The sequence below is a fragment of the Prinia subflava genome, chromosome 4 (genome assembly GCF_021018805.1).
Source record: "Prinia subflava isolate CZ2003 ecotype Zambia chromosome 4, Cam_Psub_1.2, whole genome shotgun sequence".
Taxonomy (NCBI): domain Eukaryota; kingdom Metazoa; phylum Chordata; class Aves; order Passeriformes; family Cisticolidae; genus Prinia; species Prinia subflava.
Window position 1 is genome coordinate 21,294,602 of NC_086250.1, and position 143,477 is coordinate 21,438,078.

The window sequence follows — 143,477 nt, forward strand, 5'->3', positions numbered from 1 at the left end:
CCTCTGTTTTCTAGACTTCGCCAGAATCAAACCTGGACTGAGTTTCTTCTGAAAATAGTACTTAACTCAAAAAATGTATCAGGCTCATCTAAATCATTGAAAGCTGTGCATAACTGTGCTCCTCCTAATGTTCTATTTCTCACATTTGCCTTCTGCACTGACATTGCAAATAACTTTATATATATGTATGTAACAAATTAGTGATTTCATTTATATGCCAATGAAATAATTTGGGGTTTATAATGATTTTTTCCTGTGTGATTCAATGAATGAGTAAAACATGAACAATGTCTCTGGTTCCTCAGCAGAGAGATCAGAAACTGTTTCTACTGTTGTTACAGTGACTAGTGTCACTCCAGGAAGGAAAAATGTATGAACTTTCTGGCTTACAAGCCCTATACCAGTTTTCAAGGTATATTAACTGAGTAGAAGTACTGCCTTTGCCTTGCAAGAAGTGACAGAAGTAGATTTGAAACGAGCTGGGAACCAGAAATAGAGTTGAGAGAAGGGCTTAACTGGTTGTGCTTAGATGTGGTAGCATGATGTTTGGTTTCAAATTCAAAGAACATAACTTAAGTGCTGGACCTGCTGTGGTGGAGGATGGAGAAATAAAGGCAGAAGTTGATCAGGACATGGAGAAAAGTCCAAGCAAAACAGGAAGGGCAAGTGAAAGGCATCAAGAAATTACAGATGTTTAAAACAAAAAAAAAAAATCTATCAATTTGTAGCAAAACCATTTATATGTGTGTCTGTGTGTAACGAGTCAAATGTGACACTACAGCTGTGAGCCGAGTGACAGGCAGGGTGATGCAATTATCTGCAGTGAGAGAGAAGTGATGTGCATAAGGTGTGGGAGGAGACACTCCATAGCTACCACAGGCAATCCCAATCCACAGCTGCACAGCCAGATGTGAGGAAGGAAGACACTAATGTAAGCCTGGAGGAAAGGGGTGAATGGGGTGGAGGAAGTATTTAAGAGCTGGTTCTTCTGTTTTCTTTTTCTTTCCCTTTTTCTTATTGTTTCATGGCAACATTATTTTAACTAGGACAGTTTTTGCATATAGGGTTACAACATCAAACTCTCAGAAATCAGAGCATGTAAACAACATTCTGGCTGGATGAGGACATAAGGACTGAACCATCTCAAATTTGGACTCAAAGACCCAGAGCTCAAATAGATTAATCTTTCCCCATAAGTAGGTAGAGGAAAACCACAGGCTAGAAAATTTCTGATTTAGTTCGTCGTATTATGTTGATTTTTCTGCTCAGATGTAACTGTATTGCTGATCTATGAGTGTATATCAGAGGACAGAGCCTTGTACAGTAGGTCATGTTTTGGATTAGTGATGAGTCTGTAACTCTAGTGGTCAATGGAAGTAACTGTGCACAGAGATGGATTTAACAGTCAAGAAAAGAGGGCAAACCAGCCCTCCTTACCTGATGAGAAGTGTCCTGCACAGCCTGGGATGAGCCATAAGCTGTGCATGCCTTGGTACAGATATGAGCTGAGCCCCTAACTTAGCAGGAACCAGGGTTTGGCTATTCCCAAACTCCAAATCTTGAATCTTGCAATTGTAATGCTGTGTTGACAAGGCTTTTTGAATGCAATTTCCTGAGTCATTTTTAAATTATGAAGGAGGAGAAAAGGGTCTTCAAATCTTTCATCTCCAACTCTACATTGCATTTGTCTCTGACATATCTAGCTGGATCTATAGGGAGATGCTGTCCTCAGTTAAACTGGTATAAATCTAGTGTGACTCTAAGCTGCTCCTTCAGCAGTTGGGGCCACAACCAAGAGAGGAATTAGGCTTGCAGCTGTTAATTAACTGATGAAGTATGTAGTATGCTTTAGGGTCCTTAGGATGCAAAGCACTATATAGAAATTATTATTAGTTATTAATAACAAAAATACCCAAGAACCCCAGGGAAATAATCCAAAGAACAGAACAAGTCAATGACAGAAGCAGCGTTTAATCCATCCTCCCTCTTCTGTGCCACTAAAGCCCTCCTCCCCCTTCCCTTCCAAGGCTCAGACACATGGAGGAAGGGAGAGCCCACCATCACATGTGTTTAGCAATTTGGCAGTCTCAGCAAGTCTCCTGTGTTCTCCCACACAGCATCATCAGCCTGCAGTAGGAATTGTGAAATCTGTAACAGAACTGACACCCAGCAGTAGAAATTTTTGGGAATAACAGTGTGTGGGAATTCCTTAGCTTGCCTCTCATGGAAAATTGCAACCATGCCCAGTGGTCTTCAGGGCTTTTCGGTTCGTTGCCCTCCCTTCCTCTGGGAAAACGACAGAGAAGGTAGGCACCACTTGCTTTGTGTAAAGGTCTCTAAATGGGAACTGGGAGTCTGTTGCTGTTGCCTGAGTTAGAGCGAGTAGCTCCACTGGAAATTCAGAACCTGTTCTGGCCATTCCAGCCCAGGAGATGAGTGCAGAGTCTATTTCAAGTGAGGAAGTAGAGCGAGGGAAGGGCTGGACTTTCTCTAGTACTTTTTTACCCCAGGGAACCCAAAGCCCTTCATGCAACACTGAGAGAGGTCCCTCAGTGTGGTGGCTCTGCAGATGAGTGTGGCAGCCATTATGTGCTCACTGAGCATGCACACACTTGCCCTTGGAGAGTGGAGGCAGCTTTGCCCAGGCAGGGAATATTGGTTATCCCTTAGTCTGTTCAGAAAGTGTGCTGGGGTTTTTGCTGTCCCTTCAGGCAGCCCACCAGAGATGGCCAGGAGGGAACTGGGCATAGGATTTCCCTGGCAGAAAGCCCTGCTGACTGCAGTGCTTCAGGTTGAGCTGCAACGTGCAGGGCCATGCACTCACAGAGCTTTTCTGCCCCGTGTCCTTTATGCCCTGGAAGGCACCACCTACAAATTAGAAAATGAAAGCTCTGAGGAAGAGGTCAGGACTTTCCAATTTTGCAATTTCCTCTGGCAGTCACTACATCTCTCCCTCCAGCACTGGTGTTTTGGGAGAAGCCCAACCCAGAATAGATACCCTGCAGTGCTCCGAGGAACACGCTGGAATGAGGGGAATGTGAGTGTGTTGAAGTTCTTGAGGATGTTCACTCCTGACCTGGACGTCACTCACAAAACTATCCAGAACCTCCCAAATGTTCCTAAATCAATAAGGAGTAAGAAACATGAAGGAAAACAGAGCAGGAAGACCGGAGGACTGATCTGGTGTATAGCAAGCCCCTTCCTACTGATAGCTGAGGAGGAAGCCACTGGTCCTGAGCTAGCCACTTGCAGAAAGGGTTAGTCATTGTTAAGACCCTGACTTGACAATGTCTTCAGGATGGGGACAGCCTCCATTGCAGTTCCCTCCCAATCAGCCCAAATGCTGAATCCAAACATGGCTTAATATTGTTTCTTGCATTTCTCAGCTATGCTAGGATTCGGGATTTGAAGAGTTGTATGGATTGCATGTATCCGTTCCAAAACATTTTAGGCTCCTATCTTCCTGTGCTTATTTAGGTGCAATTGCTGGTGAGGCAAATATCCAGAGGAACAGCCAGACTGGTCTGTGAAAGTTGTAGGAATGCATTGCCCTCTGTGCTGAAAGAGCCAGGAGACACAGTTTGCTTTCTTACACACATTATGCTTATTTTTCACTTGGGTCACTGGAGTTCAAAAAATGTTGGTAAACACAACTTATATCCCACAGGGCCATGCAGGAGAGCTGTGAGTCTGATCAAATTGCCTTAGCATAGCTATGCTGAGGCTCCCAGTGTCTCCAAACAAGCTACTGCTGTACTAACTTGCTGCTTTACTCATAATCCACATCAAACCCTGGGTGTTAAAGTAGATATTGCACAGATTTGATTTTAGGTCCCTTTCTATGCAGCTGAGCAAAAAACAAATGCCAAGCCTCGCAAGTGTTGTTAGCTTTTAGAGGCTGCTATTAGAACCTTAATAATTTTATTATTGTTATTTCCTCAGGGTTGAGGGTACCCCAGTGATTTACAAGAAAACAAAGTGATTTGGCCCTCTCCTGAAGCTCTTACAACAAAAGGTAGACTTAAGCACAGCACTGAGCTTATTTAACAAGCAAACAGTGCCAGCAGGGTGTTTGGAAAATGGAGGTTTATAGCAGCACAGGATCATGAGACATTTACGATTGTCTGCACGCGTATATCCTGTTAGTTTACGCTGGCTTTTAAAAAGGAAACCATAGAGGTGAAAGGTGTGCTAGATTTAGGGATGATGCCTGCAAGAAAAACGAGTGGAGGTCAGTGAGAAAAGGATAATTTGGAAAGGGGAGGCCAAAGGGAAGGCTGCAAAGAAGGAGTGTGAATCTCCCTGTGGCACAGCCAGGGAAGGCATACGAGGGAGCAGGTACTGCTGCTCAGTCATAATAACCCTTTTGAAGCTTGACTGCAAGTCGTGCTGCTCCACCAATATTTTTTCATCCACTGAGCACACTAATTTATTACAGAAGAGTCTGTAGGTGTGAGCTATGTGCTAAGGCTAATCTCGGAAGCATTTTCAGTTACTTTACACGTAACATTACTCTTGCATCCCAGGGAGGAGGCTATTCATAATGGAATAAAATTTACTCACAATACCAGACTGGGGAATATTATTTTTAATGTAATCTGGTCCAGTTACACTCAGTTAGAAACCTGAAAGGCCGTTTCAGGGTTTTGAATCATGTCCAAGCAGGTACCAAGCCACCTTCTATGTCCTGGATTGTACTACCTGGAGACATATCCAGCAGAGCTTCTTGTACCAAATTGTACATCTGTACTTCCCACCTATGCCACATATGGAATAATCTGGGTCTCAGAACTGAAACTTCCCTGCATTACAGTCTTTAACACAAGAACTTGTCTCCTAAGACTGCCAAAACCCAAATCCCTTTCATATTTGTCTAATTTTCCTTGGAAAATGTTATCAGTTCTCCACTGAAATCACTGGAATCATCTGAAGTACCAGCCCCTTTCTCAGTTTCTAATTTACTGCTATAGCTGCACCAGTCTGTGAAGTAACAACAAAAGTTGTGCTGCATCTTAGATCTTAACCTCATTCTCTTACCTTTGAACTCAGTTGCCAGACAAGAAAAGTGCCAAGATCAAAAAGCAGCATCTCAGCCTCACTGTGTGTTTGTCTCTCCCCGAGTAAATCCCTTTTATTTTTGTCTGTGCCACAGCCATTGCTGAAAGTTTTTCTTTCTTGAAGTTGGTCAGCATTTTTCAATGAGAATTTCTCAGAGGGGTGCAGGGACTTTGACCTGGTCACCTGAATCCCAGGGGAACAAAGTGAATACCTGAACTATTGGTTTACTGACAATTTCAGTGCGTCTAACTTATGGTTATGGTTTAAACAAAAAAAGACATCAAACCCTATATTTTTCCCACTCTGGTGCAGAACAGGAAGTTTTACAAATCTAGAGCTTTGTGGGATGGGAAAGTAGTTGTCCATGTTTTTTCAGCCTGGTCTCTGCATCTGCTTGACTTCATATCAGCTACCATGCATCTTACTCAGCATATGTTTGTAGCTTGTCTTTGGGTCCTGCTGGGACAGCTGTGGCTGCGGAAGGCACAGCTGGCCAGCTGTTCCTTGGGCACCATTTGGTGACTTTACTTACAGTTGTCACACCTCAGTCTACCAGTCTGCTTCTTCAAAACTGACCTCTGAAATCCACTGTGCACCAAGACCTCTAGATCGGCACGGTCTTGGAAGGTGCTGGCCTTGGTTTTGCTGACCCAACACTAGAGTCTTGTCAATCTCAAACATGGAATTCAGTCTGTGCATTAGTCTCTGGTCCAAACCGTCTCTCGTGGACCCCCTTTTATTGAATGTCTAAATAAGTTTTGGCCAAGCTGGAACCAAAACCATGCAGGTTTTCCTCTTGTTTCCTCTGTGACCTGACATAACAAATGGGTTGATGCCTCTTGAGAGCTGCCCTCCACTCCTCCTGAAGGCCTCCTCTTTTTCTGTAGTGCACTTCACAGTGCGTTGCAGAGCAGAGGCAATTGATGCATCAAAGAGAGCATGAAGGACTTTGCCTAACCCCGGGATCCTGTAACAACCCCAGCACTGGAGATTCCCCTGCAGGGGGTGGGAGGGGTGGGGGTGTGCAGAGAAGAGAGAGCATTTCCTGACAAGCTGGAAGCCTTGTGTATAGCATACCTGTGGAGACTGGCAGGGAAAGCAAGCAAGCTGGGACTGGATGCCTTCCAAGCATCAGAACAAAACTGAGTCTCTCAGTGGAGGATGCTAAATTTTGACAACGGGAAAGAAACAGATAGACAAGGGGTGAGTTGGAGGGGAAAGCCTTTCCCTGATAATGCTGTCTGCTTGTAGCTTTAAGCATTATTATGTATTTCCACATGCCATCGTGTGTACACAGCATTTTACTGGCAGCTAAACAGGCAGGATTTTGTCCCCAGGATTTTGCAATACAAAGATGCCAGCATGTGGGGCACTTGCAAATGAGGACACCCAGCTCTTCAGAAGAGGCTCACAAGCAGCCATTAGGCAGCAGCTACAAGGCCTGGATCCTCCTCCTGATGAGGTCAGTGGGAAACAGTGGGGACAAGATTAGGCCTGAGACTCGAAGGATGGAATGAGGGAAGGAAGTGCCTGGCTTTATCTGGGTATCTCTGAATCATTCCTCATTCCAAAGATGTAATATAGTAAACAATGTTAATAGTCAGAAGGGGCAATGCTTGCCAAGGGCATAGGAGAAGTGGAAGTCATTAACGCAGGAGACTAGCTGCAGTAAATGAGTCCTGAGGGCAGGCATTAGGGAGGTGAATAAGGTTGTTCAGTGGAAGGAGGGGAGAGGACAGCAGAAGAGGAGGAGCAGAGTCATTGCTGCAGGGCAATGGAGAGGGCTGGGGAAGGGCAGATGTGCTGAGTGAGCACCGAGTAGCATGGGAGAGGAGACAGGGAGCAAGCTCCAGGAGAGCCACGTGAGGCCTTGAAGATGAAATGAGAACTGAACTTTGATGTAGAAGGAGTCTGGAAGTCAACACAGAGATTCAAGAAAAGGGAATGACACAAGTGGAACAGCAGGTAAGGAAAAGATAATGTAACTGCTGCATGCTGGGTGTTTTAGTGTGAGTATTAAGCCTCCCCTACAGTCCTGCCGGTCCTCTCTGGCTCTGAGAATTGAGCGGGTTTGTGCTTTCATGATCTGGTCTAAATAGCAGGGTAAAACATTTTCCCTATATTGCTTTTGCCTAATCAACCATCCACACATCAGGAGTGTTCATTGTAAGGGGAGGCAGTGGCAGGGAAAGGGCTGTCTGTGAGTGGTGGGATGGGTGCCACCAGAGCAGCAGAACAGTGTCACTAGGGGCTGAGGATCTCCCATCACAGCCCAGAAGTTGTAGGGTGCGGAGCATTTCTACAGAGAGAAAAGCTGTGGGATTTCCTCCAATCTCTTGACTTCACCCAAAAGTTGATCAAGGGGATAATGCCAGCAGTAGAGTATTTCCCACACTCTGTGGGTTCCAAAGAAGATCAATACCACTGTCTCTGTTTATTACATCTTGCCTAGGTTGTGTCTTGTCAAGGGTGTTTTCTACAGGACAGAACTGCCAGAATAAGCAAGAAACATTCCTGTTCCTGTGGCTTCTTCTGGGAGAAGCTGCATCTCCCATCTCTGAAACCTTGAGTAGATTCTGTGTGGTTTTTTTAAACAGCTCATCTCTCCATTTGCTTTTGAAACAATTTTCTACATGTGAATTTCCTCTATTTTCTTACCTTCCATGATCTTTTAGACTTAGTTTTTAGCTTATAGCTTATTGTTCCAACTCTGGTGACTTTCTTCCTGCTGCCCCTTCCTCTTTCTTCTCCTTCTTTCTCAATTATTGGCATGCAGTTTCTCAACTTCAGTTTCCTGATCTCTGGGACTCAGTCCTAATAAGACAAACTTTTCCCACCCTACCCAGTGCTGCCTTGTTTAATTTGCATCCATCCCTGTTGTCTCGTAATCTCAGAATTACACTAAACCTTTGATGCCCTTCAAGCATTTTCCTCATATGACTATTAGTGCTCATCTGCAGTTTGACTGGCTCCCTCCTTTCATCTCTCTGTCCATTATGGCAATACCTGCAGTGCTGAGTTAATCTCCATTTCTGTCCAACACCATCTGCATTAAAAACCAAACCCAAACCTAAACATCCATTACTTCAAGATCTTCTTCAGGATGCTTTAGCAAATCTCTGATTGCCAATTGTTTGGGTTATACTTTCAGGAACATCAGTATGAATCAGTTCTTCATATCTATCAGGAGACTTGGGCAACTTATCAAGTTATTCCTTCTCTATTTCTCAAGTTGTATTAGCCCTTCCTCCCTGTTCCTCTGACACCACTGTTATTCCCACCACACCTATGTTGTCTCCACCTCATAGCTCTTATCCAGACAATATACTTTTTCCATCTTTCAGTCACAGAGTTCCTTGACTTACATTGTTTAGACTCAACAGCCCCCTTTCCTGAGCCTTTGTCATGTCTTTCCTCCTACTCTCTTTGCAGCCCTGGAAACATCTGACATAATTTAGTCACTCAAGAAAACAACTACTACTCTTGACCCTGGTACCTCTCATCATTTAGGCCTATCTCCTTACTCCGTCTTTTTACTTTACTCCTGTTTCCAGTAATTTCATAGCTTCTGGTACTCTGCTCAGCTCTTTGAAAAGAAGCCATTATCTGCTGTGTCCTCAGGCTCCTCCATCGACACCGCCATTCTACTTAACAAGCACCCAGAGCCTCCTTATTCTTCATAGAGCACTTCAGAGAGTCACTCCCTGCTATCTCTCCTACATGATTGTCCTCATCCATTTTCACTCTAGGTTCATGCAGACTGCAGTGCAGGAATCTAATGATCTACTCTCTGCTAATGATGCCTGGTCCCATTTCTTTTTTTACCTCGTGGCAGCCTTGTGAAATGGTTGCCCACTCCATCCGTCTCGAGGTATTCATTGTGAGGAAGGTACTGTCGTTTCTTAGCAACTGCTCAACTTTCAAATGGTTCTTTGGATGGGGATGCCTCTTCTGTGCTGGGATCCCTTTCCCAGGAATAAATGATGCTTTTAATATTTTTTTTTCTTATAAAAATTATAATCATACCTAACATTCATACTGCCTTTCACTTGTAGAGCTCAAAGTATTTTGCAAAATCAGTAAGCATTGTTTCCTCTGTTGTAGAGAGAGAAAAGCTGAGTCACAGAGACACTAGGGCCAATATTTTTGTGTGTTCATTCATTTTATGCATCTTCATTTCTGGGAACCCAGTCTGAAATAACCTAATTGCTTTGCTGTAGGACATGAAAGGGAGCAGTAGGTCTTGAGCACCTTTGAAAAATACAGAATAGAACAGTAGGTGCAAAATATCTCAGATGAGGCAGAGAGAACTGAGTACCTATGAAAAAGTAGTTGTATACCATCTGATCAAGACCACAAAGAGCTCCCTTACTTCCGACATCAGAGCCAGAGACCTCTATTCATGAGCCTACTGCTGCTTCAGGGTCTTCTTTCTGCCTTAAGTGGTGGAGAGATGTGATGGTACAAAGCATCAGGATATTTTAGAAGTTTCAGAGTAACTCTTCATATGGTGACATATTCATACATCCTCAGTTTTTTGTGTTGTTGTTTGTTTGTTTTGTGGTTTTGTTTTGTTTTTTTCCCTGTGAGGAGGGTAGAAAACAGTCCTAGAAGAACTGATGGGCTATTAGCTAGACTTAATATTGCAGTGGTGGAAACTGGTTCAAAATTCTTATCACTCAGCAAAGACTTCACCCTGGACTTCTTGTATTCTAGATGAGTTCATTAAATATTTAGTTCTGACTGCCTCTTCTCCTTCACTACTTCTGGCTAGTGAGTCCATCTCAAATCTAAGCAACCTTTTCCATTGAGACTAGAAAGTATGTTCCTGCAGAGTATCAGCTTCAACAAACTGCCATTCACAGACAAAAAATGTGTTTCAGTAAAAATTTGCTGTGAGTTCTATCAGCCATGTTAATGTCAATAGTACTCAAATACACACCATTTTATAACTGCATTGGCTTGTCCCTGCTTACCTGCAGTCTCTCTTGTCTGAGAAGGTTTCTGGATTCACATCAGCTTTTCTCAGTTAACTTCTTCATGGGTAGAATAGTTCCTCTTAATCTAAAATGCTTCAAATAATCAATATCACTATTCTGTCCTTGTTTGAAACCCATATCCATTCTGCATATGTTATGTAATGGCTAATGAACAACTCAACATGAGCCATCAGTGTGCGCTCTCAGCACAGAAAGCCAAAGGAATCCTGGGCTGCATCAACGGGAATGTGGCCAGCAGGGCAAGGGAGGGGATTCTCCCCCCCTACTCTGCTCTTGTGATCCCCACCTGGAGTGCTGTGTACAGTTCTTGTGTCCCCAGCACAGGAAGAACATGGAACTGTTGGAGCAAGTCCAGAAGGGGGCCATGAAGTTGATAAAAGGACTGGAACACTTCTCCTACAAAGACAGGCTGAGGAAGTTGAGGCTGTTCAGCCTGGAGAAGAGAAGGTTGTGTGGAAACCTCATTAATTTTTTCAAAACCCTCTCCTTTATTTTCCAGTCTGGTTTGTTCCAGTCTGGGCCATTACTCAAATTTCTGTGCTAGCAGAGGCTTCCCTCTGTGTCCCACAGCTCCAGCTGTTGACATGTCTTTTTCCAATACTGCTTCCTTTGCCTGGACTAACATTTCTCTCTGCTTTTTTAACTCCCTCTCTCTCTCTCTCTCTCTTTCTCCCCTCCCCCTGTCTTGTTTTCAATTGATAACAGGTTTGTTTTTCAATTGTTTCTTTAAACTTTAGTCCCGGGTTTTTCCACTGTGAGCCCAAGCCAGCCTGTGTTTTCTAGCACTCAGGACAAATTTTACAAAACATAGGATTGGTAAGTAATGGAAAACTGCAATTCAATGCATGATCAAGAGAAAGTCCTTATTTCTTTTGAAGAGCCTGGGAGATACCCACTTCCTCAAAACCATTAACAATCTCTCCCATGTGTTTTCAAATAATTCTTGAAGGAACATAATAGCTTGCTTTAATTTGTTTGTTGATTGACTTTTTTTTTTTTTTGACAGCACAAGGGCGATTCAATCTCTGACTTCTTTGCTAATCCATTTGTGCCAGCATGGCTTTAAGTATATGAGATGTGAATTTCAGTTATTTTCCAACTGGAGACATGTACTCAATGACTTTTATCGTATGCCATCAACTGAAAAGGGAAAATATTTGGGTTTCCAGTTCCCCCACAAACGAAAGAATGTGACAAAAATGTGCCCAAAATCCCAGATGCTTTTGCAGCTTTTCCCTCAGGAAAAAAAAAAAACAACCAAAGAAACAAAACAAAACAAAACCACAAAAAAACCCCCCAAAACAAAACAAACAAACAAAAAAACCAACCAGTAACAATTTGGTAGTTACTTTACTCATAGTAGTAGTGTCTCATCAGAGTGAATACTTTTGGTTAAAGAATCAACATTTGCTTTTTGCAAACATATTCACATAAATGTTTCTGTTTGAGGGAAAATCCATGCCAGTAAATATGTTTCTGGAACAGTCACAGAAGGCAGACAAATGGAGTGGGAGCACAATTGAAGCTAATTTGTTTAAAGTAAACTGAATGATCATAGACAAATATTTTGTGTGATGCTTACTAAAACCTATGTCCTTGCCCATCTGATGACAACTATGTAATTTTTGCAAAGTAAAACAGGCGCATGAGAGCCTAACCCATCCCTTCAAATGAGAGGAGTTAACCAACACTGGGAGATGTACCGTGCTGAGTTTTTGTTTAAAGGGTAGTCTTAGAGGTTAATCTTAAAATTCAGGTCACACACACTTTTCACTCCAAATGCATGTTATAGTCAGCCGGAGTTTGACTGCATCCACAGGATCCTTCTTTGATGAAGAAAATGTGACTGCAGAATCAATACTTTAAGGTTAATGACAAGTAGAGGGTATGAATAGCTCCCTTCTTTTGGTGGAAATATATCAGCTTTCTCAATTATTGGTCTGTCCAGCTATGTTTCTTCCCTTAGATTCTACAGGAATGCTACTGCTGTAACACAGGATAATCTTACAGGTGCTATTAAGGAGCACTACGTCTCTATCCTGTTTATTGGACAGCAAAGAGCAAGTGTGCAGGAGTCCAGTAGTAGTAAATGTGGTTTAAGATATGTGAGTTACATTCTGGCAGGACAGGGAGAAAGCCACATTACAGCAGCTCACACTGCTTTGGATTCACTCAGTTCAAGCTGTGAACATAACCAAATATATACACTTTGCTGGCATTTTTATTAGTTATAGACTTCCATCTTTTCCATCCAAGCCAGTGAAACAGCTCGTATAGCTTGCTGGGTGAAAAGGCTTTGCTCCTGAGTGGGAAAGTCCTGGAATTATACCCCAGATGTTTTATGCAGTGAAATGGCTGCAGCACAAAGTAATGGCTGTGGATAAATAAAGTTGGTATAGGAAATTTATGTTGCAAACATCTGATGAACTCTTCAAAAGGGAGATGACAGAGATGACAGTGTTGTCACATCTAGCTCTGGATCAATCATACCACTGTACACCATTACATGCCTAACATATAGATTGTAAGCTAGCTATGAACTGATGAGTAGCCCTGGGAATCACACATATTCCAAAAGGAGCAAACAACAAGCACTCATCATGGTGCATACTGATGAATGTGAGCAAACAAATCTGGGCCAGTTTGCAGAGCCGTATGACTGGGTTCCTCTGCTACACAGCATTAGGTTTGGAATACAGCAACTCTCTCTAACATAGCCCCGTTTCCTAGCTGGCCTGAGAAGCCAGCTCCAGGCAAGTGGGATTAAAGACACACTGATGTGCACGCGTGCAAGGAATGAATGCAGGTGACAGTAAGGATGAGGTGCCTGTGACCAATGCAGCCACTGCTATGTCAAAGGGGGAACCTTCTGATCATACAAGAGGCCCAAATTGTTACCAGGGGTCTGCACAAAGCTGTTTGCAGCTTCATGTCTGCAGCATCACTGTGCAGTACCCAGAGGTGCAGCCTCCCCTGGAGCTCGGGGTTTGGAACGGCTCTGGCTGCAGGTTTGACTGCCCTGAGCAGGCTGATCCAGTGGGCAGCCCAAAGCCTGTTTTGTGTGTTTGTCTAACGTGTATCACAGTAGGAGGTACTGCTTCACGAAATACAGTTTTAATTGTAACCCAGGGTCTTCAAGACCGGTGGCATTGGCTGACGTTCACGTGGTCCCAGATTGCCTTTTACTATGTTTCTCATCCTCTCATTTATCCAATAGACCATTGAACTATTGAGCAGCTCTGACACATTTTTGCAGCTCTGAGACCTACAGCGCATGATCCTCAGTATATGGGGACTATGATCTCTTGTCACATTAAGGGAAAAAAAAGGGCAGTTTTTGTCTGAAAACAGCTGAATTGGTAGGTGTTGCTGTTAAAACTTTCTGTCTACTTAGCACTGCATGATGAGAGTTGCATAATCCTTGAGCTGTTGTGCAATTTCCCAAATAAGGAGTCAAATAAATGGGATTTCAGAGGAATATTTTTTCTTTTTTCTTCCTGACGGGACATTATACCTCGGTGGAGGAGTTCAAATCTGGTAACATCCATGCTGACCAGAGACAACTTCACTACCCCTGCCCCAGGACTCTGAGGATGCGCCATGATACAGTGATTTATCCAGCCTAGCCCTTTGCCAGCAGTAAGCAGTAAGTTCCTGTTTCATGCATGGAAGCCTTTAAGAGCTAGCTCAAAAAGAGAAGTACACTCATCCCCAGGACAGAGGGGAGCCCCCTATGCTTTTGACTTCAGGGACTAGAAACAGTGTGCGTGGGATTTCACCAACTGGTGCAGAGAGGCATCAGACATGTCCCCACGGGTTCAGAGCCTTCAATTCACACACAGTGAGCTCCCAAGGAGCTGGATTCTGTAGAGCACATTTTCTGACATCTCTTAGTCTGGCTACTCTCTCGTTACTGTGATAATGTAGATGAAACATGAGTATGACATACAGAATAAACTCTTTTATTGTGTGCACAACCTAGGAAAAGCCATACAAGGTGCTTCCTTTAGCTTTCTTACAAGCATGTAGTCCGAGTGGGACTTACAGCTTGTATTGATTTGAGATCCAAGGTGGGCTATTTTCACTTCCTGATCAGTACCTGCTGGGGACTGCCAGAGTGAGGAGATGGGATAAGTCTCAAAGGTGTGATGCACAAACCAGTCAAACGGAAGTATAAATTTTTAAAAATCCATATGTCTCTGAAACTTTGGGCATAGCTCTTCAGTTCTTCAGTGATATACCACATTCACTTGGAGTTCTGCTGGGGTGTGATATCCACAAAACCTGGCTGCAGCTGAGTAAAGCCCTCAGCAAACTGACCTGGCCTCACAGCTGACCCTGCTTTGAGCAATAGCTTAGATTGGTGAATTTGTGAGGTTCTTTCCCTCCTGAATGCTCTAGTTATCCTATGATTCAAACTCAAATGACACACACAAATGTCTGACCACCCTTTTGTTTACCAATACCCCTTGCACTGTGTCTAGAGCACGTATATAAACAAGCACAACTGGAGGTGAAAGTCAGTGCTATGCCATTGCAAAACCTGGATATAAAGTGATTCAATACATACACAACATGGTAATGACCAGACTATAAAGACTTATGGAGCAACTGTAAAATTTCAGTCTACCACAGGATATGGCTGCTGAAATTTGTGTTATAACTAGAACTTACAAGGAGAAAAGGAATTGGATTGAAAAAAAAAAGATACAGGGAAAAAGAGACTTTCTCAAATTGGTAACATGTTGACAGATTTCTGTCAGTGCAACATAAAGTAGAAGAAGTTTCTATGCTAGTCTAAACATAGCAAATGGATGAGTGCTCCATCAGATCCACCCCATTGGCTGCTTGTGATATTCTTCAGAACTGGTTAAGTCTCTGAGAACCTTTTGGGATGGAAGCTCAGGCTTCACCTAAGATTTATGATGTATTATTATTATTATTTCCAACTTACCAGTGAAACTGAATCAGAGAAAAACAACTGAAACTGAATTCTAACTCAGGCCAGGGATGTTTTATTCAGCTTGGGTTGACCATGGATCTCACAACATTTGAGAAGAACAGGAAAACCAGAATCCCAGTGAAGCAATCTCAACAGCCAAAAAACAATGCACTTCACTGCATGTTGCTGCATTCTTATGGGAAGTAAAAAAACCAGCTTGTAGTTTACATGAAAGTGCAGCAAGAATCCAAAATCTAGAGACTTCTGAAACCACCAGTAAACCCCAGTTCTTCACCTGGGACATAAACTTCTCTCAGAGGCATATTTCTGTGCATGCACTCACTGTAGAAGACAGGATTGGGATTATCAGTTTTGTCCCTTCTCCAGGCTTGTACAAGTTCATTCCATTACTGCACTGATGAGACTGGTGCAGGCAATGAGGTCATGACTGCAGTTACCTTGGTCCTTCGAGGGTCTCTGGGGAATCATAGCCCTTTTCTCTAGGAATGCAGCTGCACACTTTCAACCTGCATTTATCTTACAAAGCAGTGTGTCTCGATCTGAAGTTCTGCACAACAGGATTCCTCATAATGGACTTGACAAATCTGGGGCAGTGCACAGAAAATCTCCCTTTAAGGGAACAGGTTCAGGTGCACCGACACTGATTTTCACTCTTCAGCAGATGGAAGGCTATTTAGAGGTGGAACACTGAGGACGGCATTATTTGCCAATAGTTAGATTCCAGAGTTTAAAGGAAAGGATCTGTTGAACAGAGACTTTATGCTGGTAAGAAACTCCCAGACCACCCCAACTCCATCACATCAGGAGGAATGAATGATCAGTGACCTTGACCAAATACTTCTCTAATCGGAGTAGAGGCCGTCAGGAAGACTTTTTGTACCTGTGGAATGTGTCCAAGGAGGGATATGAGGTATGTCTAAGGAAAGAATCTAAAGCAAAACAAGAAAGTGTACAGCCATCCAAGCATATGTAAAGAGCTTGGATGACCTGACAGATTTGTTTGTATGTGCATGGTGAAGATAAGCTGCCAGGGATGGCTGAGCACATTCTCTCCCTGACGATTTCTGGATGGGATTCTTAGACTTGGATCTATGTCCCTGTGAACTCACTGAAGCATGTACCTGTTCCAGACTGTGTTGCCATGCTCAATAGCTTGTGGGAGAGGAATAATGTGAAAACAGTCTTGCCACACTGGACTTAAGAGGTTACTCTGAGACGTAGGGACATGTCAGGATCTTCACTCCTCTGCTGCAATGAGGGAAATGTCCCAGGCAGGAATAGAGTCCCAGGGATAGGGGTGTATGACATACAGAATAAAGCTGAGATGCTAAGATGACCATACTTCAACTTCTGATGAATAGCAAAAGGAGAAGAATGAACAGGCTCTTCCTTTTTTTGTTCTATCCTGCTGTTGTACTCTCTAAGGCTGCTGAGGTATTGCTAACTCACTGTGTTAGAACCTGCTTGTTAACTCTCCATGGAGTTGACAAGAGGAGTGAGAGCCCATTTGGGAAAAGGTAGAAAGAGAGACAGTATGGAAAAGATCTTGGAAGGAAAGCCAAGGACAAGCAGATACAGTCATGATGCTTTGGCTGGGACGTATATTGAGTAATACTTCTGAGTTGCTCATAAAGTCAAGATCCTGGTAGAGGGTGGATCGAGATGCTAACTCAGCATTCATATGCTATGAAGAGAATACCATGGGGACTTAGTCCATTTTCCTCATTGAAATGATCAGCTCAAGTGAATTAACTTGGTTTCCAACTCATCCAGCCTTAATCATCCTCCTTTGAAGTTCTCCTTTCTCATTCATGCTGTAATTGTGCCCTATATAAAAAATCCAATGTATCTCAAAGGCAGCTGAAGTACAAACCACAGAAGGGACATGGAGGTCTTTTATCCAAGGCAGACCTACACTGAAAATTAATCCTGGTTTTGGACACAGTAATAGCTCTCAGATTAGAGAGACAGAAGAAGGTAGTGTGACTGGACTGCTAACTATACCTCTGCTTGCTGCCCTTGAAAGGGACTGATTCAGGCGACTTTGTTCACCCAGACTAAAATAATTGTTGAGTTAGAGGAAGGTAGAAAACCTTGTTCTGATATTACATAAGCACATCATGTAACTTAAACTGAGGGATCAGTTCAACTCTGTAACTCTGAGCAAGCATAACTGTAGAGAAATAAAATTGTTACAAGAAGGAGTGAGAAGAGGTTTAGAGACTGACTTTTCTGTCATATCTCTCGGGAAGAAAATCTCAATGAAAGCCACCAGCATTAATGGAAGCCAATTGGAACTTGATAGGAATTATTTTGCTATTTTGTCAGCGTTGGTTGGAACACAGGGATTTAGGAAGATTTCCTTTGTAGAAGCACATCTAGGAACACTGTGCTGTCTCCTCTGAGCTGTGAGAGGCACAAGCCTTTGGGAATTTGTATTTCTCTTAGGATCTGGTTTGTATGCAGCTTTTCAGATTTTCATGGAAGACCAACAAACCCACGTTACTGGCATCTGTTAACTGAATGAGAACACACAAACCCAGACCCAAATCCTACCTACATGCCATGAAGGAACTAGAAGGATAGAAGGGAAATTCAGGTTGCCTGGAGTTGCAGAGCCTCTTCTAAAAATTGTCCTCATAAACAAATACCTTATCACAGTGGGGTAAACTGCCAAATCCCAAAGAATAGGCTTCGAGAAAGTCCTTCTCAGGTTATTAAACAGGTCCTATCAAAGAAATGGCAAATGAGAAAGTGGCCTTTGTTTTGCACAGTCATGATGGGTCTAGGGACTGGAGTGGTAAGGGAGCACAGTAAGTGGGGACCAGCACAACACATAGGGGTCCCAGAGAATGGAGCATGCTATAGTTGAGTCATTTCCTAACTGCATTTGCTGGCATTGCATTTGGCTCTGACCAGAGCATTTCATTGCTTTTTATTGGAAGCACGCAAACATTCTCTCCCATTTGAAAGGAAGGAGACGGAAGAGCTCAGCTGCTGCAAAGAATAGAGAAATCAGAGAGTGAGGGAGGGAGCTGCGAAGAAAAGAGCAGGTATAGTGCATGTCCGATGAGGTCCATCTGTTCCTCATTAACCAGATGTCTCCCACCCACCTCCTGAAGTGCCATTGACTGCGTATTGTCAGCATAAGACGGGGATAACAATGCCACCATGGTGCAGACATTCATACACCAACAGGAATCCTGCCATGCAGCCATCCCTCCTTCTACTACCCTTCCAGATTGGGTGCCAAGTCCCTCTTCTTCATAATCAGCTTTTAAACAGTTACATCCTCGTAAAGCTTTTTGCATTATAATTGCCATGTGTTTCATCCTGCTCTGAAAACAGCAAATTATTTCAGCCCACTTTACCAGAATCAGAACTTACTTCCTGTAAGTGTGTCACGACTTCCTGCAGCATTTAAAAGAGAGAAGTGAATCCTTGGTTTAAAAAGTGATTTCTGCTTGCCAAACTTCATCATTTTAAGAGTCAGAGAGTCCTTGGATTCACACCTGTATCCAAAGTACAGCAGTAGATTTATGGACAATTCAAGCTACTAAAGATTATTTAGAAATGCAGGAAGAAGCATAAATTACTTTCTCTATGTTGTTAGCCAAGGATCATTTATAATAAGAGCCCATTGAATCATCCTTACTCCAAGGGTGATCTGTGCAGTGGTCTATGTGTGGGCATGTCAGCCTACACAGGGAAACTCTCTCTTACTCTCCAGGCTGTATTCACAGCCTGTTCATGGCAAGTCTTCCTTTACCTTCATAACTCTGATGAAAGCAAAGCACTCTGTCCTCAGCCCTCTAAATCATCCCACAGAATAGCTCATAAATTGTACTGTGCAAATGGAGCATCTGCTGAGCTGCAGCCACAGATAATGTGATGCTTCCACCTATTCTCCTTTGTAAAAGCATGCAGGCTACGCTGTGCATTGGGCCCCTGATTCATGTAACAGTTAGAAAATATAGCCTGTGTCTTGATCTTGTCACTTTGCTCCAAGCTCCTGCACACTGAACTTGAATGGCTGGAGGAGATCTGGGTGGGCATGTGTCCTCCAAAAGCAGCAGCTCTGAGCACCTGCCACATGAGCAGATGATGAAGGCCTCAAGAGCTTGTTGAGATAAATATCTGTACCTCTTTCAGAGTCATTGTACTCAGTGAGCCTGCAGTGCTGCTAGAGTAGCACTAGGTTTAAACCTAGTCTGTTGAACAGCTGGTGCTGAGCCCCATGTTGATGTGAGACCTCTGCATGAGCCGTGCACTCTCCTTGGTGTCACGGTGTTATTACATTGCTGTAACTACAAGAATAACTTCAGTGTGGATTCCTGCTCACTGTGAGGCAGGAGTCCTTCAAACATTGACAGCAGTTGGTCCCCTTGAACCCTGGTGGGTGATGACTGAGACTGCACATAACAGTGGTGGGATTGCTGAGCCCCATGCACGTTGCAAAAAGCTGAACAAAGCCAGGTAAGGATGGAAAGGAATAAAGACAGATTGTTGGGAGGGACATTGTGTTTATTGTTTTTTCATGATCTGCTTTTCCTGAGAGGTGGTGGGTTCAGACATTATATGCAAATTTCATCTTTATCACAGATGTGTTACATCTGGCAGTGACTATAAGTGAAAGTGTAAGCTCATGCCTCATGATAGGTTTCTGTGAAAGGCTGTACTTAAGCTACCTGGGGAAGTTCTGTGAGCCTGCAGGGAGAGGCAGCTACAGTAGGAGGTCATATTCTCCAGAAGGAATGGTCGATAGAGCTCTTTGCCCCTCAAACATCCCTGGAGATGCCCAGTCTGGTATAGTGCTTTTCTGTCTCTTTACACTCCAGAGCCTAAAAGCATGCTGGAAACTCAGCAGCTGGATTCTGCAGCAGCAATCTGATTAGTGTCCAACAAATTTGGCTCCTGGCCAGGTTTGTGACAACCTGATCAATCAAATTCAGAAAATCCCTTTTTAGCTTCACAGCTGACATTGGGAAAGATCTGGGAACGTGTTTGGAAATTGAAGGCACCTGCTGAGCATGAATGAGAAAGAAAAAAAACCACAGACAAGCGGGTGGAGAAAGAAATGGAGGATGGTGTGATGATTCCATGTGCTGGTGTTTGGAAGAAAGCAAACCACCTAAGATGCCAAATTGTGTCCTTGCCTGCATCATGTGGCAAACATGAGACTGCGCTGTGATGGCAACTTAATGTGGATGCATTTCCATGTCTGTGCTTTTGCAATAGGAAAACACACCTGAAAGTTTTTCCAGGTGAGTTACAACTGACATGGAAAGCCTGAGGAGAAAGCTGGGATCCAGGAAAACATGGGAAAACATACCCGGAGTGCCTGTTGTTGCTATTAAACACCATCTGTCATGGCCCTACACAGGAATTCAGTATTGGATTCTTTTTACATCACAAAGGCTAAATGAAATAATCTGTGTTTTAGCCTCACATGCATCATTGCTGAATGTAAGAATTGGTAGTTCCTGCTCACTTGTAGTAGCCATGGATTTGACCCAATGTGTCAACTTCATGCCTTATTTTCCTGACACTGCCAAAGACTTAAACAGCATGGATTTATTTTTGCTTTTTCTCCCTTGCTCTTTTCTTCTTCTCACTCAAAGCATTGCAGAATTGGTTTGTTTTTTTAATAAAACCTTTTTTAGGTGCCAAGTAAGCCTGCAACTGCAGCAAGAACAATACCCCAGTGCTCTCTCTTTCCCCTTTGGTTCTTACAACCTCTGAGTATCAATCAAGAATTGCTTTGCAGAGAAGAAAAAGATAATAATGAATGACTTAAAATATTTCTGCTGAGGAAAATAAGAGTTTGATTTCAGTTTCAGAGGGAATAACTTTTTTCCTGCCTCACTCACTGACTATAATAGAAGACCAGCAAGATCTGATGTGGCTCCAGTAGAGACCTCCCATGTTCAGAGGATCTGGGATCTTGCAAGAACAACCGTAGAGTTTAAATTGGCTCTAATATGTTACTGATTGCTATCCATATCCATTTCCCTGGAGCTTTAGAGAACATCTGTGTACTTCAGACTTGGAAAACAGTCAATATCCTTCCGTGGTGTGATAGGCAGTGGGGCCAGGTAAATAGCACTTTGGAAGGAAGGCGGAGTGATCTGATATGGACTTATGGCTTGGTAAAAAGTGAGTTCAGCTCGGCTGCAGTCTTTGTGTATACTTGGCTAACCACTTAACCTTCCCATGTCTGAAATTTTCCACTAATAGGAGGGGCATGGGAGCATTTTCTAGTGCTCCAGGGACACTGGGTGATGGAAAGCACAAGGGGTGAAAAACCATACACTCCAGAATGGCTTCTATTGCTCTGAGCAGAGGACAGCAATCGCATGCATAGGAAGCACAAGTTGAAGCCTCACCCAGCAGCATTGGTTTTGCTGCTGAAAATCGGCACATAGTCTTCAGTAATTAATCTGTTAGCCTTTGTTTACCTGACCAGTGATGGCATTAGTGGGTTTGGAATGTCATCTTGATTGGCACCAGTAAAACTTTCATACTATGATCTGCCAGTCTCTGTCCTAGAGGGGCCATGCATGTCATGGAAAATAAATTTATTTTAAGGTGTTTAAAAGTGTTATCAAGACTATTCTTACATTTTTTTTTCTGCAAAAATAAGCATTAGTTACTACTCAGTTAACCACACAGACCTCACAGTAGGCCATAATGGTCCTTAAAAGAATCCTAAAATGATCTCTCTATGCACAAAAATGTCAACATTTTAAACTCATGCCATTTGAAGTGACTTCTGGAGGAAATCTGTGGATTTCCAGCTTTCTCAGTGGTGTCTGAAGCAGAATGCTCGGTGTGGGGGTTAAAGGTGGCTTTGTGCTGCATTTGTGTTTTTCTGATCACCAGACCAGAAGAGATTGGCTTAGTCTCTGATACAAGCTGGAGTACCTCAAGGCTGTTGTAACATATACCTGACCAAATCCTAACTGAAAACTAGGGATCTTCTAGCAGGGGACTCCTGGAACGTGATGTCTTTTGGTGTTCGTCCTTCAGCCACATCTCCTCACTGAGGGAAAGCTCATGCATTTCTTGGCTCTGTGGGAGTTCCTGATAACAGGAATTTAAACCACCAATGTGCAGCAATATTAGCACAGGGCAGGATCTGACTCCATGGAGTCAGGCAGCAATAGAATTAACTGAAATAGCATGATGCTTTCTGTCTGAAAAAAAGCAGCCACTGCCTCAAGAGTAGATCATTTTGGGCCTTGGGCAGGTGTTTTTTTGGAAGGCAAAATCACAAATGTCACAGTGTCTGCTGAAACTAATAAATGAGAAAAATGCACATTTTCCAGGGAAGATATACTTCAGCCATAAGAAGTAGCCTTAACCCAGTGCAGTAGAAGGCTATACAGCCAACCCTTCTCATCATTCCCCTGATGCACTCCAACAGGGCTCCCAGTGAGTTCAAGAGATGGTATCTGAAGAACCCAGCATGACCTCGAAAAAACCTGTGTGACACAGCAGTACCTGATAGAACCAGCTCAAAGTCCTCGTGATAACCTAGCACGACCCACAAGACTGACCCTGTGACAACATCTGATTTATGGCAGATGACATGGATTTAATAATTCACTGGAGAATGCTGAATGACGCAGCACAGCGTTGCTCACTGTGGCTCTACTGAACTGGCACACTCCGATTGGCTTTAGGAACACACCCATTGGGTGATTCATACAATTAAAGAGCTGCCAATCCTCCCAACACTAATGAAATGCATCTCTGTTTTACTGGTAGCACTTTCTAGCAACCCATTTAGGCTTTTCTGCTGCTCTCATCACCCTAAGGTATGAGCACGTCACAACTGATGGACAGCTGGTTTGCAGTTGAGGTTAAAAGGAAAACCTGGTTCCAAATAGGATGGAATTGAATAATTAATGAGTTTATAAGCAGAATACAAATATTCAGCCAGATAATTAATTGCTACACTGACTTAGCACTGATTGGATGATATACCCCCACTCTGGGAGAGGGACATGTTAACATTAATCTAGGAATGCTAAGAACTCTGTGTTCTAAGTAAACCAGTGTTACAAAATTGCTTTGTGTATAAACTATATCTCAAATGTGGTTTGAGATTTCCTGCATGAGAAAGACACTGTGGTTCTTTTCCACTGGAAGGAAAAGTAAAGATAGCTTCAAGATGCCCAGCAAGCTGCCTACTAAGATCACTGATGTATGAGCATACTTCAGCCAGAGCAGGTGTATAGGGCTCAATCCTCAAATTCATTCCAGTTGATTCAGCCCATTTAATAGCACAAAACAACAAATAATTTTGCTTACATTCCATCTGAAGATATTCCATATATAGGGGAAATCTTGAATGACGTTAATTAAGGGACACTTGGACTCTGCTTGAGACTCTTTTCTCCACCTCTGTCATTCTGGACCGAGTATAATCCAGACATGCTGGAAGATTTAGTCTATCTAGGACAGCCAGTAGGGTCTGTCATGAACTAAACTAGTTCAATAGTATTCTCTCAAACTTCACAACAGACCTGAATTTCCTATTAGAGCCTCGGTTTCCCTTACTTCCTTTAGTCTAACACCCATGAGGCTCCAGCGAACTTCCTTCCCTGCATGAAAATGAAATCTTCCCTCACCATAGGGTCTATGCTGATTCCCCACTCATTTTTTGCTGCTGTACAATTAAAAACCATATTCTCCCTCATTCACTCTCCCCATTCTCCTAATTTAATGCCTTGGTGCTATCCTGATAACAGCATGTAGAGATGTGAACTGATCTGCCTTGCATCTTGTCATCTTCTCTCACATATCTGACCCAGTTCCCAGGGTCTGATTTTGTACAACTATGAACATTTAGTCTTCAAAATTGATCACTGGCCCAGAGGCTAGATGTTTGTTACCCGGAAAAAAGAGATGACGTTACAGTTATTCTTATTTTAGGTCCTGAAAAGGGCAGGAAGTCCTACTACATTAGCAGTGAAAGGATCAAGAGTGTCTCAAGAGGGTCTTGGCAGGTTCAAAAAGTCACAACATTTGAAAGCCTAGTCCACATTTGATCACCTATCAACAATTTATCAATAGCTCAGTGATTAAAAACAAAGCTCTTTCACTTCATTAAACACATTCAGTGCCGTTTGCTCTACATTCCAAATGGCTGAACTGATGTTCAGTGCAGCCTATTTTTAGTCTTTCTGATTAGTTCATTATTTAGGAAAAGCTACTGACTGTGTATCTGTTGCAGCGATCTAATCCTTCATGTGGATCCCAAGGAAGAGAAGTGCTTCATATAGGTCTTAAGATTTTATTTGAATGTGAGTTTGACCACTGTCCCTACTGTGGTGCAGCTCAATGAAGTAATGAACATGGAGCTTTCCTCTCCTTGAGTCTTTTCCTTCATTTTTGTTATGGGAAGAAGCCCTGTAATATATTACACCTTTTTTTTTCCTGAGAAAACTAAGATGTAGATTGACAAAACTAGCAGTCTCAGTGAGAATAAAACAAGATACTCAAAATAAGTGATCTCTTGGGTGTCTGAGTAAATCACCACCTCCAGATCAGATTTTATTTATTTTGAGAACAAACTATTTCTTTGCTGGTAAATCCTGCAGTTTTGTCATGAATCCAATGAATTTTCACTGGTAAGTGACAACCCTAGAGACAGAAGTGGCCTTGTATCCCCAGGGCAGATACCACAAGGGCAAAAGCATTCCAGCATTGCCTCTTCAGCAAGCTTCAGCCCTCATGTGAAAGGACAGGATTTGCAGGTCACATGGAGATTAGTCTCTGTGTCCTTCAGCCATGCCTGCTAAAACTGCAAAGGAGAAATCCAGCTGTGATGGCATCTTCTGGCTCATGATTTCTCAAGCAGTTGCACACGTCTTGACCAATCGCCATTTCAGAATCCCAATAATACAATGCCCCTTCCATAGGAACACAATGAGATGGGACCATTAACTTCTTTCAGACCACCTGTGGTTTGCAAAAATGGGAGAAAATCCCTCCAGTCACTTAGGAATGCCTCTTTTGGGATACAGGCATTTGATCTGGACTGAGAACTGAGAGAGGCTCTTACTACAAGTCCCCATGGCACAATGGAAAGTGACCTTGCATGGGTTTTGGAATCTGCACACTTGAGTAAGCACTGCATCCTGACGGCTCTCAGATGCACAGCTTACTTGCCTGTGCAGGGCACCACGCTTGAGTAGCCATTAGAACTTGAAATACCTAAGCTAGCTTGCTTTGAGTTATTTGGGAATCTCCTGACACTGCCTGGTGCTGGGCAGGCAGGCCCTGTTCTGCCTTCTGCTCTGCCTGGAGAAGAAGTCAGTTCTAGGTGTAATACCCTCTTAGTGATGTCAAAAGCAACAACACAGAAACAAGTTCCACACATTTGCTGTCTTCTGCTTTGCTGCCTTTCATATGTCATTTGTCATCTTAGAGTGTCACTTCTTTGATGTAGGGACAACAGTTTTGTGTATTCACAGTATCTAGCATAAAGATGTTTCCACCCTATGTGAAGCATTTTTTGTGTAGCTGCAATGGCACAATGGCAAGAAATGGTAGAATTCTCCAAAAGTCTCCACCAAAGAACAGCAGCTGGAGAGGAGCATTAAGTGTTAGTTCTTCTGCTTTACCAAAGATAATCTAGCCAAGCCATGGGTTCTTTGCCATGAAAACCATATCCAAAGACTCCAGAAGGAGGACAAATTCATGTGCTTCCAGCTATGAGACCAGCAGAGAGCCTCAATGTATGAGGTGGCCGTGCCTGTCTTTCTTGGCATCACCAAGTCTAAAATTTCATGCTCCAACTAGTTCGTTTCTTTCCTTTTTCAAACTTTACTGCACGGACCCAAAACCACGGGTCACACTCCCAATTGCTGGAGGTCCAAGGCTGGCTGGTCTATGTGATTAATCCTGCCCAGTCTTTCTATGTCTGAACCCTTCCTTCTCCCATGGATTGGGGCAGGAAGGAGTAGGAGAGAGGGCTGTTCATGGTGGCAGATGTTGGCATCAGCATGTGAAAATCCATCCCATTCCATAATTCAGAGAAGGTGGATGAAGAGGTCTGTCTCTCCATCCATCAGCTCCAGCTGATAATTCTGCTTCTCTCAGCAACTCTGCCTCTGAGTCCCAGGATTTCTTTTGACTCATCTTCCTCTTTCAGACCATGTATTTCAATTATTTCCTTCTAGCACTCACACTGCATTCCTATTACCACCTACCCTTGTCATGCTGTGACCAAGTCCTGGATCCTCTTTGCCTAATGTTTCCTTCTGGCCAACTGTTCTTTCCAGCTGTCACAGACCCTTCCAGCCCCAAATGTCCCTCTGTTTCCAGCATGCAGAGATGCTTTCCTCCACAGCTGTGTCAGTTTATTCCCAGGAACAACCCATCCCTTCAGTTTCTGCAGAAGAATGAAAGTCCTCCCTGGTTCTGATGCCTTTATATCGTCACAATGCTCTTTCTCTGTCTTGCTTTGCTCTGAATGCTTTCCCCCTCACTGTTCCTGCAAATGTGGGCCAAGCTGTAATGATGCAGCACACAGAAAAACACCTTTCTCCTGTGATCTTAGACAGCCCCTGGAATTATTTCCTGGAAAGCCATTCTTGGCCTTTCTGAGTTATGCTTTCCTGTGAACAGATGGACAAAGTGATGGATGAAGAGGGGAAGAACAGAGCAATGATTGAGAAAGAGCTGTGCAATGATTAGGTGCTTACCTAAAATTTCAAAAAAATTTCAGTCCCATGCATTTTCCTGTGCTGCTGTTTGCATTGCAGTTCACTTGGCAGGATAGACATATTATTTTCTCTTTTGCTCTCTTTCCTAACAGCAAAGCAGCTGCACTTCTCTGCTCTGCTCTTGGCAGTTGTTCCCTGTGAGACTATTGAGTAGAGTTCCAATGGAATCCTCAGCTAAAGGACACTGTGCAAGGTTGAGCTCCAGTTATCTCCAGCAGCTAGCCTGTTCACAGCTGCTCTGTTGCCCCAAACCCTTGCACGTCATGGGAGACCCTGTCATCCTCCCAGGCTTCCTCACAAATTCCCCTATTGAGCTTTTTTTGTGTATTTCCTCTTCCTTGAAAGAAATACATAGCTCCTACTTTTGGAGACACAAGGCCAGCAGGAGAGATTAAAACAACTCAATGTCTGGAAAACTCTGAGGTCTAGCCCACTGTCCAATCCCTCCAAGCCTGGAAGACATGAAGGAACCTAAGCCTGGTTATTTCTTGATGTCTCCACTTCTGTTATTTCACAGGTAGACTTGCAATTTCTCTCTGTGCTGCATACACAGAGATCATAGGGCTCCTGGCAGGTATTTTGAGGAGTATCTGGGACAGAAGCTTCTACACCAAACGGTAGCATCCCCCATACCAAAAGCATGCCCTGCAGTAGTGCTCTGAAGCAATTGGAGGAGAAAGGAGCCTGGAGATAGCTATTCCTGGACCTTTCCCCACTCCTGCCTAACCGCATTTCCACAGTGTGTTGGGGATCTCAGTCTCTCACTCAGCTGTTTCCAGTGGACACCTTCTTGCTGTCCCCAAAATACACTAAACCAGCTCTTCACCCTGCTTACGATGTTCCTACTGTCTGTGGCCAATTAGGAACTCCCAAACACAGGGAAACCATCCATCCTGTGGTTGTGAAATTCACGGCTTTATAGTGGCTCCAACCTATTCCCTGCGCTTGATTTCTTAGTCTCTGAATATTTCATTTCTGTCTCCCTCCCCCCTGCCTTCAGGCAGGATGACATTCTTTTCTGCTGGAGTCCTTTCAGACACTACTGATCGTGAAGCTCCCCGATTACAATCACTTTTCTTGTGATGGTGACACCTTAAGAGACAACAGCAGCTGCCTAAAAAGGACCTCTGCCATCTGTTTCATTCACTCCTCACTCAAAAATGAGCAGGAGGAAAATGTCTTCTTTCATGATTCTGCCACTGCCCTTCAAAAACCTATGACCCTCAGCCTAAGGAAAAGGGCAATGCTTGAATCTAAAATGAAGCAGCAGAAATTCTTGATGATTGGCCCCTTGAGACCCTGTACTCTGAAGGTAATTCTGGGGGGCATCTACATTTGGGAATGACTCCTCATGGCTGTCTGAAAGGCAAAAGGCAAAATCAAACCACTTCATCTCAACCACCAATCTTTCATACCAATCAGATCTGAAAGGAGAGGTATGTGTGCACATGTGCACATTTGAACAAACTTAGTTGTGAATCCTTTTCCACCACCTCTCCAAAGATGCTGAATGGGATGGGATCAAGGGGACTAGTTCCTACCCAGGAGGACTATGGGCTAGAAATGTAAAGGGAAGAGCAGAAATGTCATCAGGGGCTAGGACTGAGGGAGAAAAATGCAGACATGAGAGATGATGTGGAGAAAAAGGGAGGAGAAGAAGAAACAGTGAATTCTGAAGAAGAATGATGAAGAGAATGAGGAAAAATGAAAACCAAGGGTCAAAAAAATTGAACTAAGAAAGAAAAATATTATGCAACATCCTCAGGAGGAGATTAAGCTCCAGGAACTGGTTCTCAGAAATTTACTGTTTACAATGGACAAGTCACAGTAAGGTTGCAGAAGTCAGCAAATAGGGTTGGATAAAAAAGTTGTTTGATTCACAGTGATCTGTGATACTGAATGAACACAACCATAAACCTGGGAAATATTCAGTGTTCAAGCATGATCCATCTCACTGCAGCTACACTAGTGATGTAAACAAAACCTGAAGAAAGAGAGAAGTTCTCCGAGTGATAGCAATTTTAAGAATGAAATGTTGTTATGAAGGAGTGGGAGGAGAAAAATAAAACCAGCACTAAAAAAAAAATCTTGTTCGGAAGGAGAATGAAAGCTGAGAAATAGGAAGAGAAAAATCAGAAAGGGATAGAAAATCCAAGGAACGGAGGTGGATAGTGTTATTCTTTATTTGACAGAATGTATTCTTTATAAAACAAGCTAAATCAGAAATTTATAGATGTTTGCTTCCAGCAAAAACACACATCAGAAAAATCCCTACCCATGAATAGGATGACATTGCATTCTCAAGTTTTTGTATACCATCCTCATTTTCTGTTTTTCACAGCTAGAAGATAGGAGTATATGCTCTGAGGGAATAGGAAGTGCAGTATAAAGACCATATGCTTCTCTGGGGAGTTATAGATTTGATAGGAAGCTGGTATATATACTTTAGTTGCCAGTGCCACAGAAGCAGAAGTGGATTTCACCTGTCCTGCAGGGCTTGGTATGAAAACTCTGATTGAGTAGTTTGGAATTTTATGGGGCAGCTTTTCTGTAACACAAGGAGAATAAATGGGTCTGGGAGACAGAAAGCTGTCATTAAAAAAGAGATTCAGATAAAGATAGAAATGCAAAAAGAAGAGAAAGGTGAGTTCCAGCAAGTTCATGGTCACATCTGCCATTTGACACACTCATCCATCCAAGGTGAAGAATCTGTATGAGAAGTTTTGCCCCACAGGAAGAGCAGCCAAGTTGAATTTTTCTAATGAGGGTGAAAGCTGATGAAAACGGGAGTAGTTAAAAAAGGAACTGCTGGACTTGGTGAACAGCTGGCATAAATAAATGCAGAATCTCATTACCTTTGGGGCTGTCGCACCCACTCACACCAGAAGTGAATTTAGCCCTTGGTTTTGTTGGGTATGTCACTGGCGGAGTGGAGACACGCGGTGACCTTGGGGGCATGGATGTTTAAAGCATGCACAGCCCTTCCTCAGCCTTGGTCTCCCCTTGCCTACACGGCAGCATAAGCAGTGTGGCTCCAGCCGAGTCACCGAAGCTACATCAGAGCAAACAAGGGCCTCCATCTCTTGTGCATAGAAACACTACAGTATTGTACGTCATCAGATGCCAGTGCAGTAATCATTTCCACACACATAAGAGAAAAGAGACAACCTCGTTTTTAATTTAGCCCTGATAGCATCAAAGAGACCCAAAGCCTATTGCTTTCTGGGAAGCAGGGACTTCAACAATAATAATTCTTTGCACACATATAGCACCTTCATTGCCAACTACTTACTTTATACCCCAGGGTGTGAAGAAAGAGGACTCCACTTAATTCCATATGCTCTTAATTGCTCTCTATCCCAGATCCTTCCTAGCAAAATATGATAGAAATGCCTAAACTCACTGTTAATTTGTCAAATTAGGGCAGTCATTGACACCAGCAGAAAGGCAGGCCTAGTTTGCGTCTTGCATTGCAACTGCACAGCATAGCATCTAGAAACAAAAGAAATGCCAGACTAAGTAAATCTGAGCTCTGTTTAATCCCTGACAAATGTTTCAGGGAAAAGGCAAGAACCACATGGCAGTCAGACTGGGGATAGACTGCCCTTGTGAAATGTTATCCTAGTTTTTATGGCGACTGGCTTAATTGCTGAATTACAAAACACCCAAAATGCTGTTCACATCCATTAGGAGGATGCTTAATTTTCGTGAACTCTGTCGTAAATGCCCACTTGCTTGCTAAATGTTGTTAAAATCTTGGCCATGAGAACTCCAGTGGCAATGAGATCCACAGCCCTGATATGCATCAAATGAGAAAGCTTTAACTGGGTCTCCCGTGACTCATGTCAGGTCCTCTTGTCTGTGTTTTACAAAATGGGGAAATCAAGAGCTACTGATCCACCTTCCCTAGCCCATTCATTATTCAACACAATCCAATCACTTTCCCTCTCATTCACCTCCTTTCCCAGGCAAACATGCCTAGGCTTCATACATAGTCTTTCCTGCTCTTCCTTGTCTTTGTCCCCCTTTCATGAACCCTGTTCTGACTTTGCAACACCCCACCCTTGGATGGTCCTTGCCTCTGCACTCTCTGCTATCCCCTTTGCTTTACTCCTTATGGTTGGGGACTTGCTGGTGGTGGGTTTTCTGTCTGCAGCCATGTGCTGCAACAGACCATTAACAGCAGTGTCCCCACTTCTGGCACCCAGTGAGTCACCATGCTTCATGTAGAGCCCTGCATGGTGCACAATCCCCCTCTTCTCACCGTCTGCCCCTCCTCACCAACGTTCATTCAGGCAACCATGAAGCTTGGAGCCCCCAGCCCCATTCACCTCCCCACCATAGGTATTCCTGAGAATCTCAGAGACTCCCCTAAAAACAGTTCAAAAAGGATGACTGCTTGCGTAGACTCCTCTCCCTGACAACCAGAGATCCTTCACTGTAGTGCACAACAACTACCCCAGGGTTATGGCTTGAGAGACCCTTATTTTCCATTTGGATCCTGGCCTGATCCATGTCTGAGGGTTGCCAGGGAGGGCATTTAGGGCTGCCGTGAGCTCCTTCCAGCCCAGTTGCTGGCTGCACGCAGATGAGCCAGCTCATCAGCTGAGCTGCCAGTGAGCCCTCCGGCCATGGGAGGTTGGAGGCAGCAAAGTGAAGGGAGGTTGGCTTGACCACAGGCAGTGAGCAATGAGGGGAACAGAGGGAGGGGTGTGGGTCTCACCCCCCTCAGAGGCAGCTGGGCTGCTGGTAAGAGGAGACAGCGACAGTAACTGGTGTCATACACTGCTTTGAGGAGGGGGAACTGGCTGGAGAAAGGAGGAGGGGGAGAGCCAGAAAGAGGTTGGAAAAGTGTTTATTTAGAGCCTACAGGCAGCACAGCTCCAAAAGAATGGGTTCTATAGCTGGACGGAATGACCATATGTAAGATGGGGTAAAGGCAGGGGGAAATGATGGCAGGAAGAAGAGGAAAGAGGTTAGAGAAATGCGACAGCAGGAGCAAATGGGATGGAGAAGAGCAAGGACAAGATAATATAACAGAGGAAAGAGCAAGGGGGATGGGCCTCAGAGAACTTGGAGACAAACAGGGAGAAATAATGAAGAAGATGCTTTTGGAGAAGCACTGAAGAGACATAAAGATGAAAGGGAAAAATAAAGAGGAAAAACAAGGGAGGGAAATGAGAACAAATTGAAATGGAGATGGATAGAATGAGTCAAAGATGGAGGGTAAGGAAAAAGCTGGGGTCATACATGCAAGGGAAAAATAACTTTTAGGTGTATTGTATTTGCATTATGTTCTGTGTATACCTAACCAGTTCTGTGCTCTGTGTTTCCCCTGCTGGGTGGCTGCTGCCTTGGATTGGGGGCTGAGGGGGGAGGACATGGAGCAAGAGCCGTGCAGCAGCCCATACCCCGGCAGCAGCCCCCTTCTCTCCTTGAGAGCCCCCTGAATGGGGGAAGGTTTCGTGCCCGTGAAAAGAAGGCAGCAGCACATCCCCTGACAACGAGTGCGATATGGAAGGGAGAAGCAACGCAGAATGAAGCAGCGAGGGCTCCCCCTGGGATAAACCGGGTATGCTTGATTGGGAATCTGCTCTTAAAACAGGGGCAGGGGGCAGAGCCATCTGAGAGCCTGAAATGTTCCCTGCTCCCCCCGGCAACCTCCTCACTACTGCTTTGAAATTAAATAAATATGGAGATTCTGCTGTCAAACCTCAGTGGTTCTCCTCCCCCAAAACTCTTGCTTAGATCATACCAAATCGCAACCAAGTGAGATGGGGGCTCAGAGGGCTGCATGGGGAAAGGGATGGGTTAAAAGGGAAACATTAGATAGGAATAGCTCCTAGTCTTCCTGGCAAAGAGACATTTGTTCTATCTCTGTATAATTTCTTTATACATTACTGCTGCCACACTGCACCTCCATGTCCCTCCCACTGCATTTCATTCTCACTCTTTTCAGCAAGGCAATTTCTGGTGCATTTCAGGACAGTATTAACCCATTCCTCTTTCTCTGTCAGCAGGAAGATTCATAATTTAAAAGCAATTTAGAAGTCTGTTCTAGCAACTCACTAGTGAGGAACAGCATTTCCTTGTCAAATCTTACAAAGGAGCTGAGCTTGCAGGTCTCAGCCCCTCAAATCCCTGCCTTCTCTGTAACTTCAGTCAGATGTGAATTTAAGCTGAGAGGAGAACCAAACCCACCCAAGTCTGGGATCCTGAGTAATTCTTCCTCACCATCTGCCACCCCACTTTCTAGAATCCTTTGTCTTCTTTTTCACCCAAGGCCTGTCCAGCTCTGAATCCCTTTTTCCCCAACAGATGCAATGCCAGCAACAATCAGCTCAGTGCGTGGTCATTTCCTCTTGCTGCATCTCATGGCTGGGCTTGGGGGATGCTCCTGGTCCTGAATTGTGAAGACATGGAGACCCTGATTTAATCTAATGCTACACCCACTGAATTTCCAGAAAAAGCCCTGGATTAGGTCAGCAAGGATGAAAGAAAAGGACTCTTTGTAGATTTGTGGATCCTTGGAAGTAGGACGGCAGGGAATTCTGCAGAGCAAAACTAGGGACACTGACAGAAACAACGGCTAAAAGAAATAAAATCATGAAAGCTAAGAGGGAAAACGGGGAAAAAAAACTACACATAAAATGGATGTGAAAGGATAGAGGTACACCAGGAGCAAACAGCAGTGGGAGAAGGCAGTGAGAAGAAACGACGCAGTGCCAGAATACTCTGGCAGAAGCTTGTCCACTGCCTGTGCCCTGCCTCACTTAGCTGTCAGCTCTTCATTTTTGCAAACACTGAATCTGCACTTAGCTCTCATGCACTGTTCAGATATAACAAGCTGGAGAGAGAACAGATCAGCTCATCAATTCTCCTTGGGAAGGGTCTCTAGGCAGGAATTATTTTCTCCACCAACATCCATTCAATTACTTGCCTTCACACCAGTCGGATCTACAGGGATGTCTAACCCCATGTGCATCACTCATGCCTGCCTGCCCTGGACTCTTCTCTCCCGCCTTCTCAGTATAAAAGCCCCCCAGACCTATCCTTTTCTTAGTAATAATGACAACATGACAAAACCAATAACCTACAGATATAAAATACATTTCATTTGCTTGCTTCATAAGACTCTGACAAGGCATCATCCCTCAATTTTTGAGATCCTGTAGGAGATCTACAGGAGCTAATGGAAGAATTAGACAAGGCATCCCTCACAATAAAAAGTGATCTTAAAACATTCAGTGCCAAGAAGGAATTAGGCTGGAAGATCTGCAGCCATTTCAAAGTTGTAAGAGGTGCACCATCCATGTGGGACATGAACTTGCAGATCTCAACTGTTGAGTGTTTGTGTGTGTTTTGTGCCTATACAGCTAAAGGGCTGAGAAAAACCATTTTTCTTGAAGGGTAGAGACTTTTGAATGGCCCAGAGACATATTTGGGCAATCCCAAAATCTGAGAGAGAATCATCTGGAGGAAGATTAGGGAAAAAAATCAGAAGCATGATCTGCAGTAATGTGAACTGACACCACCGGTCTGCTTGAGATCCACCATGGAGCAGGGGCTCACTGTAGGACACAAGAAAGGAAGGAAAGAAATCCCAATAGAGGAGCAACTTCCCAAATGACACTCTTCTTGGAAGTAATACAAAGATCTAAAAATGCTGATTGAAAGTCGATTTTAGGGAATAGAATGATTGAAGAGAGGGAAACCCAAAAATTGAAAGCCTGGGGACCATATTTTCCAAGAGGAGCTTGCAATTCTGACCACAACATATCTCTGCATATAGCCCAAGATAAGTGCTCGTATCCATTTTGCTACTGGATGTCTTGGCCAAGAAGAGAAAACACAATTTAGCATGATAATTTGAACATGAGGTGCCACCATCTCTGACAGCCTACAATGTTGACTAATGCCAGTGTTCCTCCACGTTTCCAGAAATGAAGGCAACATTATCAGAGGCTTCCTACCAGTAGCAGATGGCAGTTTGAACTCCTTCTTTAATTATTTTCTTGTTACAAAGCCTGCTGCCCTCCTCTTCACTACCTCCCCTCATCCTGTGTGCCTGCCCTGACATCTACTCCAGGCAGAAGGGTGTCTGTCCCACATCCTTTGTCAGGTGCCTCTGCCACACCGTGGGCAGGCTGTGCACAGATCAAAGGTTTTTGTCCTTTTTACAGCCTCCTGGGACCAAGCCCTTCCCTCCACAAATCTACCCACTCTATGTATCTTGGGGGAAAGGAGCCTTTTCTTCATCATTCTCTCTCCTGTTCTCCAGCAGGAAGCTTTCACCGGGGAGAGGGAGTCAACCAGGGACACCGTTCTGATTCCTTTTGACAAGAAGGAAGATAACCCCCCACTGAGTTGGTCCAACATGACAGTAAGAGCCCTGCCACCCAAGGGCTAGTGGGCATATTTGGCTGTGCTGTCCTGGGACCAAGGGAGTGCCAGCCACCACCACATGCAGGCTGTGGGGCTGCAGGAAGCCAAGCAGAGGCATCGCAGCAGTGGCAGTGCCAAACCTATGCTGTGCCACCTCACAAGGCAAACCCATGCTCAGACCCTCCTCAGCATGTGCCCGTGGGGATGGTTTTGCCTTCTGCTGAGATACTCTTGCAACCAAGTCTTTATCCAAGTTTTAGTGCAACCTGTGCCCTCAGGCAAGGGACTCAGACATGGGCTCAACTCCTCTGTGGTGCACTGCACCCTCCTTCCTCACTTGCTGCTGCTGCTGCCCAGCATTCGGGTGCTGAGGGATTGGGCCAACCCAACCCTCACATGTGTGGGGTGAGTGAGAGCACCCTGCCAGGGCTATGCAGGCTGTGCTCAGGCTGAATTTCACACTGTCCATGCAGGGCTCTGGTTTTAGCCCACTGGAGCGCATCAGCAGGGAGGGCAGGGGACCTGGGCTGGCAGCGCAACATTGTGGGGGCTGGGGCCACTTCAAAGCTTTTAATTGGAACCATCCTGGCACATTCTTTTGCCATGCAAGCCACTTCTCAACAGTGCCTGTGGGGTCCTGTCAGATGTAAAGGAGAAGGAGCCCCGAGCTCCTCCAATCTGACAAACCTCACCCGCCCCTTCCTCCTCCCCCTCAGACCGCGTCCCTCTGGGTATGGCTCTGTGGGCAGATAGACATGATCTGAATTCACTGCCTCTCCTGGCTGGGGTCCTCATACCTTCTTTCTTCACCCCAGCCCCCCTCCGCCCTCCAGCTTGGGGACATGGCTCAGGAAGGGAGTTCATCCCTGCAGCCTCTCTTCCCTGCATGGCTTTGCATTTGGGCTTTTTTTTTTTTTTCCCTTCTCTCTCTCATTAATTTTTAATTAAGGAGATGTCTCCTTCCCTGATTGTAATGAATATCTCTGTGAAAGGTTTTTCAATTTTTATTAATATATACCTCAATGTATTTATGTATTTGCAGGAAATCTGTGCGTGTGTGTGTGTGAGCAAGTGGGTTTAAAACATCCCCCCATTAATTTACTGCTATTGATTTTCTGGCGTGGATACAGCATATAGTATTCAGCATAGAGCTCCTCTGCAGGATATGTTAAAAGGCAGCAGTTTGGGTTGACAAAGGGCACTAAATGCAGTATGCGTCAAATAGACCATCGCTCAATGAAGTCACTTAGCTATTCAAAACATGTCCAGCCATCACTCAACCATTTGCACCAGGAACGGGAGGAGGGGGGGGAGGAGGAATTCACGCTTCTTCCTGGACACAACCATTTCCAAACAGCAGCTTTAGCTTTCTTTGGTGAGAAACATCAAAACATACATAGTTTATTTCCCCCTTCCCCCGCCTTCCATCTCCCAGTACTGGGTTAAGAAAACCATTTCTGCAGTACCCACTTGCCGTTCTATCCTGACAGGGAGCTTCAGGCACACCCAGCTCCAGTGGACACCAGCAGACACTGATCTTATCCGTGGATGTCCACGAAGCCCTGGCAGCCCACGGTCCAGCTGGGAGCTGATTCACAAACAGGGCTTTCACAATGGGCTGTAATGTGCACTCCTGTTCTCTCACTCACTCCTCACTACGTGTGTAACATAAACCACGCATTTACATCGGTTGCCCCTCTCCCTCCAACACAGGCTGAAGACCACCTCCCCAGCCCACACGTATGCCAATAGCAGTACCCAGCAACACATATTTAAAAGTGAATCACTGGCCCCTCTTTTCTTTCCCCCTCCTTTTAGAACATCTGATTCCAGAAGTTGGCTGCAGTTGTGTCTCTTCTGTCATCAGACATGTCACTGAGTTGCTGTTCAGTTTCACCACATCAGACTTCAGCTGATTTCTCCATTCAGAGACTAGTTTATTTTAAGCCTTTGCCATAAACCTTAAAAAGCCCCAAACCCCCAGACCAACCCCAAACAAAACCCCCCTCCCAACAACAAAGAAACTGGGGAAAAATCTCAGCCCCAAACCAAATCAATCAGCGGCCAACTAGATCCCTCTGCATCCAGCTCAGTGAGATGTGGTTGCCTACAGACATTACAAAATGCTCTGCACTCTGTTTGAGATGACTGGTATCGTTCTGAATGAGACATTTTGGATATAACAAGGTTGCTTCTCTTTCTCTCTTTTTCCTTCCTAAAGTGAGCTAAATTGCATCCAAAGTGCTTTGCAATCACCTCCTCCCCACATTGCCCCTCACTCACAGTCTTGTCTTTGCAAATAAGCCATTTGCAAAGAGAGCAATTATTTCACTCTCTGGTTGCAGCCAGAGCACAGCAATAACACAGCATTTTGGCATTGCTTACCCAGGCAATACAAACAAGCTGAAGACAGGCAGACTGCACAGTTGCATTTTGAAAGGATCTCTCGGTGGTTTTGTAACACACACATTATTCCAGTTGGAGGGAGGAAGTGAATTTTTGGGGAAGGTGGGAGGGGGGGAGGTTGAGAAGGAAGAAAGGAGAAGGGAACAGAACAGTGAATGTTTTGCCTGTCTTCTTGCTTCTGTGCTCTGAGTAACTGAGCCCACCACTCTCAATCCACCGTGAAAGGAATGAAGTGAGAAAATGGTGGAATGTGGAGGGATTTATTGGGGGGAGGAGGGAGAAACATGGGGTGGTGGGAGAGGAAGGAGTGGGGGGGTGTGGTGGTCCAGAATCAAATACCTTCCAGGCAGCAGGTTCTCCATAATCCAGAATGGGTCATGACTTCCTCGTTCTTTTTGCTGGTTTCGTTCTCACTGACAGTTTTAGTCTTGCAAACCCCTCTGGAGTAAAGCCAGTAGTCGGTCCCCACAGCTATGGTCATCAGGCTGAAGGCAGCGAAAGCACCAACGGTGGTTAAAAGCATCTGAACACCTCTGTCAAAGAGCCCCATAATTCTTCATTATACAAATACCCAACCGCCTTCTGATTCTTGGGGTGTGTGTGTTTAATAAAATAAAAGAATAATAATTCCGACTAATAATATAATGGGTATAGAGAGAGAGAGAGATATCAAAATAGGGAGGTAAGAAAGCCCACGGAAAAGAGTGTAAATTAGAAAGACCACACGGGAAGAGGCTTGCCTTTTAAATCGGAAACGTTCTGGTTGAAATATAAAAAAAAAAGGAAAAAGGAAAAAGAAAAAAAAGAGACAAAAGAACCAAGAAAAACCAAACAAATAAAGAGAGAACCCCCCCAAAATGAGACGCCTTAATCCCTTTTTCTAAAATTCTGGTCTCCAGTTTCCATATGTAATGGCTAATTTGGAGATGGCTTCCACAGTGAACAGGGGAGCAGCAGCAGCATCCTCAACACAATCTCTCATTATCTGGATCTAGACAGTTAGAGACTGTAAGAGCAGAGATGCAACCTTCAGTCTTCTTGCTTAGCTCTGCAGCCTGCGCCATGAAAATCCTTTTCCTTCCCAGTTATCTTCCTTGGGTTTTTATTATTTTTTTTTTCCCGGCAGCAGCAGTCGCTCCAATCCTCTCTCACTTTTTCTTGCTCGCTTCTCCTTCCTTTTGCTCGCTCCTACCACCGAGGCAGAGTGCCCAGTATACTGTAAGCCCTTGATTTCAGCTGAACAGGTGCCGAGGTCTTGCCTCCCATGGCTTTTCCGCACAGCCGCGGTGCTCGCTCCCGGCGGAGGTGGGCGAGTAGAGAGGGGGGCTCCTGGGGGGGGGGGGGGTGGGGAGGGGGAGGAGGGGGACAAGCGCGGCTCCCCTCCCGGGCGGGGGGCGCGGAGCGGAGCCCGGCTGCGGCACCCCCTGCCCCGCGGCGGCCCCCGGCGACTCCCGGGCCCCTCTACTGCATCAAGCCGGCGGCGGCGGCGTTGGCGGCGCGGCGCTGGACGGCTCCCCCGCGGCGGCGGCGTCGGCGTCGGTGTCGGCACTGGCCGGCGGTGCTGCAGGACAGCTCCCCGGGCGGCGGTGCGGGCGGAGCGCTCCGCGGCCCGCGGTGCTGAAGGACAGCTCCCTGCCCGCGCCGCCCGCCCTGCCCGCGCCGCCCGCGCCCCAGCATCCGCGGGCGGCAGCCGCGCTCCTCCTCCGCCCCGCTCCGCTCTGCGCGGGCAGGCACAGGCAGCAGGCAGGCAGCGAGGGGGGGGGGCAGCCTGCCCCCGCCCTGCGCCTCGCCCGCCGCTGCCGGCACCGGCAAGGGTCGCTCCCCCGGGGCCGCCGCGGAGCCCAGGGGAGGACGGCGCTGGGGCTCTCCCGCGCTTACCGCATTTCTCCCCCCACCGCCGCCCCCCAGCTCAGCCTCCTTCGCATCCCCGCCGTAGGTGCCCGGAGCTGCGAGTGCGACCCGCACACCGCAGTTAGACCCGCACAAACTTCAGTCAGCCGTTTCTCTCTCCAGGAAGCAGGTGAAATGTAACGTGGAAGGGTAATTCAAAAATAAGCATGTATTTCTGCTCTTGTTGCTGTTGTTATGATTTTTAAGTGCTTGCTCTTCACTCTTCTCAGGTTTGCTGCAAGTTGCATATGTCTTGGTGTTACTCGCTTTCCGTCCCTCTGCCTCCTCCTGACCAGTGTTGTGTCGATCCCTGTGTTCTCACTTTGACTTTAGGGATTTCAGTGAAATCCTAATGCCTGCTCCAAGAAGCAGACATTTTGGGAAGATTCTTCATGAGAAAGGACGATTTATGATAATTAGTATCATTTTGTTAAGGAAAGGAACCACCAAAATTGAATACCTCCACCCCCTCAACCCTGGGAAAGCAATCCACCTTTCACATCCTCATTTTACACAGAAAGATGCATGAGCTGAATGGATGCAGACTGAAATCTATCACTGCTTAAGTTTTCTGTGTCAGACACAACCTGACACTACAGGGAACACATACAAAATTGTGCAGTACTGACATCTAAGTATGTCATAATCCTCTATCTTTTCCTCAGCAGTATCATTATACCAGGTTAATTACATTAGTCACCTTCTGGTTCTATACATGTATCTGCTCATTAATGCAACAATCATGAAGAAAAGAAATAATCTAATTCTTGATGCTACCGATTTTGTTTCTCTCTGATCAGATTCATTGTTCAGTGAAAAATGAGACCAGAAGATCTGCTTTAGGTTCACTGCTGTTCTATGTGGGGGAGCAGTGCTGGGGGGGAAGGGGGTGCTGGGAAGTTGAACCAGTTGGAGGGCTTCAGCCATGCTGCAATTTCATAACTCCAGTTATCTCTTCTCCCTGCTCCCTCTCTGGGTGCAGACTGGGACTGCCCTTCCAGGACAATCTGTCCCAGGACTCATGGACATGAAGAGCTCTATAGCAAGCAGCCAGGGGGCCCCTGACTGCCCTACAGACCCTTGATCATTTCCCCCATTTGGAGGGCACAATCCAGGCTGTCCTCATAGCATGAGACTGAGGTAGAGGTGTCTAGCAGCAAGCACTCTTGGTGTCCAGCATCAGCCATATGCAAATTACCACCACCAGGCAGAAAAGGCCTGGGGAAGGCAGAAATAGGGAGAGGTGATAGGAGACAGCGCAGGTTGAGACCACTGAAATATTTTTTTGTGGATAAACACAGTACCTACTTCATCTGGGGGAATCATAGCCTTGCCCTCTGCCATTGGAGCTGGCGGGGGAGGGGGGCTCTCTTTGTACCCTTGGAGCTGCTGAACAGCTGAGGATAAACAAGCGGGCAGGTGCATATTGTACTCTGCAGTTTTAGTACTGTGAGTATAGCTTTCTTCAAGAATGCAAGGAGGATGGTAGTTTGTGGACAGGCTCTCCGAACTATTGTCCTTGGTGCAAAGGAATTTGAGAAGCAGAGAGATGTGAAGAACACCCCTAAGCTAGTGGGAGATTATGGCTCCACAGGGATGGCCTGTGTTGAGGAGGCTCCATGAGGCTCTTAGCTGGGAAAGCTAGGGAAGATCACCCTTATATTTCCTGAAAGAAGGAAGGGGCTTTGAAGAGAGAAGGCATAAGGGAAGAATAAATAATTCTTGGGGTTCTGAGCATTTTCTTTTTGTGTTAGTGGTTGTTCCTTTCCAACCCCACCCCAATATTCAAATCTTCTCATTTTTCAAAGGAAGATAGAAAGTCTGGGCCAGGAATCTAAAAGATTCTGAAGAAGAAAAATCTTCATTTGGCTATCTTTGCACTTAAATCCATCAGGCACAAACATCTCATGCATGGACAAGAAAACCACTCTGGAAATCTGGACCTCATACTTCCAAGGAAGGCTGGCTCCTCAGTTACTCTGTACTCTCAAATACTGTATTACAGCAACAAGAGAAGGGCACATTCTCCCCAAAGAAATTGCCAGTGTAAGAAGGCCATGTTTGCAAGGGTGGCAATTTCTATAATCTCTGGCTAGGAGGAGTCAGACCTATGAGAGCTCAGTACATCTCAAGATCAGAACTAAACATGGCTTTCTGCCTCACACTTCCCAATTTCCAGAAATAATTCTCTTCCTGCTACCCTACTTATATACTCTTAGACCATTCACAATAATCCTTCTACAGTTCTAAATGCCACAGGAGAAGAATGGAACAAAGGCAATGCAAATGCCAGACTGTCCTGTGTGACTGCTTATGCTGTGGTTAGATGCTATGCTGAGATTTCATCTTTCCCACAAAGAATCATTAAAAATGATAATACAAAACAAGAACACAGAATAAAACCACCGTGGCAGATTTTTGCAACAGTCGCATCTTCTCAATAGTGCAACACAGAATGACATCTATAGAAGAGTAAGGAGAGAGAAATTAATAGTCTGGAGGAAATAGAGAGATTTTAAATTACATTTTAAATTACTTGAAATGAGAAGCTGATGAGACAGGGAGCCACAGGAAGTCTGCTTCCAATGGCAAACCAAGAGTGCTGCTATTTGTGGAGAGAAGGGGCAGTGCTGTAGGAAAAAAAGGGGCACGAGAAAGATGCAGGAAGTGAGATGAAGAGCACAAAGTCAGAAGCAACTCCATGAGATGATAATGAGACATACTGAATAATGTTTCTGGATTGAGTGCTGCAGTGGAGGTCTTTGGCACATAGGATAAAATCAAACAGTGATAGTGGATAAAAATTGGATCTAGGAATCTTCATCCTGGGGAGGCCAGCTGAGAAGGAGCTGTTGTAATGAGATGTAAAAGAGATAGAGTTGATGCAGCTGCATTTGCAGGCAGAGCAGAGGTGTTAATAGGGAAATGCACCAGCAGAGGAGATGTGAGGGAAAACAAACTGCGTGATGATCATAGAACTGGAAGCCCATGGGGCAGAGAAGAGAGAAAGGAGATATGGTGTATAAAGAGAATTAAAATGTAAGGTATTTCACTGGAGAAGAAAAGTCACATATCTGTACTGTTAGAAAAGCAAATGGGGAGATCAGATCAATCATCACTGACATCCAAAGCTGAGGGCCCCAAAGCACTTAAGAAACATTATTCACATCATATCTGCATGCTGGTGGTTTTCTTAGACCAGTTCAACAAACTAGCAGGCCATGGAAAGAAGATTTATGGGTTTTGCCAGAGAATCACAGGTGAAGGAGCTAGAGATGGAGATGATAGACATAGGGAGATAAATGCAGATGGAAAACGCCTCACTGGTCCTCTCTTATCTTCAAGTTAATGTAACTTGAAGATCAACAATATGGTTTAAACATCAGACATTCAATACTACAGCAAAGTCATTTCTAGTGTAACCCTGTGACCAGAAATTAAAGAAGAAGGGAGATACAGGATATGGTGGTCTATCAATTAAAATGAGCAGATTTACGTGCAAAATGGGTGCAGGTGGTGCCCTGAGAGTGCCTAAAAAAACCCTCTTTTTTTAGATAGACAGGAGTGGACTCTGGCAGGCACCAAGTATGAGGTTCTAGTGCTGCCATACAGAAGTCCCTCAGTTTCTCACTTACGTCATTTTCCAAGCTAAATCTTGTACAAATGGTTCATTTAGCCTCACAACACTCCTACAAAGCAACATGTTCATTAGTTTGCAGAGGCACTGAGGCACCAAAAATCCAGAATATATTCATAAAGCACACCAAAGTGAAAGTGTTTGTGCTGATTTTAGTGGGATCTGGGTGCTGTTATGAATGAATTGGGTACCCAAATAACTGTTTCAGAATGAGTCTTGAAGCTACAACTCCTCTGCTTTCCAAGTGAGACTCCTTTCTCCCTTTTTCCTACACAACCTTTTCTTCCATTGAATGATATATTTGAAGATGGCTGGGAAACAAAACATGTCCTCTCATGAGCCCTGAGGCCTGATTTCTGCAAAAAAAAAGGAATGCCTTCCTTCTCTACTCAGAGGAGAGAGTTGGAGAAGACTGAGATACACAGGATGAATTTTCCACCATAATAAGTTGCTGGGATGTGAACTGTTTTGCCTCCCTTTCTCTTTCCATGCTATGCTAAGGTTTGTATGTACAGCAGCCTCCTAATCAATAGAAACAGAAAAAAAATCAATACCTGCAACCCATTATCTCTAACAGAGGGCAGGCTGCTAACAAGTCACTCCAGCTGGAGTTCTAGTATTTGGTAAAGCATTCTTAGTGAGGATCTATGCATATATATAGACACACATATATATATTCACACAAACCAAATATGACTAGCAGAGTATATAAATTGTGAGAACATTCCCCCCCCTCCCACCAGCACGTCTATCTCTATGTATTTACATAAATATGCTAAAGACACTCTTCCCCACTCAGATGCTGTGCTTCATGCTTATCCTCTCCAGAACACACTTTTTTCTACACTTAATTTATAATCCCAGGCTACCTTCATGTTGGACTATCTTGTGTATAAAGAAATACGTGCCTCTACACTTCCTTACCCCTGCATTAACTATACACCATAGAAATCCAGCTTGACACCTACTTATTCACAAGCATACAATCATTGTTTCTCCTTCGCTGTATCCCCAGATCCTTCATGGAAATTCTCTTTTTAGTTCACATTCATATCCAAAGCTAGGCACAGACAGTTCCCACTGACATCTACATGCAACCCTGCAAGCATCCTCCAGGCAAAAAAAAGTTGGTGAAATGTTTTTGGCACAGGTTTTGTAATCAGAATCTGCTCTAGGGCCTAAGGCAGAGGGAAGAATCTCCAGAACAGATCAGAGAGGCAATGGGTCTCACTGCCCATTGTGGCTGAAATATGGGCACCAATAACTATGTTGCCTCCAGTAAATCCTTCATCCATTTATCCACTGACTAACTAGATTAGACCATCACTCCTGACTTGTCTCTCATGGAAGGGGTGGTTTCTTCTAGACAACTTCAGAAAGTCCAAATTAAAAGCAGTTGTCATTTCTTGACAAACAGTTTTATGAAACCCCACTGAGGAAATGTACATGGGCCCTGGTTCAGCTCTTAAAGAAAAAAAAAACACAGAAAAAAAAGCTTGCTTCCATGTAAACATAGTAATCAGAGAATTGCAAACAATAAGTCAAAAAAGAGAAAGGCCTTATTTTTTTCTAAAGGCTTTCAGCGTCATCTTGGAAGCATCAGTGCAATGATAAATGCTGAGGTAAAGGTGAGGTGTACAGTGAGGATGGTTTGTGTTGACACTGATCGATATCCTGTGATATCACTCTTCCTTTCAGTGTAAAGGGCACAGATGGGGACAGACAAGAGGATCTTGTGCAGCCTCATCTATTCAGCATCATCATTTAAAGCCACAATCCAGCCTTAATATGAGCTTTTGCCATCTAGACCTCTGTAGCCACAGAGGTATCACTGGGGCTTCCTCCATGGACAGACTTGCTCTCCTAGGTCTGGTGGTACTCACACAGACAGTACTGCAAAACACCTATGCAAACTTTCATCTTTAAGATGCCCTGATCTTTTCTTCTGTCAGATAGTTTAGGGTATTGGGGCAGGAATATTGGACATTTAACTTCTCTGATGTTCAGTATTATATCAGGGTTAAAAGAATTCTTGAAGGAACATCCCAAGAAAAGCAAGAGAAATGGCTAGTGTGTAGGATAGGCTATTTCATCCCTCTGAAATTTTAGAGGGATAAATCAAGAGAAGTACATATCACAGCACTTATTCAGGAGTTCTGTGAGTTGGCATTCGAAGAGAATTCAGAATAACCATATCCCACTGATGCCAGAAATAGGCTACCAATTTTAACGTGAGAAGGATTTGCTTCTGTAGTCCCACACAGTCAGGGAGGCATCCCATGGCATGTAAAAGCACCTAAGACCCTGTTTCAGAGCAAGTCAGCTGATACATCATGACCACAGAGCTCTTGTATTGTATGAATTCCTAGGATTTGTTTTCCATTGCAATGGTTTAGGATCTCCCAAGTGCATTCCTATAGAGGAAGTAGGTTAAACACATCAGATTAAGCCAGTCGGATGCTAGACTGGAGCATTATGGTGGTCATAGAAGAGTATTCCATGGATAGAAATTGTCAAGAGGTGGTATTCTCTACCTTGGGAATAAAGGCCTACTTTAAAAAAGGAAGCAAAACACCTAAGTCTATTTAGGCTTCTAACTCCATGTTTAGACAATGAGGAACTGTCCTGATTTTCAGCTGTGCTAAGCAGTCAGCATCTCACGTCGAATTTAGAGATGTAGGGGCTCCTACATCTCTAAAACACCTCTGAAAATCCAGACTTCAGAGTTTCAATGTTTTAAGGAGCTTTGATCTCATAAACCAAAACATTTCATAATAGAAATTAAATCAAAAATCCCAAGCCTAAATGGTGGGTTCATCAGTATTTGACACTTTCAGTCATTCACTGCAGCTACTCACTGCTTTTGGAAATTTCTGGGAATGATCAGAAAGCAGTGTTTACTCATATGGTGGCAAATCATGGGAAGTGAGGAGCCTACTGCAGAGCAAAAAAATTCCCAGCAGTGCACTTGGCTCATACAACTCCACCAGACCACGCTCAGGGCCTTGATGATGCCTCTCTGCCTCTATGTGGGTCTCTTTGGCAGCTGAACCTAGCAGAGGCTGACCAAGCACTCCAGCCCATCCTCCAGGAGTGTAGGATTATGGTTCTCCTTTGTGCTTCTCTAATTTGTTTGCTCGGTTGTTGTCCTCTTTGACACCAGTGAGCAAGTCCGGCAGAGGACACAGGGAAGCATCTCTCAGCCTTGCTCTGCAGTCCATAGCTGAGACATGGGAACATACACAGCTCAGAGCAGGAGAAAGGCTGTTTTTTCCCTGGGTTATGGGGGCGGCTGGGAGATGAACAATCCCCTGTGCATAGCTGGTCCTCCTCCCATACTCATCACTGCCGCATTCTCTGACAGGACCGTTTTCCTGTGTCTGTTACATAAAGCTATTCATTTGCCATCTTTCCACTAGCCAGTTTGAAATGACAAAACATTTCTCTATTTCACAGACCACTGGGACTATTCCCTGCAACTGACCTATATTGGTTATAAGCTTCATTTGTTCTGGCCTGCACTCCTCTCTCTTCTCCCACATGGAGCACATGCACTGCCCCTCCCCCTCAAACAAACACCTTTACACATCCAAGGACATTGTAAAAATAAAATTATCACAACCTGGCCCTCTGGGAACCTTGGTTTTACAGTTTGTCCCACTCTAATGACAACAGAATTCACAATCCAGTTCAAGAGAGACAGACAGTGAGTGAGAGAAAGCAGGCAGACAGGCACAGATAGAAGGAGATGGAGGAATCGGGGAGAGAGAAAAGGAGCAGAAGGAATGAAACAGGGCTCCTAGTCTAGAACACAATGGAGAAAGGGAGATGGAGTTATATAGACAACAAAAAACTTAAAATTATAGAAAATTGAAGGAAGAGAGGAAGAAGTAGATGAAAAAAAAAGTAGAGGAAAGTACAGAAGAGAAAAGAAATGGTCAGAGGGAAGAGGGGGAGGTCAAGTCAGGCAGCAAAGCAAAGTGGTGTCTGTGAAACAAGGCAGAAGAAATAAGAAGGTGCCTGTGAATCTGGACACTATTTTTTTATATCTCCTTTTCTATTGTGAGTACACTGTGAGGAAAAGGGCAAGAAAAAAGGGAAAGGAGGATAAATAAATACATGAGCTGCCATCTTAAACAGTTTCTAATAGTTAAGCAGATATGCTTGAAATAGGCAGTCCACAGGTTGCAAAGGCTCAGGTACAAATGGCAGTTCAGCAGGTAGGAAACGGTCTGCACTAGCATAGTGGCATTTACATTCCTGGGTCCAGTGGGTCTCTGTGAACTGGCAGCGAGCCCTGAATGCATAAAAATGCTTCTGTTTAGTACTGGGGAATTGTGCTCTGATGGCTGCCCTGTGTCCTCTCTCAGGTTCCAATAACAAAACCTCAGCCCCAAACATAGAAGTGCAGTTAGTCTCCCTTCTTTTCATATAAATCCATTCCTCCCCACTGCCTGATCCCAGCTCTTGTTTGCACTCCAAGAGTTTATCTCTATCTGGCAACGTTTGTTGCTCAGTTTTCACTCTCCTCTTTCCTTATGGCTCTCCTTCCTCACCCCATTCATTCAGCTCACCCTTACACAGGCCTATATAAACACACACACAGAGAATTTATCTCCACCTCTGTAGTTATCCATTTACCTATGAGTGTAGTACCTGGCTGGCACACATCTCTCTCCCACAGACAATCCATTGATTTCCACACTACAATCCTGCCAAATCTGTCTGTCTTTCCTTCCTTCACAGCCTTTCTCTTGTTGCCCCCCAGCCAGTCTGTTTCTTTGTCTCTCCCTCCACAGTTCTTTATGTTTTCCCCTCTATTCAATCCAGTTTTCTTCCCTCTCCCCACCTCTGCCCATCTGTCCCTCCCTCCCACAGTTCTTTCCAGCTGATACACATGTACCCCAGTGTCTCTCTCCCCTTTTCCCCCTGCCACATTTCATTTCTTTGTGTCTCCTACACACCCAGGCCCACATTTGCTCTCTCCCATACTGAGAGGAGGCAGCAGCAAAGAATTTGCTGCTGACCGCTGCATTGCTAGGAGGCAAACACATGGCTGGCCTTGTGCAGGCCAGTTTCTGCCTGAGTGCCCCAAGTCACATATCCCCAGCATCATCTCCAGCACTGGGAAAACAGATGGTATAATAAATGAGCGCCATCTGATAAAAGGAGGAAAGGGTGCCTGCCTCGGATGCTCCTCACCCACACAGAGACACACATCCGACATGGGCACAGCCCTCTCATTCCTATACCAGTCCAGCTTTGTGCCAGAACTAGCCAGCTGAACAGGCACAAGCTCTTCCTTAGCACCAGATGGAGAGGGGTAGGAGATGGTGGTAGTGGATAGAATGACCAGTGGCTATTTTTCTGACCACAGCTTCTAATCCCAAAGTACATGGGAGAAAATAAACAGTCTTAAAGTCATGGGGAGGGCTGGTATCATGGGAGGTGTATCAGAATTGTGGGGACATATAAGACCTCCACATGCAGAGACAGGAAGAAAAAAGGCAAGAGGCATGGACAGGGAAGACGAACCAGATATCAAAATAGCGTGGGCCAGATGGCATTCAGGGATCACTTATATCTCAGTGAAGAGGGAAAGCCAACCTACTGGCAATCTTAGCTGTGAGGGCCATCAAGAGCAATGACATACTCTGCTGAAGGGAAATAGTCCCATACCTCAAAAAGGGACAGAAACCAGAGGGCAGAGTTTGCATTACTCTGCTTTTGCTCATACCAGAACCATCCTCCTGCTCTTATCCAGTTCCACGACATTGTCCAAGAATGCTCCTTTACCTCCTCCACTATCTTCCCAGATACCTCCATCCAGAGACTTGCATCCTTTCCTCTGCATTTATGCGTTAGAAGAAAGCTATACTTGTTACCCTTTCCAAACCCACCAGAATTCCTTCTTCATCCAACATTTTCACATTCATTGCAACCTCTCTTTGCTGACAACAGCACTGAAACGCATTATCTTAACCCTGCAAGACATCTTTCCTAGATACTGTTCTGCTGATTTTATGCCTGACACTTCAACTGCAACCTGAATCTCAACACTTCCAGTTTTACAGTCCTCAAACTGAAGCCACCCAACATCACAGAAACAAAGTCCTAGATATGGCCCACAAGGGCCACACATAACTGTTAGACTAAGAGAGAGTAATGCTTCACATGAATCAAAATGAATTTGTAAAAGCACAGAAGGGAAATCAACACAAAAAATATTCCTCCCATCGCTTCTGCTGTATGAACTGATCATGAAGTTTCTGTGTTGAGACATCAATGCTCAAGTTGTAGTAGGCATTTCTGCCTGGTCAGGTGGAGGTGCAGGTTCTCTTTGTCCATTCCCTGAATGTACTCATGATGCAGCATCACAAGTAGGCATCAATGTATGTGTTGTTGCCCACTCTCCTCCTTCCCCCTCCACCCCGCCCCGCCCCCCAAAAAAAGGGTTTAAGCAGAAAGGTCATGACACTTTATGGCAAAGGAAAATAGAGATAGCAGAGATAGTACTGGAATTAGTGTTTTAAATGTATTTATGAAGATGTGTGGGTACCAATTGAAGACATCAATTTCCCTCCACTCAGAAATTCCCTAAGAGCTATACTCAATTATGAATTTCTGACATCTCTTCACATACTTCCTCCCTGATAGTCTGATAGTCCCCTCAGTATACCTAGTCTATTTTTTGTGGTCTCACCTGGATATGCCGTCTCCAGCCACTGCTGCTCACAGCATCACAGCCTGCTGTTCTTACCTCCCCACACTATTCCTGGGTTTATGATTCTGGGTTCTTGCTACTGCCCCTTCAGATTTCAGTGTCAACCCTGTCACGCAGACTTTAACTCTTCCTGCCTTGTTCTAATGCAGGCCCTACGTCTTCAACCTAAACTGATGGCTACCAGTGACCTTCCTCATCACAGCTCTCAATCCCACTGTCTGTTCTTGGCCCTGAAAATCTCCTTTCATTTATTTTCACCACTTGCCCTTCCACCTGCAAGGTCATCCAGCTCTACTCTGTATCCTCATTTTCCCTCACTGGCTCATGCAAAAATTACTTTTCCTCCCACTTGATTTCCATACAGCATTCCAGACAGGAAAAGCCTTAGGTTTTTCCCATCCATAAATCCCACCCTCGCAATCTGCCACAGCAAATCCTTTGGGATCTTCATGAAAGAATACAGACCTACATATTTCCTACATGTTCCTGTTCCCCTACTGCTCCTGCATTTCCTCTGCCTGGGACACAGAAGTGGATCACTTCTACCTTTATACCCTTTTTCTCACGGTCTCTAACTTGCAGCCCTCATATTGGCTATTTTTCTTGTACTTGTGCAGAAAGATTACAGGCTCCACATGTCTCCAATTGATGTATATTTGGCTGGAGGGAAACGCATCAAACTGACCCCGTCCGTGACCCCAGCTTGACATGTAGGGGCTGTCACATTTCCCTTTTAAACATTCCCAGATTAAATCTCAGAGACCCAGGAAAGGGAGCAATTCTAAGCTTCTCTTGACAAACAGCTCTGGAGGAGGAAATATGTGAAGCCATGACAGAAAAACAAAAGACCTCCAAGATGTAAAAAACCCTACCAAAAATTCCCACCAAAACCCCAGGTTAGAAAGAGAACAGCCAGTGTCTGGCGAAGTTAAACTGCAGTGAGCTCTGAAAAGCCAAGATGAGGCTGCCAGGACTCAGCTGGTGTTCTCCTGCCAGGAAATTACACCCTAGACTGAGCAACATCCCCATCTCTCAGGTGACTTCGACAGGGAGTCACAATACCTAAAGAGCCCTGAAAAGACTCAAGACTGAGCAGCTCTCTCCTTCCTCCCTCCCCCAAGCATTGTTGTTCTGGGTCAACAGAGCCAAGGGCAACTGGCACAGAAGACATTGTGCTTCAGGCAAAATGACAGCAGGAGGAGGAAATAGGACACGAGAAGTAGAGAGATGATGTGCCCCTAGGCCGAAAGAGATGTTGTGGAGGCCAACACTGAAGTGCTCCTGCTCTGCTCTGACTTCATGTTTGCCACAGAAGGTCTGAGAAGTCCCTCAGCCCTAAGTTTCACAGAGTAGCATCTGCAAGATGGACACGTACTTTTTAAGAGGAAGCAGAGATGGATATTGTCCATCAATGAGTAGATCTGAGATAGGAAAAGGACTGAGAATGCATGGGGAGAGAGGGATCCCATCACACACATGTCAGTAATAGGGATGTCTTCCTGCCACTAGCAAATAATCTGCCATCACGCTGCTGATTTTGTGCAGGCAGATGAGACCACAACTGCAAGAAATTGCCACCTGAACATCACAGATTGAGTAATTATTAAAAACAGAGCACAGCCTTGAGTTGCATAAGGACCCCCACAGATCTGCATAAGCACCAGCAGAAAGCAGTTGCTGCCTCCAGAACAGAAATGCAGTGTTTTCCCTGCTGTCAGCACCTGCGTCAGGCTCCCAGTTTCTCTTGAGATACAGCTCTTAATTGGGATAGATTGTACGTTTTCTGCTGCAGCCCAGCCCAGCTCCCAGTTTAATTGCTACTTTAGGACTTAGCCTGTTTTGTGCTTTCCATGCTACTTCTTTCCTCACTTAATCTAATAGAATTATAGAAAGTATTGCTGGGAGGACCTCAGGAGGCCACACAGTTTATCCTTCTGACCAAGGCAGTAATTCATTTTCAACAACATCATGTGTCTTTTGCTATCAGGTCAGATTGGTCCAAGATGTATAATGGGTAAAGAAATTAAGCTTACCCAGGGCACTCAATTGGCATAAAAGACTAAATCCAGCTCTTTAAGTCACTGAAGTTATATCAGAAATAACCTTCGTCCAAATGGTTTCATTTATCAGATCAGTCTTTTAAAAGATGTCCTTTCTTAAGTTTAAAGTCTTTAAAATTAACAAATCTCTAGAAGAAAATGTTTTGACAGCCCCATTTCAGTATATTTAATGTTTCACTATAAGCAGCAGTGACCATTCCATTATTAAGACTTAACAGATCTTATCACAGTGTGATCAGCTTTGAAACTCTTATTAATTCCCACAATAAAACCTGATCTTTCTGGAATTTTACATCCTGAATTTCACTCTGCAGTAGACTATGTCTGGCAAGACAAAACAAAACCATAAGAGCATTTTTATTATGACAACTTTACACAAATGAATTTCCAGTAAAATTTCAGAATGTCAGACAGCTTAAGGCTTTTTCTTCCAAGACAATTTGGCTAAAAATTCCACTTTTGTTTCCTTTTGTCTATTAATCTAAGAAGAAATGTCTTGCAGCCTTGGGAATAGATAATGCAGAAATTAGAAGGATTTTAAAGAAAAATCAGCTGGTGATGTCAAGCTAAGTAAAGCAGGGCACAAGTATAACAGAGATTTTGTGCAGACGCATGAGGATCAAAGGAAAAGTAAGAAGGAGGGACTCCAGGGAGGAAAGAGATGGTTTTGTTGAATCAAACAAGCAAGCAGGAAAAGGAACTACATATCTATTAAAACCAGTTAAAGGCCTGTTTGTTTCCTTCCTCTTCTTTTGAAATTTCAGTTCTGGTTGAGCTGGGTCTCTTTTGTGTTGTAACACTCATGCTGAGCACCTGCAGCACTACACAGTTGGACAAAGCAGGGGAGCAGTAAGAAGACAACAAGCTTCTGGGTCAGCAGACAAGCTTTCTGTCTTCCTCCACTGTTCTCCACAGCATCTGTAAATCAGACTGTGCATTTGGATGCTAAGCCCATAAGCAGCAAACATGCATCCCCACTCTACAGATGTGGCTGCCACAGTTAGTAAACAGGCAAGAGAAACTCAGTAATGGCTCCAGACGCTTACTCATAGTGCTGGTCCAGCTCACTTACCACCCTGAACTCCTTCACACAGAGACAAAACAATTTCCTACAATCTTCTCATGTTTGGCTCCCATGTTTTCTACCCCCTCTTCATTCCTAGCCTCTACAACCAAGGTCACAAGCCAGGAAAATAGCAACAACCACCACTTGCATCAGGCTGGTATTATACAGCACATTAGCCAGGAAGGATAACATATGCTGTAAAGTGTTGATATTGTTATTGTCAAATACACTATTTTGAAAGACATTAAATTGTGTCCACAATAGTGCTTGAAATAGTCCTGTAAAAAGCAAGTTGGACAACGTGCTTTAGACATGACTTCTAATTGTGGAAGAGGGAGAGGGGCAGTGGGTGAATCCCTACTATTAGCTAATTAGATCATACATTTCCTCTCTCAGGCAATACATCTTTCCCTGCGTGAGCTGCATTTTTCTCCACTAACTTCTCAAATGCAGCTTCCTATAAATCACAACTGCAAGCATTCCCTTAATGAGCTCCTCCAGCTTTTGCATTTATTTTATAAAATAGCATTCACCAATCTTCAGCTTACTGGTGCATTTAGATAATTTATTTGAAGTTATGGGAGGTCCTTCAGGTGCAGAGAGATGGACTCCCTGGTTAAAGATTGCACAGAATTCATTTTATTACCTATTCCCAAGGTATCATCCTCCCTAGATACACCATGTCAGAGGTGACATACACATCTGGTATGTTATTTTCAATATGAAAAAATATGTTTCTTGTTTTGTGAGCACACTGTCAATAGAAACAGGGGGAAATGAGATACCAAATAAAAACAGACCTTCTTTAGTTTTTTGGCTAGATAAGCACAGCACCCAAAATAGCTTTTATTCTTACTAGTCAGAGACACCAGCATCTGCAAACAATAGTCTATATTGGCTATGTAAATCAACAGAAAACACCCAGGACAACCCATATAAGATACAAATGCCAATAATGCTAATCCAATTCAAGAAAGAGTGAGTTCTTCTAGTTGCCCTAAGTTCATGAAGAATCCCTTCCTTCTTTGGAGAAGGCAGGAAGTTTCCCAGCTTGTTCTGTCATTTTTGAGTTGGCTTCTAGCAAAAGAACCTCTTGTTGTACACTGAGCTCCTACTCACCCTCTTTGTCTGGTACTCATGCTCCCTAGTGAGTTCCCAGCATCAACACACTGTTGCCAGTGAAATGAGGCCAGTGCTTCTCTAGATTCTTGAAGTGCTTCATAAACTCTGCTACAACATCTGCATCCATATTTCTGAAGTTCAACTTAATGTACTTTTCCTAGCACTGGGGATAAAAATTATTATAAACCACACGTATAAAAGTCTTGAAACACAGATTCCTGAAAAGACTGCCTGAAAAAATCACTCAGTGCTTAGTATCTACAAAACTCAGTTTCCTTTGCCCAAGGGAGTCTACCATAATCTGGAAGATAATGGTTAAGTTTTTGAAATTCTTGGTGTTAGGCTCAGTTACAAGGCAGTACCTTACCACAGATGCTTTTGCATACTGCATTAGCAAAGACTCTTACACATGCAACATCAGTACTCCACAAAAGAGCAACTCTCTCTGGGCTTTTACCCTTTCTAATATGAAATTCTAGCCAGACACAGCTGAGTCAGAGTAACTTAGCCAGGCTGTCTTTCATTTCCTTAGTCCTGTTTCCACTAGCAACATCAGAACTGTGGTCTTTTATCTGAAATTCAATGACAAGCAGAGAGTTTAATAAGAGGACTCTGATTTTGAGATTGAGAACTGAACCTAATCAGAACGGTATTGCCAAATTCAGCTGACAAAAATGACACAATATGTAAGATGATAAAGACATGAAGAAGAAAAGGTAATTTTTTATAAGTTTTAGATTCATCTTTAGAATAGAAAAGGTATTCTTGGAATTTGACTCCATTTTGCATTTAAGCCAACTCGGACGTGCCTGCAGGAAGCCCTTCCTGCTCACTCCATGGGAAGTGGCAGCCTCTGGAGAACTCCTGTGACCTGGGACCAGCAGAGGGCACTGCGTCACCAAGTGACAGCGGATGGACGCGACACAGCTCCCACCAGGCAGGGACAGCGAGCCACGCCGAAGGAAAGAAACGGATTCTGAAAATTAGAAACATGCATTAGTCACAGCATATCAATCCTACAGCTGATAAGGGTAACACTGTTAAAACTGGTCTCCAACTCTGGGCACTGCTGGAAACACACCTAAATCCAGCTCTGCCTCCACACCTCTCAGTCTCCAAGTGTTGATTTTAGGGCAATAAGTCTCTTCCTGAAAATGCTTTTCAAGGGGTAGGGCCAAATCGGTCCTGCCCTGCAGTGTGTGTATCAAATCTAGCTTAAGTCGAAAAACATCCTGTCAGCTTCCTCTCTCCTTTTCCAAACCTCTAAATCCTTGCTTGTAGCAGCAGGAAGTCAGTTCAGACAAAAAGATATCAAAGCAAAGAGCTGGCGATTTCCATTGTGTCCTCCCCTTTTACTCTCTGCCTCCTCCAACCTAGCAGACTTTCAATGAGCAGAGAAGCAAGTTAGAGGACATGAAAGGAATGCTGAGGTAGCAGCTTCAGAAGAGCATCTTTCCACTTGCTTATTTCTAGTTTATTTTGAATTACCAGAGGATGACCAAGAAGTAGCAAATAGCTCATATTTTTTCTTCTCTCTGTATTCAGTCTAGAAGGATTCTCAGTACTAGAAGAAGTTTAGAAGATAAATAAATCATACCAGTCAGGCCAGCGAGTGAAAAGTTTCCACTTTCTTTTTGTACAGTTGGTGGAATAACTTTGCCAGGATGTGGAAAGGGGCCTCAAAATTTTTCATTTCCTTCTGTAAAGAAATAAGAAAGTTGTGAATTGCAGATGGAATAAGCATTTGACTATTCTGCTCTGTTTCACCAAAGGATTAAAACTTAGTTAGATGACAAACAAGGGGAAGAGTGTCCCCAGTTATCTTTTTCTGCCTGAATGAGAAGGTAACTTTACAAACACCCCCTTGCACAGATGTTGAAAGGAGCAGATACTCACCACTGACATCTCACAGTATTCCAGGCCATGTTTCTCAGCCCACTCCTGTGCTTGTTCCTGCTCCACAACTCGACGATCAGTTAGGTCTGTTTTATTTCCCACTAAGACACCTACAGAAAAAAAGAAACGAAAAAAAAAGAAAAAAACTCCAGCTCATCAATGCTGAGTTGTAAGACATAAATACTGGAACATTTTTGGAAGTAGCTGAAAAAGTTGGAGGTGCAGAGAATAATCTACACCTATCCAGAAAAGATTCCAAAAAGAAAACATATTCAAGCCTTATCTGCTTTTTGATAAAAGCAAAGGAGTTGGAGGAAGCCGTGTCTGCTCCTGAGTTAAAATAAATATTCTATTCCACAGCTCAACAGAAACAACTGCTGTCATACAAGACAAGAATAGGTAACAAGAATCACACCCATTCTTACCCGGGATGTGCACCCCAGCTGCTTGAGCCCTCAGCTTCTCCAACCATTTGTTACAGTTGTCGAAGGATTGCTCATTAGTGACATCATACACAAGGCACAGGACGTTGTGTTGCTCCCACTGCACAGCAAGAAAGGAACACTGTCAGCTCTAATGAAACTGATGGGGTCAACAGCCAGGCTGTAAGCACGGCAAACACAGCTGCTAAGATGAAAATAAAAAGCCTAACACCCAGGAATCCTATGCCCTGGCTGAGGTTTCACATTTCAGTTGACCCAACTAAATCACTGACACTGGGAGAGGTGGTCTTGCTTTTCTCTCTAGTCCTGTCTGTGCAGTTCTGCCCCTTTACTTGTATCAGCTCTGGCACTCATCTGATCCCCAGGGAAGCTGATTTTTCATGCTGAATCAGCACAAAATTAATCCTAGAAAAAAAGCAGAAACGTTTTCTTCCAGTTCGAGAAGCCTACCCAGCTTCTAGAGAAGTCTCTTGCAAACCAGATCTAGTGCAAGTGCAAAAGTGAGATCACTCTTGTAGACAATGAACCATTAGGTTCAATGAACCATCTTACGAAAGCTCACATCAATTAACTGATTCTGCTTCTCAAAATGAGATAACACAGGAGAGAACTGTATAGGGAAGGTCACAAGTATGTGAAGGAAAAAAACCAAGGGCAGGATTAAGCTCAAGGACAAGAATGAATCCTGTTGGATCAAACACATCACCGCAACACAAAAAAACCCCTTCCCACTGTTGAAATTGCAGCAAAGCAGATGTTTTTCTAAGAAATAAAAATAACCTTAAACAACAGTACACAGAAATTCTCAGCTGAAATTCCCTATTTCTTTTGTAAGAAAACTGCCTATCTGCTTTCCTTTCTCTGGAAAGTACTTCTTCTGGTACTTAATACAAGTTTTAGAGAGGTAGAACAGGATGCATTGGCAACTGAGGTAATTGCTCCCATTTACACTGAAGACAAAGTTTGCTACATCTGCCAGACTGGGGAGCTCAGATCTTCAAAGCAAAAGCACTTCTTTGGAAGAAGAGGACTGTTACATAAGACTTACCAGTTTCTCCAACATTTCAGAAAATAGATCTTTTCCTGCCGAGTCAAAAATGAAGAATTCCTGAAAGCGGAAACAGAAAGAAGGCTCTTGACAAGAAAAATGCAGTGTAGGGAAAGGTTTTAGAAGTAAATACTGCAACTTGTAACTCAAACATTTTACTCAGTACAGCAGTGTTATGTCCCTAAGGGACAAACTCCCTGCACTGAGAAAACTCCAGATAGTATGAGAAAATAAAGAGCCATTTTTCAAGTATAAGCAGTAAAAGAGTTACTTCCAAGGCCCCAAGTCTAGTTTCCATCCCTACTGGAAACAGAATATGTGGAGTGGGACAGTAACCTCTGCTGTTTATACTAGATTATATACGTTCCATTAATGGGAGTATAGGGCATTAAGGAAAAAATAACAGATAAGCTTTGGCTTTTCTAGTTCCAAGAATCACATGCCCTAAAGGACAGAACAGAATCTCAACAGAGCTGGCAACAACTTTGGTTTAAAATGTTGTGTTATATACAACTATATAAAAATTACATTTTTAAGACTAAACTAACCCTGGAGTATCAGCAATTATACATGACCAGCCTCATTTCCTTAATGCAACTTAATTGACCTATAAACATGCATAGTGATCTTCCACCAGAATGAGACTCGTGTGGGGCTTGAGCTCTGGATGTCTCTTTCTGACCCAATTTATATCACAGAAAAACTCACCACGCTATCACTTGTCTCTGGAACCGATACAGCCTTCACCAACAGTTCTATGCCCACTGTCTGTCAAGAAGAATCAGGAAAATGAGGATCAGGAGAGTTTTTAAGAGTCTATCCAACTGCATACCAACCGTGCATTGGATTGAGGCAATTCTTGTAAATCATTACAATTCCATCAAACACAGACTGCTAGAAACTCAGCAATACTCCTCCTAGCTCTGGTAACCTAATCTCACCAATATGTCAAAGACTCATAGATTTGCTCAGCTGGGGGAAAAAGGAGAACCAAAGAGATTTGCTTATATACAGCTCAGAGTATTAGCTGAAGTCTGCAGGACAACATTCACTCTCACACTCCTGCTCCAACGCATGCCTTAGAACGTTTTGCACTAACCATGTGATAAGCTAACATATGGGACTGAGATTATTTGTGCTTCTTCCACCTTTTATCTCATTCTGCTTTGTAGCTCATTTGTTTGTTCTATCTTTAAATTCTGGTTTCCATCTTTATTTCAATGAATAAACATATTTTAGAGGTTTTTTCCTCCACACTCATATGTTCCTTTCTTTACTTTACTTATATTTACTTTTATTTTTATCCTGCTTCTGATTAGTCATCACCATTGATTCTTACACTGAAAGACTGCAAACTGCATCCTCTTCATCTGGGAAGAGTTTCTGTAGATTATAATTATCTTGGGGCTATGCAGCACATCTTGGTGTTTGCACAGTGATAAGTGCACTGTCCACATGCACATTTAATAGTTGGAATTAAAAGCTTTCTCCTTCAGCAGTGCTTTTTCATTGAGCAGTCCCTAAAGGGGGGAGCTCTCTAACACCACAAAACCTTATGAAAACATTGGTTCAGCAGGAAAATCTCAAGATTAACTAAATTATTCTGCCTTAAATTTCAATACCAGAACCTACATAATGCAGACTTACAGAACATTAAATGTTTTCTCCTCAGAATCTAGGGTGTAAGAAAGAAAACCCTCTAAGATCCCATCTCAAATGCCTCAACTTAAAATCATATTTATTTTGTTCTAGGCCTCTCAGTTTTCCCATTCATCTTAGGAAAATGTTATACAGCAGTCTGAACCTATTGTTTGCTTACCAGTGTGTAGTTCTTCTGAAAATGAGCCCCATCACTTCGAAACATCTGGGCTAAAGCACTCTTACCCACAGCTGGATCTCCTGCAAAACCAAAAACATAAAATATTTTTGTTTCATACTAGAAAATCTTTTTTTTCCTCAGTTCTGTTACTAGCACATGTTGTAAGAGCCTGGTTGCTCTAACCCTGAACACAGGCAATTTAACTGTCACATGAAGCACAAAACTATCTAACAGGTAATACCCATACAAGGAAATGAATATTGCCATTATGCATACTGGTGGCTGTCATCTGATTTTTGACCTATGCACAACAGCAAAGGACTGCCAGATCAGGGTGGAACTGCTGTTTGTTCTAAAATTCCTGCCTACTCCACAGTCCTTACCTAGGAATTAAAATTTCCCAGGTATGTTATCATGTAGAGAAAATTGCAATGTGATAAGGGACTGAGCTTCCTAGGAGGCTATTTCTGCTCCTTAGGTTATCAATTTCCCCAGATGCAAATCCTTTTCATATACTGAGACAAAGCTGCTTAAGCTGGTACCATTTCTCAATGAACTCTTCTTGCTGACCCTGCTAAGAGAGCAACTCTTGCTGACTCAATGCTGCTGATGGCTCATTACTTGCATCCTGGGTATAACAGAAGCAAACGTCAGAGAGAAAGCACATGGCTGGAGAGAAGAGCCTGCTGATTCATCCCTGTATGGAAGGAAAAGCAAGGGGATTTGGTTTTTGCTCTTCTAGAGCCAAGGCCTTCTGATTTGGCTTGCACAACACTTTAGGCAAACCTGGCAGCTGCCTGCTTTGGCCTGCTCTTACAAAACTCTGTGAGATCCAAAGCAATCATGGGATCACAGAATATGCTGAGTTGGAAGGGACCTACAAGGATCACTGGGTCCAACTCCTGGCCCTGCACAGGACCATCCCCAAGAGTCACACCAAGACTCTTGTGTCCAAGAGTATTGCCCAAATGCCTTTTGAACTCTGTCAGGTTTGGTGCTGTGACCACTTCCCTGGGGAGCTGCTACAGAGCCCAATCACCCTCTGGGTGAAGAACCTTTTTCTAATATCCAACCTAAACCTCCCCTGATACAACTTCAGGCAATTTCCTCAGGCTCTGCATAAGTCACATATGCCCGTATTACTACATGAAAAAAAAATACATCATAAGCTTTTCTAAACAAAGATGTAATGCTTCCAAAGAGCTTATCATTTTTCCACATAATGTCTCACTAGCCTAGATAGTTAAAAGGACAGGAGTCATAATTAAACACCTCAGTATTTCAAGCTTTACCCTTAAAAGAACACTCATAACAGCCAAGCTTGGAATACAAGTCTTTCACATTATGTTGTTAATAAATAAAGGAAAGGAAGAAAGGAAGTATTTGACATTATGTTGTTAATGAAGAAACCAAGAAAGGGGTATATTTTTGACTCTGTTACAACTTCCTAATGGTGTTTTGAAGGAAATTGGTAAAGCTCTCTGCTCACATACTATTACAGAGGAGGAAGGGTGTTTTGGATAGTGACAATTACCCCTAAATGCATTAACCAAATGTAGTTCTTGTTTAAACGTTTTTAGCATGCTTGCTTACTTTGAGCTAAGTTTGGCTCATAATATTTAGACAGGAAAATCTGGTAAGTCAGCTTATTTGTTCTCTGATCAGTTCAAGCTTGTGCGGAAGACAACACTCTGTTCTGAGTGGAAGCTATTCTGTATTTCAATAGACAATTATATATGTCTTTGTAAAATGAGATAGAGAGGCACACATTGCTCCAAACTGTGCAGGCATCAGCCAGCACATTCTTAACTAATGCGTTGCCTTTCTTTCACTTGACAGCCCCAGGTGTTCTTTTCCTCTTTTTATTCTTTGCCATCCTCTTTAGTCCATCACATCAATACACTTCCTCAAAGTAAGTTTCCTTGCCCTTTTTAGTTTAGTTTCATGTGCCAATAGTGCATTGCACAGTACATATTCCATCCTTATTTCTGTTATTCTGCCAGAATCTGCAGGGTCTTTCAAAAATGCCTGCTACTGCCAGTTGTCTCTCTACAATGAAAACCTTTGTGTAGTGTCACATAGTAAGCTCAGACAACAGATTTTTTTACTTTTGTGTCTGTAAATTACCCTTGAGCTAACACAAGAATTGTCTTCTATTGTCAATTTAATAGTCCCTGTTTTGCTAATAAGAGCTCTTTTCCCCTGTTCTCTTTGACCTTGGTGTAGCTCCCAGTTCTGTGTCACTGGCTCTTCATAACCATTTCCTTAGGTCCACAAGAGCTCCCAGTTCCATTTCTTATGGCTTTGCTCCTATCTATATAATTGCATTTTCTTGTTCCCCTTAGGTTGTTTTGGTTACTCATATCTTAGGTCCCTTTCACTATGGTGTTTTTTTTCTGCAATAGAGAATCTATTTTGCCCGATCTGTTTCATTAATTTATTTTTAACAATACATGGATATTATTGTAGCACAGAGGAGAATGACATATGGGATAGGGCATTCCTGTTCTTCATGCTGTGAACAGAATTGAAAAGGCCGCTCCAGACCCAGTAAGGATTAAGGACATAAACAGGTCATCCAAAGAAAACTTATGTGATTTTAAAACGGTTGTGGAATTGGCCTTTGGTAACACTAAACAACAAAACTGGATAAACTTCAGCTAAGCCAGTATGTTTGGAGCAGGAACTTCCAAATTGGAAATGATGCCTATGTTTCAAGTGTAAAAGACGGGCAAGATATTTGTGCTGTTCACAGCAGTAGAGCCACAAGGGAGATTAATTCTTTTGCCTTTGCCAAAGACCACATCTGGCTTTGTGTGACCTGATGGTCAGCTGCTTGTGAGGTTTAAAAGGGCAAACATTTTATTCTGGGTGAAATAACTTGGAATGAAGAGTTAAACCTGGGAGCTGACTGCACTCAAAGGTTTTATGGATTTGTGCTTTTGGCTGAAGCTGCACAGAGCTTCAATGTAGAGGGAGGGGAATAAATAAAGTTTTTTTCACAAAGTGTTAACAGCCAGCTGTACTTACTTTCAACACCTCCACAACCAATCCCGACTAAAAAACTGGTGTCTTCACCTCATTTTTTTCTCAGGTTAGCCTCCAAATTGTTTGCGGAAAAAGATGCCACAGTGAAGTGCTCATGCTTCATCCTTTTACTCTTTGTTTAGGCTTTACCTTTCTGTCATACTCTCAGAACCATCTTAGTTTCTGACATGAAGTTTTCACATCAGCCCAAAACAAGACTCATAAACAAGGTAGGGCTCAGCTGCCTACCCTGCTCCCTTCACGCTTTCTCCAGTCTCTGCACACACCTTTCCACACTTCAGAAATACTCGATTTTGTTTGGGTTTGGGTTTTTTCCCCCTCTTTTTCACATCCTGTCCTTGGATTTCAGCCGATCCAACTACACCTCACACTCTCCCTGGGCACAGCTCGACTCCACGTGCTAGACGGGGGCACGTACCGAGTGCTAATAACACACACGAGTTCCCCGTTCCCGTCCCCAGGCAGTCGAGGTCCTCACTTCTCTCCTGTCGCCTCTTTCTCCACCTCTTCTCCGCCGGGGCGGCCCCTCGACGAGAGCCTGTGGGAAGCCGAGCCGCCTGCGCTGCCGGCCTCGCCTCACCCCACGGCGCCCGCTCTAGTCCCCTGTGGCCAGCGGGGCGGACGGGAGCGGGCGGGCCAGACTCACCTGCCAGCAGGCACTTGGCAGCGAGCTTCACCATGGCGCCGGCCCGGGGCGGGTGGCGGCGGCGGGCCCGGAGGGCGGCAGCGGCGGCCGCCACCGCGCCCAGCCGCGGCCTTGGCGATCGCGTGGCCCTGGCAACAGAGCGACCACTTGCCCCTCGCCATTGGCTACGGGCCCTGCTCATCAAGACCACCCACGGCTGTTATTGGTTCTCTCGTTTCTCCTCGCCCACTAGCCGTGCTGTCAATTAAAGCAGACGCCCCCCCCCTCCCGGTGGCGCCGTGGCGGTACGGGCGGCGCGAAGGGGAATTCTGCCTGGCAACTAAGGACGTCATGGAGGGCCGGCTTGTTATTGGGTAGAACACAGAGAGCATGCACCACGGGGCTGAAATGACTCTCTGGGGGCATGGCAGGAAATGATCAAAGTTACGGGCTAGGAGCTGCGGCAGCCCCCCACAAGGCGGGGAGAGGCAAGCGGGGGGAGAAGCCTCCACTTCCTGCCTGGGAGCCCGCGGAACACGATGTTCCGTGCGGAAGGGCCCTGCTTTCGGGCGGCTTGCTGCGCATGCGCGCGGCGAGAGCTCGGCGTGCCCCGGCCTGCGCGTTCCTCGCCCCCGGCGCCGCCATTTGGGTCGCGCTTCCCTCAGGGCTCGGGCGCGAGCGGGCTCCGAGCTGTGCTCGGCAGCTTCAAAGTCGGCCACCAAGCCGGGTTAGCACGGCGGGAACAGGCGGATCGTGAGCCCGCTGTCACGCTGTGGGATTGAAGCTGCGCTCATTCCCTGGCCGGGCTAGCAGCTGATCCTCCAGTGCACACTTCTCCTTGTGTTTGGCCGTGTTAATGTACTCACGGAGAAAGTTCTCTTGCTTGCTAATTCCTTAGCTGCTTCCTCCTTTTTCCCCCCCTTCTTTGTTAATTTTTGTAGCCTTTCACACTGCACTAGGTTAATTTATTTGGGTTTTTTTTCTTATTCTTAAAATATTTCTATGAAGCTCTCCCTTGGCTACTGTTAAACTATTTATAGGCCCTATTTTTATGCTTTGAACTGATTTTCTGTGTTCCTTAGTGAGTGGATTTGGGTGGGAGCCAAAAAAGGGGACCATGAAGCTTCCTGGGTTTTCCCCTTCTTGCAATCTCTGAAAGATTTGTGAAAGCATTAGAAAGCATGCCGTTAATAGCAATCCATACCTTTTTTAGGGTATAAACTTTGCTTGGCTGCACTTCGGATTGTTTGGAACACAGAGTGTGCTTACTGTGGAAAGCAGTGAAGCTTGGAAGAACAAAAGCTTGGGAAGAACAAAATAATCAATAATGCATCTGTATTTGGGTTATAACATTGGGCATTCCAAGGGTCAAAAATAAAGTTTTCCACGTTTTATTTTAATATCAACATTTATTTTAATGTGACTGCTTAGAAGGCAGCTTTTTTACCTTTCCTGGGATAAGTTACCTGGAACGTGTCTAGGCAGGCAAGCAAATAATATAAAATTAATGAGAACCTAAAGCTGAATCAAAGGAGTCTTCTATATGCACATAAAATAACATTGTTTCTGTGATAAAAACATGAAGGAGACTTCACTAGCCTGAGTGGGCAGACTTCAATTGTAGATTATGACTTGTAGTAAAATACAGTGATGGAGTCACTACTGTTCCTTTAAAAGGGAAAAGAAAAATTAATCCCAGGTCTCATTATTACTTTCCCTGTTTTCCATTCCCAAATCCTCCATTACATGAAACAGATGTGGGCTATTGATGTTCTTCATCACTTATGTCTAAATAGCTTACCTCCTCTTTCAAGTTTTCTGCCTTCCAAGAAATTCACTTGTCTCTGCAGTGTTCCATTTTTGCAATCTTTGCACTATCCTTTTTTGTTTTTTGTAATATTGCCCCAGTTTACTGACAGGTCTCCAAGCGAAGGCTTTGAGGCTCCATTATGATGTACTTGAGGTTTATTGATCGTGGCTGCAGTGTGGTGGTATCCATCATCCACATCCCAGTGGCATTTTACACTGGGATCGCTGCAACAGAAGGCATAGATTATGTTGGAAGTGAGATTCTCATTGCTACTGAAAACTTTTGCTTGGAATCTGGTATCTCCTTCCTTCTTGCTGCTTTCATATGAACACCCTATTCCTTTATCCCATTCTCTCATTTCCTACCTCTGCATGCATGTGTGCAAAGAACTCTTTAATGTACTTGTATCCTCTCTGTATCTTCTGTCCTTTTACCCCACTGTGTAGATATATATATATATATATATTTACCCAATGTATTTTTTCCTCTGCCTGACTTCTCACAGGTATAAGGCAGCAGTGGTGGAACTGCATCTCCAGCAGGAGTGGCAAGGAATTTCTGACAGCAGGTAAGGCTTTACAATGGGGATTAAACTGAGGTCGTGCAGTCTTTTAGATTGAGGTATGGTTGGTGTTGCAGATTCTGTCAGGCACTGCATAGGTCACTTCATTATTTTCCTCACATACCTGTTAAGAAGTGATTTTTTTCTGAGGCAGAATTCAATAATATTACTAGAACTTGTTTTCACAGTTGTTCATCTATTGATGCAAACGTTCTGGGTATGTTCAGAACTGAGCAGGTTACAACCTGTAACTTGAACCTGCTGCCTGATAAAAGCTGCTGAGGAGGGACTGTAGCTTTCTTTGGAGTAAGCAGTGCTTCTCAGGAGGGCATTAATGTTGAGGGAAGGGAATTAGTAGGTCTTTCTGTAAGAAATCTCTTAAATACAAAGTATTTCATCTGTTCTTTTTTAAATCTTATGTTATCAGAAGGAAGTAGTATGACAAAATGGCATTAGAAGTATCTTGTGAATGAATATTCAGAGTTCATGCAGCTTTTTAAATCCACATAGATTCTTATAGGATTGACTATGAATCTTTACTGGTATGTCTGGAGAGCTGTGAAAGCTGCAAGAAAGGATGTGTAAATTTTATTGTAGATTTCCATTCTTGACACTTCCCCCAAGCAATGGAATAAATAGATACTCCACCTATTTTGAGGGCTACTTCATTTGGCATCCCCCAAACCCAGCTTTTATTTCTCTGCAGAGTGGGGTTATTAGCACAGAAGTGAGAATTTGATGCTTTCTCTAGCTCTGTTGATTACACCATTATAGTTCAGGTCTTCAGATTTTGCTCTTTTGTGGTGGGGGCTGAGACACAGATCTGAAGGCTTTTTGGCTGAGAGTCAGTACACTGAAATGTAAGATGATTACAAAATGGTTGAATCAGCCAAAGGATTTGTTTGCAGTTACAACAGCCTTTCTGACTGATCTGGCATACATGCCATTTGTTTCTGATCTACTCCATTGGGAGAGTGGAAGTTTGAAATGGATGGCAGTTGTGGCATCAATGGAAAATGGTAAATTATTAAATGCAGGGTAGGTACCTCTACAAGATGTAAACTTGGTTTGAGTGTGCTAATTGTAACTGTTATGTCCTCTCTTCTGATGAATATGAAAGGAGGGAAAGATTTCTCAAGGATGCATTCAAATCCACAAGGATGAAATAAAGAGAATTTAAGGAGAGTAATTATTCTGCATATGTCTGGAAAAAATCCAGCTTGAATCTTTATTTTCTTGCTCGTGCACATTGAAGCTTGAAAAAGCACCAGGGAGTAGCCCTGAAGTCTTTATTTAATTTTTAATAATACTCCCCAATACGATAGATAGTGGGTTGTTGATCAGGGAGCTGGAACGTCACACAGAAAGTTGTCTGGTTCTCTCCATGGGGGAGAGTCTGTGCCAGACTGAGGGTTTGCTGTGGCCTTGTGTGTGGCCTGACCCTTCTGAGCTGCAAGCGCTGTCAGTGGAGCAATCACGTTGTGCTCTCCTGCACAGAGGGATTGGATGCTGGGGAGGAAGCACAGTGTGCTTCTGCATCCCACTGAAGGGGTTAATCTTTCAAACAGAGAATACATGAATATGTGACAGCTTTAAATGAGCTACCCACAATTCCAGCATGCCAGTCATTATGTGCTGATGATGACTATGATAGCAGCTGGGGATCTTTTTTTGGATCTCTAGCTGCTGTATGCTTAGAAGGCAGATGCTAGGCTTTCACTAATGCTATATCTTATGTTAAAAACTGCAAGACAGATTACATTCAAATAATGAGATTTATTAAAAAATAGAAGTTAATGTTTGGGTTTCTATCCTATTTATTTTAGGCTTTGAATGTTCAAGGTTTTCTCTGCAGGCATGACAGCTAGAATTTTTTTTCCTTTGCTGAAAACTAAGATTTAACCATGTGACTCCAGAACTTGGAGGTTTAATGGAGGAAGGAGAAAAGAAATATTTGAGATTTTCAAATAATTAAAATAATTCAAATAATTAAATTTTCAAAAGTTTACAACTCTGTTTTCTATTCTCTTCCCTTTTATAACAGCCTAAATTTTGGGGCACCAACCTTTCTGCCCTAATGTTGTACTTTCTTTTCAAGGTCAATTTATTATAATTGATTTTTATTATAATAAAATATCTTCCGCTCCAGATTTTTCAAATCCTCACTCTAATCATCCCAGTACTTCCTGTTCTGGATTTCCTTTTCCTGAGACCCTGAATTTCAATGTTGTTCACCCTCTGACCTCTGTCTCAGAGCTCTCTGTCCATTTACTTCCTGCTCCTGCCTTCCCAGTGGCTGCTCACATCAGCTACTTCCTTCCCGTTTGTGGCTGAGCCTTGCTGGTCAAAATCTTTGTGGCTTTCTTCCTACAGATGTAGGGTCTTGATTCCTGCTTCTGATGAAGCCTAAAACTCGTGGGCTACACAGTGAACAGATAAAAATTCTGAGGGAGAAGGATTCAGATCTTGTAAAAATAGGATAAAATTAGAGCTCTTCATTGTTACTTGTTTGATGCTTTGTATTTAACAGACTTGATGGAATTTCGGGTTAATTTTGACCTATCAGACCTTCATTGGGAGATAATTTAAGTTCTATTGTATCAGTTACCTTTTGAGCATTCAAAATGAAGATGCATTTGAACAGTAGGATTCTCAACAGCCCAAAGATAGAGACTCATGAAGTCTGGGCAAATGTCACTTAAGACTCGGCTTTGCTAAGAAGGCTCTCACGTGTGAACAAGGAAGGTAATATATGCAGAGAGAACAGAATAACACTGGCTCTAGTAATGGAGGTTGTTACAGAATATAATTGAACACTGACTGCAGCAAAGCTAAAAGGAGACTTGCATTACAATGACAAAAAATCTTTATTTTTTCCCCTAACCTCTGATTTCAGCTGTCTGACTAAGAGCAGGTGCTGGGCAATAGCTCAATTTCAACAACCCATTGCAGCTGAAAGACTAGATGCAATTGTGCTGTATCCAGCAAAACTGAAAATTGCTTTAAAGGAGAGGAATGCAAATGTTTTTAAGACAGAACATTTTCATTCATCTGCAGAATGAAGCATAAAATTAGCACAGCCTCATAATTTTTATTCCTCTTTATAAAGCAGTAATAACGGTGAGATCATTTGCTGTTTCTTATATATTTTAATATCTTTCTAGTGATACGTTTTTTAAACTGCATTGCATTGTGAATACACAGGGAGTAGAATTTATTAACCATTAAAATGTTATAATTTAAAAAATCCTTCCAGAAAATGTTTCCAAAACCTGAAAATGTCTCTGAACCATTTGGGTTTTCAGAAATCCTTGGACCTTCCCTCCAGTAATCAATGGTTTGACCTCTGTTCCTACACGCCTCATGGCCCATCTGGAGTCATAGAATGGTTTGTGCAATGAGGGACCTAAAGATCATCCCATTCGAGCCCAAATTCCACTAGACCAGGTTGCTTCAAACCTCATCCATCCTGGCCTTGAACACTTCCAGGGGTGGCATGTCCACAGCTTCTCTGGGCAACCTGTGTCAGTAAAGAATTTTTTCCTAATGTCTGGTCTAAATGCACATTAATAGAAAATTACTATGTTCTTACCACCTGAAGGCCTAAGTTAATGCCAGTGCAGTGCTACTGTAATACCAGTGAAACCAACTGCATTTCTGGACATAAACCTCACAAAGCATTTCCTGGAGTTAAAAACCGTTGTGGCAATATAAGTTGAGCAACCTGATTCAGGCACTGACAAGATCTTTTCACTAAGATTTCCTGGGTGGGAGACTGAATGAATTTATGAAAGAAATAGCTTTTCTAGCTGCATATTCCATGGTCTTATTAGCTTAGGCCTTCCTGTCAGTTCCATAAACCTTTCAGTATTTGTATTTATTTTAACTTCTGTTTTTAAAGGTGCATCAACATTTGTTAAGCTTTGCTGCTTTATTGACCGGAAGAGCACTAACCAGAAATGTACTTCCTCCTTTGTGAAGTAATTACACCAATTAGGAGATTTTACAGACTGAAAACTTTTGATGATTGATCTGTCATGGAGACAGCTAACCCTGTTTAGACACATTTGGCTTCACTTTCCTGTGTTTAGGAGAAATATAATTTTGAATGTCTTAGCCTTAGAGAGTGTTACAATTTCTGCAGGGTGTGTCTCTTTGGAAAAGGGAATCAGCTAAAATGCTTGCTCAGAATGAAGAAGTGGGAGCTCAGGTTCAAGCCTATAGTAGCAATGAGAGAGTCCAGGACCTAGAGGAGGTATTTAATCACCAGCTTGTACTAAAGCCAGTGCTCTTCTCTCTGTGTTACCCGTGGCTCCTGAGTTGAGTTAGAACAAGAAAGTCAGCATGTAATTTAACCACAGCTGGATTTTGGTGGGCTATTGCATGCCTCGTAATTTCTCTTCCATTTGAAGTTGCTTTATAAATAAAAGAATGGCTTCTCTATCAGCCAGCCATTTAAATCTCAGTCTTGGATTTTAGAGTCAAATGAAGTTATTTTGTACATTATGCTCATTAATAAAGATTTTGTGGGCTAATTTGTGACTTAAGTGAACCTTTAGGCACAATTTTTGATGTTATTTTATTAAGGCAAGACTTGTTGCAAATATTGTGCAATGCTGTAGTTTGTAATTCTATAACAATATTAACTCTGTTTTGAACAGAATGTTGTTAATGTTTAGCTACTATAGCACAGAGGCTCTGCTAAAACTGCGTGTGTTGCAGGAAAGGGAAACATGAATTTCCTTTTCAGTCTTCAGAAATATTTTGTTTAGTTAGAAAAGGCAAAAGAAGCAAACAAATAACCTTTGCATTGATAAAATGAAGGAAATGTGGAAGCAATTGCAGGATATTAGGCAGTGTTGGTCTCAGGACTTGGTGGATAGAATGTAAATAGAAATCCTAGCTCAGCTTCTGAAAGGTGAACAGGTGTTATGGCCTCCAGTCCATTGATTCCCAAAATAAGTCATGTGGAAAATTGCTGATCCATGAAACTCCATTAAAAGCTTGGCAGGACCCTTAATACATAAACAATTATGCATTTGTTAGTTAAGGATTTAGTAATGGTAAATGGTGATTGGAGAAATCTTAAGAGTTGGTGACAGTCTGCTAGTGCAAACCCTTTCTGTTAAATGCTAATGTCATTTGTCAGGAAGTGATGGTTCAGCTACAGCTTGAGGATTTGGCTTTTCTTCCTCTTGAATTGTAGCTCAGAGCAAGCAATTTCTTCTCGAGCAATACAGAATACCAGTATGAACAAGTAGTGCCTGTTTTTTTATTTGTCATTCAATTGTGTCTCATTACAAACCATTGGATATGAGTCTAAGTAAAGGATATGTACTGATTATTTTAAAAATTGTCTTCAACATGATGCCTGAAGTATTTTTTTTTCTTTCGTAACTTCTACTATATTACAACAGGGAAGAAAATTATGGAACACTTACTTATTATGTTCAGGGCAAAGAAGATATAAGATGACAATTGAGAAATTTAAGGTAAATGTTTCTTGGAGAAATGTAATTTTGTTCCTTTGCTTATGCACCTGAAAATTAAAACATCTTTCTTCATGAAACAGTAAATTGCAGGGTAGTGTGTATTTTTTGTATTTGTCAAGCATACTTTTCCACACTATGCAGAAAACCTGATTAAATGTTGTTGCAAATTCTGCTTTCTTTAGGCTTTACAATGGTTTCTGTGACAGTCTCAAAGATGTTAGAGCAAGTGCAATATGAGAATTAATAATTTAATATTTTGTATATGAAATGTTATGTTTTATATTTTATTGTACCTTCAAATTTTGCATTTGTTTGCTATATTTTAAGTCATATCTAGATAACATCCAACTAAAAGAAAAATTATGATTTCTTTTAATTTGAAAAGAAACAATTGAAGATTTGGAGACAATTTGGAAGAAATTTGTGTGGGAAAAACAGGAGTCTAAGAGAAACCTTGAAGATCCAGCAGTGAAAGGAAAGTAATCATTTGATGGCAATTGATAAAACAGTCATTTTGTCTCTGGGCAGAGATTTATTTATATTACACTTGTATTTGAATTTCCCTTTTCTTCGGCAATGGATGCATATTGAAATTTGAACTTTTAATTTAAAATGCAGTTGGGGGGGGGAAAGTGTGTTTAAATAGAGTGTTTGAGAATTCTAAGATCTCAGAATACAGGATCTGAGTATACCAGCTGTGTATTTGAATAAACCGACCAAATGCAGGTTTAGAATATCTTACACTGTCAGCATGAAAAGTAGAAATGGTATTTTGGAGGTTTTCCTACCCACTGTAACTTTTTCAGTTTGAAAATAAAAGGCGTTTCTTTTCACCTTCTCCATTACTGTATGGCTGAAAATTTTCAGGCCAAATGAGGCACTTTGTGTTGCTTGTTATAGTGATTTAGGTAACAACATGAAGAAAGACTGAAGCAGGGATCATTGGGGTATTCAGACTTTTGTGCTAGTGAAATATCATCATTGATGTTGCTGTAACTTGATTTATTTCACATAATCTGCTATAATTATTTTTAGACTCATTAGTGGCATTATTTATTTGCTATTTGTTCTATTGTCTTCTTTTTTTTTTTTTTTTCCTAATGCCCTGGATAGAATCCCAGCTTTTGTGCCATCCAGCATTAAAATACAAATCCTTGCAGCTTCAGAGAATAGAAAGGGACTGTAAAGGGCATTGTTTATACAGCGACTTTTGTGTCGGTTCTCGAATTCCCTGGACCTTCCGTCTCGCTGCTGCAGTAGCGGAGTGCCGGATGCCTTTTCGGAAGCTCTGTGTGCTCCTGTAATGAGGCTTTATCGCCACGCGAGGTCAGCAGCTGCCGAGAGAAAGCACGAAATAAACTCGCTGCGCTGCCATCCGTTTTCATCTGCTTTATTTAGAATACTTAAAAATCAATACATCCTTCAGAACCGTATATACAGTGTGCAAAACCAAAGGATTTCTCTTGAACGCACAGCATCTTCAGCAAAAAGTCTTCCTTGCGAGTTACTACAGAGTGAGGATCTAGAATGGCTTTAGGGAACGTTTATAGGCTTCTCGAGTAGCATTGGGTAATTGCTGTGCCAGAGGATGGTATTCTGTACAGTGTGATGATGACAGGGTTTCAGCCTTATCTTTTTGTCTCTACTAAATTGGTGATAATAAATCTAAATTGAATAAGTTATTATTGCTGCAGGGTATAGTTTGGAATACAGAAATGGAAAATACCCTTCCTTTTTACTGCAGTAATAATCAATATCCTGTCAAGATGTGGGGAAGATGTTGCCTGCAAGTATTTTCCCCCTGCTTTACTCTTTGCTTTAAAAGCAAAACACCCCCCAACAACACCGGTAAAATGCATAAGCTTGGTGCCAAAGTTACTCAACAGGATTTGGGAAATAAGTATTGAGCTCTGTCATAGGCTTACTATTGGGTAATCATTTCCTTAGCATAAGTCTCAGTTTCCTATATGTAACTCCAAAGAAGATATTAACTTCTCTGGTAAAGTTTTAGAATAAATTCTTTTTGATGGGATTTTCTGGTTTACTGTTTTAACAATGGGATTATCAGCTGTAGTGTCACACCTGAATCTTAGAGTTCTTTTTCCTGAAATTTGTATTGTTATTTCTTGTGAGTATGCCATTCTTTCTGTCCTACATAGTTGTGTAACATTGCTAGTAAACATACCCTGTTTTTCTGACATGACTGCTTTTTAACAGTTTACAAAGTTAACTTCATGTATGATTGGCACCAACTGATATTCCTGTCAAACCTTTTATCAAAAATCCCCCTGCACCAGGCAAATTTAACAAATTATACAGACAACTATCAGTTTACTGATCACCAAAATGTAGCAGGAGAGATGTAGTTTAAATATTAGGAAATACTTTTTTAGCTATAACACTGATTAAGTTGAAAGAACAAACTGCCAAATGAAGTTGGGTAATTGCCATCACTAGAGATTTGCCATCACTAGAGATTTTCCAGGCTATGAGTATGTATCAATTTAGCAGGGATGGCTTAAAAATAATGCAGTCAGATTTGCCACAGTTCAGGACTTGGTGTGGATGACTCATTATATGCATGTTTTATCCCAAATAATTTTTAAAATTTCTTCCTACCACCCTAGCTAGGGATAAAGCAGCAGGGATGTCAGCAAAAAACCAGTAACAATTTCTCTCAGCGTGTGCCAAGCCTACATGAAATAAGAAACAAGTTGTAGTGAGAGAGAAGAAAGCCCAGATTGATGTGACCTTTATTATTTTAACAGTGTCTTTCAGCACAATTACAGAGTTGCAGGATTGCAGAGAACAGAGCTGGAGTATAAAATAACATAAATAAATAGAACAGGAGCCAAAGCAGTCAGCAGGAGGTGGTTGGAATTGGGCAGTGAAGGATGGGTGAAGGGTTTGCATTGGTCTAAGCCTTTATGATTCAGCCACCATAGTTGCAAATTCTGGAGAAAGGAAAGAATTTTAAAAAATATTAAAAAACACCAAAATTTAAAGAAGGAGGAAGCATATTACAATGAATACAGAGTCACTGGTGTAGCAGAAACATCACAATAACAGAAGAACAAAGAAATCCAAGTTAATTAAAGGTAAAGTATGATTTGGGAAATCTTACAGGGAAATGAAAAGATTTTTTGAGAGTAAAGGAGAAATGCTAGACATGCCAGACTGCAAGACTTCCACCACTATTCATCTGAAGACTTGATTAGTTCTTGGTTATTTCTTTGTAAATCTCTATGGGATGAAGGCAAGAACTAGAAATTTAATCTTGCAGTGAGATGTCTTTTATATCAGAGTTTGGCAAAGACAATAATTAATGAGTCTTTAAAAGTATTTGTGTCCCATATTGTAATTATATTGTATTTAAACTCAATTTTGTAATTGTAAATGGATTGAAAATGATACCTTACAAAAACAGAAGGCTGATACCAACCTATGTAGCAATTTTGACTGTATTGTAAGAACAAGAAAAATTCCTGCAGTGTCAGAGAGCCAGGATTTTACCCTGTGGCTTTTATTATTAGTAGTACACTCATAATATTTACATAAACGTATCTATCTGCAGTTTGGGGTTATTTTATGATTTAGTGTATATAATGCCTTTCAGCAGGGAGATAAAGCATGGAAAAGGCACATTTGTGTCCTGGTGAATAGCTGCCTGGTTATAATTCCTAACTCCATCTAACCTTGGAAGAGTTACGCATGAGAATACTTTGCACAGTTGTATATGCCCCAGATCACTGAAAATGACAGACTGGAGGGAATCCCAAGAAGGGCAACAAAGATGATAAAGGGATTAGAGGGTATGCAGAGAGAGTGGTTTATGGGTTTAACATAATCAGCTGAGAGGAAAATGACAAATAGGGGAGGAAGTTGTCTTTAAAGGCTCAAGAAAAAATTACTGAAATTTGACATAATGAAGAGTAAAATCTGGCAACTGGAAAAGATAGAAGACAAAAATTAGGCATTTTAAAGAATATTCTAGTGTTCAGTTAAAAAATGCTAAGCTCTAAACAAGTGAGATCTTAATTGATTGTTGTATGCAAACAGATAACACTTTTGAAGGTGTGTGCAGAAGACATGTTGCCAAATGCAGACAAACCAGACTGAGAAATAAAAAATTACATTTTTTAATATCAGAGGTTTTAAATTAATTCCAAAATTATCCATAGTTTTGAAAGATGTAAATCCAAATTGGGATTAGTAGATTACCTAAGACAAAACATGTATAAATCCTGTACATGGTGGGTACATAGATTGAAAGTGTTGCAAATTTAAGAATTTAAGAGATAACATAAAGTGTTTATGATAAAAACCCCAACTATTCTAGGTAAATAGGAGAAAGGCTATGATTATTAAATCTCTGTGTGAATAAGTCCTGCAGAGAGAAACATGAACTGCAATGAATCAAACCTTTCCAAAAGGGAAAACTAACTATGTATATACTGTTAAAACAAGTTGTCATACTTATTACAGCTAAATTAAATACCTTTTATAATAATTTTTATCTACAGAATATATTTGGAAAAGGTATTCAGACTTGCAGCCAAATATTTTCTATAATACATTTTAATAGTTCTATTATCACTTAATAGCCATATATTTCATAGGTACTTTCTGATAGCCAGCAAACCACAAAATACTCCTTCTTGAATAATTGCAACAATTTCACTTTTCCTAGGATTTTCAATGTATTTTAATATTTTAAGGATGTTCCAGGTGAATAATCTTCTAAATTAGTTGACTACTTATTTTTGTATGAAGGTTAATCCAACCACAGGTGGCTTGTAAAAGCATTGCTACAAAGTGTACTCATATATGCAAAACATAGGAGATAAGGCATGGTATATCAGTTGCCTGTAAATGGTTACTGCCTCTGACTGGCCTGTTAGTGAGGGAATCCTTGTGATATACTACATCCTTGTTTCCAGTTGTAGTTACCCTTCCAAACAAAATTAGGTTAGGTCTTTCTTTGCACAAATAGTGTCTTTAAATTGCAAGGATTTAGACCATTTTGTCATGTAAAATAATTTACTAGCTGTTTTGTGTCAAAGCTCTGACTTAAAAGGAGAGGACTGTTTCACTGTGTTCAGTACAGTTTAGTACTATATACGAGCCTAATGCATGCCCTCTATTATTTTACTGAAATGACAGACATGATTACAGAGGACATGTTGTAGGCTCATGATTTCTCTCATCAGATTGTGTTTTTTACAGCGTCTTTACAACAGCAAATCTGTTTAGGAAACTTTGTAAGTAATGACTTACACTAATTTATTTTAGAAGATAGAAGAGCACAAAGCAGGATAAGAAAAATAGGAATTCCAAATTTTTGTTAAAATTGTTTTGTTGTTGTTGTTAAGGCTTTCACCTGGCAAGGTCATGACTTAATAGCTATAATTTTGCATGCCTAATGTCACATTTTTACAGCATTCTGATTATAGGGATAAAAATTTGGATTTATGCTGCCCAGAGTACATGATCTTTGAAAGTTCTCTATGTACTTTCTCAAGTCTATTAATATCAAGAAACTGGAAGGCATGATGTGCATGTCTAATGCCAATACACAAAACAGATTTAAAACAACATTATGATAAGAAATTTTAATATTTTTCTCTTCTTTCTTATAAATATTTTCCTGAAGCTAGTAGAACTGCTTCAGCATCATTTTTGATCCTGATCTGGAACTAAGGTTGCTTGTGTTATGAGATAGCCTGGCCTTAACCTGCAATTTTTTTCAAATTCATCATCTTCTGACCACATTGGTGGAATATGGAGGGGGTTTGACATTGCACAGAAGATGATCATGTCTTACAGGAACTGGCTGCAGGTTTTCAGCTCTTTGAAACTGCTTCATTAGCCACAAGTTCAAACCATGATCGGACAAGAGGTAAACTGCTGAAACTATTTCAGAGCTGAATGGTCTTGCAGGAATGAGAAAAGGTTTGAAGCAAGAGACCTAAGAGAAAATTTGTGATGTAAGACCCCAGCTAGAAGAAGGCTTATTAGGTTGGGATTAATGTTTGTGATGATACAGCTGAGAAAGTTGTCTCTGTGGTGTTAAAAATTCCCTAAAGATCAGTTCTTACAATTGCTGTGGTCTCCTGAGGGACAGCATTCAAAGACCATCAGGAGAATTAACAGTAAGCCCTGTGAAAGGCTGCTTGTTTGAGATTGTTTAGTGATTTAGGAAGCTGATGTTTGAAACAAGGGGTAGAAGTAATGCCTGACAATTCAGCTGCAGGGAAACAATTGGTTTGCAACAGAAATACAGCCTTGGAATACTGCATATGAATGCAATTTACATTTTATTTACATATGCAATTATATTCTTGAATTGGATTTATGGGCCAAAGGAAAAGCTGGGAAGTATCTGTCATCCTTGTCCTTTGGTCACAGTCCCAGCTGTTAACTTTTGTATGTATTTCAAGCCTTTCTGGTGTAAAAATTGGCTGTTAAAGTCAAATTTAAGAAATGGAAAAGAAACTTGTAGTGTTGTATGGTAGGGATATGGTCACAAGAATCAAAAGAAGAAAGCACATCATTCTCTTCTCATTATCAAGTGTAAATGCAGAGTAATTTCATTACAGAAATTGGGGAACAGTAAAAGCTGCAGAAGAAAGAGATAAGGAGAAGAGACATCCCATATTGCTTTATTACAATGTACTGGGTTTCAGGCATTGTTTCAAAGAAAGAAGTTATGATAGTCTTAAATATAAAGGTTAATGGTGTATTTTCTTGTACAAGCCAAAACCATTATGCAATATTGTTCCTTTATTCCAATTAAGACTAGTTTCGATTTGCAGCCTTGTGGAATAGCTGAAAATTTATCTGATATGAGGCTGGTGGATCAGCTGTAAGCTTACTTACCTGCATTAAGTTTTCTTTTGAAAAACTTGCCCAGTGATTTTAGTACTACTATCACTAATTTTAATGTGTATAAAGAAGACCCATACAGTAAAGAATATGAAGTTTCAAGGAATGACACTCATGCTGGATTCAGCAGTACTGCTGAAGTTTAGCAGGAGCTTCACCTAAACCATAATACAGCCATGACTGGAGAAATTAGGAGGCTTTGGTCTAGGAACATGGCATTAGTCACTGACATGCCAGTGTGCATCGCCTGACTGATATGTGGCTGATTTTGTGTGTCGTCATCTAAGTTGGGAGACTGTGTTAGTTAAATTTGCTTCTTATTTCTCTTTTAATTGACTTTTTTTTTTTTTGAAATAGCATAGATTAGGTAACGCAGAGAGATATGAAGGGGTTTAGGTATTTTTTAGATGTCAATTTATGATATGGCCTATCAATATGTCAAAACCCTAGCAATTGCCTGCTCTCTATGTGATTTATTACTCTGGCCAAAAATTCCATCTCCTGCAATGAGGAAAGCTTTAGTTTAGAACTGCATCTCTTCTTGTCTCCTTCAGCATGTTTCATTCACACTAACCTACCAAAAAAAAAAAAAGGAAAAAGGAGAAATTTTGTATGTGGGCTAAGCTGATTCATCCCAAGGGGGAATAGAAAACAGCACTAGCTTTTTAAGCAATGCTGTGAGAGGAAAACTTGTTCTTTTCTTGTATTTCTCATATTAAGTAAAAGGGAGTGACAAGCTTTCTTAGGTGTGAAGACCCACGTAAACACTAGCATAAGCTGGGTAGACTATTATTGTATAGAAATTCTGTAGCAAAATGAGTGTACTTTGAATTTTAAGAGCATTGCTTTGCTAAGTCATGCACTACTTTCCTGCTAACTAAACATCAAACGGGAATGCTGGCGCTCAGCTTTTATTCTTTCTAAACTTTATAGTCAAGCCTCGGTCTCTGAACTTGCAGTGTCCTGATCCTCACTCCACTGATATCAACAGACAAATCACAGTAATTGAGGTAGAGTTTGGCTAGGTACTCAGTCCTGCGCTGCGGAGTGCCCGACCCACAGCCGGGTTCTGTAAGCTCCGGCCCCCTCTAGTGTCACAACTCGGCTCCTCTTCCTTTAACACCTCCAAGCAAGGTATTGCAAATGGAGCAGGACTTGGCATTTCATTAAACCCAAACTGTGCCCTTCAGAAGGTTACAGCACCCAGTGATTCCTAGGTTCCCTCAGTTCTTGTGTGTAAGGGTAATATTCAGTTGTTACTGTCAAAGTTTACTCCTCTAATTACATACCATCAGCGCCAATTTTACCATCACCATCCTTATCTCCAGCAGCCAGAAGAGCCTTCGTTTCTTTGTCTGATAGGTCTCTTCCTTCTGGGGTAAAGCCCTTCAGGACAAACCTAAGGAGGAGGCATAGGAAGAAAAGAAAGGAAAGGTTTGATTGACGTTTGTTTGGTTTTGGTTTGGTTTTTTTTCCACAGAACAATTACACTTCATATTTATTTGTACCCCTGATTTGAGACACAAGTTGGAATCCAGTGTTGGATTCTTCTTTAACAATCAGAAGCACTTTACTCTGAAACTGCATTTGGCTGAAGAGCTACCTGTAAGATATTGACCATTCGTGTGTTTCAGGGATCCTGCAATCCAAGTGACAACTAGATATCTCCAACACTCTTTAGATCATGTGCTCAGCAAACAACTGGCATGGCACACAAATACTAGTCAAGAGTTTGAGCTCTATGTTACTACCTAGAGTCTTGTAAAAATAACCCACAGGAAATTAGACTCTTAAGGTAGGTATATCTGAGAAAGGATGTAACTTTACTTACTTCAATTCTTCCTCTTCAATGAAGCCGCTCTGATCTTTATCAAGAATATGGAAAACCTTCTTCACATCTTCTGGGCTCTTCTTTTTCAATCCTACCATCTCGAAAAACTTTTTGTAGTTAAAAGATTCAGCCGCTATAAGAGATGAAAAGTCAGAGAACTGCTTAGAAAAGTCATTGAAACACACACCCCAACACATAGCCATGGCTTTCTTCCATGCTGCTGTTTTTCTTGCCCTGGGAGGAAGAGTGGAGCCTAGTTGTGATAGGAGCTGGGTGTACTCAGTGTAATCATCCGTGCTTCACAGGTGCTAATGGAAATAAACAAAGAGGCAGGGGGGCAGTGTCTCAATTTTTCAGATTAGGAGTTGAGCTACAGAAGGATGAGACTTGCCCAAGGTCACACAAGAAGTCTGTGATAGACTTGGGAGCCTTGGGAGCTGAGGTCTAATGTGCTTGGTCTCATTTCAGTGCCTTAGACCTTTTTTTTTTTTTCCCCCCTAAGTTTTACACTAGAGCAGACATCTGAGAGCATATTCTAACTGTTAGATAGCTGTTACTTTTTGATATTTTCACCCTTGGGAAAAACAAACAAACCAACAAAAACACAACCAACAAAAATGCTCTTGCTCAAGCATTGGCGAGAAGTGTTTCAGAGCACTGTTTGGTTTTTTTTTTTCCTGGAGACTTACTAGAAATCGGTGTTGCATTTCAACCGCTAAAGGAATGTGCAATCGTGGTGTGAGCTCAGGCACTGCAAGGGAGTGCTGCACGGCGCGCTGCCTGCAAGACCTTGTGAGCAGCTTTCTCCGGGGAGGAAAAAAACAAACAAGCCAGAGCCCTTGAAATCGGAGCCGAGTTTATCTGCTCCACCTCCTTTGTCCTTTACCGGCACCCGCTTTTGTCCCACCCAGGTAGCCGAACAACTATGATGTGGATTAGAAATACCATACAGTGACCTCCAAAACGTGCGGTGGACTTTTTTTTTTTTTTCCCCGTGCATTCTTATTCCCGCCGCATTAAATTTTCCCATTACATAAAATTAAGGAGGCTCAGTCTTCCGTGATCTGCCTGACTGAGATTTGTCATTAGTTGCTGCTATTTTCATCTGCTCCAGGACTTGGAGATGGCCATAAAACAATGGAAGCTAATGAGTAAAACAGCTGCTGGATCCAGCAAAGCAATTTGTCGCTCCCTCTGACTTCTGTCGGCTTCTTAGCCGAGCCGGGCTCAGCGGGTCTTGCGCTGCTGTCTGTTCGGGAAGGTCATCGCACAGAGCAGGACAGACAGAGGCGGCTCCCCGGGATGGTGCGGTCAGCCAGGTAGTTTGGGGGAGGGGGGAATAATGTGCACCCCAGAGCACGGTTTGTGGCTTTCTTTGAGAGCAACCTTAACTACATGCATCTCTGTAAACACGAAGAGGGTTTGCTGTCAGTTTTTTGCGGTCACGATGAATGAGAGGGGTAGGGAACATCTGATACACGGAGGAGTCTAAGAGGGAAGTGTGGACCACTGCAGCCATTCGACCTGCAGGGAGCCCCTGCAGTCGAGCAGTGCACCCGCTTGCTGTACTGTTGCCTTCTGTCCATCCCGAAAAGCAAAGCCCAACCGGGGATTCTGCATAGGAAGTACAAGAGTGGTTTCTTATATCCTTGAAACGGGAAACAGCAGTTCTGTAACATCTGAAACTGAATTTCAGAAATGAGTGGGAAGCTGCTGACATCCACTGCTGACTTCTCTATCCCACATCAAGATATAATGCAGCTTGGTTCGCCGAGGGGTTTGTTCTCTTTGAAAGTATGCTCTCTGTAGAAGCAAAGTCTGTCTGCAGTTACTGCTTACTTTCCTTAAAAATAAATATTTCACCTCTGTAACGTGCAGGACAACTTTGCTGAGGATGCAGCCTTGTACTTCATAAACCTGTCAGAGGCATTCATTGAACATCTGAAAACACATCCTCATTTGAAATTTTGTCTAGCTAGTTCCTCTAATCTTCCCATAGCTGAAATAAATGCACAGCTATCCTAACCTGAAGAGATGAAAGGAGGAAAAGAGAGAAGAAAAAAAATAGAAAAAAGCACTCACCTGAAAAGGCTCCCACAGCCTTCTTGATATCCTCAGCGCTGAGCAAGTCAGTCATAGCCATCCTGCAACTGTTTGAACAGGGAAGCAAGTGCGAAAAGATTAAAAAGTGCTTTTCTCATCATTTCTGCTCATATGACCAAAGCTGCAGTGCTGTGTGGGGATGGCACACCGGGAAAGGCTGGACCCGTGCCAGCTCTATAGCTCTGCGTGGATAAGTGCTGTGGGCTGTCGCTCACCAGTTTGCAGAGCACCAAGTAGTCCACAGATGCGAGGGATCAGCTAAAGAGGGCACGGGGATGCCTTTGTGGGGATTGGGGTGGGAGAGGACACGGGTGGGGGTCGCTCCCTGGGAGGCTGGAGCCTAAGCCTTACTGGAGCAGTGCCAGAGTCTGCTGTGATACCGGCTGGAGGAAGAGTTTTGCCAAGGTCAAGTCCTCGGGTGCAGTGGACAAACTAGTGGTGCAGAGCAGAGCCTTTTCCTTTAGTAAGCCAGGATGAGCTTTACTAGTTATATTCGGTGATGAGTAAGGAACTGCAGCATATGCCAAGCTTCAAGCTGCTCTTGAGGTCGGGAAGCAAATGTAATGTAGCTTTTGAACATTTGCCTTATCTTTCAACCAGTTTAGACATCTCCCCCTTCTCCTTTCCCCCTCCCCTTCACACACATATTCCTTTTAGACCTTGTTTCTTTTGGGCCAGTCCATATTAAGCATCATCCTCACTGAATTAATTATCACTTCCCAGCGAGTCCTACAGATCCAGTTTGTAATGCACAATATGCTGCAGAATATACCGTGATAGGGTATGGCAAAACGAGAAGCGAGGTGACAACACACTCGTGAGGAGCTCCTGAGCGGTAGTGGGTTTCTCAGGCAGGACTGGGCACTTCCCATTAGCGTCAAAAAAAGAAAGCATTTAGGATTTGTGATGTGTTTTCTAGGGGTAGTTTTTTCTTCTCCAAGAATCTGTGCCCATTTTTCACATAAAATATGGCAAATAGTCCAACTTGCTCTCAGAATTTGGGCAGGAGCCATTAGGCTGAGGTAGCCAAGGTTAGGGCGCAGTAGTAGGGCAGATCTCTGCAGGAGTATTGGCATCGCTGCTCCAGGAGAGACGGGGGAGGACAGAGCGGTGGCAGCGAAATCCCCGGGCGAGATCAACGGGTACGACCTGGTCCCACTGTGACAATCACACCTCTCCTCTGAATGGGGCCACCGGAGAGCAGCCTCGAAAAGGGGGCGGCTGGTGCAGAACCTCGGGTCGTGCTGTCAGTAATTGCTTGGTGCTTTTAAAAGTACAAGTCCCATCCTTTTTTTTTTTTTTTCTCCCATGGCCCAAGTTCAGCTACAATGGGTAAGTCATTACCATGACACTGAACTCAGAAGGATGGAATAGGAGGTGATACTGCCCCCCCCCGACTCCCGCCCCCCCCCCCCCCCCGCTTTTTTTTCCCCTCTCCTTTACTTTCCTAAAGATCGTCTCTTCACTGTGGAAGGGACTGTCATTTTTGTCTCGTTGGAACTTTTCTCCCCAGCCTCCCTTTTCTGTGTATTTCCTGAGATGCAAGAGATTCTTAGTTTTCTCCCAGGTCAAACAAGGAGATGGTGGAGTTAAGTCCCTCTCCCTAGGCATCCTTCCCTGCTCTACAGGGAAAGAGGAGCTGAGCGCTGGGATGCTGAACTGAGATAAACAGCAGCCCCACAGAAGAGAGAGCTCTGCGCACCTTCCCACATGGGTCATTCTCACTCAGTGGCCTCTGTTGTTTTGGAACTGCGGGGTGGAAGGATGCAGAAGACAGCACTCAGGGTATTGGGCACTCTTGCTTTAGCGGAGTTCAGGGTTAGAACCCTATTGTTAGTCCATTTTAAACGTAGGATAAGTGCAGACCCATCAATATGCAGCTATATGCCAGAGATCAATGTGCCATATCTTATGAAATTGACGTCTCTTTACCTTTCTGGAACTGAGGGAAGAGAGGACAATCTCTTCTGGCTCCCAGTGCAGACACCGCCGGCCCAATGCTACATCGCCCTCTGCCTTCCCTGCTTTGCTGCGTGCAGCATCGGTGCGGTCTTAAGAGGAGTTGGGCCTCAGTCTCCACAGGTTTCTCTCCTTTCTTACGAATCTTTTGCAAACCCGTTGTTGAGCCACAGAGCTTCCTTTTAGGTCCCTACAAACAGGAACGCACCTGCCCACCCGCCGGTGAAGAAGCTCTCCTGGAGGATGACTCGTGTTTCGGTGTTAACCCCGCTCTGCTGACAAGGCAGAGCACATTTGGAAGGCTGCCCTCGGGGGGAACTCGAGCCGGTGGCTGGCAGAGGTGGTGCGTAGCGCTGCCTGCTGTGCTGGCAGACGCTGATCAGGTTAACTAGCCTCATGCCAAGCAAACCGGCCAGAGGCGCATTCCGAGTCTGTGTCCTGGGGATGGGAGCCCGGCGACTCCCTCCGCATCCCTAACGATGCGCGAACTGCCCCGCTTTCCCTCCGTCATCGGATCTGTCAGCCCTCTATGGCCTAATCATGCTGTGGAGGCGAAAAGTGAGAGGTGTCAGAAAAATGAGGCTTCAGATCAGGTGGAGCCATCTGTAGAGCGTAAATAACATTTCCCCCAGCTCAGAAGCCGTGTGTAACCTCCACAGCCAGAAAGGTGAAAGCAGCGAACACAGAGTTTGTGAAGCGGACAGCTGGGATCTGACATAGAGGAGTGGCGAGGCCCAGCTCCAGCAGTGTCTTTCTTAAAGGACAGCTAGCAAATTTCCAGAAGCTTTTAACCACCAACCTGTAGTCGGAACTGTTATTCTAACAAAAAAGGCGTTTCACGAATTGACAGTTTCTTACTCGACCTTTCATCTTTTCCTCATCATCCCTGCGAGATGAATGACGTGTTTTCCTTTATCTCTGAGATTTTGCCAATATTCCTGCCCGAACTATTTGCAAAATCCACACCATAGACTTGCAAGCTGTCTGCACCAAAACTTTTGTGTAGATCAACTATCCCTTCCACCAGCGCCAGAATGATGATATTGTTACTAAGTAAACGGCCAAATAAATTAAGTAGAAATCAGCCCACCCTTGCTCAAAGCAAACAATTCAGGGAGAATTTCCTGAACAGCATGAAGCCCTCACACCAAGAGTAAAAGCAGAAAGACAGCGGTCCTTTGCAAAAAGGATGACACATTTCCTTTAGCTTCCTAGTGACCACACCAAAGAGAGCAACTTCATCCCACCGCTTACAATCATTTGTGCAGAAAGAGAGGTGCCGTTTCTAGACGTGTTCTGGAGGTTGTGGGGTTTTTGTCTTCGGTTCACAGCTGGCTATTTCAGTAAAATCTCTTCGCGAGTCCTTGCTCGTGTTCTCGTTCACTTTCTTCCCTCCCTTTCCCAGTTTTGTCAATTCCATCTTCTCCCCTTCTTTTCTCGTCATTCCCCCTCAATGGGTTCACCTATTTTCTCCTTTTAATGATCTATTCTTCTCATTTGGAGTCTTCTCTGCGGGAAACCATTCCTCAGTGTTTGAGAGATTTGCATCTCTTTGTTTCCGGGCTTTTGTATATGGAAAGGGGGATGAGGCCGGAGTGATGGAAGATGCCCTTATCTGCGAAGGTCCTGCTTCTTGCCCGGAGCTGGTGAATCCACGTTTGCTATGGAAATTTGAGCATTTTTCTTGCTACTTACCTCTTCGAACTCTCTTAGCACGCTTGAAAAGGTGTTAGATAGGGAGGTGGTCAAAAAGAGGTGGAACTCGGGGTAGGAACCCCACTTATATAATCTCTCTCGCTCTTTCTATTTTCAGCAGGTGATACCCACTCCTCACTGGTATCAGATATTCAGGGGTTTTGTTGGTGGTGTCACATTTATCTTTCCCTTAACTAATCGAGGAACGCTATTAATAATCCTTGGCGCTTACCTTCCCCTGGCTGTGAAAACCCATTACATTGGCAAACTGATGGTCCGCATGAAACTTGAATGTTAAGGGGCGAGGCAAGCAGTACAAGTGAGCTGGTAAGGGACAAATAGGGAAATAACAACGCTAAAAATGCCATTGAGACCTATTGTCCATTGTGCCAATCATCTAGAGACACTTTTCCTAATATTTAATGTTTTTCTGGCAAGGGAAAATGTTTTGCAAAGGACCATGAATCATACATCGGAAGAAAGTGGCATCGGGGAGATCACGATGCATTAGGAGGTTCAGTTCGAGAGATGGGACTGTGCTCATGAAGGGAATAGGAAGATATAACCCCCTCATCAGCATGAGGGAAAACAAAGATGGGTTCTGGAGTTTGCCCTTTTCTTTCTTTAGCCTTGACAGATACTACTTGAAACAAAATAAAACAGCTCTAAACTGTCTCCTGTACCTGAAGCCACAACATTAAGCTTTACCTCTTGTCCTTGAAGGAAGTCAGAAATATTTTTTCCCTGCAGTTAACAGCAAACTCAATTGTGTAATTCTGATTGCTCATACTTACAGGGGCATGCATAGTCTGCATTCAGGGCCCCATCAGGCAAGGTGCTGTAGAAATCTAAAAAATTTACATCCTGAGCTTTCTTGGGAGAGACAGGGAATTGTAAATTAAGAGATCCTATATATACAGCCATAATACATTGACTGTAACTTTTTCAGCATATCAATTCTTTTTGTGCAGAGTTGCTTATTCCAGGGAAAGACACCTTTGAAGATGCTTCTATTTTTACTCTGTCAAGAAATAATAACAACACTAAAAATGCCTATGAAATGTATTTGCCATTCTGTAATCCATCTGGGACATGTTTCCTGATATTTAATGTTTTTCTGGCAAGGGAAAATATTTTATAAAGGATTATGCACTGCATTTGTCTGTAGTACATTTATGAGTTAAAAAAAAAAAAAAAAAGATTTTTTTCTGTTTCAGGACTCAAACCCAACATTTCTTAGGTTAAAAAGCAACCAAAGTTTTGTGATGGAAATTATCTTTTGGGAAAGGCAGGTGATGCAAAAGTGAGCTCTGATTTTTCTAGCTTGATTAATTGATCCTAGAAGTGAGGAAAGATAATTGATGTATGTATGAAATAGAAATATTTAAAAATATTTTTCTACTGCCCATATAATTTAGATGCTGAGCTCTGTGACAAATTGGAAGTACTCCAGCAGCTTTAGATAAATTCTAAAGAGGCGGCTTTATTGAATCAAACATGACAAAGGTTAATTCAATCATTTATGTTTTCTCTCTTATTTTTTTTCTATTACACTTCCTGTAGTGGTTTTTGAGTTTTCAGTGTACTATAGTAGTATAGGAAGTAATACTACTTTTCAGCAGCTTTCTTAATTTCTCACAAACACTGTGTCCATATCCTAGCTCAGAGCAGGTGATAATTACATTGTGAGGTAGCTGACTCTTGTGGGTCCAGATGCTTCAACCAAATGGTGGTTTCCTTTGGAACTGTATAAGTCATCGTATACTGTTTGCTAAATTCAGTCACATGGGTTTTGCATTACACTTTCATACATTATAAACCTTGGTATAGTACCAAGATTACATTCTGATTTAGAGATACCAGTATGTCATGTTTGTTAGCTGCGTGCTTCATTTCCATTTGGTAGCTGGCAGAACAACTTCTCTCTTTTACCTTCCTTTGGCAGCTTAGAGAGACTAAGGATTGTAGGACTGTCTTTTTGGCTAATGGACTGTGACTTCCATTTCTGTCTATTCCACTGGAATGACTGCATTTGTCCACTGGTGAAAGGTGAGAAAGTGCAGGGCCAGTCACTGTGATTCCTCTGTGTAATTCAGCCATGTGAAAGCAATCCTGATTAGTGGAAATCCCTTCTTATCTTTTTAGTTAGTTCCTATTAAGGCTTATTTACAAAGAGAAAAGCAGATTTATGACCACATTGGGCATATTGTGAGGTCTGTTACATGTCAAGTATTTAATTCATTAAAAGGGGTTTTGTTGTTGGGATTTTTTTTCTGTAAGAAGAATACAATCAAAATCTGATAGTCAAAATCTAGATTATTCTTACAAATCTTTCTGAAACTGGAAGGTGTGGAGAGTTGTGGCAATAGGCTCACTGAGATTCTGAGATTTCACCTATGTGAAATGGTAGAATTTACAGAGAAAGTTTGGTTACTGCACTTGTCAGTTTTGGTAATGTGGTTGCATATTTACTATCATCTTGATCAGATTCATTCACAAAAAGATTAGGGCTGGATTTCCCCTTTAGGATACATATACAGTGTGGAGTTGAGGATGCTCATCCATTATAATTTTTCTTTCTCTTTCCCACCACAGATGAATAACTGTAATCTGAATAATAAGGTGCTCCAGGTCCCTATCAGCCAATGTATCCAAAATTTGGGATGGTATCATCACAGCAGTAGCATAGCACCTTAAAAGAGGAAGCTTGCTCTGCTGCTATCTCCTATGTCTGCTATGTGTTGTGACAAGCAACTGCAGTCTTCAAGGATACCAGCCAGCCATCTTTTGCTCCCCATAGATTTTTCTTATTTGTTAAAGACATAATAGAATCACAGAATCATTAAAGTTGGAAAAGACCTCCAAGATCATCAAGTCCAAGCTTTGACTGAACACTACCAGCCCTAAGTGCTACATCCAGTTGTTTCTTGCACACTTCCTGGGATGGTTACTCCCCCACTTTCCTGAGCAGCCCATTCCAATGCTTAACCACCTTTTCAGAGAAGAAATTCTTCTAGATGACAAATCTGAACCTTTAGTCTGCCGAGGATGTTGTGATGATGAGGGCTTATATGTGTTGGAGAGGAAAATGGACAAATTCATGGAAGAGAGATCCACTGAAAGTTATCAAACTTCTACAGGCCACATCCAGCTTGTGAAGTTCCTAAGACAAAATGGTTGTGATTTGGGATAGGATTAGGGGAAGATGTCAAAATCTGACTGCCTTGCAATTACATTCCTCCAAACACTTTTATCTATGTTCACTGTCACTGTTTACACTACTGAAAATGTCCTTTGTTTTGTTAATATTAATTATAGTTTTCTCTGCAATGGCCTGGTCTTGGCTTTGCCCAAGGGAAGTCTGTATTCCTATGTCCAAAGCTCAGTAGTTCCATTTTTACTGATTTTTCCATTCCTCTGCAAATTGTCTCAAAAGCTGAAGATGGTAAATAGCTGCAAGAGGTACCCCAGAGGTAAGAAATAGGTCACTACTAGTCCCTGCTGTCAGTGAGCTTTGGGGACTCCACAGCTTGTATTGCAAATGGTGTGGAAAAGAAAGTGAAATGTCTCACCCAAAGGGGATAATACAAATCAAAAACAGAGATAGGTGTAAACCCCTGGTGAGAGTTAGGCTCAAATTACCAAACAAGAAAAAGGCAATTGCTGAAAGAGTAGGTCTGTGTATCATAACACTTCCTCGCAACTTCAAATGGATATTTAGAGCAGGAAAAAAAGTTGTTAGTCCCAGTGGGAAACCCTGACCCCAAGGTTAAGAGAATGGAAACAGCTGGTTTTTTTTTCTTTACAAGAGGCACTTGTGGGTATCAGACATTTGTCATAATTGACACTCTGGTGGTGTTCACACTGGGATGGATAAGCCCCATGTAATTATTACCACAGGGGTTATATTCCAGAAAAACTAGCACAGCAAAAAGATGGTTTCATTACTTACTCCTATTTATACTAGGCTGCTGGTAGGAAAGCAGTCAAAGTATTTAGATTAGGGTAAACAGCTTTTGGGGAAATTAGACTTTAGTTTTAGCATCTGGAATCCTCTGGTAACCCAAATTTTGATAGTAATTCTTGAAGTAATTTATGGGGGGGGGGGGTGTGTTGTGTGGTTTTGTTTGTTTGTTTGTTTGTTTGTTTGTTTGGAGTTTTGTGTGTGTGTTTGTTGTTGTTGTTTTTTCTTTCTTTCTTTCTTTTTTTTTTTAATAATGCACTTATAATTCATTTCAGAGATATTCATGCCCAGTGAGATGGATTTAAAAGCCAAAGATTTGTAAAGGAGTAATTTCTTTCTGGGTTAACAGCATGTTAACAGTTACAGCTGTGATGCACAAATGGCAGGTTGGGGCTTTGCTGCCAACATCCCAAGTGGAAATTGCTAGATAAGGAAGTCTATAGCTACTACCAGAACAGGAGCACTGTTGTGTCAGCTATTTATTTATTGTCAATATTTCATTAGAAAACAGTTCTCCCATGGACATAATTGCTAAATATCTTCTCAAATTTAAGTGATGTTTTGAATCCAGCTAAGGAGAATAACAGTAAATAAAAGTCATTATTCTGTGGTGCTGTTTCTGTCACCCTGATGAAATGAGTTGAACAGCATCAGTCCAATTGTTAATAAACAAATACACACAAAATTATCTTATTTGCACTGAAAGAATATCTCTGTGTTGTTCATGGCCTGAATCTGACACAAATACTGAGTTCTCCTGTGCTTTCACACTTCTCTATATCTTTAGGTTGCCTAAATGAAAGACTACAGGAAGGAAATCTTTGCTCTTGTCACCTGTTCTAAACTTCTTAAGAGAATGGACAGACATTGAAGTGTTAGCTGGTCTAGCAGCATTCACCTGGGATCCCCTCAGGTAAATGTCAAATTGAAATTTGAGTTTATCTCTTGTAACATCCTTGTCCTCTGTCTTCAGGAGAAAAAAATGTTAAAGAAAGTCTCACAGGCATATTCCTAAGGGAAGTATATTTCCTCTGCCACTTCCACTGTATTATTACAATTTCCTTTTAGATATTCCTTCTGATAATCATCACATTGTTAATAATTTTTTGTAATGGGGATTTCTTTATTTTCCTACCAGTGCAAAAAAGTTTATTCCTATTATTAAAAATAATTTGCAAAAAGGAAATAGGATTAACACTGGATCAACCATTAAAAAATGGATTAACCGTTTTTATAGAAACTTGCATTATGGGGTTTTTTTTTATTTTGCTTTGAATTGATCCTCATTATGCACATATTTTTTTGCTTGGATGTTTGTATTGTTTCTCCTTCCCCAAAAGGTTCATGGTGGCAATCTCTTGCAGAAATCACCCTATTTCAGGGCATCTTTGAATTCCTGCTTTCAAAACTTTGTATATGTTCCTTATATAGGTAAAAGAAATGTTGTAATGCAGAAGCAGAGCATCAATGCATTTGGTAGAGATGCATCAGCATTACGGCTCCTGCTTTGGTATTTTGATGGTGGTTTGTAAGAGGCAATAGCCTCCCAGGCCTTTTGAGTTTTGATCTCACTGGGACACAGAAGCTGCTGTCTTGAAGAAGAATGAGATATTTCAGAAAAATGATCATTAATAACTTGCTTGTGGATGATGCAGAGACTCACAAGACACAACTGATGTGCTGGTTGGCAGCATTTTGCTTCTGAAATTTATTTCAGTTATTTTTCTGCACTTCTGTTGACAATTCTGCTCTTTAATTTATGAAGGAAAAAGCAAATATCAGGGCATACTAAAAATCTTGTTGATCTCTGAGGTAGCATATTTCCATGGCTCCTGTTATTATCGCCTGGCTGCCTAGGGACTTATTTTTCCAACACTTTCTCCTGTTAAAGGGCAGACAGCTGAAATAAAAACAAATCAACTGTTTACAACTGACCACAGAGTATAGTGGCACAAGAAATTGCCTATTACATCCTGTCATGGGATGTATCTTCCAAAATGGATCATCCTTTTCTTTTTTGTTGCACTAGGTCTTGATGGTGAGAAATATAGTTTGTGACAGCAGTTTCACTGGGGTGGAGCAAAGAGATCATTCCTTTCACACAGAGGATTTGTTTGTTACTTGACCTCTTCTTTACTATCATACTCACCCTGTTTATTGCACAGAACTCTTTTCGGTTGGGCCTTTCTTACCCTTTCTTAATATAGCTAGATTTGTTCCAATTAATTATATTATTCATAAGCCTGTATTCATAAGCATATTGTAAAAATGCTTAAAGCTGTGTTCACAAGAGACAGGGGTAGTGGGGCTCTTCCTTCTCCCAGGAGAGGGAAAGTTTGTTAATGCCCTATGAGGGAATGACAGATGATTTCTTTCTCAGGTTATACATGCTCTAAATCCTTGCCACCGTTTTTCTTCAGCAATGAGGAGACAGATGCTTCTGTAACAGCACAGAACTTGTGCAAATCCCTTACAAAGACCTTTATTACTGCTATGAGTAAAACCAAGTGACTTGCTTAACATTTCATCCTATTTTTAAAAGAGCTTATGTTTCTGAAGGATGTATTTGTTTGCCTTTCATGGTTTTGGCTAGTTTTCTGTTGATTTTTTCCCTTTTCCTTCAGTGTGATATGGGAGGATGAAGATGTGAGAAAGTGTCTATTCCTCTGAGCTGTTGTGTTGGTATTTGTTAACCTGACATTTTGTGTGATATGCCCAATTCTCTCTCTAGCAGTTTCTAGTAGCCATGGGAATAAAGACAGCAGAAATCACACTTTTCACACACAATTTCTCTCCTGGAAAAAAAGACAACCCCAAACTGGTGGAAAGCATAGATAAATGATTTTGTGAACTAATCTTTGATTTGGCCTCAGGGTAAATGCTATGAAGTCTTGGGAAGGATAGTTTAGTGTAATCTGGTTTGCAAGAATTGCTTTTACTTCCAGAGAGCTGCAGTTTCAACTCAGTTGTCTTTTGAGGGTGTGAGCCATCTTCCACAGTTGTCATTGAGACTCCTGTGGTGTTTTTAATGGAGATTTCATCATAGTCCTCTTCTAGAGCTTTTCTCAGAAACTGCAATGTGATGGGGATCAATTGGTACCACTGAATAATGACTTTGTAGAAAGAAGGCCAATTGGTTAGGAGTTTCACTGACACCATAAATCTGTGGTTACTGATTTCTTGTTAGATATCAGTGACTGCTGAAAGCTACTGATGTTTTAGATTGTAATCTAAAGGCAGAAAAAACAGGTAAAAGATTTGTCTCTTATGCTGTTCCTTCTTAAACATCCGTATTTTATGCATGTGCTTTTATTTGGTTTATAAGAAAGAGTACATACCGGACTGTCATACTATGTTTTGTGGTTTTGTTTTGAGGGTTTTTGTTGTAGAGGTGTTTGTTGTTGTGGTTTGTTTTTTTTTTTTTTGCGTGCGTGTGTGTGTATGTGTGTGTGTGTGTATGTAAGGATATATAATTGTCCATCTTCTAACACAGAAGAACCACAGAAGTCCACAGTTCTGGAATGAGGAATTATCATATATTGTCACCAAAACTAACCAAGTATTTACACACAAAGTTTGAAAACACTATGTATTTTATTACTAACTAGGATCAGGAGGAATATCTGTTCTGGTAAGTACTTATGAGTATGTGAGACAAGCAAACAAGGGAATGATTGATTGTGTGAAGATGAAGACTGGGGAAGAAATACATGCTGAGAGAGAGAGATGTAGATAAATAGCTCCTTGCCATGGATATCAGCTGGAACAGATGCCTCAAGCATGCATGCAGCCTTAACCTAAACGTGTGTGTGTATACATTCCTCCTCCCTAAATAATCTGTAGAGGAAAGTATGTGAAAAAAGCAAGTACATACCTGGTGTAGAGTTAAATGAAAAGTTGTTTCAATAGCTGAGTTCCTGTTCTTATAAAATCAGGGAAACTGTGGTCATCTTGAAAAATATGTGGAAGCTTTGAGAAAAACAGTTCTCCTATGTTTTGGTAAGTGGAACATTTGGAACTTTCTGCTCTCCTACCAGAAGTGCATCTGATACACTGTACAGGGATTTCGAAGTTTAATTTAGCTTAACTCTTGGCTGCAAATAACTGCTGATAAATTTAGTTGGGGGATTAGGGAAGACTAATAGCTCCTTAAAAGGAGCCTGAAGATGAGACAGCAAAACAAAAACATCTGCTAGACTTTCCCTTGGAATGGTAGCACACCATACAGTCATATTTTAGAGAAATAAAGAGGTTGTGTTTGGGCAAGAAGTCAGTTTTGTAGATACAGACATTTGGAGAAAGGAAGCCAAATGTGTGTTTAAGGGAGTTGTTCCTTTTCCAAAGTGAAGGAGGGGGTATCTTGACTGGAATCAGTAGTATATAGCAAACAACCTTCTTCTTTCATTCTACATAGTTTGCTAGCTCTTTAAAAACAGCTATTGTTAACTTCTTTTCTCCATTATGTGTTTGTTTTGTTGGTTTTTTTTAATAGATTGTCATGTTTGTATAGTCTTTGGATTTCTTTGGCAGCATTAATTCAAGTATACATTCTTAAGCAAGGCTGCCACATCCTAAATTTCTCTCTGGTTAGTAAAATAGTATTAAGCAGTACTTCATGTGGCTGGTCAAAATGGAGACTCAAACCAAATCAGTACAAGAAAATTCAGTCAGGTATTTATTTGGAGAATATACTTACTAGAAATTTCTAAAAGTTTCTCTTCCTAGATGCTTCTTTCTCACTTGTTTTATACTGCATCAAATTTTCTAGATCCAATTGTAACTGAGGCCTTTTTAAAGTATTGTACTTAGATGCATCATAGCAAGAAACAATTCTTATGCCAAAGGCACTGTGATCTTGCACAGTCTTCTTTACCCTTAACTTTTAGACTATGAATAGTCCCTCTGAAGCTAGATTTGGAGCTTAAATGAGAATGAAGTAACTATTAAATGTCTTTTTTTCCTGCCTTCTTCACATAACCTTCAGCTATCCCACAGTTACATTTTTAGTTTTTCTATTGCCCAAGGGCCCCAGAGAGAATTTACGTGAGAAAAGATTAAAAAGAAAAAAGTATTTGAATAATTATTATTCAAACTAAGAGGGAACAATCATTTGATAACGTTTCAGTCTGCTTAAAAAGGAGTCCTTTCATAGAGTGTTTAATTATCTTGTGGGTTTAGCAGCTGGATGGCTATTATTTCAGCAAAGAATTTATTGAGATTTGCAGAAGGATTATATGTAAAAGCAGACTGTCTGTTGTTAGCCTAGCTAAATCTGACGTTGAAAGCATAAGTCATCTGTAAGAATGTGAACTGTATTGCAAAGTCAAGCCAGTGTGTTTGGTTTTCAATTTTTTTTGGTGTGTTTTGCAACAACAATTGAAAAGAAAGTATTCAGATTAGAAATACAGGTCTGCTCTGGTGAATCAGAGTATGGATTCAAGAGTGAGAGAAACAAACAATTTTTCTAGTATAAAAATTTTGTTATGTTCATAAACTCTTTTTATACTTACATTATGATGTAGGTGGACTGGTAAGTCCCATGTCTTGCATTCAAAATATGTGAACAGTAACTTTTCTCTAACTAAGAGCAAAATGTTACTGACTTTTCAAGTTATATCTCTAAAATACCAGTCAGAGTTATGTAGTTATGTGGTAAAAGTGTTATTTTCTGTGGTTCTTGTTCTCTGAATCAGGTCTATTTATAAAACTCTGCAGCCTTTATGACTGCTCACTAGTTAACTAGTTAACTAAAAAACCCAATTTCAAGTTGTGTAAATGTTTCTTCATTCTTTGTTTCACTGGGTCAGCATGCCAGGCATGGTGACTATTATAACTGTTTTATTGCTTATACTGAGACTCCTGATGTTTAAAGGCCACAGCATTTGCAAGAATAAAGAGACTAAAGGTAATGGGAGACAAACTACTAGGGCAAAAGAAAAACCAAAGAAATGTATTAATTGCTAATAAAATTAATGCAGGTCTAGTGGTTGTGTGGTGCAAAGTTTCAGTCTCTCTATTCATTTTCACGGCAGACATATTTCCCTCCTTCCTTCTTTTGGAGCACTGAATACTTGATGTGTCAGGCAACTTTTGAGGAAGGCTGCTCACAGGTACTTTTACACATTAAGCTCTCTTGATTATTTTACAAGTATCATTAACGGAGACCACATTTTCCCTGGGATTGCCAGGTCAGTTTATAGATTTCTTAGTCATTCCAAAATTGCCCCACACACTTGATAGACTTGATGACAAGAAAGCAGGAGCAGGCCCAAAGCCAAATAATAAGCTGCTATTTGGGGGAGGTGCTTTGAGGAATTATTTTCCATCTCAGAGGTTCAAGACCAGAAGAACAAAGGTTGGGATCAACAAAGGAAATAAAAGGTTATATGAAGAGAAAAGTAGACTGAGGAGGAAGATGGGCTTGGAGAGAGATTAGTGCCACCAGGAGAAAATGGTGAGGAAAAAAAAGTTGGCAATCAAAGAGAAAAGAACTAATTGCAGATGAATGAGACAGGGAGTATAAGCAAGGCATGGATATCAGTTGATTTCTTCTTTCTGTCAATCCAGTCTGAGAATATGCATCAATACATTTTACTAAGATGTTATTAAAGGTAATGATTTTAGAAGTGTTGATTTTAGGAGAATTTGGGTTTCATCTCATTTTTTTTTTTAATACAAGAAATTTAATTTTATAGCACTGTATCATAGATTGTCTGAAGTGTACATGGTTGCCAATTGCCTGTGAGATTTTAATTTAGGTCAAGCAGATTGTCTCAGCTGACCAGTAACTCTGATGTAGACTTTGGTTGTCCGAAGATAGCATCTGGTATCTGAACACAGAATAAGTAAGGTTAGAATAGCCAATAGATGTCATATATGCAATGAATAGCTCAAAGGTGACCTAATATAAAGGATACGTTAAACTTGTCTAGTCAAAGTTTGCACATTTCCCATGATAGAGATCCCATAGTCTTTCTACGCCCTTGTTCCAGTGTCATGTTGAATTATTTTTTCTTATCTCCACTGAGATTTTTTCGCTTGTGCAACTGTCTCCTGTCCTTTCATTGTCCACCTAGGAGAAGAGTCTAGCTGTGTCTGCTCTTTAATCTCACTTTGTTTAGTTTGAGTAACAATTATATCTCCCTCCCAGTCTTTTCCTTTTTAAGCTAAACAAAGTAATTTACTTCAGCCTTTCCTTGAATATCATGTGCTCCAGCCTTATTTGTCCTTGGTGGAGTTCTATCAGACTGTCACTATTTGTCTTGTTTTTGAGGGTCCAAAACTAGTGATAGTATTCCAGATACAATCTTACAGTAATCTAGATACAGCCTGATAAGCATTTGCTAGACAAGAAAAATAATTACTTTTGATCTACTGGCTACTGTTTTGCTACTGCAAAAAAAAACCCCAAAAAACGAAGTAGAGGTATATAGAGAGAAATAAAGGCTATAAACAATGAAGATTTATGAAAGAAGATGAAAAAGCAAGGATTTGAGCAAAGCTTGGTCAGCAAAATTGCAAATGTTGTGGATCTGAGACTGTAGTTGTACTAGGCAGCTATGCTGTCAGACAGTGGAGAACAGGCTCTGATCTATTACCTTTTATGATGCAGAGGATTTGGCAAGGAATGTTACTACTTCAGGGCATCTACAGACTTTCAGGTACCCACAGAGTATATTGCAGGCAGTTCCCCAGAGGGTAAGGTCAAGATTCTTATTCATCAGTTTTCCCTTCCTATCTCCTAATGTAAATCATATTAGTGTATCTAAGAAATATAATTTATAACTAGCCTTCTGGGTGGTCAGCTTCAGATCTCATAAATCAGATAACATGTGGGTGAAGTTTGGAAATGCACTGCATTTCTTTAGAGAAAGGATGGGTTCTTCCCAATTCTTCCTTCCATTCAATTGTTTCCATATATCCCTATATTTACTTTCTATGTTACTCTTTTTGTCAGCTGTGCATTGTCCCTATATTTTCTCTCATTCTGTTATTTTTCATAAGTGGAGCATGTTAGTGGTTGTAGTAGATCAGTATATGAAGTTATCTGACTTTTATGTGTAATCTTTTGTCTATCTGATTTCCCAGATATAGAATAAAGTTCCTCTTCCCAGCCTTCCCTCCCTTGTTCTCTCTACAGAGGCACATATTTCACAATGAGATGAACTGCAGAGAAAGTTCAAAGAAAGTTCTCTGGATGTCAAAGATCATAATGCCCTCTTGCAGGTGGAACAGCAGAAGAAGATGTTCCAGCTCTTCTCAAATTCTAAAGGAAGATTTGAATTAGTCTCAGATGTGTCTGTGGATTATCATAGCACCCTCTGTACAGCTGGGCCTTTTTTTTTCAGACTAGGTTTGTGCTTGATACTGTTGGTCAAAATAATTATCAGAGAAGAAGCATTAGTGAGGACGATGCTGTACCATCCAAAGAAATCTTTAGGCAGGGCAGATTATTTTGTTCTGACATAAAGTGTTTACAGTACAAGTTATTGATATAATTCCATTATCAAAGTCTCTTTTTGATACAGTCAGAAGAAAAAAACATGGGAAAGAATGCAGTGGTGTGGGATATTCTACTTCTGGCGATATCAGCACCAAGGAAGAAGTAAGTAGTATTGAAAATGGATCTAATTCAATACTGTGGAAAGTGATGATTCCACTAAAAGGCACTGGAAGCAAAGAGGGGAGTCTATCTGTCTTTTTTTCTGGTTGGTTAATGGGAATATATCCAATACAATCCCCTACTGAGTATATCAGCCCATACTTTGAAGGTTACTTGACCATTCTCATTTTAGTAGAATGTATTACAGTGCAGACTATCTCTGAGATGCACAGATGTTAACCAAGGTGGGGAGAAAGAGAAAACAGATTCTTTTTCAAATCCTTGATTATAATATTGCAGAAATCAGTTTTTATACTATCTCATCAGGGTAGTATTAAAAGACCCTTGTGGCAAACAGTCTGATTTAGTTTTAGAGCAGCCAGACAGAATCTAATACGGGGGAAAAAAGGGGAGAAGTGTGTGTCTTAAGTTGACTGAGTCTTTGCAATTGCTGGCAAATCCACTGGATCTGACAAACTGGACAGAGTGAGCTGGAGATAGATCCCTGGTAAATCTAAGAGCCAAAAATCGGCTAAACATCTTGGATGAGTTTGGAAGCTTGTTTCTTGTTTGGCTCATTTCCTTGTCCCATCCCCCCTTTCTCTGCAGAGCAGAGGCAGTGTTGAAGGGTGTGCACTCCGTCTGGCAGGTTGTTGGAGCAGTCTCTGGCCTCAAATTACACAGCATGAGAACTCTGTGCACAAAATTAGCAGCAGAGCTCTGTGTATTAGGTGCCGGGAAAAATGTCACATTCAGCAGAACTCAAGAGGCAAGATGTGGAACAGAAAGAACTGGAACAGGACATCAATCCCCCTCTAGCTTTTACCATTTTTCAGCAGACCTGTGTTATGATTCCTGATGAGAAACCCACTGTTATGGCACAGCATTTACATCATGCAACAGCTAGTACAAGTTGTTTGTAGTGAAATCTGGAAAAATGAATAAAGTGGTGGCAAATGAATAAAGTGATGGCAAACAGGGCAAAAGCACTAAAGGAGGGAGGAGCAGCTATTCAAGAGCTGTGTTCTATAGATACCACTTCAGTAGCTGCTGTCTCATTCGGAAAAGCTATTACAGCAAATGTCATGCTTTGGGGGTGTGTTTTGGCTTCTTCTATACATCATAAAAGTGGTAAAATTCTTGCCACGCCACTGGTAGGTTGTCCTGAAGCATATGTGTGAAAGAGGCAACATTAGTATCTGCACATGGAGATGGATTGTCAGGAGTCAAAATGAATTATTTGGGGCTATACATGTACATACATACACTCACTGTGTTTTCAGACCAGACTGCTTTTGTAAGAAAGAGTTATCACGCAGTGCTTGTTTAATGTATTCCTCCCCATTCATTTTCCTCATCATGTTGATGTCTGTGCTGTGAGCTGGGCTGGGAAATTGATCTGTGGCTTAAAAAAGTCTTTTTACATCTGGCTTAGTTAGCTGACATATTTTACAGCATAGCCTCAGATGTGCCATCCTGTGAGGCAGGAAAAAAGTAGGAATATGTGGAGACAGGGAATTTCCTAAGCTGTTACCATTACCATATACTCATTTCTTGAAATCACAACTTCAGAGTTCTCCAGTACCTTTGTTTGGGTCAGATTATTGAAGTAATCCACAAGCATGATGATGTATTCCAAGATTAAATAGCATTCCTGGCAGAAAGTCTTTCTTAATTTCCTTTCCTTGTTCTTTTCTGTTGTAGGACAGCCCTGTTGGTTATTGCTGTTGAACATATGAGATATTTTAGTCACTACAGTCTTTTCTGAGGGTTTGGGAATCTGTTCTAAGGCCTGGCATCAGAGCATTACTGGCACATTTTAAAAGAGCAACATTTCAATACTGTTTTCTCTTTGTATGCAGGTGATTTTGAGTGTAGGTGGGTTGCAATGGATAATGGTTGCAGTTTCTCTCTTTTTACCTGGTTTTCCCCAAGAATTATACCTCTACTGAGCATTTTTCCTTCTCACCTCCCCCCTCATGAGAAAAGTCTTAGTCAGCCCTATTTTATAGATGGCAAAGCTAAAGCAGAAGGAATTACACACAGCAAAGCAGTGGCTGAACTTGTTATGGCAGTTAATTAAGAGGTCTTTTGTTCAGACCTAGTTTTGCATAATGAGGCAGCCTTCTGCCTATTGAGGTATGGGAGATATAAACTCCAGCCTTCCACACTTGAAATGGACAGTCTAGCCCCTGATTTGGGATTGAATTGCTTATTGAAATGTTAATTGGTGCATTAATTCCACAAGTTTGTCTTTCAAGGAATGAAGGCTGAGGTAATAAGCGGCCAGTAGGTGAGGCAGCAGTGAGGAATAGACAGAACAGAACTTTGAAAATCACAAGACTTTGCTATTTATTGCTTCTGTATTTGTCACTTGCCTGCCTAGCCTAATCTGTAGCCCCTTTGCCCCTTGATTTTATTGAGGAATATTGTCCCAATTTATGATCCATTAGAAAATGAGCCATAAACTCTCTATAAGGAGAAGACTGGATATTTCTGCACCAGAAAATGGTGCTTCTTTGACTATATCAGTGTATCTTAAGTAGTACAACTCCCCTAGGGTAAAGACAATTATACCAGTGTAAAAGTGCATATCCAAATATAGCTGAGTCCTGAATGACAAGGTACCTTTGTACCAGTAATAACTAGGTCCACAGTAAGGGACAGATTTATTACCTTATCTTTATAAGCCTGAGGTATAAAAACTGGGAATATAGCCATTTCATAATTCATGTATATTCCTAGGAGACAGACAAAACCTTCATAGGGAGAATTGGCCCACTTGAGGTCTTATTTACTGGCCAGTGGTGCCTGTCTCTCTTCACTTTTCAGAAAACGTCACTTAACTACAGGCACTTATCTAAAGTTTCTTAATAAGTGTTATAAATGTGGAATGGTTAATTCATGTTCTTATGATAAATTAGAAATTTATAAAATTGTATAAAGTGATATCAGGTAAAAGTTTATGTTTAAGAGATTTTGCAGCAGATGGTGAAACTGACCGCCCTGAGATAGCCGGCGCCTCCATTCATAAAAGAACAAAGGAGTTTTCCGAGAAAGCCCCGCAGCTGCCCAAGCACCAGGGAGAGGACCCCGGAGATAAGCTGGCACCAGCAACTCACATCTTGGGTGCCACCTCCACGGACCATCAAGCAACATCTTCGATATCCTGACCACTCATCAACTATAAGGACCTATTGAAATTGGACATTAACATTTGAACTAAGAAAAGAACTCTTTTCTGCTTGGTCGGGGAGACTCCCGAATTTGTATAGCTGGTGGGGAAACAATGGGGAATATGGGGAAATATTGCCGGGGGCGGAATAAAGTGTATAAAACCCAAGCCCCAAACCGGGCTGATTTGTGAACCGTTGGGGGAGATAGCAGGCTGCCAGACCCTGTATCTCACGGTTCACCCTTGGCATTTCCCGGGAAAACTCTGTCAAGTTTCTCCGCTGTTGGTGGGTTATCGAAATTCTGTGATTTGATTTGTTATTAATAAACCAAATTATTATTTAAAATTGGAATATCTGATTGGCATTTATAACAATAAAGGTAAAAGGAATTTGGTCACAGGATTACTTCAAATGGATGGGTAAATTAAACTGTTAGGAACCGTGTAGGCTGATTTGAATGCCCCTCTGCACAAATTTTAGCAAATCACAACCCTGTTTTTCTATTTGGGAAAGTTCAGTGAATTTTTTTTGAGTAATTTTAACAGATCTTTTGAATTTGTGAAATAGATGAAGCAGAATTTTCTTTGTCTTGACTAGCAATAACTCTGACAGATTTTTGATTCTTAAGATGATTAGTAGACTTAAAACACAAAACCCCTCCTGCCATGAAGGTTCACCGTTGCTGTGCACTAAAACTAGGTTTTAAAGTTCTGGAGAGATGGTTTAGACATTGCTCTTTCCAAAGTGCTTGAATGGAACTTCCCTGCTTCTTTGTCTGCAATGGCCAGTAACCAGATTTTGACACTGGAGAAGTTGACTGGAACACAGGGCTCCACCTCCAGCCCACATCTGTCATGCACAATAGCAGTGACAGGCTCTGCCCTATTTCTTCCTTATTTGTCTCTTTTATCCTGGAAGTGATATGTGATCTGGATGAAGAAGTGTTCTCTTGTTGTTTCTGAGCTTCCATTTTGTTCACTTAGTCTAGTCCTGGGTATCAAATATCCATCAGAGCTCTGCAAAAACAAAAAGCTCCATTGCTCATGAAGAGGTTTGTTCCAGTTGAAGTGATTCTATTCTATCAGGAAGAAATCCTGTATTTTTAAAAAAGATTTTTAAAGGAAGCAGGTTTATTTTAAAAGAAGAATTGTATTCTATTGAGAGGAAGATCATAATAGTGCTTGTGATATTGCTCTGCATAAGAAAAGCTGGTGAGATCTGCCTATTGACTCATGAAGTATCAAACCTCAGAATGGTATTGTTGGTTGCGTATTTCCAAAATAGTTGATAATGTCAAAACAAAAACCTCACTTTTTGGGTCTTGGTTTTTTTTTCTCTGCAATACTTATTCCTTATTTTGCTCAAGCAGTGGAGGTGAAAAAGCCAAGATTCAGTTTGACGTTCTGAGAAGAATATAATTTTAAAAAATGCTGCTCTTTCTTTAACATTTGGTTCTGTAAACCTCTTCCATGTTGAGTAATAATTTATTCTGGAAATGAAACTATTAAATACACTGTCAGGAACAGTTGTAGATGCTGACCTTTAAATTTCTTCAGTCCAAGATGGATTATTTAGTTGTGTTTATATCAGCAGGGCATGAAAAGAGTATTTTTCTGCAAATACCTACTAGCTCCTTTTCACCCTAAAAAACAATCATGGAAGCTGTGTTCAGATTTAATTCAAAGCCCGTTTCTAAATTCTATCAATCCATACTCCTGTGGCTTTTTAAATCCCAACACAATGCATGACAGGGAGAATATCCATACATTCAGACACTATGAACTGAGCCATTATCAAATGAAGAATACAAAACCAATTAGCTCAACTCTCAACTTATGCCCTCTTTGGTTTTTTTTTTTTTCAAAGTTTCAAGTTCAGAGAGATAGAGCAACTTCAACTTTTTTTTTTTTAATGGTTTTATTTTCAACTGTCCTGAAAACATACTGGAATGAAACGGTCTTATTGCTTATCATTGTGCCAACTGCCTCCTAAGGATTTTGTAGCACTACCTGCAAAAGAGCTCCAAAGATTGCAGGACAGACATGAATATCCTATCTAATGTAACTTTTGTCCAGATTTTTTTTTTTGTCCAGAAATTTTATAGAACTGTAAATCATTATTCATGGGCTGTAATAAAGATAATAGTTAACACACAGCTGCATTTGAAAACAAATACTGTAAAAGTATTTTAAATTGTTCTGTAAAGTTGGTGGTCTGTGCAAGTATTATTAAAGGCAAATGGAAAAGATCCCCAAACGCTTCCCAAATCAGTGTTATTACAGTTGCAGCTCTGTATCTAGCAACCACAGGAGTCAAGGCATCCAACTTGTTAATACTGCTTATGATGCATATAATGATCCATACTGCTAATGATGTATATGCTACAGAAAGAATGAAAGTATCTTGCCAGGCAATGTGTTTCTATTTCATGTTGGGCTTATTTGCAGTGATGGCTAAATGCTATTTCCTTTGCAGATTAATCTCTGATGAGATCAGACATCTTTAACCATATTATTCTTGTTCACTTTCTCTTATCACTTAAAATATTTTTTCTGTGGCTGGTGATTGAGCATAACTGCACAGCACTTTTGTAAGATCAAGTGCATCAGAGAGAAGCCATTATTCTGTAGAGACAAGCAAAATGATACACTAGCTGCTGCCCTAGCAGACGTGGTATGTAGTGCTGTCATCCAAACTTGATTCCACTGAGCATTTCTGCCACATTTTTTGCTTTACCTTTTATTAGTGGTTCATGCATCTCTAGCGATTTGGGACTACATTCCTATTTTTCATTAAAATTCCTCAGTCACTTTGGTTGTTTGGTTCTAGCTGACACTGTCAGATTTCCAGGGTACTATGTATCCTTGTACATGTGTTTTCTAACAACAGGTGCATTGGACAGAAGGCCACAGTTTCACAGCTCACAGGCATGTCCAAAATAATAGAGTAGATTGTGAACTATGAAGATGCATGTAGTGGTGGCAGCATATGGTCATGATTCAGTCATCTGAGGATTCTCTTAATAGTCTGCTTTAATGAACAATTTTTGTTTTGTATTCCTTGCACTTGGATGAATTCCTGCTTTCTCTTGCACATGTATTTGGGTCAGTACATAGCACCACAATGACCATGCCAGCCATAGTGTATGGATAGGTTTTCTCAAAACTGAGAGCTGGCCATGTCAGCTGATTAAATTGGGTACTTTCCTAGTGCAGGCATATCTCTTGACTTAGGTACTGTGATTAGGATATCAGTTTTGTAATGGATATTTATTTAATTCATACAATAATTATTTGAACAGAGAGAGGATGTGTATTTGATTAGAGACAGCTTATTTTCTCAGGCCAAATAATAGAAACTGTTTTTTCTACTCTAGTAGCACAATAGTAGAAATGGAAAGAAAACAGTTGAGGCACTGATTTGGCACAGAATAACATGGCAAAACAGTGTTTCCAATCTTAGCGTCGCAGCATTGGTGATCTCTCTATACCAATCAGCTATCCACCTTTCTGAGGTAGAAATCAATCTTTTGTCAGAAAAGCAAGCCTTTTTTTCTGGTTGAGTTCAGAACAAGAAAATACTGCAGAATCATAAACATTCGTAGTAGGCTTTGCTGTAGGTTATTCTGCCCAGGTTAGTATTATTACTAGCTGTAATCTCTAGTAGAAAGTAGTGGAATTGAGCTGCTTTCAGTTTGTTTTACTCATCTTACAGCAAAGCTGTTGCATAGACAATTTGTCTGAGAGTTTCTGTCGACTTGTTTTCAAAAAGCCACGTCCCTAGATGAACAATGAACATGTATTTTGCATTGTGTCATATCCTCTGCCTATTAAAAGATGTACCTGCATTGTATCTAGATTGTCTTTCAGGACATTTGAAAAAATTAGGATAACCTTTCTATGATTTTCTTGTCAAGGTCAAGGCTATGATATGTAGCAGAGTAGCAGAAAATACACTCAGAAAATACAGGTCAGAATTTTGTTCTCCTCGTCCATTCTGATCAAGAGACACTATATCCCCTCTCAAATTCTATCATGGTGCCTAGAGTTATCCATGAAATGAGATGTGTGAAGGATTTACTTCATTAAAATGCAAAGCAATGCAGTTACTCTCAAGGCTGATGATTACAGTTGTAAATAGAGTTTTATTCTGGAGGATGCTGGTTGATTTTTGCTCCATTCAGATGGGAATTTTTGTTCTTGTCAGCGGAAGGAGGAGAAGGAGGTTCATATACTGAACATGAAAATGGAAGACAGTCAAAGACTGAAATGGAGAGGCAAGGATGCACAGAACAGCTTTTGACTAAGGCAGATAAGCTGTGTTACAACTTAGTAATATTGTTAAGAATCATGGTTTCCTCATCACTTTCTTCTTTTTATTTTCTTCTTGAAAGATTTTCAACTGATGTTGACAATCTTTATAAATGCTTTGTCACTACAGTTTGAGTACAAGCCAGGGCAAGCCATTACCTTGTCTTTGTATGTAGCAAATGTGGGTTGTTTTGAGCACATGAAGCCAAAAGTATCTCTGGCCTTTAAAGGACTTCTGACTTACTTTCATTGATTCATCCCTCAAAGCTGTGCCCGATGCCCTGGTGTTTGACAAGGATGATTTTTCTGATGATACATTCTGCTTGTATTTTAAAATTTATTCTTTAGCTCCACCTCCTGGCTCTTGATCTGTGAAAAGGAGGATCCTTGGGAATCACAGAGCCTCAGAAGAAGGGATCAGAAGTATTAATCGTAGTTTACAAATATTACTGCAGAGGTGTATATGGGGACATTTTAGCTGAGGCAAAACAGACTTTGCTGAGGCCACTCATACTGGCTTTCAACAGAGGCAAATGTTTCGGTAAAGGGTGGACAATGGAATACGTGGATCATAGTTTCTGCTTTTTCTTGGGCTTTCAGTTTCTCAATTGTGGCAGTTTTAAGACATGACAGGCATCACAGAACAGTCTCTCTTTATTACTGTTTTTCCTGGTACTTCCTCAAACTCGTGGGGGTGGGGAGGTACAGCAGAAATCGTCTGACACTGAAACACTAAAAAAAGATCTCTGAGGCCTTGTTTCATGCAGGGAGAATTACTTTGACTTTGTGCTCATCCTATTAAACTGCCCAAGGAACTGCCCAAGAAGTAGTCATCTGGATTTAAGAGGAACCATGTCTCTTCCCCGACAGCTGCGAGAAAAGAGGTAATGTGTCTCTCCCTCCTCCTGCCTCCCCGCAAGCCTCATGTAACTCCTGTGATCTGTTTGGTTAATTTGGATGCAAACATCTTTGGTGATTCTAAAAGGCATCTTGTCATTGTAACTTCCACACTATTAGGCTGCTTAGGGTTAAACAGACCATTTCTTTTGCTGGAGTGGACTTTCTTCTTTTTCTGGGGAATATTCACCACCTAGTGGGTCATTGTTCTCTTTATAGCTGCAAAACAGTTTCCCTTTTACTGGAATTTATGATATGAGTGTTTGTGATATGACAAATTATATCTCTTGGTCTCCATAACCACATCCCTCTTCACAGTAAGGGGTAGTATTTACAGTATTGTGGGTGGTGCTGATTCATGGCGTTTCCTCGTACAGCAAACTATTGCAAGATGTTGCATCATTACTTCAGCATTTCAAATGAGCGGTGCCTTGTGGAAAGCCCTGCTGGGGATATCCTCCTAGCAGATAAACTGAGGCAACTACCACTTTTTTTTTTGTATTATCATTTAACATTTTGTCAGTTTGGCATTTCTTAGATGATCTTTTTAAAAGTCTCTATCACATTTGTCATCATTTTTTCCTCATTCTAGATGTTTTTTACTCATGTGTTAATATAAATACCCCTCTAACAACACTGAGTTATAAGATTGAAGCAAAAGTGAATTTGTCTACTCCTTGTCAAAGCTGTTGCACCAAGCAGAAGGTCATAGAGGAAAAAGTACCTGCCAATCCATGCTTTTTTATGTTAATAGTACAGACCAGTAATATGATTGTGTGGTCATATGGCTGCTTGTTAGGTGTTTCTGCAGGGATCCTTCCTTCTCACTTCAAATCCAATTCTTCCTAGGATCTGCAAAGCTTATTCTAACCTTGCCTACTATCATGTGATCCTTCACACATTTTTGACATTTTCAAACAAGTATCTTTGTGCTTGCTTCAGGTTATCTGTTGTGACTGGGAGATAAATGCCAAGGTCGTAGGTTCGATCCCTGTGCGGGCCATTCATTTTAGAGCTCGACTGGATGATCTTTGTGGGTCCCTTCCAACTCCAAATATTCTGTGATGCATCTTACCTGCTTTGACTGGGAGGTCTCTCTCCAAATATTTGATAGCCTACTCTTTTTTTTCTAAGCCTCTTTAAGAGTTTGCTTTATTGTGATGCTAGAAGAAAACTTGACAGTATTTTGACAGCTGGTGTAGGCACCACTAGTTTTGATATAGAACAATTCTATGCTTTTGTTTCTTTGTTCTTTTACTGTTTGTGCTTATGCTGTTGTTTTCTTTTCTTACATGTATGTGGTAGATTTTACACATCTTGCACAGAGTATAAAGGTTTTTGGATTTAGCTTTGTGCTGTCAGTTTCTACAGCACCTCGCATAACAAGCTCTTTTAAAGAACTGTTTCCTATTCCCTACAGTAATGCAGTAATATTAGCAGCATAAATCATGATATATAATGATCTCCTTAGAATAAGATCTACAGATGCAGAGTTCTTATTGTAAATCTCCTAGATTAAGGAAGGATTAAGAATGCATCCACAGCGATTACATTTCTCATGAAAAGTTTAGCAGTTCAAGTGTTTGTTTTGTAGTCCTGTTCCTCTAGCAAGCCTAGGAAGGAGAGGGGTATTTTTCAGGCATGATGGATCTTTACAATGGTCACTGACTTGTGCTGAACTTATTGAAACTTGACATCTCAAGATCAGACCTTCAGAGGAAGAGAATGACACCATGAGTTTCTAATGTCTTGATTTTGATACTAGAAAATGTGATATTGCCTACCTTTGCTCTGTGTGGATAGGATACCTCAAAGGCTATTATCAATCTGAGTAACCTAAAACTTCTGTTCTTGCTTCACAGTGATTTTGACCAGCTTCCGGATGATGTACCTGTTTCAGCTAATATTGCAGATATTGAAGAGAAGAAAGGTTTTACTAATTACTATGTAAGAAGGGAGATTTATCCTGCCTCTATATGCCTTCACCTGTGACTGGTTTGGTTGTGGGAAGAAAAATGCAGTCACTCTGGTGTAATTGCGTTTTGGCATGCACAGTTCCATGTGGAAGACTTCTCAGTGCTTTATTTTGCTGGAATGGAGTATAGTTATTCCAGATTCCATCTAAAAAATTATTTTCTGAGTGAAATGTGGGAGATACCCTCTAACATAGTAATTCTTTCCTAATATCTGATTTCTTTCCTGTTGGAGTGCTGTACTATTGGTGAAGATAGAGGAAAAGTAATTCAGAGGGTAGAAAGGCAGAGTATTGCTTCATTATTCTGTGGTACTGGTAAGTTAGGATGCTCCCATCTTCACAGGAGGTAGCATATTAAGACACAAAAGAGCACATAGGAAGGGAATAGTAGGGAAAGGCACTAAGATTTTCTGAAGGCTTGAATATGACCAGCTCAGTCTGACTTCTATTGGAGACATTGCTCGTAAAAACCTTCCCACTGCAGAATTCAGGTTTGACTCTGGAAAAGAGTGATATTTGGTTGCTTTGTCTTTATGTTTGCTGAAGGATCTGGCTGCAGTGTGACTCAGAGGTCAGTGCATGGAAATTTTGGGATCCTTTAGAGCAAAGCAATTTTGTCAAGAGATAAATAACACAGTGGTTGAAGGAGGTCAGACTATAATTTCTGCAACTGTGTACATTAAAGTCAAAAAGAAGTATGAATGCCTTCAATTCTGAAAATCAATTCATTTAGATGTCTGTCTGTCTCTAGATTTAGATGTCCAAGGCATCTTATGATAAAATATTTGTATTTGTCTCCCTAATGTATTTTGTTTGTCACTGAGGAAAAGTGTGCAAACATAAAGTTGAATCTAGTAATTTCTTGTTTCCTTTTAAGATTATATAATATACAGCAGCCACAGGGACATGCTTCATATGCAGGCTGGACCCACACAAATACCACACTGGTGCTACCTTGTTATTTCCTAGTTCCTGAATTTGCAGATGCTTAACTGAAGGCTTGCCTTCCTCTCTGCTCCTATGAGAATATTCCCACTAATGGAGCACTGATCTTATGTTCCTATTTTATTCCTCACATTCATTTGGTGAATATTTGTAAGTGTGAACATCAGCGTGGATCCCTCTTCTCTGTTTCAGATGTTTGTCATTGAAGTAAAGCTTAAAGGTGGTGGCAGATACCTCATTTTCCGGCGCTATCGTGAGTTCTATGCCCTGCACACCAAACTAGAGGAGAGATATGGGCCAGAGAGCAATAACAGCCCATTTACCTGCACACTCCCTGTACTGCCAGGTAAGCTGTCAGTACCAAACCTTTGCATAATTAGCAGCTTTCTCAGCTCCAGGCTGTCCTAAAGAGGAAAGCAGTGAGAGATGTAGTTGTGACAAGGAACTTATTCCTGGCTATGGATTCCAGTGAAGTCATGTCCCATTAACAGTCCCTTCACTTGTGGAAAAGTTCATTTAGAAACCTAAAATCCTTTAGAAAATATGTACATTTTTTTGAGTTTCTACTTCCTCCTGATTGCTTCATTTTTCTGACTGCCTCCTTTTTTTTTTTCCCTTCAATAACTGTCATAGGTTTTATATTTTCCAGGAAAAGTTTTTGTTGGTGCCAAAAAGGAAATTGCTGAGAACAGGATTCCTATCCTAAATGTCTATATGAAGGTAAAACTTAATTTTAAAGTAAAGAATGCACTGATCACTGCAGATACTTAGCCATTGAAATCAACTAAGATAGACAGTTCTAAGTATTTGCTTCTCTTGCTTTCCTGAAGACACAGTGCCCACACTGTGGTACAACCTCAAGTCCTCTTCCCAGATTGTTCAGATTGTAGGATCTGCTGGAGTATGCAGTTCAAAAAGGCTCACTGTCTGTCTTCATATACAGATAGATATCCTTACCAAAACCTCCTAAGATGTATGAGGAAATGGTGACTCTCCAGGTGTTGCATGAATGCAGAGTTGCTGTGTGCATGCAAGGGATTAGGAGAATGGTGTGTGGATTGTGCATTAACCCCACCCACCATCTAAGTGCCACACAGGCTGTTGCTCACTCCCTTGTCCCCTAATGGAATGGGAAGGACAATTGGGAAATGGTAAAACCCATGGGTTGAGATAAGAACAGTTTAATAATTGAAATAAAGTAAAATATAATACTAATAAATAATTATCATTAGAAGGGAGGTAACCAAAAAGACAGAGAGAAATGAAACTAAAGAAAACAAACAAATTATGTACAGTACAATTGCTCACCACCTGCTGACCGATGTCCAGCCAGTCCACTGAGCAGTGATCAGTGGCTCCTGGGCAACTCCCTCCAGTTACATACTGGGCATGATATCCTATGGCATGGAATATCCCTTTGGCTAGTTTGGACCAGCTGTCCTGGCCATGCTGCCTTCTGACTTTTTCTGCAGCTCCCCACTGGCTGGACTTGGGAAATAGAAAAGCCCTTGGCTTAGGCTAAGTAAGCCACTAGTTAGAAACAACTAACACATCTGTGTGTTATCAACATTATTCTCATGCTAAATCAAACACACTGCACTGTACCAGCTACTAAGAAGAAAACTGACTCTCACTAGAATCAGGACAGGTGGGCTTCTGAGAATACCTGAATTACAGGGAAGGTGCAGCATACATCAAGGAGAGATATTCTTTGTGTGCAGGTTAACTGAAGACCTGAACTTCAAATCAATAAAAGTCTGAAGCACTGGCCAAGACTTCCACTACTTAAGATTGCCTTCTTTCCACTGTCATTCATGTTCTGAGGAGAAACACAAAAAACAATTTACTCCTGCAGTAAATGGGGTACAAAAAAGAGCAAAGCAATGTATTGGCCAGCTCCAGGAGTGAAGAGGAGAGACTGTCAGCTATTCAGCTGTGTCCTGCTGAGTGAGAAGGGAGAGGAGGGAGATTTCTGGCAGCAATGAATATCCTTCATGATCCTGTAGGTCAGAGAGGCATATTTGTTACATGTAAATAAATAGAGAATTGGTCTCTCCCACTGTTAAGCTCTGCTTCCTGCTTACTCTTGGCACAGAACCTACTCTGCCTCCCTGCTTGGGTGTTGATGGATGAGGACGTACGGCTGTTCTTCTACCACTCAACCTTTGATGGTGAGCAGGTGCCTCACAGACTGAGACGGCTTCGCCCACGGACACGTCGAGTGTAAGCAATTGACGTGTTCCTCAGCCTTGCTTGATGTAAGAGATGCTGTCCAGTTTTGGGGGGAGAGAGAGATGAGGATCACCACTGTGTTTTCCAAGTGAATCCATGAATCCCTAATATGAGGGAGTGAAAAGAGAGTATTTCTAGTTTTCAGTAATCTCAGATTTTTAAACTAGATGTAGTATTTGCATTAAAGGAAAATTCCAAAATTAGATTATACTTCACTTTTTAAAAATACTGTCCAGATCTATCTGCCTATGTTTCTTTAATGGTAAACTCTATTATAATGTGCAGGATATACAGCCAAGCTTAAAGATATAGGCTTGCACTACTGAAGTCAATGTGAGTTTTGGCACTGAATTGAGTGAGATCTGTTCAGACACTAAATGAAACTGAATACTTAATTTGTTCCCTTCCTTTGTCTAAACAGGGGCCTGTCCTACATAGCAGCATTGACACCCCTTTGGAGAACTGCTAAGTAGACATCATACTTCATTACCCTTCAGATAAATTAATTCTCCTTTCAGCATTCCAAAGATGGACTTGCTTCCTTTTCACCTACCTCAAACAGTGCAAAACCTGCATATGTGTATGATGGCAGAGTTTCAACTAAATGCTAGAAACAATGATGCCCAGAAGGCAGAGTAGGGGGACTGAACAGTGCTGTGGAAGAGAGGTCCAGAATACTGACTGTATTGAAAACTCCATCTGTTCTCAGCAGCAGACACCATCAGATTGCTGCTGTTCTGCACTGAAACCAAGAGAACTAGGGCAGTGTTGTTGCATCCATATTTATTTACTTCAGTGCTGCACACAGATTTTCATGCAGTTTCTCCAGTGATCTATGGCTTACATGCCCCTTAAACTGTAAAAACACAGATACTGCACTACTGATTGCATAGCATTTTTAATGACTTAGAAGGATGTTTACCTCCCTGTTGTCTCATTTCTTTGCAGTAAGAGCATTTCAGATCAAGTGCCTATTTTTGACCGCACTGCAGCTCCGCGGGCTGAGGTGAGTACTCTGCACAACTGTCATGGGACAGGAGATTAAACTCTCTTGTACTTTGGTACCTCATCCATCAAGTTGCCTTTGTCAATTAGAGCTTGGGGGAAGAAAGTAAAATCAACAGAGAAAAACAATTGATCTTAACAACAGGGAAGAAACAAAGGATGGAAAGAGGTGTTCTGTTCCTCATCACTTGAGTGATAAGAAGGTCCATAGTGAAATCAGAATGACAGGAGATTCAGAACTGAGACATGTACAGCTTACTGCCAAATGGTCCACATTTGCATAGTGCCACCCATAAGTTAAATCTAAAAATGCATGAGTTTCAGCTTCATTGACTTCAGCATATGTTTAAAAGCTTTGCAGGTGTGGCATCTTAGTATTTTCTGTAATATAAATGTTCTAGTGAAAAAATGCCCATACTCTTGTCTTTTGTGGTATATTTTCTCAGTATTAAGCACATGAGACTGCTTTGTAACCAGTATTTGTCTGAGAAGGGTCTTACTTCCTGAAACATGTGACTTTGCCATATAAGATTCAAAACCCCATGCATCTGCTTTGAGGTTTTTTGGTTTTGTTCTTTACACAGAGAATTACAGGTCTTGGAACAGTCGTATCTCTTGGATTTTGTCTATTAATTTATTAATATTGAATATGCCTACCAGAACTCTTCAATAGGTGAAAAACAGCTTTTGAAAGAGCTATTAAGTAGACATATGAGCCACTAGCACAACAATAGCTGTTGTTTTGTTTGTTTTTTTTTCATTAAGAGAACTCTTGGCATTAACAGGACCAAAAGAACCACTGCAACACAGAATAAAGAACATCATCTCATTTTGCTCCTCTAAGACCATTGAAATGGCTACCATGTTCTCTAAGGACAATGGGGGAGATGTGCATTTTTGATAACTCAGCCACTTTAACTATCAACCTTTTGTTAGGGTGGTAGCATGTAATTGTCTCCTTTATTTTTTTCTCTGTGAATAAGGCATCTAAGTTCCATTTTAACAACATGTCAATTTCCCAGGCTTTCCCAAATCTCCCAGTTCAGCATACAGATCTGAAGGCTAGATGGAAAAGCAACAGCTACTTACCCTTAAATCAAGACACAACATTTCTGCATTTTTTTAAAGACCCTTTGTGATATTTTGCAGCAAATCTAAAAGCTGTAAAGCTACAGTGAGAAATAACACATTTTTTCAATTCTCAGAATTTCAAGCTGTCAGTTGGCATCAGGTCTGTTGTCTTACTTGCCCTTAAATGCTTTTAACTTATGTATATTAATTTCTCTGGTGCTCAGTGTTTTGTCACTTTAAGAATCCTTGTATGTAGCTCTCTCAGGGCCATGTTTATCCTAGTGCTTTCCCTGCTTCTTCAAAGCAGTTTTGTGTGTGATGAGTATGAAAAGAGATTGTGAGAACTGCAGACTACGGTCAAATATATGTGACCTTATCCCAGAAATACATACGTGATGACAAAGTGCACAGTCTTGCTGCTTTAAGCTTTCTCTTCAGGAACACCGCAGAAAGATTTGCTTTGTAATTCTGTGAATTAATAGTTTTGAGGTTATTACTTTCCACAGGCACTGTTTGATTTTCCTGGAACCAGTAAACTGGAACTCAGCTTCAAGAAAGGAGATTTGATCTATCTACTCAGCAAAGTAAACAAAGACTGGTTGGAGGTAAGACTGCAATAGCAGTAATGAATTATTAGCATACCTTGAAATATATGAGTAGAAAGGACTCTCCTGGTCCTTGTGACCTGCCTCTTCCTTTCAAGGAGAAACTCTATCATAATCAGGTCTTACTGTCAAGAATAAATCCTTGATTCCAAATTAGTAATTGTTTGGTTCCTTGATGGTTTTTAGCTTACAAATTTTCTGCTCTCCAGACTTCGATTTTCATTTGCATTTGCTTCTGCTGGAATGTTTTTAAATTCTTTGGAAGTGATTAGAACACAGAAAGGACACAGAAAGGAGATGGAAACTCCATTTCAGTCATTAATTGTTTTCTTGCCTCAGGGTGAGTTGATGTATGCTTCATGCTTCATACCACAACACACGTCAGCCTGATTAGAGAGAACTTGGGTAATGCAGCAGTGTTCTGAAAAAAGGATGAGAGGAACATACTGTGTGTTTGCTGTTATGATATCTCTGCTTGCTCAAACACCACAGCCTTCCTTGCTAACCATCTGACTTTCATTTTTTACACACTGTTTCACTCCCCTGCCTGGTGTTTGACTATGTAATTGTATAATCATTTTGTAGGGATGCCATCAGGTCACTTGCATAGAATTTAATTTCTTGATTACAGTGGAAAAATTCTTCTCATTTTTTAAATATAAATTAATTGAATTCCAGAACCTATTGCATGTGGCCAAAATGGCATGGTTTTCTTGATTCTAATATTTCCTGTCATTCCAGGGAACTGCTGGTGGTGCCACTGGGATTTTCCCATGTGCTTTTGTGAAGATCATAAAAGATTTACCCCAGCAGGAGGACACAGTTAATAAAGTTCGCTGTTACTACTATGATGAGACCGTGAGCACTATCAGGTAGTAACAAAATAGTCTTCCATTTTACTGCTGAAGAAACATCAACAATTCTCGTCATGATATCTAATGATTAGATGTATTCTAAATACAGAGATATCTCAGTGGAAGAGGATCTAAGCAGCATTCCATCATTCAAAGATCTAATGGAATTGATGAGGTACAATGCAAGCACTTGGTTGTATATTTGATACTTAAGCATTTGTCAAGTTCATTCCGGTTCAAGATTTTCTACATTCTACTTGGTCATCACTATGTTTTGTGTATGAAATACTTTTCAAGTGTCTTGAGGAAGCTGGATTTTGACTTGACCCAGGGCCATCTGTGCAGACACTTGTCCTTTTTGGGATCGTCAATGAGTTAAGGAATGACACACACTTCTGACTAAATTGTGATGGGTAGAAATTTCCATTTCTTGTACTAAGAGCCATACCCCCATAAAGGCATCTTTTGTCTAGTACATTTCTTCAGGATGTAGGAAATGGTCTTCTAATACTTGTTAAACTAGTGTTAAACTAGATTAATCTGGTGTTGAACATCAACAATTTAGAATATTAAATATTAGTAAATATTAGTAAATATTGGTAATAGAACACATGTTCTAATATTCTTGCACTCCTCAGAAAGAGCAAAAATAAGTAGGCAAAAGTGGGTAGTAACAACAGTCAGCACTTTTGTATGGTAATTCTATTAAACACACATTAATTATGCCATTTATGTGGTGTTACTGGAAATGGTTCTTGGTTCTGATAGATTTCTTAGCTTAAACATGACACAGTATGAATGTGGCTATATGATTTCTAGTACTAGCTGTATCAAGAAAGCCAAGACACCCAAGGCTTTGTGTGGCTTTTATCAAAGTTAATTAGATTGTCAGTATACTGTTCATCATGTAGCACCTCCCAGGAATCCCTTGATTTCTGGGGATCAATCAATTTCTTTTCTCCCAGGCAGGAGTTCAACCAAGATGACATTGTTTTGAATTACCGGGACCCTGGTGGTGATCTGATCCGCTTGCTCTCTGACCAGGATGTTGAACTCATGGTGTCTCAGAGCAAAAGAAGTCCCTCTGAGAAGCACTTTTTCCCTTGGAAGTTGCACATCACTCACAAAGATGACTTGGGTGTCTACAACACTAGTCCAGGAACAGGTGCTACTCAAATAGTAGGAGCAATTTAAATGCTATATAGATATCCCTCTCTGCAGGCAGTTTCCTTCAACATGTCTTTGAAGTGTCTTTGAAATGAGTAATTTTTAGTGATATATTGCCTTTCAGTGTAAAATCTGTACTTAGTTAACTTCTTCAGCTTTTTAGCACTTATCTGCAATAGAGTCATCTACATACAGACCAGAGAAGGTAAGGAATAGAGAAATAAAATCACTGGCGATGTTCACAAAGCAAGTCAGTGTCAGCCTGCAACAGAGGTCTCCTGAGCCCCCAGACCTGCTGTAGCTAGTCTCTGTTCTCACTCCCAAGGCTAATTATTTGTCCAGAATGTCTTTATAAGCTTTTTTTTTTTTTCTAGACTCTCATAAATTTCTCTTCATTTGCTGATCTGAAGATTTGTGTGCTAGTGTGTAATTATTTCTCTCATGTTGGAGTCTGACTGGGCATTCAGAGTTTGTTCCAGGAGCATCAAGAAAGCATTTTTGGATTTCAGTGAAGAAATCACGGCCCATCTTAGCTTTCTTCTTTTCCACTGACCAGTATATTGAATTCTGTGAATCAAACAGAGTACACTTGTGGTGTTCCTTATAGACCTTTATATAATTGTACAATCTACTTATTTTCACGTTCTGGGAAAATGTGTAGAATATCCACTCAAACAGCAATTTCTTCTCTATCTTCTGCTTCCTGACACTGCATTTCAAAGTAGAACTAACAAGAAATTACTGTATCAGATTATTCAACAAATAAAGTTAAATATTAGTTTGTCACGTTTTATTTAAAAGTGTTTTTTGGGGGCGACTTGTTGACATTATTTTACTAAAATATCACAAAATGTAACTTACTTCTTCAGAGGCATTGCAGCAATGCAGTTTAGAAAGGAGATGAAGTAATAGCAATGATTTTGTCAGTGATATTACATGTTGTGATACATAAGAAAAAGCATTGTAAGTTTGAAACCTAATGGCATGTATGGCCTGCAAAGCTTCTGGTGTGCAGGATTCCTCGCTACTTGTTCCTGGAGTTCAACAGAGTAAGTGGCACTGAGATTTTCACTGACAGCTAGATCCTGTGGTGTAACCAGCAACTCAGCATGTCCCTCTCAAAATGGAGGAACATTTTCAATGAGAAAGGGAGGGAAAATGTCTGCTGGGAAGCAACTGTCCCCTTTTATAAAGGTGCTGGAAGAACATAAACACACTGGCCTTTGAAAATCAGAGCAGGATGATCTCCCTCTGCCTTTAAACTGCAACACAAAATAAATTCTTCCCATCCAGCCAAGTTACATATTCACCTAATTGTCTGCAGGTTTTATATGGACACCTTCTGAGACAGTTTCCCCAGATATTCTCCATATTCTTTGGCTTGCTTTGCATGTTTCCCTTATTCACATGATTTTTTTTTACATGTTTATTGTTGCACTTCTGGTGATAGAGTAACTGTACTAACCGTGGTTTTGGTCAGTACCATAGAGATTGAGAGGAGTAGCAGTGTGGGACAGACTCTGGCAGTTATATTCTGTATCTAGGGACTCATCTGGGCCCCCATAGTTTATCCCTGAGAACATAAACCTGAGCATGTCTCTCCGTTATGGCTGCCAGACTTTCCTAAGGTTTATTTTTGAAGGCTACTGGGCTAAGTTTCATGGTTGGGTTAAAAGACCAGGCTGCCTTGGATGTAGGATAACTTCAGATCAACTACTCTCACCAGTTTTCTTTTGTTTCCTCTATATACTATAGTACTTGTAATTTATTATTAATCGTTGTTGAAATGGGTAAAACTTAGAAATATTACTGAAAATAAAGAGTTACAGAGATAAAAGTAATTCATTCTCCCCCAATATAGATGGACAAATGGAAGTCCAGAGGGATCTCTGCCATGCAGATTGTCTAACCTAGAGTAAAGCAAGAAACAGCACTGAAGAAAACTCTTCATCTTTCTTACTTCTGCTGCAGTCAGTCCTTTCTCTTTCTTAAAATATGTAAGTCTCATGATCTGGTAATTGCTAGCACAGAGATTGGCAATGACAAACTTCCTTTCCCTCCCTTCCCAGTTAACCTAACAGTCCCATCTAAGTGCGTGCTTTGCGGGCTAAAATAGGAAGTACAGACTTCCTATTTTGTGCAATTGCACAGACTTTCCTTGAAAGGGGAGGTGTCAGCTTCTCTGAAAGTGGCATTTGAGGTTCACAAAAGATGTAGCAGTTATTTTGAAGACTTACTTGCCAAGAAAATCCAGTGGTTGGTTTATACTTCTGTATCCAGTTCTAGGCAAGTGTGGGTTTGCTGATTTCTGCATCAGAGGATTCTGGTGCTGGGGGGGAGGCTGGACAGGGAGAGTCACTCATCAGGTTGAATCATCTGCCTCACAGACACTGCTGGATCCAGGTAAGGGAATGGCTTCCTTCCTGGGGGAAGCATAATGGCAGAGTCTGTTTTCATACAAGGTCTTGTGAGTTACTGAGGGATTCCTTAGCTGCAATGATCATTCAAGGGCTCAGCCAGCTGTTTCTGGTCCAAGGAAGTGGCATTTGGGAATCTATTAGTCAACAGGAATTTTAAAGGAGTCTTTCCATGCTCCCTAAAGTAGAAAAAGTCTCAGATCTGTAATGTACTTAAGCAGGTGTATGCATTATGATTTTGAGAGAGCAATGAGAGATGGCCAAAAGGACTTAAATTCCAGTATTGAACAACCCTAACCCATGGTCCTGGAACTGCTCAATCTACTTTCACTCTCTACAATCACCAGAAAAAAAAATTAATTTCTTTGGTACTATGTCTACAATTTGCAACTTGTTTGGGGGGCACCTAGAAAAGTAGTATGTTGAAGGAAGTCCTCAAAGTGAATGAATATGGAAATCAAACCAGGATTGCTGGTTGGATTGTAGCTCCTAGGAACAGTGTGGTTCAGATCACATTTTTAAGGAAACTAACCAATGTTGTGGTTCATTAGGAAGACTTTAGGCATAAAGAGCAGAAGAATGAAATAAATTTTAAGGATGAGTTCTCATAAAAAAATAAAATTTTTTTCTTGTTGTTACTCAGCTGACTGAACCTCTGCACTTCCTTGGAAATGTACATTTACTTGATTCTTTGCTTGCATTGCATCAACACGTAATGAGAAGATGTGGATTTTGTCCTATAAGAAATGCTTGGTAGTTCTTCCTGAATGTCACTTCAACGTGATCTTAAAGAAGTTCCCTTATTCAGTTTTACTTCTCTTTATGCGAAACGAAAACAAACAGCTCCACAGTAAGCAGGGCAAGAGAGTAGCCAGTGGGCAATGAAAACTCTGAAATTCTAAGTTAGGATCAAGCCTTTATGCCAAGGACAATATGAACATAGAAGAGATTTTCATCCTGCTACTGGATCTGTATTTGGTCTTCCGTGTTCAAGCCATTCAAGGTGAGCTTTTCTGCTTACTTCTCCTGTTTTCTAAGCTGTAAGAGAACAGACATCCTGATCAAAACCAGCATATAGCAGGTACATGTGTAAACAAATCAGTTGTATGTTGGTGGTGTGGACAGGTGAAGTACTGTATGAATAGATGAGATGAACAAGCTGATGGGATAATGAGTGAAGAAAAGGAGGGATAGACCCTGACATTTAGTGAAAATAGGAAAATGAAGGGCTACATAATTCAGATGGTGGTGCTCAGGAGTAGAGACATGTGGCCAGACACAAGACAGTGTGGTGGGGGCTACCAGGAACAAAATCCTGTTGACCTGATTTTCTTCTTGTGGAATAGCTGACAGATAAAGAGACCATCTGCTGTATCCATTGCTTGTGTTTCCTTTCTTACACAATGAGAGCTTATTTCCCCTTCCCTTCCCTTCCCTTCCCTTCCCTTCCCTTCCCTTCCCTTCCCTTCCCTTCCCTTCCCTTCCCTTCCCTTCCCTTCCCTTCCCTTCCCTTCCCTTCCCTTCCCTTCCCTTCCCTTCCCTTCCCTTCCCTTCCCTTCCCTTCCCTTCCCTTCCCTTCCCTTCCCTTCCCTTCCCTTCCCTTCCCTTCCCTTCCCTTCCCTTCCCTTCCCTTCCCTTCCCTTCCCTTCCCTTCCCTTCCCTTCCCTTCCCTTCCCTTCCCTTCCCTTCCCTTCCCTTCCCTTCCCTTCCCTTCCCTTCCCTTCCCTTCCCTTCCCTTCCCTTCCCTTCCCTTCCCTTCCCTTCCCTTCCCTTCCCTTCCCTTCCCTTCCCTTCCCTTCCCTTCCCTTCCCTTCCCTTCCCTTCCCTTCCCTTCCCTTCCCTTCCCTTCCCTGTCCCCCAATTTGATTTAACAGAGCTGGGAATAGGTACTACACAACACCTGCCACAAGACTAGGCCTATAGCCATCCTGAAGATGGCAGAAAAAGAGTGTTGTCAGGGGCTGTGCCCCGTGGACTTTCACCTTTTCTAATGCAGATGCCTCATGTCTGCAGTAGCTGGAGGAGTTGTGCTGCATGGCCCAGCATCCATTACAGGATATCTTCCTTGGAGGTCTCTGAGGGAAAATGTACTGCTGTGTATGTCAGACTGGCTTCTTGACATTCTGAGCCTTAGCCCCACATTCAGACCATCCTTTTCTATGTGGGATGCTTGATTTTCTGGTTATGCAAGGAATGCAGTAGAACTTACTTTGTACTGGTTTTCAGCAGATGAAAGTAAGGTCCATCTTATGCCTGCTAAGACAGCATCATTCTGTTCTGATGGGGGTTTGCCTGTAAAAAGCCTCTCAAACAAGGTGATTATAGCTCTCATCAAGAAATATAATTTAAGAGAGCACACTTATGTTTGCACAGTGACATCTTTGTCATTTGAAGGTGCAATATCCCATTAATGCAGCATGGACATTACCTTCAGAGAAAATAAGGAAAGATAAGAAAGCAGCTTGCTTCATAGTGCACGTGCCAGAAGCATCTGTATTTTTCAGCTTCACAGCTGGGAACTTAAAAAAAAATATTCTTGATGAATGGCCATCTCTGGATCATAAATGTAGTTCCAACAAATTCGTTTGGACATTCTTCTGAGTCATAACAAGGCTATTCCCAGAGCATCTCACTTTTAAATATACCTTTCTAGCATTATAAACTTTACTAGGAAGTTAGTAGCAAAGAATTTCACAGCAACACATAAGGAAGAAATGATCATCATATGTCTGCTGACCACAGTATCTACTAATCCTTGGAAATACTCAGTGTTTGAAAAGTGATACCTTGGCTAGAACTGTATGCCATTCATGCACAAAGATTTCACTTAATTGTTGTTAGTTGTAGCTTGGTTTGGACACCTGTGGATTATGGAGACGTGGAGAATGGTGCACAGAAGGGTGCACAACTCTGCACATATTTTCATGGAGTCATGCCCCATCCCTAGAGATGTTCAGGGCCAGATTGAATGCGGCTCTGAGTAAAGTGGTGCAGTGGAAGGTGTCCCTGCCCATGGCAGGAGGGTTGGAACTACATGATCTTTAAGGTCCCTTCCAACTCAAACATTTCTATGAGTCTATGATTTTCTGGTGCCAAGAAAAGAATGCTGTTATCAGTGCCTTACCCATTCTGTACCTCCTGCTATCTCTCACCATTTATAATCACTGCATTTTTTTCACTGAATTCCTTTTCCAGAGAGTATCCCAATGAAAAGCTTGAAGTGCTACAATGACTATAGTTCACAGGTGACTTGCACATGGATGGAGCATTCAGAGGCTCATGACCTTGTTGGTATGATTCTTTACCAAAGGGATAATATTAACATGTAAGTACCTGAAATGTGCTGAGCTAGATCAAAGTCCAAAGGGAAAATCGCCGTAACTTGGAATCCTGGGGACAAGCAGTCAAGTTTTTAGAAAGCACATCCACCTCTCTTTTTGAATTAAGCAAAAGTTGTGACTGCACTGGGGCCTCAGGAAGAGAGGAATGAATAGGCTATGCCAGTGGAGTTTTTTATCACCATTACATTTATTTTCCATAATTTTGGTGTGATATGAAATAAGATGGAGCACATAGGCTGCTAATAATCAGCATTAGGGGAGAAGGAGGTGTCAGAACAACTGTGAATATTGTTTGTAAACCCTAAAGGCAGAAGACATTCCCCCTGTCATTTTGCTCATTTAGGAGCATCACTGAGAGTGTGGTTTTGATGACTTTTGAGAAATATATGTAGACTGTATATTTATGAGATAGGGAATAAGTTCTTTATGGTAAGTTCTCTATCTGTGCTGTCAGTTTTCCTGCCAGAGATACTGGTGTTTTTATGACAGTATCTCTCTGTTACATATGTTTCCGTTTCAAAAGGGAACCAAGTCACCAGACTGGATCTTTGATAAAGATACGAAAGGACAGAAATGGAGGAATAGTTAAGGGAGAGAGGAAGGCAAAGATGGATAGTTGAGAAGAAAATTATTTAGAGTCTGGGGATACAGCAAGAAAAGGAGGGAGGAAGAACTCTTGATTTTATTGCAAATAAGAGGGAAATAATAGACCTATAAGCAGATGAAAACAGTGGAAGAACTTTGCAGCAGGATTTTGAAGTTAAATACTTCTGGGAAAAGATGATTCCCAGAACTTGGACTTTTGAAGGATTCTCTGAAACACTGTTACATGATGAAGTGTGTGGCTCATGAAACATAACTAAGATGAACTAATCAGACAAGCAGGTATTAAACACAGGCAGTCACACAACTGAAATCAAAATAGCCAACAATGAAACAGAATCAGTTCATAGATTAAGAATAGTTGACTAAACCCCAAGCTGTAAGGTAATGCTGGTCAGTAGATAACATCAGAGCTTCACACGCCTTGGGCTGACTCTTTTGCTGAAGGCTGCACACCTACTGCAGTGTGCAATCCATATGGACATCCTTCAGCAATATCCCTGGTTTCCTTGCTAATACACAATTTATAAAAATAGCAATAGTGCTGAATAATTCTTGCTGACATATAGCTGGCTCGAAGACTCTATCCTATCCTGGAAGAGAGTATTTGGCCCTAAATATTCACAGCTTAAGATTTCTCATCTGAGCTGGAACCAGATAATATACTGGGCATGAAGCCATAAGCACAAACAAAATTCCACAGGGTACATAAAGAAGCAACACATCTCTCCAGCAGCTAAGGCTACTGCAACCACACAAAGATTATCCTCTCCTGCCTAGCTTAAAAAAATGTTTCTAATTTTCATGATGCTCCTTGGCCTGCAGAAAGGCCATCTGAAAGGATGAAATCTTTAATGAATACTTAAGATCCCTTGGCAGAACAGAACTACTAAGGACACTGAAATACATTTTGGTTGAGAATCTTTTTCTAAGTGTTTTTCTGGTACTGCAAAATGAAAGTCTTCAAGAAACTTAGGATCATCAGAAATTTTATGGCCTTTAACTCTGAGTAAAAGGTGTATTTACATGATGCTCATTTTCATCATACTATTTGTCACCTAAAAATATGAGATTACATAGAGCTAGGCTAAAAAGTAACAAAAATGAACTGGTACTGTAACATTCTGCTGCAAGCCTTTGAAATGGGGAGGCAAAATTCTGGTGTTTAAAATGTTTCTTGTATTAACTGATGCAAACCAGGACTAATAGGAACAGTGAAAAGTGGATATAAGTGCCTTCGTGAATTAAAACAACAGGATGGGATGAAATTGGTTTCAGGTGTTTAATTTTGCACTAACTGCAGGTCTTCAGATAAGATCTTTATAGATCACTTTCTCTGTACACAGGGAGAACGAAGACATGTTTTGCAAACGCCAGACAGAAAATTACTTACGTGAAACTCCAGACGTGTATGTGCACTGGGTCTGCAACAAGACTACAGACTATTTTGGTATAGGGGTAGATGATATTTATGGCTTCAGACCTAAAAAGATGCTTCAAACAGAACTGGATGTTGATCTTTTTCAAAATGGTAAGGTTTAAAAACCAAATTCTCATTTCCTAGTGAATTTTCAGGATTTTTGAGAATGTATTTGCCATTCAGCTGGAAATAAATTCCACTTCCATTGTGAAAACTGCCAAAGAGTTCCATATTGAGAGGGTTGGCCAGGAGAGGAGAAGGCAAGTTTCTGAGAGCAGCTGGACCTGGTATCAGCTCAGGAGCTAGTCAAGCAGGAGATACTTGGTCTGTCAGGAATAAAATACTCTGGAAACGGGGAAGCTTACCTAGATGTTTTCTTCCCCTCTTTGTGTAATTTCCTCCTTATCTCCTCTCATGCGTTGTACCTTCACCTTGCAGTTCAGCCCCTCCCACCTCAAAACCTCTCAGTCAACTCAATGACATCAGGAGACTTCTTGCTGTCCTGGAAAACAGGCAATGGAGGCCAAGGGTTGGGCAATGCACTGGACTATGAAGTCACATACAAGCAGGAGTGGGAGTCCTGGGAGGTAAGAGCAGAGGAGTGGAGCTGTCCTGGTTCGGGCACCATTTTGAGCAGTTGAAAGTTGGTGGTAAGAGTTGTGTGAATGAATGGTCTTTCCATTCTCAGGGACTGTGAAGAGATACAAGAAGTGTTGTTTTGGGTCAGGTGGAAAGAGCTCTCTTTCTGTTAGCAAGTGACTTGTACAGTAAAATACCATTTTTCCTGAACTGAATGCTGACGTGAATGCAAAGATCTCCACTCAGAGAAACCCCCAACCACTGTACTTGGATTTGAGTTGGAGTTGAATCCCTCTTAAACTGAATTCAATCATGTTCCAACAGGAAGCTGTGGGTTCATGTGGGGAAAACAGCAAAATACCTTGGAAGCTGCTCCCCCTTTAAGACAGATATGTTTTGGGTTTTGTTTTTGTTTGTTTGTTTGTTTTTTAAAGTTTTTAAGAGTCCATATCCTTTGCCCCTAGAGAAATATCTCCAGATCTGCATATGTTTCTGTTCTCTACCTGTCAGCCTGATCTTTAGATTTTAAGGGAATTATCTTGTCCAGATTCCCACATAATTTTATGCTGAGCAGTGCTATGAACATGTGTAGCTGGAGCTGAAGACAGTCTGGACTTTGCAAGCTGCAGGAGTTTGCTACTTGTTGTGGGGGGAGATTGTGCCTGACAGTGGCCATGCCTTGTCCTTTCTGAGTTATGCTGCAGCACCGGCTGGAGCCCCTCTTTTGTGGCAGCAACGAAGCACCACATGGCAGCATGTGCATGGACCATCACACTTGTGGGACTGCTGGAGATGCAGCCTGGCTGTCAGCTCCTCCTCTCACTCTTTCCCTGTCTTCCCTCCACCTCTCTGTTCCCCAACATCCCAATTTCCTCCATCTCTTCCTCTCCCTCCTCTCCTCCCACAACAGGAAGCTGTCTCTCTCTTGCTCTCCAACACCACACATTGCAATCTCAGCCATGAGGACCTTGTCCCAGGGAGCAGCTACGTTGCCCGTGTTCGAGCCAGACCAGGGAAGGCCAGCGGCTTCTCTGGACAGTACAGCAAGTGGAGCATGGAGGTGTTGTGGAACACCACTGAAGGTAGCATGGGATGGAGTGAGGCCATGCAGGGCTGGAAACTGAGAAGCCAGAATTTTTCTGTCACTAACCTTGCACTTGTGTTCTCTGAAGGTGGCCTTCAGCCCAGGAACCTTCGCTGCCTCTTCAATGGTGGAGATCGTCTGACATGCAGCTGGGAAGTGAAGAAAGTGATCACCACCTCTGTCTTGTTTGGCTTGTTCTTCAGGGCCACCTCAGCATCAGAGTATGTGCTCTGCCCATGGCAGTGTGTCTGTGCCTTTCCTATGGGGCTTCTGCCTGTCCCATTCCCCTGATTTCCATTCATCCTCTTTCTTCCCCTCAGAGAACAGGAGTGCTCTCCTGTGCAAGAGAAGACTTTGGCCCACACCCTATATGTGGTCCAGAGCTGTGAGATCCCTGTTAACAATTCCAGCAGCCAGAGCCAGTACCATGTATCTGTCCGGGCCAAGACAGAGGACAAGCTCATTGAAGCCTACAAAAACAGTGAGATTCTGTGTTGTTTCTTGCTTCTCCTTCTTGTTTATTGGAGAGATGCCTGTCTGAGCAAGTGGGGCTGAGGATAGCGGTGATGAGGAAAAGTGAGTGGGAAATAGAAGAAACAATCACTGAGGAAGAAAGGGACTGTATCAGATCAGAACTCTGGGATGTGGGTGTGGAGCTCCTAAGTGGCACTTGTTACTCTGAGGAAGGTGACAGTGATGGAAACTGTTGTGCAAAATCCAAGTTGTGACCTGAACATTTGCCACCCTGCTAACTTTTCTGTGATTCACATTCATGAGTGTTCCAGGAGACTGTGGTGAGAGTTGCCACTGTTTATGTCAAGTAGGAGTTTGTCACTACATGATTTCTCAAGAAGCTAGTGAGCTCTTGTGGGTTTGTGCAATGGCCCCTGGAACACTGGATGAGGTGGGAAACCTTGGCCCAGTGAAGGGCACCAGGTAGGCCATCTCTGCCCACATGTATCTGAAGGTATTTGGGTGACTTTTCAAACTCTAAAACTAGGGCAGCTCCTGCAGTGGGTGAAAATATCTGGAGGTATCTCCAAGAGAACTCAAAATTTCTGGAAATGTGGTGGACAAGTACAGACAAAACTATTGCTTTGCTGCTTTTCTGTACAAAGGGAATGCTTTTCATGGGTATGGATTGTTATTTAGTGGTCTACTGTGGTATTTGACTAGAAAAGGAAGATGCAGAGAGTTAAGAAGTGTTAAAAAGCTGAGCCATTTTACATTGCACAAAATAACCTTGTTTTCAGTCCCTGGAAATGACTCACAATGTGGAAAGAGAGCACTGGACCAGTAGGTTGGTAAGTTCTCTGAGACATTCAGTGTGTTCCAGTTCAGGTGCTGCCGCCTGCAAATGTGTCAGTAACAGCAACAAAGAACCAAGAGTATGAACTAAGGTGGATAAAACACAAAATGAATTACAGCTTCATAACACAGAGATACCAAGTCATGTACTGGGAAAACAACCAATATGAAAAGGTAACTTACTAAGTCCAAGAGTCATGGATATTTCTTTGCTGGTCAAATGGAAAGACAATTCTTCTCACCTCACATTTGTGCTCCTCCCTTCTCCCAGACTCTTCAGGAGTTAAATATCAGCAATGATGAACCTCCCTTCATCTTCACCCTGCAAATGCTGGCAGCATCTACAGAATATAGGGGGAAAATGCGTGCAAGGGTAAATAGGCCTCTGGGATACGAGGGACCTTGGAGTAAATGGAGTGAGGAGTTCACCTGGAAGACTGAGAATGGTACTTTTCATGAAACTGCTTCTGTTGGGTTCTGGTGGACTGTTAATGGCTGGAATGGCTCTTTAGTATAACACATTCTCTCAGCTGGGGTTGGAATGAGGTGCAGCCATGGCCTAGTTGGAGTCACTTACCAAGGCAGCTGCTCTGCCTGCATCCTTGCAGTACATCAACAATGTTAGGGAAGGAAGTGAATGATCTTTTAGCTTCTTTTTTACTTGCCCTCATAAGGTGAGTACTAACCATAAAGTTTTCCATGTGGAGAATGAATCAAAGATATCCTGTCTGAAAGATTATCATTACTTTCTGATTCCAGTAGTCCAATCTGCTGTCAGTGACTAAAGAGCCTGATACTTTAAGAAGATAGAACATAAGCCATCAACTTATATTTTCAGAGTGACTATAAGTTTGTGTAAAACACAGTGGAGTCTGCTGGAGATAAAATCTTTACATGTTTTTGCTGTTTATGGACTTAGAGGCAGAATGTCTGCCATCATACAATCTTTTGCCCAAAGTAATATGATCTTGCATGATTTGTCCTGAGAAAGGTTGTAGTGGTTATACTGTGAGCAAATTTTGATCTATGTAGTCAGGAAGAAATTAGTGTGCTGTTGTGGCTGTTAGCAGGGGGAGGCCTTAGAAAATCTCTGAGACCCCATTTCCTCAAAGCTGTGCAGAGTCAGGCAGACTTAAGATGTCTGAAGTCATGCCTGTTGTTCGTGGTGGAGTAAGGTTCATAACCATCTTTTTATTAGTTTAAAATGTTCAATTCTGATGTCAGTAAAAGCTAAGAAGCAAATCAGTAAAGGAAATAATGAAATCCTTCAGTCAGTATGTTATTCAGGTCATGTTTGGCCTGTCCCACTTTAGAGGATATTCCAACAGTTTGAAGGCTCTGATCCTGTCCCTCCACATATCAAATTCCCTGAATAATGCCCAGAGTGAAAAACCTGTTGCAGGAAACAGTCACTTTGCAGGTGGATAGCTTTTTCTCTTTTCTCTGTTTCAGTTCTGCCACCTGTGGTTCTTCCAGTGACGCTCCCAGCTGTCATCATCACTTTGCTGATAGTTGCTTATTGCAGCTATAAGTATTTCCTCAGGTAGGCTTGCATTGCAACATGGAGACTTAGCAGTCCATGTGGGTGGCATAAAGTCTAAGGCAACTCTTGTCCCCCAGCAGAGAGGTCTGTGTGGAGATGGGCCTTGGTGGGCAGCCTTGTGCATGGCTGTGCAAAGGAGAGAGTTGGGTGGTGCTTTGCCAGTGCCTCAAGTTGTGCCTCGCTGTGCTGAGCAGCACAGTGTGTGGAGTGCAGCCTTTTCTGGTAGCAGCCATGCTGAGAAGCAAATCTTGAAAACTGTGTTCTTGCTGCAGGAAGAAGAAAATGTGGGAGGAAAAGATTCCGAACCCCAGCAAGAGTCTCCTGATCCAGAGCTACCTGGGGGTAAGAGGGAACTGTACCTTGAAGGATTCATTATTTCTCTCTCTTTTTCAGGACTTCCAATAATCTTAAGAGCTCTTCCTGTTTTCTAGTCCACAATGAACAGATATCCGCATTTATCTATTACTTGTTTTTAGGAGAAGTTCTGGTCCTACTCAACAGAATAGTGCTCTTATATTTAGCAGACCTCTTTGTGCTCTGCTTGTCAGCACAACTGTGATTTAAAATCAATGTAGAAAAATTTCCAGTACTTTAAAATTTCCTGCTCCTCTGCTTTTAAAAGGGAGTTCTTAAAACCTGCCCAGCACTTGTGGACTCACCAGCTCTCAAAAGCAGGTTCCTAGGGAACACTGCCAAGTAGCTCCTGGAACAGCTTGAAGTTTATTCTCTTGAAGTCCAGAGTAGAAACTCTACTGTTCTTTTTCATTTTTTCCCATTACTCTGAAAATTTTAAACCCTATCATTTCATGATCGCTGTGGCCAAGACAACCATCTACTGTCAAGTCCCTTGAGTCCCCTATTCACAAATAAGAAGTTTAGGAGGGCATCTTTCCTGGTTGGCTCACTGAGTACTTGTAGTTATGTCAGTGGTAAGGCAATATGGGTTTGAAGAAACCTTCTCCTGGAGAGGAGAGCATACCTTTGAGTTGTATTAGTGAAATTGTATCCCTGTAACTAAGTGCTATAGGCTGTCCTATTTGTTTTTTCTGTCCACAAGGAATGTAGAGTTCCTGATTCTACTGCCAGTGAGAAGCTGCTCTTTGGTCATGTCTGCTTTTTCATTTTCAGAAAGGACATTTGGGAAGTTGGCCAGCAAGCAACCAGCTGGACTTCAACAAATACAACCTTTCAGAGAAGATGGAGCAGGCTAGCTTCCTTCAAGTTGTGGACAGGTGAGTGAATAGTACATGATACTGACACTGTGGATGGTCTCTAAGACCTCACTGCATCATGGCAGAATATAATCAAATGTTCTGTCACTAAAAATCCTATACAAGTTGCTTTTGAGGAGGAGATTCAATTTTTTATTACAGAGGTAACTGCATCTGCAAGAATTTTTTTTGAAGCCTGTGTGTAGCTATGTTTGTTTTCAACTAAGATTGGCTTATATTTTGTGTTTAAAACAATAATCTCTCTCACAGGCAACTTTTAACTTTCCCACATTCAGGCAGGTGAAGGCTTTCGCAGAGTGCATTGAAGGACAGACTAGGAAGACAGATGTTTCCCCTGTTACAACAGACCTACAAAACTCCTACCATGCTTTAAATGAGTCAGAGCACACCTCAGTTACCTGCCCAAGTATGAGTGCTTGTCATTCCTTTCCCATCTCAAGGAGAAACAGTGCTGATACAAGTATTGCTTCCCGCACAGCAACCCCTTGCTTTGCTTTCAATGGTCCATACTTATACAGCCCAGTGGTGTCCTCTCACCCTGATATATATCAAACTCCGGAAATGGACCCCATGGGACTCAGTAAGAAATCGGTTTCCCTTCAATATGTGACTCTCCCAAGGGAAGATTCTCCCCAGGCTCCACAGAAGCAAGAACAGCCAGAAGCAGCTCCTCCAAAGTACATGTTCCCAGATCAGAAGGAAATGATGCAGCACCTCAATGACAAGGAAGAAGTCTCGCAGGACTCACAGGCCTGTGGGGAAGGCACTAACAAGGGAACACAGGAGCAGAACTCTCCAATGGCTCTCAGCTGTACCACGTCTCCTCAGCAGTGCCCCTTGGAGTACATCGCCACAGACAGCCCGTTACTGCCATCAGCCAGCACCTCCTCTCATCCTCCACTCGTCACTGCTGAGGAATTGCCTCATGGCTCACAGGAGACCCAGCCTCCCAGTGACCACCCTTGTCAGGAGTTTTCCCTGGAGAAAACGGATGTCATGATCCCAGTTTCAGGCCAAGCACCAACCTCATCTCCTGAACTGCACCTGGATAAGTTTGGTGACTATCTTACTGTGCCTGAAGGTCTCCACGAACATTCAAAACCCACAAAGATTTCTTTGCTTGTCTTACAGAAGGAAAATGGTATTCCTAGAAAGCAGCCTTTGTCAGAAGATAACTTGGTGGTGTTAAACCCTGACAGCACTGAGCCAGTTTTCCTTTGCCAGGTTGGTGACTATTGCTTCCACAGCCTAAAATCCATTGTGAAGATGGATAATAGTCACGAAGACCACCAAGTCAAGAAATTTTCTGAAGGCGAGACAACACTTGGGCAGCCTGTATATGATGATGAATCCATCACAGGCAAGGAAAAGGATGTATGGAAGAGGGAAAAAATACAGGCCATTCAGCTTTTCAAAAACTTGAAATCAGATGATTACTTTTCCTGGCAGCAATCTTTAAGGATCAAAGAAATCTGTTAAATGGGTAAATATTAATGAATACCAAAGAGACAGGTAACTGAAAGAGATTGCAACTATTTGGTGAAAATGAACCCTCAAACCTAGGAACAAATAAAGACTAGTTCCATTTTCAAGCTTCCAGTCCAATGAGTTAAAAAACTTGAAGTAGTTCAATATCATTCTCAGTGATCTTCACCGATTTGACATGAAAGACAACACAAATATTACCTTTAATGTTTTTCAAACATTTTGGCTTATCCATGATGAACAGTTTATCCTCCTCATGATCCTGTAATACATCACAATCATCTTGCAATTATATCAGATTACTTGGCAAAACTCGTGGCAGGAAACGCAGACTTAACAGCTTGAAATGCTATCTGAAGAAGACCAGCTTGGAAACCTTGAAAAGAAAAGCTCTATCCTTAAAAGCAATTTTGTTTCATTTCTGTGCACTTGTAAAATAGCTCTAAAAGTCACCAAGGAACTTCTTGCTTTTCTATACCTCTGCCTTTCCACTATGGCATGAAATAGGTATTGTCTAAGGTGAAAGAAACCCAGGCAGTTATAGAAGCAAAAATAAAAAATGAGAAAAAAGTTGTTGAAATCCAGGAAATCTTTCTTAATGTTAATGTGCAGTATATAATGGTGGATTCAAAGGATAAGAAAGAAACATTACTGGGATACATAAAGCATGTTGTAGAGAACAATTTGGAAGAAGAAATGTTACTGAAGGAAAGGGCTCCTAAAGTTCAGTGAGAGGGAGTGGAGCAGATAACAGAAAATGGCAGGTAAGAGATGCTGGGAAAGTGCACAAGCCTGTAACTGCTGGAGTTCTTCTATTTCTAAATGTTGCAGTACTATATGATTTTCTTTAAGATTTATTGATTATGCATTATATACTGTTTATGCATTATATATTTCATCCTAAGGTGTTGATTGATTCTTAGTTTGGTTTTTTTCCCTTAAATAATGAGAGTTGAGAAAGAGGAGACCTTTTTTCCCAGTTTTGCTGTATAGAATGTGGTGCAAGGTAAGAGTATGTGTTCAGAACTGCTACTCTGTAATCAGTGAAAAGGCTTTGGTTTCAGTTCTGAAGGTGGACTTGACTTCAAAAAACCATATTTTTATTTGAAATATAAAATCTGTATTTGTAAACATATTATTTCTTCCTATAAGTATTTCATTTCATATGTTAAAAACATTGTATTTACAATAAAATTACTATTATCTCATTTGCTCAGGTCTCAAAAAATTCTGTGGGTTCAGCTATGCCATATGTGAGGTAGGACATTTTCTCCTGACTTTGCTGTATTACTTGACAGAGAAAATGAGTTCTGTGTTTGTGCCACCTAATTCCTCCTGCTGAGTTAATGGGACTGTGCTGATTCAGCAACTACAGTGGAATTATTTGGAGTTTTGAGAATTTATTCCTTGTAAATACCATTTTAAATCTGAAAGGTGTGCAAATTGAACTTGGTGCTCTTCACAGCAGAAGGCAGGCAGTTGCAGCCTGTGATAGAGAATAGTGATGAACACTTTGAGAGATTTGCAATTTAGACCTTTTGTAATCAATGGATTTTTTTAATTCTCTTCTTTGGCCTTTTATAAGTGACAGAATTAATTTCTTCCAGGCTGTATAATTGTGCTCTATCAAAGCATGTCCTAAAAGGAAATGTTTAAATTCATATGCAAATCTTATATCTGAATTAATATCTTAGATATGTGTCATTTTGCTGGGCCTTGAATTGCTGGGGTTAAATAATCAAGAAGAATAATAAGTGGGAGAAGTTTTATTCAACTCAGTGGATTTTGGATGAAGTCCTTTTGCATTGTGATCAGTAGTCTAAGATGTGATCAGTACTCTGACAGCTCTCTGTTCCTTCTATTCCTATGCACTTCACTGGGCATTTGCAGAGGCTGATTTTGGAGACAGGATTTACACATAAAAGCACATTTGTTATGATCCCACAGAGTTGATATTATCATTTGAAGGAGCCTGGAATTTGCAATGTAACATGTCCTTGTCAGGACAGGGGACTGTGCAGTGGTTTGCTTTCCAGCTGTAACAATTCATTTAGAGCAGAATGAGTTTCTGCTCTAGGGACTCTTTCTTCAATATCCACCTAAGTATCATTAAATAAAATATGTAATGAAAATTGGAAACAGAACTTATAATCTATCCTCTGACTCTTCTCTGCCAGAGGCATCCACTTACTAAAATCAAAACTTCTATAAACTTATCCTGTTGCTGATCCTATGAATTTTCCATTCTCTTCTGCATGAGGTCCAGATGCAGTGAGGGTGGTAAAAAGCATTTTGCAATTCTGTAGCCTGGTGATTCAAGACTTAGAAGCAGTCATGGGTCTCAAGTCTTCAACTTCCTGATCGTTAGCTTGAGCCACAAAGTTACTGTGCAAAGGCAAGTTGCTGCTCCCTTCCCCAGTGCTAGGTACTGATATGCAGGAGACGAATCATCAGTCTGATGATTCAGGAGCCAATTATGACATGATCCTCTCTGCAGGGCTTCTCAATACGTAGTTCCAGCTCCTCAGCCTGTATATCTGCATCATGAGTCACCAGTGTTTCCTACATAGTCAAAAAACGAGTTATGAGATGATTGCAGCTCTTTCCTTACTGCATATCCAAACATAAAAGATTGTGCCCATGTTTTAACAGCAGACATTTTTCCTTGTTCTGAAGTAATCACTTTATTATTCCCTTATCATAATCTTCATCATCCAGAAACATATTACTCGAATTTGCATGAGACTAGGGTAGGAAGTTTACTGTCACCTCAGTAGTTCTAATTAAGGTCAATGCTGAACTGGTCTGTTGCTGTATCTCTGTAGGTTTGGGGGTTGTCTCTTACGTAGGGAAGGAAAATGGGGCTGAGTGGTTTGCTAGGAAAAGAAACCTGTGGTCAAAAGCCCTCCAAGACCTCAAGGAACAATAGCTTGAGAATTTCAGAGAATCCTGTACCTGTTGGGTAATAGAAAACAAACCAACCTATCCTGCACTCCCTGCCTAGCTTCTTGTTCACAAGCACACAATCTTATTCCCATAGAAGTTCACTCTCTTTTCTCCTCACTCCCTACATGCTCCCTCTGCTCTAACTATGGAGATGAAATTTCCATGAAAAGAAACTCCACCTGTCACATTCTGTACATGGGGAATAAATAACACTATGACTTCATGCCGCCTTTTGCCTTTCCTGAAGTCCTCCCGAGTGTATGCCAGGATTCTATATGACCCTGACCCCAACAGCTTCTCATACTACACAAAGGATGTTTCACCATGAGGTTCAGTGAGTGAACCCAAAACTCCTCTACAAATTTGTACAACATGAACCAGGTTTAGGTCAAAACCTTCGTAGGTTGGCTGTGTGCTTTCCAGCTTGTTGGTAGGGAACCATTTGGTCCTCATTCTTGAAGGATGATTTGTTTGTCTAGAGAAGCAGTTGTAAAGCTATCTGAAACAACTGGACAGCTTTTCTTATTCTCTTTCTAAAAATTTTCCAGCTCCTTTCTTGCAGTGTGCACATATATTGCAAAGGCTTGGGATGAGTACTTTTTAGTCTTCTAAGATGTTTGTCCTTCTGTGGCACTCAAAGTTACATAAGATGTTGACACACATTTTTGAGTTCATTTCATTAACTGCAGATTCAACCCTTGAAATCTATGACTTCTCACTTTGTTTTCCTTTCGTCCCAGATTTGGGGATTTTAATCAGAATAATTTTAGCAAGTTTCTGTCTTTCCAGTGCACCTCTTTTCATCTCAGTGTATATGGCACAACCCTAACCCCAGGCGTAGCAGTAAAAGCAGCCTTGGGCTGAGACTGGTGACAAGCAGAAAGGTGTTGAGGGAGACAGGTTGTGGCAGTCCTGTGTTCCCCTTGGCATGGTTTTTGTGGCTGCAGAGGCCCTGGAGCTCTGGGCTTTGTGGTTTTCTGAACCCTAACCCTAGGCATAACCCTAAACCTAGGTGGAACACTAAAAGCCACATGGGGATGAGGCTGGCCTAGGGCAGAAAGGTGTGGAGGGAGCCATGTTGTGTAGTCCTGTGGTAGTCCTGTGTTCCCTTTCACAGCCTTTTGCATCTGCAGAGTGCCTGGAGCTCTGGCCTTTGTGGTTTTCTAAACCCTAACCCTAGGCAGAGCAGTAAAAGATGCACAGGTATGAGACTGGTGCCAAGCAGAAAGGTGTGGAAGCAGTCATGTTGTGGCAGTCCTGTGTTCCCCTTGGCATGCCTTTTGTAGGTGCAGTGTTCTCAAATCAGGGAAAAAAGGGGAACAAACAGTTTGGAAGAGAGATAAGATCAAATAAAATATGATTGGAAAAACCAGGGAATTTGGAAATGGAGTGCATACAGCCAATTATACTGAGAGGAAAGAGGTGCAGTGAAAAGGGTTGAAACTTGACAGTATTATTCCCACTGAAATCCCCAAATTAGGGAGGAAAGCTGAACAAAGAGACAGGAGAAGAAATTGAAGAAATTCAATGCTTAAAAGAGAAAGATACAATTCTGAAACAAAGTGAAAGCTATAAAAGTGAATGGGATGACATGAAGTTTAGGGAAATGGACTGAAGCTTGCCCTATTGATCTTCATTGGAATCGCAAGATTTCATTCCTGTAGTGACAGGACAGTGGGCAGCAGTTTTAAACTGAAATAGGATAGAACTGGATTAGACATAAGGAAGAAATATTAACAGTGAGGCTGTCAAGACAAAGAATCTGGCATTTCAGAGAAGTTATGGATGCCTATTCATTAGAAGGTTCAAGGCCAGGTTGGATGGGTCTTTCAGCACCTGGTCTAATGGAAGATGTCATTGCCCATGGCAGGTAGTTTGGATCCTTCCAACCTAAACCATTCTGTGAATCTCTGGTTCTATGATTCTAATCTCATATCATATTTATACCTAATAGCTTAGTGTTTTCTCCATTCTCATTAGGCTGGAGTACCCCAGAAAAAATGTCGCCTTTCTCAGTCACTCAGGTCTCTCAGGTAAGAGATCTCTCACCACTTGGTCTGCCATATAATGAATAATCATGTTGAAAATTATAAGTTTACTGGAAGAAACCACTTAGACCCTTTCTCCAATATGAAAATTAACCATTAATTTTCCCCATTTGTTTCCTGTCTTTAAATAACTTCAATCTACATGACAACATTTCTTTTTATCTCTTAGTTTCTTGGAAATGCATTTTTGAGGGACTTTAAGCTCTTTAGACATCTAGGTATGAGGCATTAATTAGATAACCCTGTACATGTTTACTTCTGGAGTTCTTCCAAGAACTCTACCAGTTTTATGAACAACTCTCTTTTATAGAGAGAGGCTGACAATTTTCCAGAACATTTTTCTCTACGACTTTTATTTTTCCTTATAGTTTGTATCGTCCTGTACAAAAGCCAGTCTGATTGGTCAGTAGTTCCCTGGATAGTTCTCTGAGTACTCCTCAAAAGATTTCATTTGGTATTTCTTTTTCTCTGATACTGAGGCCTGCTAAAGTCTTTGATTATTTACCTCAATTACCTTGTTCAGCAATTGAATGTTTAAATTCATTGCAGATTTATATGATAACAAAGCAATTGAGTAATAGTGTAGGTTATGCAAGGCTTGTAATGTTGTAATATGTTTTATTAAACAGCAAAATTTAGTTGGAAAAGATCATTCTAAGTTATAATTTTTCTCTATATGTCTTGCCTCATTTACTTTTTCAGGACATTAAGGCTACCATAACTCTACCTTTATAGCATGGGTACACTTACAAAAGGCCTAAGTTTGCTTTTTAAATTTGTATATGATTCTTTAAACAGCTCCTTTGTCCACTGAAAAAATTTCCTCCTTTAACAGCTTCTTAGCTTTATTTTTGCCAGTTTTTCCTTAAAACATTATTGTAGTAAACTTGTGCCTTTAATTGCTTCGACTTGTGCTAGGTCTAGTATATTTTTCAGGACTAAATCTGTTTGTTTTCTTGTGAGTGTTTTCCCATATAACTCCAAGAAGCAATCATTTACAGTGGCTAAAAAACAGACTGTAGCTAGATTCATACTAGTAAATGAAGCAAAATAAAACAAAGCATTTGTCTTGATTTGGTTGCATAGTTTTATATGCTCTACTTATCCAGGTTATTGTTTTTCTGTGTTTTCCTTACCTTCTATCTGATCCCTTTTTCTAAGTCATGGGCTTTCTGTGATTTCAGACCACACAAATAGATCAATCTGAACAATTTATTTTCCACATCTGGCATCATTTCCTTGGTTTTTGTTTTAAGATTGCCTCATAGTATCTTCAGTCTTAAATACCAGCTGCATGATTCTGTTTTGATTAGATGGAATCCATCTTATATAAACTTAATCTGCTTCAAAATGTTATTGGATACTAATAAATATAATCCCCTTTCCCCCACAGAGTTTAATCAATCATGCAGTGAGACTGTTATCTGACAGAGTGTATAAAAGTAGGACCATTGAAGAATGCTACTATGTAGGACTGTTTTTTTAGCCTCCTGGCTTAAACTTTGCTTTCGGAACCTCTCACCTGCTGTTTCTTTGTTGTTGGGCCAAATCATCAGGTTTTTCTTGGCATGTATTGAGAGAATGTCTAGATGCCTTTTGCTCTGTCATCTCTTCAACTGCATGTGTATTTTCTAGTAAAAGGTTTGTCCATTTTTATATTTACTTGGTCATGAGAAATAAAGGAAATGTTTTCTCTTTTTCTGCTCCTGAAGAGAGCCCATCTACTTAAGAAGACACCTTTCAGCTTTTGGTGCATGTTATAAATGACTCAGACCTCCTGTGAGAATGAGTAAATAAAATTTAATTGGAATTTGTTAAAATTACAAAGCAAAGGGGGGATAGCACTGGGAGCATAGTGAGACTTTTTCTGCTTTCCAGAGGCTGAGCTCACAAAATGGCATCTCTAAGTTTTATACACTCAAGGTTGCATCAGCCTCATTAGTGTTCATGAGCAGTCCTTATATGTCCTTCTGGCACCTCCCACAGTCCATACATTGCCCATATATGTATACTTGGCTCCTCCTATGGTCGTCAGCCTCTTCCTTACATGTAAACTTGGCTCTTCCCAAGGCCTGACAGTCAGTCCTTCCATGCCTTGCATTGGTGGAGCTCATATCGTGATTGGTGGTGCCATGTTACCCTGCCAGGCCTCCCCGCAACAAGTGTCCCCCCTGCTCCCTGCTGCCTCTTGCAAGGAGCAAGCATGCACCCTCCCCAACATGTTTGTGACAGCTCTGTCAGCCGGAGCTGCCAGGCAGCCACTACATAGTGGGAGAGGAGGATTGAAAGAAGATTGGAAAAGGGTTCAAAACCAAACTGAAACAACAACAGTACATGTCAAATAACTCTAAACCTTAACAGAACTTCTTCCCACCATACTTAATAACTCCTCATCATTTGCATGAGCCAATCACTACACCTTACTCATAACACTGCACACGGTACCCGTTGAATAACTCCTGGTGCAGTGTTGGTAGTGTTCATGTAATTCCATATCTCCTTCTGGGAGGTGACCACCTCCTAGGAGTGGAGACCAGATCCACCAGGTAGTACCTGGCTACTGTGATGTCAGTCTGGGACATCACATGCCTGATAAAGCTTCCACTGTGTCCAAGAGAGGCTATGGATGGCCTATACAGATATGGCAATACCCACATGGTGTCTAAACAATGATTTGGCTTCATCCTCATATTCTGTCTTGGAGCTAAAAAGCTTGACTTATCTACCTATTCAGTCAGGTTTTGGCCCACTTTGGGATTAAAGTTTTTAACTGCTTTACAGGTGGCCTTTTGTTGTCTTGTCAGCTCATGATTCTGTGTTTCCTGAAGGGATTTATTAAAGTATTTCCTGCCAAAGAGCCCATCCCAGTAGCCCTGAATAGATTACCAATGAATTGATGGAAATCTGCCCACCTAAATGGGGCCCAGGGAGATTTGTACCCCAACGAGGCTCAGCTGCAGAGCCTTCAAAAACCACGCCAGTGAAGTTTAGGGATTGTGCCAACCCGCATGGACTGGTGGGGGTAGTCGAAAGCCCCCCTGGCCCCATCCCAAAGCTGCAGTCCCCAGGGAGGGGCGGCTGCGGTGGCAGGCTGGCCACTGGAAACCCTGCTGAGCGCATGCCCACAGGGGAACCCCTGTCCTTAAGTATAAGTTCATAAAGTAATTTTAAACAAACAGAGTCCCAGGATGGCTTTGTAAAATAAGATGATGGTTCTAATCTGGAAAATGCTTTTGAGAAAATTTTAAGAGGTATTTTAAATCATTATTTGGGATTTCATAACCATTACTTATTAGCAAACATCTTAAATGCTCATAAATCTGTTTTTGCTCTTTAGAGATATTATTACCCATAGTTATTATTTCTTCAGAGCTCACCTATGCAAAAATCGTAGGCGAGGTTTCTCACGAGCCCGCTGTAGTGCAACTGGCATCCTGGTTTTCTGCTTTCTTTCAGCAATGGTTCTGGGTCTCAGTTATCCTTACATTCAGGATTGCTTTCTTTTGTCCCTGGATTCCATTCTCCTCTAATCCTCTGAAGACTCTCAACTGGCTTCCACCCCTGCTAAAACATGGGGCACCATTTGCCGAGATTTCGACACATCTTCATTGAAGACTAGAAGCTGGTTGTAAAAGCAAGTCCTTTATTACATTGTTAAATCAGTCCCATGAAGGCAAAGTTATTAGAGTCCATAGCAGCGCGCAGAAGCCTTGTAAGATAAAGTCTCTAAGTCCCAAGCTGAAGTGATAGCACCTTAGCAGCAGCAGTAAAGGCAACAGAAGCAACAGCACCTGGTATTCTGTGTTCCCTAAGCATGAGCCTTCTAACATTCTTAGTGCATTTTATTCTATTTTTAGCCAATCAGGCTTAAACACGAACTCTCTACAAAAGTGTCAGATCTATCCTAAGCTAAAATTGATGTGTGTTAATTTTCGTAAACTCTTACACAAATTCTATGTACTAGCTCTATCTGTTCTATCTATGAATGCATAGCAAGGTTACATTATTTTCATTATGTCTATCTTTGCAAAAGACAAGGCTACTTGAACTTTAAACTAGGCTTCAGGGCTTCTCTTACTAGCTAATACAGGCACATGAAATCCTCTATTTATTTAAAACTAAACTTGCATTTCTACCTCATGTCTGTGAATTTATGTACTTTAGTTTTTCTGAAGGTTCTAACTCAGTCCTCGCATCTTTTGACACTACTGGGCCTCTGTGAAATGGGACCCAGGGGAATTTGTACCCCAACACCCACTGCTTTTCATATACACCCATGAAAGTTCTTTCATAGAGAAGGAGAAATTCTGGGATTTAGACTGGTCTCTCCTGTTGCTCTTTATATCAGAAGAGTTTTCTCGAACCTGTACCCTAAGCTGCTGCTAAAGTCTCTAACTGGATTTCCCTTAAATAGGAAATTAACATGCCAGTTAACTCCCTTTGTTTGACCTTTAAAAAGAAGGGCACCACTTCAAGCCTGGCTCTGCAGAGAGAGTTACCTTTCAATCTTCCCAAGCCAGAGCTTGTCAGGCCCTTTTAGCATAGGTATGTTCTGACACAGTCAGGCTGCTGTTTCAGTGCAAGCTAACAAGGTAACTGGTGCTGCCAGACTCTGCCATGAGACCAGTGTGGTGAATTTGTTGTCACTGATCCCGTCACATTCCAGCAAGCACAAGTTGCCACAGCTTTGCTGAACAGAGATGCCTCAGTTCCACTCTAGGGAACTTTAATCTCATGTTCACCAAGCATTGCTCTGTTGCAGAAACACTCCATCTGATAGGCAGATCCTTGGTGTCTAGGGATGCCACAACCTAATTGGAGTAAATTAAGTGAGAGGAGTAACAAAGTATTGCTTGGAATCACACACAGTGCGCCTGTGTTTAACAAGCATGAAAAAAAGAAAGGCAATTATTTATGAATGACTGAAGTTAAAGAGACATAGTGAATGGGTATTCACTACCAGTGCTTGATGTGTCTCAGCTGGGGAAATTCCCCGTGCCAGCTCTCACTCCCCAGTCCGTGTCAGGTGTGGCTGCCCCTGGGTCCAGCTTTGACCCGAGTGGCAGTGCAGAGCAGGGCTGGCTGCTCTCGACAGCAGCCGGCGGTACAGCATCAACATTTGGGGCAAAGAACAGGGAGGAGCCTTTCATGTGCTCCTCAAAGGAGTTTATTCCCGGAGGGGGGCAGAGACAAAAAAGCCAAAGAACAAACAACTGAACAAACTTTTAAACAGGGAGGAACGGGGGGAGGATACAATTCTTCAACCAGTCAGGGATAGAACAGGGAGGAGATTAAGGAGGGACTCAAAATATGACAACCAACAGGACGGACAATGGGAGTGGAAAGGGTCACATGGACCAATGGGGTATTGTAGAATAGGGGAATCCCCTGGACGGGTTTAGGCAGGGGGTTGGAACAACAAGGACTGATAGGGAACCCTCCAGAACAAGGGGTAGGAACCAGGGAGGATTGACATTATGTAAGTGGTGTAACAGGTGGATCTAGGGAGTGAATGACAACTGGGCATGGGAGGAGAAAACTTTGAGTAATATCAAACATATCAGGGGAGAAACAGGGATGATCCATTGGGAAAATAACTTCACAACAACTTAACAGAAACACACCACCACAAGTCCTCATCTTTCTCCACTGAGGTCTCTCCATCTAAGTGGGAAAATTTTTCTGCCTGTTAAGAAGAAACTGAAAGGATAAGTTTACACATCCCTCTCTAATTTTTTTTTTTTCTTAACCTGGGAAAGGGTCATGAAAAGAGAAGCATACATATGTGCCCTTTGGGAAATGTGAAGATGAAAAGTCTCCATTCTCAAGTTCATGTCCATACAATGTGTACAACGTTCATTTTACAGTATACTCTGAAAATTATTGTCAAGTAGCTTTCCCTTCTTCTTCCACTCCTTGGCTTACTCAGTTTTTCTTTTAGCTTTTAATTTTTTTATTTCTGATGCACTTCCAGCTGTCACTGTTTCCTAAGAAACTGTGTACGCTGAGGCAGATGTAATCTGAAGTTGCCTGAGCTCTGGTACTTTCAGTTCCTGAAGATATAGTCCAAACCTGCAGAATTCTCTTCACAGAGTCTGCAGTCCAGGTTAGAGAAAACAGTAAGAGGCTTCACCGCCTCTCACTTTAGATGCTGTCACCCTGTTTTTGAAGACTTTCCTAAGCCTTCTGAATTGTTCTTCATATTGGAGTCAGAATTTTTACTTTATCACACTTTATACTATAAACAATAGCCATGTTTTGCTAACTGTCCTTCATTGTTTACATATTTTAGGTAGGAGTAGAAAGTTGATTGACAGTTGACTTGACCAATGAGACCAATTGAGAGGTGGGATTCCAGCCTCCAATCCATGGGCACCATAGGAAATGTATAAAACTGAGTTTTGTAAATAAACTTGTCCTTTTTCCTGCTTTGCTCATCAGCATGTCCTCGTGCAGTTCTTTTTGTGTTGCCTGTGACAAGATGCCACCAACCTTTTCCTTTTTTCCCCAAAGATTAAAAAGATAAATATATGTTAACATATGTTAACACTGTCTCTATTTGAGTGTATTTGCTTCATTTCTATTGATGCAGAGTGATATTATCACTTCAACGAACATATGTAATCAGAGTGTTGAATTTTAATCCCTCAGCTGTGTGGGTTTGGTTTAAGCAGAATGCATATTTAGTGGTGCTACTATGAGGTACTCAATAGTGCCATTACATACTCAGTAGTGCTACTATTTGAATGGAGACACTTTTATACACATCAGGCTTAGCAACAACAATGTGCCTTTAAGACAGCATTCACTATGTAAACCAATATTTTGTTTAATGACTGTTTAAATTTATGGAAATGAATTTTCCTTTCAGAAAATATCTCACACCAGGAGAATAGTGATTTAAGGGACAGGTTCTGAGTGCAAATAAACAGAAAATTGAACAAGCAGCAAAGTTCAGCCTCTGTTAAGAGATCATTACATCTCACTGGCAGAAAAATATCACAGTTCTGGGAAACTGGTTAAGCAAAATGTAACAGTGAAAATACTTACTTCCTTGTTCTTCTTAATTTTATGACATCTGATCAAGAACCTAGTTGCTGGACCTATGCTAAAGTCAAGATTTAGTTAATAACACAGCTGACAGAGCAGAGGCATAGCACCTGTGTGAGTGAGGAACTAGATCATTACTCATATGTGTTGGAGCCTCTGGGGTGCTGAGTAAAAGGCATTGAAACAAAAGGTGATGAAGATCTTAGTGGTTTCATTCCAGCTGGCAACTACCACTCAGCACTTCTTGGTGGGATGGGAAAAAGAATGCGAAGGGGAAGAACAAAAGTGAGAAAAATTGTGAGTTGAGGTAAAGACAGTTTAATAGAGAAAGCAAAACCTGGTCATAGAAGCAA

At 41.7% G+C, this 143,477-nt stretch overlaps 4 protein-coding genes across 17 annotated transcripts; 2 read left to right on the top strand and 2 right to left on the bottom strand.

Moving 5' to 3' along the window:
- Positions 1-54,752: 54,752 nt before the first annotated feature.
- On the bottom strand, positions 54,753-63,200 carry IFT27 (intraflagellar transport 27). 5 transcript variants are annotated; one of them, XM_063395815.1, is made up of 9 exons: positions 62,950-63,197; positions 62,782-62,841; positions 59,256-59,335; positions 58,145-58,204; positions 57,437-57,496; positions 56,371-56,488; positions 55,946-56,055; positions 55,647-55,748; positions 54,753-55,025 (listed from the first exon to the last, which is right to left on the bottom strand). In XM_063395815.1, the coding sequence occupies exons 1-8, from the start codon at positions 63,128-63,130 to the stop codon at positions 55,650-55,652; spliced, it is 768 nt and encodes a 255-aa protein (XP_063251885.1). In that variant the 5' UTR covers positions 63,131-63,197; the 3' UTR covers positions 54,753-55,025; positions 55,647-55,649. The 5 variants fall into 5 exon arrangements, with proteins under 5 accessions (XP_063251885.1, XP_063251884.1, XP_063251883.1 ...); XM_063395814.1 differs by having other exon boundaries at positions 62,722-62,841; positions 62,950-63,196; XM_063395813.1 differs by having other exon boundaries at positions 62,782-63,200.
- Positions 63,201-63,362: 162 nt separating this feature from the next.
- NCF4 (neutrophil cytosolic factor 4) lies at positions 63,363-116,847 on the top strand. Of its 6 annotated transcripts, XM_063395806.1 has the most exons (13): positions 63,363-63,786; positions 65,244-65,306; positions 90,017-90,142; positions 106,085-106,201; positions 108,077-108,161; positions 109,327-109,480; positions 109,784-109,854; positions 111,230-111,357; positions 112,315-112,372; positions 113,949-114,047; positions 114,789-114,919; positions 115,011-115,076; positions 115,867-116,847. In XM_063395806.1, the coding sequence occupies exons 4-13, from the start codon at positions 106,170-106,172 to the stop codon at positions 116,093-116,095; spliced, it is 1,053 nt and encodes a 350-aa protein (XP_063251876.1). In that variant the 5' UTR covers positions 63,363-63,786; positions 65,244-65,306; positions 90,017-90,142; positions 106,085-106,169; the 3' UTR covers positions 116,096-116,847. The 6 variants fall into 6 exon arrangements, with proteins under 6 accessions (XP_063251876.1, XP_063251878.1, XP_063251879.1 ...); XM_063395808.1 differs by lacking the exons at positions 90,017-90,142; positions 106,085-106,201; positions 108,077-108,161 and having other exon boundaries at positions 63,363-63,655; XM_063395810.1 differs by lacking the exons at positions 63,363-63,786; positions 65,244-65,306; positions 90,017-90,142 and having other exon boundaries at positions 105,941-106,201; positions 115,871-116,040.
- PVALB (parvalbumin) lies at positions 68,489-93,669 on the bottom strand. Of its 5 annotated transcripts, none has more exons than XM_063395820.1 (5): positions 93,104-93,669; positions 81,591-81,658; positions 79,509-79,641; positions 78,967-79,076; positions 68,489-72,126 (listed from the first exon to the last, which is right to left on the bottom strand). In XM_063395820.1, exons 2-5 carry the CDS (start codon positions 81,649-81,651, stop codon positions 72,104-72,106), a joined length of 327 nt encoding a protein of 108 aa, XP_063251890.1. In that variant the 5' UTR covers positions 81,652-81,658; positions 93,104-93,669; the 3' UTR covers positions 68,489-72,103. The 5 variants fall into 5 exon arrangements, with proteins under 5 accessions (XP_063251890.1, XP_063251889.1, XP_063251888.1 ...); XM_063395819.1 differs by lacking the exon at positions 93,104-93,669 and adding an exon at positions 85,266-85,327 and having other exon boundaries at positions 68,491-73,746; XM_063395818.1 differs by lacking the exon at positions 93,104-93,669 and adding an exon at positions 83,544-84,235 and having other exon boundaries at positions 68,491-73,746.
- Positions 116,848-118,262: 1,415 nt separating the features above from the next.
- CSF2RB (colony stimulating factor 2 receptor subunit beta) lies at positions 118,263-132,288 on the top strand. The gene is made up of 14 exons (XM_063395823.1): positions 118,263-118,471; positions 119,129-119,488; positions 121,681-121,810; positions 123,776-123,960; positions 124,288-124,436; positions 125,339-125,510; positions 125,601-125,733; positions 125,833-125,993; positions 126,849-126,994; positions 127,092-127,266; positions 128,273-128,363; positions 128,636-128,705; positions 129,492-129,595; positions 129,871-132,288. The coding sequence occupies exons 2-14, from the start codon at positions 119,419-119,421 to the stop codon at positions 131,072-131,074; spliced, it is 2,790 nt and encodes a 929-aa protein (XP_063251893.1). The 5' UTR covers positions 118,263-118,471; positions 119,129-119,418; the 3' UTR covers positions 131,075-132,288.
- Positions 132,289-143,477: the final 11,189 nt, after the last annotated feature.

Bases quoted from the DNA above. Each gene is read 5' to 3' on its own strand.
- IFT27 (XM_063395811.1), bottom strand. From the start codon at position 63,130: ATGAGCAGGGCCCGTAGCCAATGGCGAGGGGCAAGTGGTCGCTCTGTT. The intron at 59,336-62,721 runs GTACGTGCCCCC...TTGGTTTTGCAG, and splicing joins GTGTGTGTTATTAGCACTCG to GAGATCCAGCTGTGGGTAAG. The intron at 56,489-57,436 runs GTAAGTCTTATG...CTTGCTGTGCAG, and splicing joins CTGAAATGTTGGAGAAACTG to TGGGAGCAACACAACGTCCT.
- PVALB (XM_063395819.1), bottom strand. From the start codon at position 81,651: ATGGCTATGACTGACTTGCTCAGCGCTGAGGATATCAAGAAGGCTGTG. The intron at 79,642-81,590 runs GTGAGTGCTTTT...CATCTCTTATAG, and splicing joins GGCTGTGGGAGCCTTTTCAG to CGGCTGAATCTTTTAACTAC. The intron at 79,077-79,508 runs GTAAGTAAAGTT...CCTCCTCCTTAG, and splicing joins ATTGAAGAGGAAGAATTGAA to GTTTGTCCTGAAGGGCTTTA.
- NCF4 (XM_063395806.1), top strand. From the start codon at position 106,170: ATGTCTCTTCCCCGACAGCTGCGAGAAAAGAG. The intron at 109,855-111,229 runs GTAAAACTTAAT...CTCTTGGCACAG, and splicing joins TCCTAAATGTCTATATGAAG to AACCTACTCTGCCTCCCTGC. The intron at 114,920-115,010 runs GTAGTAACAAAA...TTCTAAATACAG, and splicing joins GAGACCGTGAGCACTATCAG to AGATATCTCAGTGGAAGAGG.
- CSF2RB (XM_063395823.1), top strand. From the start codon at position 119,419: ATGAACATAGAAGAGATTTTCATCCTGCTACTGGATCTGTATTTGGTC. The intron at 125,734-125,832 runs GTATGTGCTCTG...TCTTCCCCTCAG, and splicing joins AGGGCCACCTCAGCATCAGA to AGAACAGGAGTGCTCTCCTG. The intron at 125,994-126,848 runs GTGAGATTCTGT...AGTGTGTTCCAG, and splicing joins CATTGAAGCCTACAAAAACA to TTCAGGTGCTGCCGCCTGCA.